This window comes from Suncus etruscus, chromosome 3 (assembly GCF_024139225.1).
Source record: "Suncus etruscus isolate mSunEtr1 chromosome 3, mSunEtr1.pri.cur, whole genome shotgun sequence".
In the NCBI taxonomy this organism is placed as follows: domain Eukaryota; kingdom Metazoa; phylum Chordata; class Mammalia; order Eulipotyphla; family Soricidae; genus Suncus; species Suncus etruscus.
The window spans coordinates 8842996-8987174 of NC_064850.1; the positions used below are offsets into that span (position 1 = coordinate 8842996).

At 42.6% G+C, this 144179-nt stretch overlaps 2 protein-coding genes across 4 annotated transcripts; both read left to right on the forward strand.

The window, feature by feature from the left end:
• The first annotated feature begins 18772 nt into the window (after positions 1 to 18772).
• Positions 18773 to 104718, forward strand: MTHFD1 (methylenetetrahydrofolate dehydrogenase, cyclohydrolase and formyltetrahydrofolate synthetase 1). The gene is made up of 27 exons (XM_049770328.1): positions 18773 to 18842; positions 50017 to 50101; positions 55585 to 55644; positions 55976 to 56029; positions 57375 to 57511; positions 57645 to 57745; positions 59295 to 59431; positions 60475 to 60586; positions 65228 to 65355; positions 66597 to 66694; positions 66906 to 67079; positions 68789 to 68925; positions 71420 to 71466; positions 72066 to 72173; positions 73567 to 73641; positions 77768 to 77870; positions 81714 to 81790; positions 82358 to 82498; positions 84792 to 84860; positions 85227 to 85338; positions 85441 to 85580; positions 90307 to 90348; positions 96518 to 96618; positions 97477 to 97654; positions 100142 to 100249; positions 101780 to 101932; positions 104629 to 104718. Exons 1-27 carry the CDS (start codon positions 18802 to 18804, stop codon positions 104716 to 104718), a joined length of 2808 nt encoding a protein of 935 aa, XP_049626285.1. The 5' UTR covers positions 18773 to 18801.
• Positions 104719 to 121632: 16914 nt separating this feature from the next.
• AKAP5 (A-kinase anchoring protein 5) lies at positions 121633 to 123874 on the forward strand. 3 transcript variants are annotated; one of them, XM_049770397.1, is made up of 3 exons: positions 121633 to 122752; positions 122972 to 122994; positions 123187 to 123874. In XM_049770397.1, the coding sequence occupies exons 1-3, from the start codon at positions 121858 to 121860 to the stop codon at positions 123823 to 123825; spliced, it is 1557 nt and encodes a 518-aa protein (XP_049626354.1). In that variant the 5' UTR covers positions 121633 to 121857; the 3' UTR covers positions 123826 to 123874. The 3 variants fall into 3 exon arrangements, with proteins under 3 accessions (XP_049626354.1, XP_049626355.1, XP_049626353.1); XM_049770398.1 differs by having other exon boundaries at positions 123259 to 123874; XM_049770396.1 differs by lacking the exon at positions 122972 to 122994 and having other exon boundaries at positions 123164 to 123874.
• Positions 123875 to 144179: the final 20305 nt, after the last annotated feature.

Sequence of the window (144179 nt, forward strand, 5' to 3'; positions counted from 1 at the left end):
TGTTGGAACCAGGTTTCAGAGCCTAAGCATCATTGGGAGCAATCCAATGAGTATGCCATGAATAGCTTCCAAGCATCACCAAGTTTGGCCCTCGTATAATAGTAGCATGGTAGCTATGATAACATAAAAGTATATTTGAAAGCATTATATTTCTTCCCCCAACCTTTTCCTGGTGCTCCTGCAATCAACTTGCTACCATTGTAAATCATCAGGAAAAAAAAAAGCGCTTATTAGGCTCCTTTTTTCTACCTCTCACAGGAAAATTCTAATTTTATAAATTCTGACCTTCCTTTCCACCTTCTCCCTTTTAAACCTGGAAATAACTTTGGGTTTCTAAGTATGTCATACATAACTGGAAAGCAGACGTAGAAGTAGTATTATTAAAGTAACATGGGGTTGACATCACTAAGGATCTAGAAAAAAGAGAGCCAATAGAAGGCAATGGAACATAAAGTCAGAACTACATCAACTCTTTGTCTTAGAAAGTTTTCACAAATGTAACATATTCGTAAGAGAAAAAATATGTGCGAAATTTTGGTGTAAAGTACTTGAGAAAGAGAATTAAAAACTGGAATTCTGGGTCAGAAGATAGCTTAACATGTTAGCGCGGGGCCGGGTGGTGGCGCTGGAGGTAAGGTGCCTGCCTTGCCTGCGCTAGCCTAGGACGGACCGCGGTTCGATCCCCCGGCGTCCCATATGGTCCCCCAAGAAGCCAGGAGCGACTTCTGAGCGCATAGCCAGGAGTAACCCCTGAGCGTCACAGGGTGTGGCCAAAAAAAAAACAAACAAACAAACAAAAAAAAAAAACATGTTAGCGCATGTGCTTTGCATTGATTGTTCCCCTGAGAACTTCTAGGAGTAACTCCCCAAATATTAATCCAGGAGTAGCTCCTGATAACCACCACCTATGGCAAAAAAACACATACATACACACACAAATAAAATTACTTTTAACTAGGGACCGGAGAGATAGCATGGAGGTAAGGCGTTTGCTCTCCCTGCAGAAGGTTGGTGGTTCAAATCCCAGCATCCCATATAGTCCCCTTAACCTTTCAGGATCGATTTCTGAGCGTACAGCCAGGAGTAACCCCTGAGCGCTGCCGACTGTGACCCAAAAACCAAAAACCAAAACAAAAAAAATTACTTTAAACTATATTGAAAGTTGTTGAATTTTTTATTTATTTATTTATTTATTTATTTATTTATTTATTTATTTATTTTTGTGGTTTTTTTGGGTCACACTCGGCAATGCTCAGGGGTTTTTCCTGGCTCTGTGCTCAGAAATTGCTCCTGGCAGGCACGGGGGACCATATGGGACGTCAGGATTTGAACCGATGACCTTCGGCATGAAAGGTAAACGCCTTACCTCCATGCTATCTTTCCGGCCCCAAATTTTTTTAATTGACTTTTTAGGTGTTGAAGTGATATTATAGTGGGTAAGATGCGTGCTTTGTACATGTCTGACCCAGGTCTGATCCCTGCTATCTTTATGGATTCCTTAGCAGCATTGAGTGTGGCCCAAAACCAAAACAAAAAACAGTAAGGAGACATTGGACCCTAATGGATCCTATTTTCCACTTATACTATATAATAAACTGCTATAATTTAAAGAGGTAAAAATAAAGTTTTGGGGACTAGAGAGATAGTACAGAATGTAGGGTGCTTGCTTTTTATGTGGCTGACCCAGGATCAATCCCTGGGTACCTCATCTGCCACTTCTCCCCTGGACCACAGCCAGGAGTGATTCCTACGTATGCCCTGAACATTGCCAGGCATAGCCCCCAAACAAAACAAGCAAAAATCTAATCAACCACTCTGTTTTTTTTTTGTTTTTGTTTTTGTTTTTGGGCCACACCCGGCGATGCTCAGGGGTTCCTCCTGGCTGTCTGCTCAGAAATAGCTCCTGGCAGGCACGGGGGACCATATAGGACACCGGGATTTGAACCAACCACCTTTGGTCCTGGATCGGCTGCTTGCAAGGCAAACACCGCTGTGCTATCTCTCCGGGCCCGTAATCAACCACTCTGAATGATTTTTCACCCTCCTTTAGAGGTGGAACAACAAACAAGGTAATAAAGATTTTACATCTTCCAAATCAAACAAAATTCCTTCTTACCTTTTTTCATTACCGAGATAATATCATTAGTATTACTCTTACCAACAAATGTTCTTGTCCTTCGATACGTAAACATGGGATAAATGTGTTACCACTTGCTAACTTTTTCTCCAAAAGGTCTGCTTTTCTCTCTGCCTTTTCTCTTTCAACCAAATGTGTTCTGTGTAAGATAACAGTAGATATCAATGTCATGAATCTAACTGAACCAAGTTTTGAGCTAATATTTAAAAATAGAAGAATATTCTTACTAAAACAGTAAGAATATTTCTCATTTAAAATAAATTAAATATAGGATGAAAGCGATAGTATAGTGAGTAAAATGCTTGCCTTGTACATGGCGAACCTGAATTTGATCCTTGGGACCACATATTGTCCCTTGAATTCCACCAGGAACAATATCTTTTATTTTTACTTTTTTGGTTTTTGGGTCACACCCAGCAGCACTCAGGGTCACTCCTGGGTATACGCTCAGAAATCACTCCTGGCCGGCTTGGGGGACCATATGGGATGCCAAGATTTGAACCACTGTTCTTCTGCATGCAAGGCAAATGCCTTACCTCCATGCTATCTCTCCAGCCCCAGGAGTAATTTCTAAGCACTGTTGTGTGGCTCCAAAACCAAATATATACAGATTATATTATATTTATATATGCATTATATTTTATAGATATATAATCTATATGTCAAGTAAAAATGAATGCAATAGTTATCTAAGATATACATCTTATATAATTAGTGAGCTTGAATCAAGTCAAAAAAAGTTCACTTCACTATCTAAAAAAAACTTTTAATTAAAAAACTTAGAAATGTGAACAGGAGGGGCCGGGCGGTGGCGCTGGAGGTAAGGTGCCTGCCTTACCTGCGCTAGCCTAGGAGACTGACCGCGGTTCGATCCCCCGGTGTCCCATATGGTCCCCCAAGCCAGGAGCGACTTCTGAGCGCATAGCCAGGAGTAACCCCTGAGCGTTACCGGGTGTGGCCCAAAAACCAAAAAAAAAAAAAAAAAAAGAAATGTGAACAGGAGAGATAGTACAGCTGGTCAGGTGTTTGCCTTGCATGAGCCAACCTAGTTTGACCTCTGGTACCCACAGGTAGTCCACCAAGCCCCTTGAAGAGCGATTCTCGAGCACAGGGCCAGAAGTATGCCGAGCACAACTGGATATAGCAAAACAAACGAACAAAAAAACTAAAAGACTTAGACATGTGGGCATACCCTTGATTATAGCCTGCTACAAAGAAATTCCATTACTCAAGGAGGGGCAAGCCCAGCAATGCTTAGGGGTTACACCTCACTAAGCCCTCGGGAATTATTTGGGTTACTCCAACTGTGCACTCAAGAATTACTCAGAGGACCAAATGGGATGATGAGGATTGAACCTACCCACTCTACAAACCCCTCTTTCCCTTAGATTCTGATATTTGTAACAGCATGAATGGACCTTTAGGCTTTATGATGGGTGAAATAAGTTAGACAAAGAGACAAACTGTATGGTTTTTCTTCTATGAGAGACATTTTTAAAAAAAAGCAAGGGGGCCGGGCGGTGGCGCTGGAGGTAAGGTGCCTGCCTTACCTGCGCTAGCCTAGGAGACGGACCGCGGTTCGATCCCCCGGCGTCCCATATGGTCCCCCAAGCCAGGAGCGACTTCTGAGCGCATAGCCAGGAGTAACCCCTGAGCGTTACCGGGTGTGGCCCAAAAACCAAAAAAAAAAAAAAAATAAAAAAATAAAAAAAGCAAGAAAGATTTATAGGGAAATAAAGGAAGAATGAAAGTGGTAGAAGTACTAACTTTTATTTATCAGATAAATAGGTTATGAATATATAACATGATGAGTGTAGTATTGAAATATGATTGCTGTGTTTAAAAATTGGAGTAAATCTCAAGAACTCTAATTACAAGGGGGAAAGTTTTTTTTTTTCTCTTTCTCTTTTTTTTTTTTTTTTTTTTTTGGTTTTTGGGCCACATCCGGTGATACTCAGGGGTCACTCCTGGCTATGTGCTCAGAAATCACTCCTGGCTTGGGGGAACCATATAGGACACTGGGGGATCTAACCACGGTCTGTCCTAGGTTAGTACATGCAAGGCAGATGCCCTACCACTATGCTATTGCTCCGGCCCCCTTTTTTCTCCTTTTATAAAGTTTTGAAAAATGTTGGGTTTTATTTGTTTGTTTGTTTGTTTGTTTGGGGCCACACCCAGTGATGCTCAGGGTTTACTCCTGGCTATTCGCTCAGAAATCGCTCCTGGCTTGGACCTTAAAATTTAGGGGCCTGGAAGGTGGCGCTAAAGGTAAGGTGTCTGCCTTGCAAGCGCTAGCGTAGGACGAACCGTGGTTCGATCCCCCGGTGTCCCATATGGTCCCCCCAAGCCAGGGATGATTTCTGAGTGCTTAGCCAGGAGTAACCCCTGAACGTCAAATGGGTGTGGCCCAAAAAAATTTTAGTTTAAACTAAAATCAAATACCAAAGATAGAATAGCTTAAAGGAGCAAACAACAATCTTTTCTGTCCAATTTCCATTGTTATTTACTGTTTACAAGCTGTTTCTAGTTCTTCTTTCTCACTCACTTGAACACTAATAGTATAATGGGCAACAACAACAACAAAAACAAAAAACATATATTACATTATTCAGTTCACCTCCTGTTATAACCAATGAGAAAACCAAAGGGGAAAAGTCCACATAATTGACTCTGTTGCTATATTCAAAAGTGTGTTAATGGTTGGGGCCAGAGGGTGTTTGCCTTGCATGCAGCCAATCCAGGATGAACGGTGGTTCGAATCCTGGCGTCCCATATGGTCACCCAAGCCAGGAGGGATTTCTGAGCACATAGCCAGGAGTAACCCCTGAGTGTCATCAAGTGTGGCACAAAAACCAAAAAAAAGAAAAGTGTGTTAATAGGCTGGAGAGATAATATAGAGGGTGCCTTGCACAGAACTGATCTGAATTCAATCCTCAGCACAATGGATTCTTCTAAGCACCTCCAGTAGTTAGCTCTGAGCAGAACCAGTGTGCTTCTACTCACCCAAATGTTAGTATATTGAAGAGTTTATAATGCTTTTTTTTGTTAGCTTTAGGGGTTAATCTACAGACCAATTTCAGGTGGCAACTTATCACTGAGAAAATATTTGTATGGTAAATTGCTTTTAATTGAGGTGGGCACTGAAGAGACAGTACAAAAGGAGGCCACTTGCCTTCCAGGATGACCTGGGTTTAATCTTTGGCATCTTTATGGTCCCCTGAACATTGCCAGAAGTTATTCCTGAGTAGAGAGTTAGGAGTAAACCTTATCATCATTGGGTATAGCCCAAAAATAAAATAGCAACAACAAAATCAATTTCATATTTCGTGACTTGACTATTAATTCTAAAGAGTAATGTTTTTGTTTCTTACACTTTTGCTTTTGTTTCTGTTTGGGGGGCCATATCTGGTCATATCAGGGCTCACTCCTAGCTCTGCACTCGGGGATCACTCCTGGCAGTCTTTAAAGGACCATATATGGTGCCAGGGATTGAATACATGTTGGCCACGTAAGCACTTTACCCATTGTACTATCAGGCCCCTGTTTTTCTTTTCCCAATCAAGGGCATAACAATTCTCCCCTTTCTCTCCTTTCTACACCAACAGAGTAACCACTAAAAAAAAATTATTATTTTACAAAAGATAAAACCAAATTCGATTTATCACCATTGGTACAAAAATAATGGAAAAATCAAGTTTTTATGTCAAATACTTAACAAACCTGGGCTGGAACAATAGTAGAGTAGGTAAAGCACTTACCTTGCATATGGCTAACAGGGTCAATCCTCAGCATTCCATACAAAGCATTTGCCTTGCATGAGGCTGACCCTGTACAAAAGGTGGTTCGATTCCCAGCATCCCATATGGTCCCCCGAACCATCCTGGAGCAACTTCTGAGCGCAGAGCCAGGAATAACCCTTGAGTGTCACTAGGTGTGACCCCAAAAAAAAATAGAAAAGAAAAAAAAGAAAAATAGTACCCTATTTGCAGTTAGTTTTCTGTATGTTGATATGTTTGTTGGTTTTTTTGGTTTTTGGACCACTTCTGGTGGTACTTAGAGGTTACTCCAGGTTCTACACCCAGGAATAACTCCTGAAAGTGATCATATGGGGTGCTGGGGCCTGAACCCAGATCACTAGTGTGCAAGGCAAGAGCTTCTCCTGCTGTATTATCTCTGGCCCCAACACTGTTCTATAGAAAAATCCTAAGAATCCATAAAACTTGTTTATTAGTTTAATAAATAAGTTCAGGTCACAAGACACGGACTGATATACAAAAATGCATTTGCATTTCTTGTTCTCAAAATTAAATAAAATAGTTTTACTATTTTAAAAATACTTAGAAATAAATTTAACAAAAGTAATCTAAAACATGTACAAGAACACTGTTCAAACAAATTTTTAAAATACCTAAATTAATATAACATCCTATGTTCATGAATTAGAACAATAACAATAGTTCCCAAATTGAACAACACAGTTCCTATTAAAATCTAGACTTTCCTTTTAATATCTATTGATAAGGTGATGTTAAAGATCATATTTAAAAGGGAGTAAAAAAAAAAACTGTAAATTGAGCTTCCATACGATCCAGCTATACCACTCCTAGGGATATACCTGAGGAACACAAAAATACAATACAAAAATCTCTTCCTCACACCTATATTCATTGCAGCACTATTTACAATAGCCAGACTCTGGAAACAACCAAGATGCCTTTCAACAGGTGAATGGCTAAAGAAACTGTGGTACATATACACAATGGAATATTATGCAGCCATCAGGAGAGATGAAGTCATGAAATTTTCCCATACATGGATGTACACGGAATCTATTATGCTGAGTGAAATAAGTCAGAGGGAGAGAAATAGACACAGAATAGTCTCACTCATCTATGGATTTTAAGAAAAATGAAAGACATTTTTGCAATAATTCTCAGAGACAAAAGAGATGGGGGCTGGAAGGTGCAGCTCATGACATGAAGCTCACCACAAAGAGTGGTGAGTGCAGTTAGATAAATAACTACATTGAGAACCATCATAACAATGCAAATGAATGAGGGAAGTAGAAAGAAAGTGTGGGTGGGGTGGGGAGGAGGGAGATCTGGGACATTGGTGGTAGGAATGTTGTACTGGTAAAGGGGGGTGTTCTTTACATGACTGAAATCATACAACTACAATCATATTTGTAATCAAAGTGTTTAAATAAAGATAATTTAACAATAAAAAATTTTAAAAGATTTAAAAAATAAAAAGGAGTCAAAATAAGAGTCAAGAAACTTTGTAGTTTGTTTTAGTTTGGGGATAAAGCTCAGATGTAGCTCCTGGGAGTGTTCATGGGATCTATGGCTTTAGTGATTGAATCTAGGACTCCAGCTTGCAAAACATGTACCCTGTTTGTTGAGTGACCACTCTGGTTTTGTTTTTCTGTGAGAGGTAAGGGTGGGTGGAAAACTGCGACACCTAACAGTGCTCTGACTCTGGGATCACTCCTAGTGATGTTCTAGGGACCATATGTGATGTCAGTAATTGAACTACATGGTCAGTCACAAAGCAAGCACCAACTGCCGCACTATCTTCTTGCAGCTGTGTTCTTTTTTTTTTCCTTAAAGTAACATAATTTAGGGCCAGAAAGATGGCATGGAGGTAAGGCGTTTGCCTTGGAAGTTTGGTGTTTCGAATACCAGCATCCCATCTGGTCCCCTGAGCCTGCCAGGAGTGATTTCTGAGCCTAGAGCCAGGAGGAACCCCTGAGCACTGTTGGGTGTGACCAAAAAAACCAAAAAAAAAAAAAAAAAAAGTAAGATACTTTATAACAGTGTACATCACTGAAAGTCAACATGGTGTATACCACTTAGTCCATACTACACTAAGTTCTACACTTAATTATATCCTTTAAGATATAAGCTTCCCTTTGTCCTGATTTGCCTACCGCTTTCCTTCTTGGAACTCCTAATTGGTGATAAAGTACGTCTGTACATTTTAATTTCTTTACTTTTAGTGAGGGCGGTGATACAAGGAATTAAATCCAGAGCCCCATACATGTGAGGCATGCATGTACTCTATCACTGAGCTACATCCATAGCCCTATAAATTATCTTGAAAAAGAAGAAAGTGTTTAGAGGACTCACACTTAAAAAATTTACAACTTTGACCAGAGTGATAATACAGCGGGTAGGGTGCTTGCCTTGCACACAGCTGACTACAGTTCAATCCTTGGCATTCTATATGGCTCCACAAGCACTGCCAGAGTAACTACTATCTGTGAGCCAAGAATAAGCCCTGAGCCTTACTGAGTGTGACCCAAAGAGACCCTCTCCCCCCCCCCCCGCCCAAAAAAAAGCAAAGCAAAAATTTACAACAAAAAGCTACAGTAGGGGCCGGGAAGGTGGCGCTAGAGGTAAGGTGTCTGGCTTGCAAGCGCTAGCCTAGGACGGACCGCGGTTCGATCCCTGGCGTCCCATATGGTCCCCCCAAGCCAGGAGCGACTTCTGAGCGCATAGCCAGGAGTAACCCCTGAGCATCAAATGGGTGTGGCCCAAAAACCAAAAAAAAAAAAAAAGCTACAGTAATCATGACAATTTGATACCAGTATAAGGGGAGAAAAATAGAACACAAAGTAAAATTGAGTTCAATATTAAACCAACATGGGCAAATTTATTTATCTATTTTACAAGGTTGTCAAGACACGTAACAGGAAAATAAAATGTTTTCAACAGTAATGCTTGGACAATTAGTGAATTTTATACAGAAGAGAGTGAATGTGGATCCCTAACTTGCAGCATATGCACAATTTACTCAAAACAGCTAACTTTTATTCAAGGATGTATGAATCTTATCTAAACATAAAATCATTCTGAGTCCAGTAGTATGTGAAACTCTCTAAACATAAATTCTCTGATCATTCAGATTTATAGTGTTTACAAGCTTTATATAATCATAGTTGTTTCAAGTCTTTATCATAATTGAAAAGAAAATTTCTCACCTTAGATGATTTTCTAATTCCATAATCCTTTCAGTTAGATCCCAGTTGCCTCTTTCTAGATTCTCAATATTAGTGTTTTTCAAAGATTTGATTCTTTTCAGAGAAGCAATAAGTTTCTCTAGGTTTTTGATGTCATCTTTCAGGGACATAATTTGGATAGACTGATGCATATTATTTTCCTTATAACTTTCTAGCTCACTCTTTATCTCTTTCAAAGAAGATTCTTTCATCAAAAGTTTGTTTTGAAGATTTCTTAACTAATGAGAAAAGGAAGCTGTTATTTAAACGATTTCTAATTCTGATTGTAAAAAGTTTGTAACTGCAAATTTTAATAGATATTTAGATTATGTATTATTATACAAGAGTTAAGGTTTCAAGTAGAAAATCCTAAAGTTAAATACATCTTAAAAATTATATTAAATTGGGCCCAGAGAGATGGCACAGCAGTGTTTGCCTTGCAAGCAGCCGATCCAGGACCAAAGGTGGTTGGTTCGAATCCCGGTGTCCCATATGGTCCCCCATGCTTGTCAGGAGCTATTTCTGAGCAGACAGCCAGGAGTAAACCCTGAGCACCGCCGGGTGTGGCCCAAAAACCAAAAAACAAACAAACAAACAAAAAAGTTAAAAAAAATTATATTAAATTAACACAAAGAGTTTAGGATAGGTGTAACCCCAAAACAAATTAAAATGCTTAATATAGATAACTTTTTATATGAATTTTAAGCAAGTTTTTATATAATTATCAACAATATTTGGTAGTCAACTCCAAAGTATTTATGTACCAGCTTCAAAGGGATTCCTCTCAATAAATAGTGTCTAAATTAGTGCTCCTCAGAGAGTTCAATATTAGGGGGAAAAGCAAAACTTAATATTTTTAGTCTTTTTGCCACAATGTTTCTCTCCTTTTACAAATGATATAAACCCCATAGATTTTAATTTCAGATAATCCATCTACCTCAGCTAAAAGATTTTTGTTTTTCACTAACAAACAAGCAAGGTCATGACGAACTGTATCGGCTGTCTTTTTGGAACATGTGACTGGGTTCTTGGTGGAAACCAATCCAAGATGTGGATCAAAGGAAGCCTACAAAGAGAAAGTAAAAATGAATTAGCAATAATTTTATTTTTTTGGTTTTTGTTTTGTTTTGTTGGTTTTTTTGGGTTTTGGTTTTTGGTCACACCCAGCAGCACTCAGGAGTTACTCCTGGCTCCACGCTCAGAAATCACTCCTGGCAGGCTCTGGAGACCAAATGGGATGCCAGGATTCAAACCACTGTCCTTCTGCATGAAAGGCAAACGACTTACCTCCATGCTATCTCTCCGGCCCCTAGCAATAATTTTTTAAAATAAAAATTTATAATGTACTGAAGAGTTACATCTCTGGACCAAGCTATTTTATTTCTTACACAGCTTAAATTTTATCACTTCAAATTACATACAGCATGCCTTGCTTTATTTATTATGAAATTTAAAAATAAAATGTTACTATGCCAGGCACACGAAAAAATATTTCAAGTCCGCAATCAGAAGAAACTTGAATTATCCACTATGAGTGGCTGTCCTGTTTAATTTGTCAGTAGAATTTCTGCACACCAAAAGGCTGTTGCTAGGTGAACGCATCACAGAGATCCAAGAAAGGGGGAAGGGACATATTAAAGCAATAGACACTATTTGTAATAAAGGGACCACAGAGGTAGATCAAGGTAGATCAAGCATGCTTTGTAAGTAGGAGTACGGAACAATTCCAGGCGTACAGGGAGTAGCTTCTCCTCCAGTACTGACTGGAGGCCCATGGTGAGCAAGGGAAGATTTATTTCTCTACTTAAATGAAAACACAAAATGGTTTTTAACAAGCATTAGTAGACTCAACAACTCATTAGAAAACGAGCCTCCAGAAAATATGAAACGACTGTCTTGGATTTTTTTTTCAATAAAATTCTTACAAAAAGTAAAAAAAAATGTATTTCCATTAAGAACAAGTTGACCAAACTTCAAACTTCAGGTATGCCTGTATGGAGACTGATATTACCATGGCATTTTGAGAAGTATGGGCACTTTCCTCCCATATCTTCCTTCTTCCAGGAGGCCTGGCAGCTGAATACTCACCCCTAAAAGTAATAGTATCAGTAATAGTGCTTTGAATCTCTGGACAGCTTTGTTCATTTAATATTGTCATCCCTATAGGAACACATTAATTTAACAGAATGGGCAGCTAACAAGAGCTTACTAAAAAAAAAAAAAAAAAAAAAAAAAGAACAAGTACTTTGAGAGCATAAAAAGTGTAAAAAGTGCTATCTCTGGTGGTCCAGAGCTATAGTTCAAGCAAGCAGGTGAACTTGAGTTGGAACTTGGGCACCTTGATGGTAGAAAATGTGTACTGCTAGGGGCCGGGAAGGTGGCGCTAGAGGTAAGGTGTCTGCCTTGCAAGCGCTAGCGTAGGACCTACTGGACCGCAGTTCGATCCCCCGGCGTCCCATATGGTCCCCCCAAGCCAGGAGCGATTTCTGAGCGCATAGCCAGGAGTAACCCCTGAGTGTCAAACAGGTGTGGCCCAAAAACAAAAAAAAAAAAAAAAAAAGAAAAGAAAATGTGTACTGCTGAAGGGAGTTGTACACTACATGACTAAAAAATTATAAAGGTTTTGTAACTGAAAAAACTATTTTAAAAATCTTATAAACATTGTGCTTAAATAACTTTTAAAAATTAAAAAAGGAAAACATTGGGGCCGGGAAGGTGGCGCTAGAGATAAGGTGTCTGCCTTGTAAGCGCTACCAAGGAATGGACCGCGGTTCGATCCCCCGGCGTCCCATATGGTCCCCCCAAGCCAGGGGCGATTTCTGAGCACATAGCCAGGAGTAACCCCTGAGCGTCAAACGGGTGTGGCCCAAAAACAAAAAAAAAAAAAAACAACAAAAAAAAAAAGGAAAACATTAACAGTATTATAAATCACAGTATCTTAATTTCTTTTAAAAATGTGCAATGTCTGGCACACTGCAATAAATTTTGTGCCAGCACTGCAACCAAAGTATGCTACTTCAGTAATCACCCAACTACTACTACATGCATGAAAACTGTATGAGAACCCATCATCACAACAACAAATAGATTTATAAACAGGTCCAAAAGATGTTTAATATTGTACAATAATTTATGCTCATTTATTTTCCAACCCATTTATTCCAGTTCAGAGTCACTGGAGGCTGGAACTTTTCTTGACCACTAAGGCATAAGGAGAAAACCAATGGAAGCTACCTTTCTGTCGGGGTACACTCATTCAGACTGGGACCATTTAAATATGGCAACAAATCTAACACAACGCAGGAAGATGCAGGAAGAAATCAGGGTGCTCAGAGAAAAACTGTTCTGATAAGTGGCATGGAAAAGTTATTTTTTCATTATTTGCAAAATAATGTTCAATTATTTGACAATTGACATTATTTGACAATTTTTGTATTTTAATTATCATATAATCTAGAGGATCTCAACTCTACCAACATATCAAATCTCAAAATAAACCAACGCAAAACTATTGCTATCCAGGTCCTAAAGCAAGTTTTTAATTGGTTTATGTAGACATATTTTTTAAAAATCTTTTTAATTTAAGCACCATAGTTACAAGGTTGCTCATAATACAGTTTTTTTTTTAAGATAGTGGTTCATGATTGAGTTACAGTCAATGTATAACCACGTTCATCAGTGAGCATTTCTCACCACCAATGTCAATGATTTCCTGAATTGAATTGTTCTTTGGGAGTTGGGTTGAGGTTTGTTTATCCCTCAGTTTCCAGAAGGGAAAGGGATATCCTAGACCCCCTATCCAGGCAGGGAGGACAGGAGAAGTTGGTAATCCACCACACAGATATGGAGGATATAGCAGGCAAAAAAACTCACACTGTAAGCTTTTCACTCACTAGCCAGTTGCTCGACCACGCAGAACCATAAACCTAGATGGCAGCTCTCCAAGCACTCCTGCATCCCTTTTATTGAGATCCAAACAAAGCCCCTCCCAAGGGGTAGGGAAATGCCACATGACAGGCAATGGGAAAGCAAAACCAACAGAAAATAATTAAGATACTAATGGGAACTATATCAAAGGCCTCAATTTACCTCATAGTTTCCCTCTCACTTTCCCTGATGCCCTTTTCCCTTCCACTCACCCTCTCCCGCCTGTTTCTGGGGCAAGTATCTAATCTCTCTCTCTCTCTCTCTCTCTCTCTCTCTCTCTCTCTCTATCTCTCTCTCTCTCTCTCTCTCTCCTCTCTCTATCTCTCTTTCTCTCTCTCTCCTCTCTCTCCTCTCTCTCCTCTCCTCTCTCTCTTCTCTCTCCTCTCTCCTCTCTTTCTTTCTCTCCTTCTCTCTCTCTCTCTCTCTCTCTCTCTCTCTCTCTCTCTCTCTCCTGTTTTCCCCCCCTTCCCTTCTCCTTTTGTGACATTGTGGTTTATACTACTGCAATGAAAGGGAAGAATACTTTTTTATTATTATTACACTGAGTGAGTCTCCCCCACTTGTCCATCCCTTTTTAAGACATATTTTTAGTAGATTATGTTAATGTTGCCTTAGAGTCGAGAACTGCCCCACTTTTTTTCATCTATACATGATAAAAATGAGGGCAAGTGGGCCCAGAGGAATAGCACAGTGGCTTAAAACACCTGTCTTGAAAACAAATGTTGTCAAGTCCAATGCCACATGTGGCATCATCCTTGCAGCTCTGCTGGTCAAGCCAAGGACGTGTGCTGTGATCCTCGGCACTGTAAGTCATTTCCACCCGCACAGCAGGCAAGCACGTGGGTACCTCAAAAGGGACGGGTCCCTTGCAAGCACTGCAACTCAGACGTGTAAGCATCAAAATCAGAAAGTGCAACTAATGCTGAGCACATGTGTGAGCATCACCACGTAACAGTGTCTTATCTAAGAGTAGGAGTCCTGAAGAAGATATTTGTAATCACCGCAACTAAACACCTTGGATGAGGTACTGTGGCCAAGTGTGCAAACCATAACCTTTTGTGCAAGCTAGGGGTATGAGACAGAGTTCAACGAGCAGACTGTAAGCTTGCTTGTGTGTGGAAGGCTGGGTTTGATAATCCCAGTACTATGTATACTCTCCCATGAACCATCAGGAGAAACGCCAGAGCCCAGAGTCAGGAGTTGTCATGAATATCATCCATATCTGCCCCTCTACCCATAACAAAAACAAGAAAAACCACCACCAAAAAAACTTTACAAGATTTATAATAAAGGAAAGTGAGAATAAAATTAATTTTTAAGTGAGGCGAGGAGCAATTACATGATATTACTTACAGAAATGAGATAATAGTTAAAAGTTAACTTTTGAAAATTACATTATTTCTTTATATCCCCCAAACCTGTAAGACTTAAAAAAATTACATTTCTTGGATCAGAGAGATAGTATAGCAGGTAAGGTGCTTTGTGCATAACTGACCCAGGTTCAATCCTTGTCATCACATCTGGTCCCTGAGCAAAGCTAGGTACAGTCCAATGCTCCGCCCCGTTAAATCTCCAAGCAGCAGAAAAATAAGCATAAAAAATAGAAATTTTCTTAGGAAGTTTACAATATGATGGGAAAAATGCCAAACAAATATACAAAATCATTTTAGATAAAAAGCACTATCAACAGGCTAGTGTGCCAGTAATAAGGTAACCAGGAGGGAGCAGTTAATATAATCAAAGGTATTTTTGGATATGTTCATGTAAACATATGTTTTACTGGACAACATTCCTTTGTTATTTGAATGAAAATTATAGTACATATGTATGCATATGCAAACTATTTTTCTTTGACAACTACATTCATCCTAAAGGAGACTTCCTGAAATGTTTTGCATTTCATTGTTGAAATAATTTCTGCACGAAACACTTTTAAATAGACATCTGTTTATATATGAAAACGTTACTCTAGAAAAACTTTCAAGAACTGAAATTACACGTTTAAATTATTGATAGGTAGGGCCACAGAGAGAGAGTGTAGTGGGTAGAGCACTTGTCTTGCATGCAGCAGGCCAGAGTTCAATCACTGGTATCCCACATAGTCCACTGAGCATCACCAGGAGTAATTTCTGAGTGCAGAGCCAGGAGTAACCCTTAAACACATTGGTGTGGCACCAAACCAAAAACTCCAAAATAAATATTGATAGATGTTATGAAATAGCCCTCAAACATTGATAAAATTGGGGCTTCTGGTAAAATAAAAAAATACTTTTTTTGTTTTTTGTTTTTGTTTGCTTTTTGGGTCACACCCGATGGCTCCCAGATGGCTCTGTGCTCAGAAGTTGCTCCTGGCAGGCTCAGGGGACCATATGGGATGCTGGAATTCAAACCCTGGTCTATCCTGTGTTGCCCTGTGCAAGGCAAATGTATCACTGTGCTATCGTTCCAGCCCCAAAAGGAGACTTTTATTTGTTTGTTTTTGGGCCATACCCGGTGACACTCAGGGGTTACTCCTGACTCTGTGCTCAGAAATCACTCCTGGCTTGGGGGACCATATGAGACGCTGGAGATCTAACCCAGGTCCATCCTGGGTCAGCAGCATGCAAGGCAAACGCCCTACCGCTGTGCTATCCCTCTGGCCCCAAGAGGATACATTCTTAATAACTGACATTATGAAGGCTGTTGGGTTACATCTTATTTTACCTCAAACAAAAATTGTGTTATTTGTAAACCTGGGTGCATTTACTGCCCCACTCAGGGGTGATGTATGTACTCAATAAAAACAAAAGTTCTGGGTACTGGAGTGGTGGCGCAAGCAATAGGGCATTTTCTTACATGCACTAACCTAGGACAGACCGTGGTTCGATTCCCCGAAATTCCATATGGTACCCCAAGCCAGGGGTGATTTCTGAGCCCACAGCCAGGAGTAACCCCTTAGCGTCACCGAATGTGGCCCAAAAAGCAAATAAACAAACAAAAATGATAGTTCTGGCAGGCATCGAGTTGGATACAAGAAGACTACATGTGTCTCACCCTCAGCCTAGTCTAGATTATTTCTTGTGCGACCTGATTAGACTCGTTCTCCTGGGCTTGGAAATAAGGCCTATGCAGTGATTTCACAAATGCTTAACTAAAAATATCATTTTTCTATTTTCTGTGTAGTGATCAGCTTTTGTCTTTATGTTTGCTTTTAGTCACACCTTGTAGCACTAGCACAGAGCCAGGAGTAACCCCTAAGCACCGCCATGTGTGGCCCAAACAACCCCCCCCCCCCCCCCCCCCGCGAAAAGGTAAAATAAAAACAATAACCAGAGGGTGCAGAGAGATAGTGAAACAGAGTGCATGCTTTGTAAGCAGGAGGCCTGGATTTGACTGCAACTCTGAAACACCTCTGGAAATGACACCACAAACACTGAGCCACATTAGTATCCAAATACTGCCCGGTGTGGCCCCAAAGCCTATCTACCCTCTCTATGCAATTCCTAGAATTTCACCAAAGATTCTCTAATTTTATATGACTGCAGCATAACATAACCATATTTATCACAGTAAATATACTAAATGCCCCAAGACATTGAATTGTACATTTAAGTCAAGTGAATTTTGTGGCATGTAAAACATATCCCAATTAAAGAGATTTCCCTAATTCCACATACTCATAACATAATAAAGTTTTCTCAGAATTTAGGGACAAGGCTTAAAGCTTTATACTAAAAATATGTATTTTAGTTTATTTATAAAATATAAATACTTTTTATATATTTCTACATCCCACCCCAGAACTCAAATTTACCATTATTATTTGAATCTATTATTATTATTATTATGATTATGATTAGTTGAATCAAGTCACCCTAGAAAATTATTTATAAAAGAAACCCAGCTTGGGCCGGGAAGGTGGTGCTAGAGGTAAGGTGTCTACCTTGCAAGCGCTAGTGTAGGACGGACCACGGTTCAATCCCCCGGCATCCCATATGGTCCCCCCAAGCCAGGGACGATTTCTGAGTGCATAGCCAGGAGTAACCCCTGAGCGTCACTGGGTGTGGCCCAAAAACCAAAAAAAAAAAAGAAACCCAGCTGGGGCCAGAGAGATAGCATGGAGCAAGGCGTTTGCTTTGCATGCAGAAGGTCAGCGGTTCGAATCCTGGCATTCCATATGGTCCCCTGTGCCTGCTAGGGGCAATTTCTGAGCATAGAGTCAGGAGTAACCCTGAGTGCTGCCAGGTGTGACCCAAAACCAAAAAAGAAAAAAAAAGAAAAGAAAAAGAAGGAAAGGAAAAGAAACCCAGTTATTTGGTCAAGTCCAAAGTCGGCAGCCCCAAGTTCATGGCAGCACCATTCGCAAAAACCAAGACAGGGAAAGAAACAGAACAAACACCAGGGATCAGGGCAGGAATGAAGAAAATGTGCACACACACAGGTTGGTCAAAAGCTATGAATGATGTATCTGCTCTTGAGATCTGAAGCCACTGCTTCCTATTGTCTTTATATTTGCAAATATTTAAGCAGATCTCTAGTTGCCACTGCACCAGAAGCTGGTACTAAGTGTGGAGAGGATCTACTGTGGTGATCAGCTGACATTATAGTTTGGAATCAAAACATCACTTTGTGCAGTTCCATCACACATAGATGTCAAGGGTGTGGAAATAGGTAGAGGGAAGGATTGAACCCAGTGAGCCTGGCAGTTGGGGGGCCGAGGGGACAGCAATCATGGCTTGACCCTCTGTCACCTGAGCACAGGAAAACGTTCAGTCTGGAGAGAGGAAAAATTAAAATAAAAAAAAAAGAGGAATTATGTACACAAGAAATGATTAATATTAATAGTACTAATGATTAATAATCACTAATGTTCCAATGTATTATCAAATTATGCAAACATATCACTTTATTTTTAATTATGAGAACAAAGATGCAAAGAAAGAGGACAAGGTAAAGTTACAGTGGAAGGACAATCACCCATAACATAATTCTCAGAAGAAGTCCCCTTGCTGATATCTTAACTTGGAACTTTCAGCCAAAGAACATTAAGATAAATAAAACAGAATCCATGTACAACTCCTTTGTCCCTTAAGTCCCCAGATTGTAACACATTATAATATTTCTTAACAGCACACAAGGCAATCGAAAGCCATAAAACTTAATCACATAATATATAATATTTATATGTTTTATATCTTTATTTCTATAATATTTATAGTTCATGTCTAATCATAGGAAGTCAGTTATGATTTGTTGTAATAACTTATAATAACAATAGCAAGCTGCTAGCATTTAACAACAATCCTGTTATCGGCTTCCGCCCCCTCAGGCCTAGAGCGCCGGAAGCGCTCCCAGCCCGGAAGCGGACTCCGGAACCGGCCCCGACGCTCGGAGGAAAAACCCTCCCTCCGCCGGCCGCTCCCGCGCCACGCCCACTTCCGGCAAGGCCCCGCCCACGGAGGCGCGGTCCAGCGGCCAATCCAGCGCTTCCGCTCCTTGCGTCATTTTCCCGCGTCCGTACAAAGTCCGCACCGCCGCGAACGCGCCGCGAAAGAAGCGCGCACGCGCGTCCAGCGGGGGGCGGAGCGTGGGAGGGGCTCCAGCGTGTGCGCAGGCGCAGTAGGAGGACCTCCCTGGGCGGTCTTGGAACACGTGGGTTGGCTTGTTCCCGGGCTCAGCAAGTGCTGCGAGTGCAACCTTGATCTTGGAGTTGTCTGTCTGTCTGTCTGTCTGTCCGTGCCGGGGATCCACGCGAGCCATGGCGCCAGCGGAAATCCTGAACGGAAAGTTGGTCTCCGCGTAAGTGCCTGGCCCTGTGAGGGCCTGTTGGGCTCCACTTTGGAACTCTTTGCTGGGTGCCTGTTTTGGCGGGAGGGACAGACAGACACTTGCAGCTGGAGGTCAGGCCTGCAGGAGAAAATCTGGGTCTGACACTCGGGACCGGTGCTTGCAGACAGGGAAGGACTGGAGCTCTGGATACCGTTTGCATGTTGCATAGAAGTTTTATAACATTTATATTAAATATTTATAAAATATAAATGTTAATATGAATGTTTAATATATGTTATATATTTAATATAGATATAAATGCATTTGAATATAAATTATCTGCTGCTTCTCTCCACTTGTGCCCCTGGAACTAGGCATTTTTCATGGGCCCCACTGTGCATCCCACCCCCACCCCAAGTAGCTTTCTGCAAGAAGAGAGGAATGGGGCCTCCTTGCAGGCCCACATTCAGAACTCAAAAGTCCAGTTTACTTCCATGATTTGCAGACGATGAACTTGACAGTGCAGAAAGACTGATGAGTTTTCAAAATCTCCTTAACAATCCATTTCTGCAAGAAGAGAGGAACGGGGACTGCTTGCAGGTCCACACTAAGCACTCAGAAGTTCAGTTTACTTCTATGGTTTGCAGACGATGAACTTGACAGCATAGAAAGACTGTTTTTTCTGTCTTCAAAGTCTCTTAACAATCCATGTTTTTCCCAGCCGCACTCCCCTTTGCTTTCCTTTCCCTTCCATCTGATGCTCCTTGCCCAGTACCGAGTTTTAGGATTGCTTTCCAGTTTGATCACCTGAAAACTGACAATATGTCTCTTATTTCGTTTGACCTTCAAGAAATCAAAATGTGTGGGGCCCGGAGAGATAGCATGGAGGTAAGGCGTTTGCCTTTCCTGCAGAAGGTCATCGGTTTGAATCCCTGCGTCCCATATGGTCCCCCATGCCTGCCAGGAGCAATTTCTGAGCATGGAGCCAGGAATAACCCCCTGAGCACTGCTGGGTGTGACCCCCAAAAAAACACACACACAAAAAAAAAGAAATCAAAATGTATACAAAATTTGACACTGCCAAAAGGTGACATTTCTCTTTATGGTCTGGAAAGGGATGAGTGAGGAGAGGTGAGAGTATAAGAGGGAAGGACATATTTTGAGTCACCTTCCTGGAGCAATGGGACCTTTGATTTTACTAGTTAGTCATTAACTGCCCCAGCTTTATGAATAGCGGTTTTAGAGGCCTTGGTGGCGCAAAAATCACCTTTGCTTCTTTAAAGGTGGAGTTAATCCATTAAATAGTTGTTGTATCTCCCACATTGAAGAAGACAAACCTAGATTTTTTTAGACGAGTTATGGTATTTATATGTGTTTTCTATTCAACATGTGGTTTGCAAAACTCCATTGTTGCTGCTTGGCTCTCTCTCTCTCTCTCTCTCTCTCTCTCTCTCTCATAATCGAATCTCTCTCTCTCTCTCTCTCTCTCTCTCTCTCTCTCTCTCTCTCTCTCTCTCTCTCTCATAATCGAATCTACTCCCTTTGCCAGTGAGCCTTGATAAAGCCTTTTTTAAGAGAGTCTGCTTGTGAAGAGATAATTTAGGTTTATTCATGGGAGGAGTCAGGAAGGTTTTGAGTGGAGAACAAGGTAAATACTGTTAATAAGCTTCGTAAGGGCAGATACAGGCTTGTCTTATGTCTGTCTAAAACACCAGGAAACTTATTTTCACACCTTAGTCATTTGGTGATTTAAAGCAAATTTGTTAATCTTATTGTGCCAACATTTCCTCAGATGTAAAATATAGTTTATATTTAGACGATTGGGGCTGGAGCTATAGTACAGTGGGTAGGGCTTTTACCTTGCACTTGGTTGACCTGGGTTCAGCGCCCCCGCCCCGCCCCCATCCTATATGGTTCCTTGAGCCCACCAGGAGTAATCCCTGAGTAGCATTTATAATATAATATTTATATTATAATATATTTATAATATTTTGGGTGTGGCCCAAAATCCGTGTGTGTGTGTGTGTGTGTGTGTGTGAATACATATACCATTGAGTTAAGAATGTGGCGCTTGTTAGTATATTATCAGTAATTAAATAATGAAGTGGATAATTCCCTGACAGTGAGAGCTGTCAGATATTTTTTTTGGGGGGGCCCACACCCAGCGGTGCTCAAGGGTTACTCCTGGCTGTCTGCTCAGAAATAGCTCCTGGCAGGCACGGGGGGGGGGGGGGGGGGGGACGGGACGGGACGGGACGGGACGGGACGGGACGGGACGGGACACCATATGTGACACCGGGATTCTAACCAACCACCTTTGGTCCTGGATCGGCTGCTTGCAAGGCAAACATCGCTGTGCTATCTCTCCAGGCCCGCTGTCAGATATTTTTGATGGCTTTGAATATTAGCTACACTTTAAAATCCCATAAACTTTTTGTTACTTCTTTTTATTAAGTATGTAGGTACACAGAAAATCTCACCTGTTCTAGACCACAGCTCAGTTTTCACAACTGAATTTAAAAGAGTAGCTAGCCTCCAAGTCAAGAAAAGATATTGTTGGCACCCTAGAATCCACCCCATTACCATCCTCTCACACAAAAGTAACCACTATTCTGACTTCTTTTTTTTTGTAAACTCAAAGTTTAGATTCTTTCTTGGAGCAATAATAAGTTCTTTTTGCATAAAAGTTTTCTGAATTTTGCATACTTACCCTATTCTGGGCTCTCACAATCAGACTGACAGAAAGCACTCAGACACTTTTTATCATGCATCTGTAGAGGTCTTATTATTAACACTTTAGAATATTGATCTTTATTTTAAACTTTATTTAAAGAGAAGACAGTATAAAGTCTTCTGTGTGTTTGTCTGCCTTTCAGTAAATTTGGTGCTTCTGAGATTGTTCCATGTTGCACATAGTGGCCACTTATTTACTCTCTTTTTGTATTGTAGCCTACTAGATGAATATGTTACTATTTCTCACATATATTTCATCCACATTCCTGGCTCACAGCCCCTAAAAGCTTTGGGATTTCATTATTCACCCTTTCTAATGCTTCCCTTCAATATTGTTGCTATTGTTGTGGGGATGGAGGATATACACATGCTTGGCCGTGGGACTCACATATTTGATTGTGGTGCTCACCAGAAGTTGCTGCAGTGCTCCCATGTGTTCATTCACTGATGGTTCCATTGTGGCTGTGATAGTCACAAATCTTTCATGTCCCTGCGCTCACCAGGAGCTGAACTACTTTTGTTGTGCTCACACACATCACATACTGTGGTGTAGCCTTCGATTGAAGACAGCAGAGCTGCCAGGATAGTAGTTGACACTTGTGAGCTACCAGGGATTTAACTAATGGCTATATATAAAGCACAAAGAATGTGCTTTAAGTCACTGCACTCTTTAGGCCTCAGATTTTCATTGCTCAGGATGTCCGAGGTAACAGCCTGATTAACTGAGAGAAGTCTAAGGGCTAAAGAGAAATGTGTGGTCTTTACAGGACTGTTTATTCACTGTTGAACAAACATCAGTATGCCTCCTTCCTATCTACCAGATTCTCTTCAATGCCTTGAAATTGTAGCAGTGAACAGAATAGGAAAGGAGCAAAAAATCTTAAGTCAAAGACTGCAGATTGAAATCTGGAAGTTCATAAGCATCATAAAAGTAATTTAGGGGCAAAGGTTTGAAGGGTAGGACTATGATTGTCAGTTTCCTGAAAGTGAGTTCCTAATCAAAAAAAGCCTGAACCTTGGAGCTTAGGCTTCACCAATTATTAGTGACTGCCTTGTGATCATCTGGGAGACTAAGGTCATCTGGGAGCTAAGGTCAGTGCCCTTTGGTGGGAAGAGACTCTCTGGATAACGCAAAAGGTGTTGATTAGATTGTGCCAAGATAACTACCCTGGCTTGGTTTTTACTTTGGGAACTACTGGTCTTACCTGTGTGGGCTTTCAGTGTAAGTCTGCTAAATTGTATGTGGTCTGACTTTATCTGTTCTCTCCCTCCCTTAAGTCTAGGTAAACTGAAGACACAAATGTTGTTTGCCACATTTCAGACCACTGAGAAAGTGCTCTGAGTTTGTATGGGTTGAACATGCAAACTTGCTATGTCTGTATCCCTGGGCTTGGAATTCCAAAGCTGGACACAGTGTTGGTGCTCCTTGCCTCCACTCACCCACCCCAACTCCCACTTAACTCTAGATAATTGGGTGATTTAGTGTATCTTTGTGCCTTAGTTTCTCCACGTATATATTAGGAGTCAAATTGACACCTAATTTATATGATTGTTAAAATCAAGTGATACATTACTTGAAGATCATTTATCTAACACAGTTACAAAATATCTAGCACATTGTAAGTTATAATGAATAGGCATTTAGAAATTGTTGTTGAATAAACTGTTGGAATTTGTGTTTATCTGAACCATTTCTTTTTTTTTTTTTTTTTTTTTTTTTTTTTTTTTTTTTTTTTAAACACCGTGATTACAAACATGATTATAGTTGTATGATTACAGTCATGTAAAGAGCACCCCCCCTTCACCGGTGTAACATTCCCACCACCAATTTCCCAGATCTCCCTCCTCCCCACCCCCCTACACCTGTACTCGAGACAGGCTTTCTACTTCCCTCATTCATTCACATTTTATGATAGTTTTCAGTGTAGTCATCTCTGCAACTGCACTCATCACTCTATGTGATGAGCTGCATGTCCTGAGCTGCACCTACCAGCCCTCATCTCTCTTGTCTCTGAGATATTGTTAAAAATGTCCTTCATTTTTCTTAAAGCCCATAGATGAGTGAAACCATTCTGCGTCTTTCTCTCTCCCTCTGACTTACTTCACTCAGCATAATAGATTCCATGTACATCCATGTATTGGAAAATTTCATGACTTCATCTCTCCTGATGGCTGCATAGTATTCCATTGTGTATATGTACCACAGTTTCTTCAGCCACTCATCTGTTGAAGGGCATCTTGGTTGTTTCCAGAGTCTGGCTATTGTAAATAGCGCTGCAATGAATATAGGAGTAAGGAAGGGTTTTTTGTATTGTATTTTTGTGTTTCTTGGGTATATTCCTAGGAGTGGTATAGCTGGATCGTATGGAAGCTCAATTTCCAGTTTGTGAAGGAATCTCCATATCGCTTTCCATAAAGGTTGTACTAGACGGCATTCCCACCAGCAGTGAAAAAGAGTTCCTTTCTCTCCACATCCCCGCCAGCACTGCTTGTTTTCCTTTCTTGTGATGTGTGCCAATCTCAGTGGCGTGAGGTGGTACCTCATAGTAGTTTTGATTTGCATCTCCCTGACGATTAGTGATGTTGAACATCTTTTCATGTGCCTTTTGGCCATTTGCCTTTCTTCTTTTTCAAAGTGTCTGTTCATTTCTTCTCCCCATTTTTTGATGGGGTTAGTTGTTTTTTTCTTGTATAGTTCTGTCAGTACCTTGTAAATTTTGGATATTAGCCCTTTATCTGATGTGTATTGGGTGAATAATTTCTCCCACTCAGTGGGTGGCCTTTGTATTCTGGGCGCTATTTCCTTTGAGATGCAGAAGCTTTTCAGCTTAATATAGTCCCATCTGTTTATCTCTGCTTCCACTTGCTTGGAAAGTGCTGTCTCCTCCTTAAAGATGCCTTTAGTCTCAATGTCCTGGAGTGTTTCACCTACATGTTGTTCTATATACCTTATAGTTTCAGTTCTGATATCAAGGTCTTTAATCCATTTGGATTTTACCTTTGTATATGGTGTTAGCTGGGGGTCTGAGTTCGCTTTTTTGCAAGTGGTTAACCAGTTGTGCCAACACCACTTGTTGAATAGGCTTTCCCTGCTCCATTTAGGATTTTTTGCTCCTTTATCAAAAACAAGGTGGTTATATGTCTGAGGAACCTTCTCTGAGTACTCAAGCCTATTCCACTGATCTGAGGGTCTGTTTTTATTCCAATACCATGCTGTTTTTATAACTGTTGCTTTGTAATACAACTTAAAATTGGGGAAAGTAATGCCTCCCATATTCCTTTTCCCAAGGAGTGCTTTAGCTATTCGAGGTTGTTTGTTGTTCCAGATGAATTTCAGAAGTATTTGATCCACTTCTTTGAAAAATGTCATGGGTATCTTTAGAGGAATCGCGTTAAATCTGTACAATGCTTTTGGAAGTATTGCCATTTTAATGATGTTGATCCTGCCAATCCATGAGCATGGTATGTGTTTCCATTTCCGCGTGTCCTCTCTTATTTCTTGGAGCAGTGTTTTGTAGTTTTCTTTGTATAGATCCTTCACATCTTTAGTCAGGTTGACTCCAAGATATTTGAGTTTGTGTGGAACTAATGTGAATGGGATTGTTCTCTTAATGTCCATTTCTTCCCTATCATTATTCGTGTATAAAAAGGCCATTGATTTTTGTGTGTTAATTTTGTATCCTGCCACTTTGCTATACAAATCTATTATTTCTAGAAGCTTTTTGGTAGAGTCTTTAGGGTTTTCTAAGTAGAGTATCATGTCATCTGCAAACAGTGAGAGCTTGACTTCTTCCTTTCCTATCTGAATTCCCTTGATATCTTTTTCTTGCCTAATCGCTATAGCAAGTACTTCCAGTGCTATGTTGAATAGGAGTGGTGAGAGAGGACAGCCTTGTCTTGTACCAGAATTTAGAGGAAAGGATTTTAGTTTTTCTCCATTGAGGATAATATTTGCCACTGGCTTCTGGTAGATGGCTTTGACTATATTGAGAAAGGTTCCTTTTATTCCTATCTTGCTGAGAGTTTTAATCAAGAATGGGTGTTGAACCTTATCAAATGCTTTTTCTGCATCTATTGATATGACCATGTGATTTTTATTTTTGTTGTTGTTTATGTTGTGTATTATATTAATAGATTTACGGATGTTAAACCATCCTTGCATTCCTGGGATGAAACCTACTTGATCAAAGTGAATGATCTTCTTGATGAGGCACTGGATCCTGTTCGCCAGGATTTTGTTGAGGATCTTTGCATCTGTGTTCATCAGGGATATTGGTCTGTAATTTTCTTTTTTGGCAGCATCTCTATCAGGTTTTGGTATTAAGGTGATGTTGGCTTCATAAAAGCTATTTGGAAGTATTCCTGTTTTTTCGATTTCATAAAAGAGCCTGGCCAGAATTGGTAGTAGTTCCTCTTGAAAGGTTTGAAAGAATTCATTCGTGAATCCATCAGGGCCTGGGCTTTTGTTTTTGGGTAAATTTTTGATTACAGTTTTAATTTCCTCAATAGTGATGGGGGTGTTTAGATATGCTACCTCTTCTTTATTCAACCGTGGAAGGTTATATGAGTTCAGAAATTTATCCATTTCTTCCAGGTTCTCATATTTAGTGGCATAGAGTTTCTCAAAGTATTCTCTGAATACCCTTTGAATCTCTGCAGTATCTGTAGTGATCTCCCCCTTCTCATTTCTAATACGCGTTATCAAGTTTCTCTCTTTCTTTTGCTTTGTGAGTTTTGCCAATGGTCTATCAATCTTGTTTATTTTTTCAAAGAACCAACTTCTGCTTTCGTTGATCTTTCGGATTGTTTTTTGGGTTTCCACTTCGTTGATTTCTGCTCTCAGCTTTGTTATTTCCTTCTGTCTCCCTATTTTTGGGTCCTTTTGTTGAGCACTTTCTAGTTCTATTAGCTGTGTCATTAAGCTACTCAGGTAAGCTCCTTCTTCCTTCCTGATGTGTGCTTGCAAAGCTATAAATTTTCCTCTCAGTACTGCTTTTGCTGTGTCCCATAAGTTCTGATAGTTTGTGTCTTTATTGTCATTTGTTTCCAGGAACCTTTTGATTTCCTCCTTGATTTCATCTCGGACCCACTGGTTATTGAGTATGAGGCTGTTTAACTTCCAGGTGTTAAATTTTTTCTTCTGTGTCCCTTTGCAGTTCACATCTAACTTCAGAGCCTTGTGGTCAGCAAAGGCAGCCTGCAAAATGTCTATCTTTTTTATTTTATGGAGGTATGTTTTATGTGCCAGCACATGATCTATCCTGGAGAATGATCCATGTACATTGGAAAAGAATGTGTATCCAGGTTTCTGAGGATAGAGTGCCCTATATATATCTACTAGGCCTCTTTCATCCATTTCTTTTTGCAGGTCTAGTATATTTTTGTTGGGTTTCCATTTGGTTGACCTATCAAGTGTTGACAAGCCTGTGTTGAGGTCTCCCACAATTATTGTGTTATTATTGATATCCTTCTTCAGATTTGTCAACAATTGTATTAAATACTTTGCTGGACCCTCATTCGGTGCGTATATGTTTAGGAGAGTGATTTCTTCTTGCTGTACAAATCCCTTGATTAGTACATAATATCCATCTTTGTCCCTTACAATTTTTCTGAGTATAAAGTTTGTGTCATCTGATATTAGTATGGCCACCCCCGCTTTTTTAAGGGTGTTGTTTGCTTGAATGATTTTCCTCCAGCCTTTGATTTTGAGTCTATGTTTATTCTGACTATTCAGGTGTGTTTCTTGTAGACAGCAGAAGGTTGGCTTCAGTTTTTTGATCCATTTCGCCACTCTGTGCCTCTTAACTGGTGCATTTAGTCCATTGACATTGAGAGAAATAATTGTCATGGGATTTATTGCCATCTTTGTGTAGAAGTTTGGTGTGTTTTTTGTTCTGTCTTGTTTTTAGAGTAGATCTTTCAGTTTTTCTTTTAAGGCTGGTTTTGAGTCTGCAAAGATTTTGAGCTGTTGTTTATCTGTGAAGCCGTGTATACATCCGTCAAACCTGAAACTTAGTTTTGCTGGGTGCAATATTCTTGGCGAAGCATTTATTTCATTGAGTTTTGCCACTACGTCCCACCACTGCCTTCTGGCCTTGAGTGTTTCTGGTGACAGGTCTGCTGTAAATTTCAAGGATGCTCCGTGGAATGTAATTTCCCTTTTCGATCTTGCTGCTTGCAGTATTCTATCTCTATCGGTGGGTTTCATCATGGTGACTAGGATGTGTCTTGGGGTGTTTCTACTGGGGTCTTTTTTAGCTGGTACTCTTCGGGCATGCAGGATTTGGTCACATGTTTTCTTTAGCTCTGGTAGTTTCTCTGTGATGATGTTCTTAACCATTGATTCTTCCTGAAGATTTTCTTCTTGGGTCTCTGGAACTCCAATGATTCTGAAGTTGTTTCTGTTGAGCTTATCAAAGACTTCTATTTTCATCTTCTCATATTCTTTGAGTAAATTTTCCATTGTCTGATCATTTGATTTGAGGTTTTTTTCTAATCTCTTCTGCTGTGTAAAGTTGTTATGCATCTCATCTTCTAAAGCACTAATTCTATCCTCAGCTGCTGTTAACCTGTTGGAAAACTCATCCATTATGTTCTTCAATTCGTCTATTGAGTTTTTCAGACCTGTTATCTGATCTGATATTTCAGTTTGGAGTTTTCTGATTTCTGTCTTCATATTCTCTTGATTTTTATTAGTGCTCTGATTTATACTTTCTTTGATATCTGATAGCAACCTCCATATTTCGTCTCTAAACTCCATTTCTGAAAGACTGCTTAGGTAGTTGGTCGTTGTTGGGTCATCAGAGTTTCCATCTTCATTCTCTATGGTTGAAGTTGGTCTGCGTAGTCTCCCCATTGTCTCGCTTACGCTGTGGGTTTTTCTACGTGTTGTGGTGGTACTCATTGGCGAGGTGGAGTGCGCGGCCGCGAAGCGCAGCGGAGCGGCCGCGCTCCGGCCCCCAAACACTCACCTCAGCCGAGGCAAGCCGTCAGGGGATGCCTGGGGAGGCCCCCAAGTGTCTGCCAAGCAAAGAAACCAGCACAATCCACAACTCCAACAGAAAACTCACAGCCCCAGCGAGACACGCCTTGAAGAGATTAATGCTGAATCAGGTCAAAGTTCCCAGGTTGATGCAGGCTGGGGGAGGTCCCAAAATGTCTGCCGGGCCTAGGGGTCCAGCAGTCAGCCTGATCTGCAACTCCGGCCCCCAAACACTCACCTCAGCCGAGGCAAGCCGTCAGGGGATGCCTGGGGAGGCCCCCAAGTGTCTGCCAAGCAAAGAAACCAGCACAATCCACAACTCCAACAGAAAACTCACAGCCCCAGCGAGACACGCCTTGAAGAGATTAATGCTGAATCAGGTCAAAGTTCCCAGGTTGATGCAGGCTGGGGGAGGTCCCAAAATGTCTGCCGGGCCTAGGGGTCCAGCAGTCAGCCTGATCTGCAACTCCGGCCCCCAAACACTCACCTCAGCCGAGGCAAGCCGTCAGGGGATGCCTGGGGAGGCCCCCAAGTGTCTGCCAAGCAAAGAAACCAGCACAATCCACAACTCCAACAGAAAACTCACAGCCCCAGCGAGACACGCCTTGAAGAGATTAATGCTGAATCAGGTCAAAGTTCCCAGGTTGATGCAGGCTGGGGGAGGTCCCAAAATGTCTGCCGGGCCTAGGGGTCCAGCAGTCAGCCTGATCTGCAACTCCGGCCCCCAAACACTCACCTCAGCCGAGGCAAGCCGTCAGGGGATGCCTGGGGAGGCCCCCAAGTGTCTGCCAAGCAAAGAAACCAGCACAATCCACAACTCCAACAGAAAACTCACAGCCCCAGCGAGACACGCCTTGAAGAGATTAATCCTGAACCATTTCTTATAAGTTACTTATAATCTTTAGTTACTTGTAATCTTGACTTATAATCAAATTTACCCACCCAATCAAGACAGAAATGGAGCCAGGACAATACTTTTAGCTATAGAGCAGGGCAAACTGGCTTAAAAAAAATATGCTTTCGGGGCCGGGAAGGTGGCACTAGAGGTAAGGTGTCTGCCTTGCAAGCGCTAGCCAAGGAAGGACCCTGGATCAATCCCTCTGCGTCCCATATGGTCCCCCCAAGCCAGGGGCGATTTCTGAGCACATAGCCAGGAGTAACCCCTGAGTGTCAAACGGGTGTGCCCCCCCCAAAAAAAAGAATATGCTTTCCACAATGAAGGGGTTCTGAATGATAAGGTTTGCTAAGAATGGGGGCTGGAGCGGTGGCACAAGCAGTAGGACATTTGCATCGTATGCTTTACTCTAGGATGGACCCTGTCCCTTGTGGTCCCTCAAGCCAGGAGCAATTATCTAAATGATAAGAATTGATATCAAGAGCTACAAAGGCTGGACTTTCCAAAGTTTCTTGTAACCTTGAATAGGCACTATTTGGAACCTAGGCAGGAGAGCAAATGAGGGTTAGTCTTAAACCAGACCATCAGTAAGGAATGCTGAAAGCAGAACTGGAAGATGGCAAAGCCCAGACCTGGCAGACAATGCCATTGCTATGGCACCAATGAAGATCATGGTTGGCAACCTGGTCTAAGAGTCTCTGCTATCTGTGGGCTTGAGATCAGATAATTTAGGGGGTTTGTCTGTGGGGCTTTGAGCAGAGATGTCGGTATCTCTTTGTATGTAGAAGCCTCTGGAAAAGGGAGCTCAGATTGACCTACCATTGAGGAGGTTCCCTGGACTCGAGGGAGAAATCTGACAAACTTGGAGAGGCTATGGAGAGTTGAGGGTGAGGCCTTGCGTGGCCACAAGAATTCATCAACTTTCATTCTCCTTTTCCAACATGCCTGTGATGTTGGAGGATTGAAAGGTTCCTACTGTTGGAGTATCTGACCTGTTCTGTGCAATTTGCTCCCCTTAATAATTTCCTCTGAGGTCTCTGGGCATCCTTTATGTCTTTGATTTGAGGGGGAGGGTCACATCCAACAGTGCTCAGGGGTTACTACTGGCTCTATGCTCAGAAAATCGCCTCTGGCAGGCACATGGGACCATATGGGATGCTGGGATTCGAACCACCCGTCCTTCTGCATGAAAGGCAAATGCCTTACCTCCATGCTATTTCTCTGGCCCCATGTCTTTGTTTTTTGTTTGTTTTGCTTTTGGGGGGGCCTCACCCAGCGGTGCTCAGGGGTTACTCCTGGGTATCTGCTCAGAAATAGCTCCTGGCAGGCATGGGGGGCCATGTGGGACGCCGGGATTCGAACCAACCACCTTAGGTCCTGGATTAGCTGCTTGCAAGGCAAACCCCGCTGTGCTATCTCTCCGGCCCATGTCTTTGAATTTTTTAAGTTGAGTGACAGTGCCTCAATTAGTGTTTTCTTCTTTGTTTGTAGCCACACTCACTCTGGTGAATTTGGGGCTTACTCACTTTATAGCAAACATGGGTCAGCTGTATGCTGTGACCTACACCCTGTGCTGAGGCCTACACCCTGTGCTCAGGACTTATTCCTGTATCTTCAGAGATTTCTTCTGGAGAGTTTGGGAATATGTGGTGGGATGTTAAGGATTTAACACACGTCAGCTACAAACAAGGTTCCCTACCCTCTGTGCTCTCCAGCCCCTATAATCAAGAATTTTTAATCGCTACACCATGTCTACAATGAGCAAGCATGGCAGGCTCAATACTGATTTTCTTCATGAAGATTTGTTGTCTAATGGGAATTGCAGTTTTATCTATATTGCCTTTGCTCATTCCCTCTTGGGCGATGAATGAACCTATTGGTATGTTTGGAAGTAGCCAAACAAGATGTTTTAAGGTTATATAAGATCCAACTCTAACTGGTTGGAGACAGATCTAACCTAATTTGTTTGCTCAGCACATTGACTCCTGGCTGAAGTTCTTTCCCTCGGGCCTGAGCAGGTTATGTACACTTTGGTCATTGGTAAGGATCAGTATCAGGAAATAAAGGAGCATTTCCAGAAAAGATTTGCTAGAGCCTGTCTAGAATTTAACTTCGCTGATTTGCATGACTGATTTCCATAATAAAGGAACTTAGTTTGAGTTTTGGACTGTAGTGTACAGTCCTCAGCTTTCCCTTTTCTCTAAAAGCCAGTTCTACGGCTTTCTCATGTAAAAAGCTCTTGGCTTGCTTTTCTTTTTCTTTTTTTTTTTTGGTGGTGGTGGTGGGGTGTCACACTGGCTCTGTGCTCAGGAATTAACTCCTGGTAGTGCTCAGGTCCATAGGGGATGCTGGTGATAAACCCAGGTCTTCTGCAAGACAAACTGCCCCCTACCCACTGTACTATTTCTCTCGCTCCTCTCGGCATACCTTCCTTTTCTAAGTAGAGACCCATCTTCCCAGTCTCTTTGGATGATGATCTAGATAAAGCCTTCTAAAGGGTTGGGTTTGTTCTTTGGAACCAGAACCCACTAATGTGGTCAAATGTATGGTTTGATAGACTTGAAGTCCTGCTATCAGAGTATATTTTTAAATTTGACAGCACACATATACTTAGGTGTGTAGTTACACATAAAATAAGAGTGCTTGACTTTCAGAATGGAAACAGAAAGATTGGTGATGTTACTAATATTCTCAGCCAGTGTTTTTGGCTCTTCTCAGCGAGGGACACAGATGAGTCCACATTACTTAGGAATTCTACCATATCCGAATTTGTGTGCTTGGACTCTGGTGGTGCTTTTACTTTCTGATCTTTCTCTAAAGTATCGTTTCACATCCCTCCCCTTTTTTTTTTCCTACTAATTTTCTTGAGGTACTGGGATATACAGTACTGTTAGGTACACTTTCATGCATTCATTCTAACAATGAATCCATCACCAAAGTGCTGGCTTCTACCAGTGTCCGAGGCACCCCTTCTCGGCATCCCTCTTCCTACATGGAACCATGTATGATGCCTGAAATCTAACTTACAAGTATGCTTGCAAAGCAAGCACCTTATTAGCCCTCCTGTAGATGTTTTTGATTATCATGCAAGGGAAGGGAATGTCTGCTGTTGGCATGTAAAAGTAGAAGCCAGGTTGCTGCTAAAATTGACAGTGCACAAAACAGACTTCATTCCGGTATAAGGGATTCTCTGGTCCAAACATCAGTTAGTGGTGAAGTAGAAATGCATTTAAATAAGTAGTGAGGGGCTGGAGAGATACTACAGGGGTTACTGCCTTTGATTGAATCCCAGCGAGCCTAGTTCAAATGCTTACCTCTACAAAACATGTCCACAAACCCCCAGAAGTAAAATAAGTAGTGATTATGTTACCACATGTTTTAGATTTATGATGGCCCTTATACTCACTGGGATTTTACACTGGTTAGCTATTGTCATGTCACAATAACAGGTAATTTATCTTTTCCTAAGATACTTGAGGGAATTATGGTATGAATTTCATTTAAGGATAAAATAGATTTGGGGCCAGAGAGATAGCACAGCGGTAGGGCGTTTGCCTTGCAAGCACTGACCCAGGACCAACAGTGGTTCGAATCTCACGTCCAATATGGTCCCCTGAGCCTGCCAGGAGTGATTTCTGAGCAGAGAGCCAAGAGTAACCCCTGAGCGCCGCCAGGTGTGGCCCAAAAAAAAAAGAATAAAATAGATTCATACTAAGCTTTCAAAAATAAATGCAGTACTGTTTAGCTTAGTAAATTTTTACATAAATTATAATTAAGGGGCCGGAGAGATTGCACAGCGGTAGGGCATTTGCCTTGCACATGGCCGACCCACAACAGACCCAGGTTTGATTTCCAGCATCCCATATGGTTCCCTGAGCCTGCCAGGAGCTATTTCTGAGCACAAAGCCAGGAGTAATCCCTGAGCACTGCCAGGTGTGGCCCAAACCCCCCCCCACCCCAATATTTTCTTTATTATGGTGGATTGTTTTGTTTTTATTTTATATATATATATTTTTTTTGGGGGGGGCCACACCCGGTGACGCTCAGGGGTTACTCCTGGCTATGCGCTCAGAAGTCACTCCTGGCTTGGGGGACCCATATGGGACGTCGGGGGATCGAACCGCGGTCCATCCTAGGCTAGCGCAAGGCAGGCACCTTATCTCTAGCGCCACCGCCCGGCCCCTATTTTTTATATTTTTAATAAAATTAATTACTTAGTTGGATTACTGTGAGATTCACATTTACAAAATTGTTCATGATTGAGTTTCAGTTATACAATGCCCAACACCTATCCCTTCAGTACTGCACATTTCCTGACACCAATGTCCCTATTTCTCTCCCACCATCACCCCTGCCTTCTTGTAGGACAGATTTCTTTTTTCTCTCTCTCCCTCCCTTTTTTCCTTTTAGACACTGTTTGCAATATTATTACTGCAGGGGTACCGTGCATATCACTTTATCTTCTTCTAGCACTCAGTTCTTGTCCACAGTGATCATTTCCAACTGTCATTGTCATAGTGGTCCCTTCTCTTCTCTAACTCTACTTCCCTGCAAGTGTCTCACCATGAACTAGTCCTCCTGACTGTCATCTCTGTTGACTTGAGAATTATTACCATACTATCTTTTTTTCTTATATATACCAAAATGAGTGTGATTATTTGGTCTATCTCTCCCTTTGACGAATTTATTCATACACTTCATATCCATCCATGTATAAGCAAATTTTATGACTTCATTTTTCTTAGGATATGTCCTTAGGAGCAGTATTGCTGAGTTATATGGAACTCAATTTATAATTTTTGAGGAATATTCATACAGCTTTCCAGAAAGGCTGGACCATTCGACCTACCCTTCAGCAATGAATGAGAGTCCCTTTCTCCCTCATCTACACCAGCACTGGTTGTTCTTGTTCTTTCTGATGTGTGCCAATCTCTGTGAGATGGTATCTCATTATCTTGATTTGCATCTCCCTGTGGATTAATGACTTGGAGCATTTTTCATGTGCCTTTTGGCCATCTCTGTTTCTGTTTATCTCTTCTCCCTATTTTTTGTTGGGGTTAGATGTTTTTCTCTTGTTAAGCACTACCAGTGTCTTACATATCATAACCCTTTATAAGATTGGTATTGGGTAAATAGTTTCTTCCATTCCATAGTCAGTCTTTGTATGCTCACAATTTCCTTTGAGGTACAGAAACTTCTTAGTTTAATTTAGTTTCATTTGTTTATTTTTGTTTCCACTTGCTTGGTCAGTGGTATTTGATTCTCAAAGTTACCTTTAGATTCAATGTCAGAGTGTTCTGCCTAAATTTTCCTCTTTTGCCTAAATTTTCCTTTTATACCTTATAGTTTCATGTCTGATAGCAAGGTCTTTGAGCCATTTTGATCTTATTTTTGTCCACAGCATTAGATAGATCTATGTTTTGTGGGTTTTATTTGTTGTTGTTTTTGATGGGAAAGCTCAACAGTTTTCCCAGCACCACTTGTTGAAGAGGCTTTCCTTGCTCCACTTTGTATTTCCTGCCTCTTTATCAAAGATTAATTAATCATATATCTGAGGGTCTGTCTCAGGATATTCCACTCTATTCCTTTGGTCTCTTTATTCCAGTATCATACTGTTTTAACTACTTCTGCTTTGTAGTATAGCTTGAAGTTGGGGAAAGTTATCCCTTCCATCTTCTTTTTCCAAGGATTGTGTTAACTATTCTTGCAAGTTTATTGTTCCATATGAATTTCAGGCATGTGTGATCTGTTTCTTTGAAGAATGCCATACGTGTTTTAGGGATTGTACTAAATCTGTACAATGCTTTGGAAAGTATTGCCATTTTAATTATGTTAATCCTCCCAATCAATGAGCAAGGTATGTCTTTCCATTTTCAATGTCCTCTTTTATATCTTAAAGAAGTGCTTTGTGGTTTTTTTGTATAGGTCTTTTTTTTTTGGGGGGGGGTCACACCCAGCAGTGCTCAGAGGTTACTACTGGCTCTGCACTCAGAAATTGTTCCTGGCAGACTTGGGGGGACGATATGAGGTGCCGGGATTTGAACCACTGTCTGTACTGGATCAGCTACTGCAAGGTAAATGCCCTAGCTCTGTGCTGTCTCTGGCCCTGTATAGGTCTTTGATCTAGTCATTAAGTGGATTCTAATGGCTATATTTTCTGAGGTACAGTTGTAATGGGATTTTTTTTAAATATCTTCTCTTTCATTATTTGTGGAGAAAAGTCATGGATTTTTGCATATTAGTTTTGTAGTCAGCCACTTTACTATACAAATCTATTGTTTCTAGATGCATTTCAAAATATCTATCATTGTCATCTGCAAACTGTGAGAGTTGACTTCTTCCTTTCTTATCTGGATGCCCTTGATATCTTTTTTTTTTGCCTAATTGCTATTGCTTGTACTTCTGATACTATATTGAGTAGAATTGTACTTCTGGTACTATATTGATAAGAAGTGAGAGTAGGCAACCTTGTCTGTGTCAGATCTTAGAGAAAGGCTTTTAATCTTTTCCCATTCAGTATAATGTTTGCTATGGCCTTATGGTAAATGGCTTTGACTATACTAAGAAAGTACAATTCCCATCTTGTTGAGAGTTTATCATGAATGGGTGCTGGATCTTGTCAAATGCTTTCTCTGTATCTATTGATACAATTATATAATTTTTATTTTTAATTTACTGACATGATATATTTTGGTTGACACGTATGTTTAACTATCCTGATATCCCTGGATGAATCCTACTTGGTCATGGTGTTTGATAAATTGTTGATATTGATGAATTGTTGGATATTGTTTACTAGTATTTTGTTGAGGATCTTTGCATCTGTGTTTGTCAAGGATATTAACCTGTGTCTCTGTCTACTTTTAGTACCAGGGTTAAGTTAGCTTCGTGGAAACTTTTTGGGTGTTTTTCTGTTTCTTTAATTTCTTGGAAGAGCCTAAAAAGAATTGTTTAAAGGTTTGAAAGAATCATTAATTAATCCATCTGGACCTGGGCTTTTGTTTTGGGGAAACCTTTTGATTACCATTTCAATATCTTTAATCTCAGGGTAAGTCTGTTCATCTATTCTAAATCATCCTAGTTTCACCTTGGGGCATTATAGGAGTTGAAGAATTTGCTGATTTGGGAGCATCTTTTGATAGTTTTGTTTTGTTTCTTTTGGACCACACCCAGCACAGCTCAGGGGTTACTCCTGGCTTTACCCTCAGAAATCACTTCTGATCAGCTCCGGGACCTTATTGGATGCCTGGATGCCGGGAATCAAACCTGGGTCTGTCCAGAGTTGGCAGCATGTGAGGCAAACGCCCTCCAGCTATGCTATCACTCCCGGCCCCTCTGATCATCTTTTGAATTTCTGTAATGTTTATTGTGACAATCTCCCTTTCATTTCTGATTTTATTTTAGTATTCTCTTTCTTTGTGAGTCTGGTTTATCAATCTTGTTTACTTTTTCAAAGAACCAACTCTTGCCTTCATTGATCTTTTGAATTGTTTTTGAGTTTCTGGTTTATTAATCCCTGCTCTCAGTTTTATTATTTCCTTCTGCCTGTCTGCTTTTGTTGGTCAGTTTCCAATTTCTTAAACTGTGAAGTTATTTATGTAAGCCCTTCTTCCTTCATTCCTGTAAATGCTTGCAAAGCTATAAAATTTCCTCTTAATGCGACTTTTGCTGTCCCACAAATTCTGATAGTTCCTGTCCTGGTTCTCATGTGTGTCCAGGAATCTTTTGATTTTCTCTGATCCACTTGTTTACTGTTAGCTGTTTAATTTCCATGTATTAAAGTAATTTTCCAGTTTTGTTTGTAATTCACTTCTATTTTCAGTGTATCATGATCTAAGAAGATAGTTGATACAATTTCTGTCCAAAGACAAGTATATCCTTGTTGAGTTTTAGCTTTTTAGATCTATCAAGAGGTGACAGAGAGGGTTGAAGTCTCCAACTACCGTTGTATTGCTATTGATGTATTGATATCTCTTAAGTCTGTTAGCAGATTTATGTATTTTGCTGATACCTCATTGGATCCATATATGTTTAGGAGTGTGATTTTTTTTTTCCTGATGTACATATCCCTTGATTGTTAAGAAATGAGCCTCTGTCTGTTATAATCTTTTGAGCCTGAAGTCTGTTGTATGATATTATTAGTATGGCTACATACAGCCTTTTGGAGGGGTTGTTTTCTTAAAGGATTGACTTCCAACCTTTGACTTTAGTCTATTGACATAGAGAGATGACTATCATGGAATTTTGTGTTATCTTTTTGTGGAAGTTTGGTGTGTTTGTAAGGTTTGTCTTTCCTTAAAGTAGCCCCTTCAGTTTTTATTTTAAGGTTGGTATTGAGTCTTTTAAGTTCCTGAGCTGTTTAACTATGAAGCTGTGTATCATTCCTTCAGATCTGAATGAGTGGCTGGGTGAAGTATTCTTGGTGCGATGATAATTTTGTTGAGTTTTTTCAATATATTGTACCACTGCCTTTGGGGCTGAATGGTGTCTTGTGATAAATCTGCTGTAAATCTTTTTTTTTTAATCTGCTGTAAATCTTAAGGATGCTTCTCTGTGTGTAATTTCCTTCTTTGATCTTGTTGCTTTCAGTATTCCATCTATGGTTTTCATCATTGTTATTAGGATGTCCCTTGTGTTGAATATTCTGTTCATTCATTTTAAGACTCCTTTTCTGTCTTCTGCTGGTGTTATGCACCTCATCTTCGAGCTCACTTATTTTGTCCTCAGCAGCTATTACTCTGCTTGTGAGGCCTTTTAGTGAGTTTTTCATTTCACCTACCAAATTTTTCAGTTCTGTCATTTCTCTCTGAAGTTTCTTGAATATCCCAACATTTCCTCTCTAAAGGTCCTTATTAGAGAGGATATATAGGTGACTGCTGTACTCATTATCTTTACGTTTTCAGAATTACCATCTTCATTCACTAAACATGCTCTGCATTACTTCCAATTTTGACAGTTGTAATATGGTGGTGTTTTATGTTGTTGTTGTTGTTGTTGTTTGAGTTTGATTGATTGATTGGTTTTTGGACCACAACCAGCAGGGTTTAGGATTTCCTGGTTCTGCACTCCGAAATATCCCCTGGCAGGTGTGGGGACCATATGGGATGCCAGGAATCGAACCAGGTCCCTCCTGGGTCTGCTGCATGCAAGACAAATGCCTCACTGCTGCGCTACCTCTCCGACCCTGTGGTGGTGGTTTTTTATGTGTTGCTGAGTGGAAGAAATTTGCTCTTTTTTAAAGGGGCTAAAACCCCTGGCTGTGCTCAGGGGTTTACTCCTGGCTCTGTGCTCAGAAATCGCACTTGGTTCGGGGACCAATGGGATGCCAAGAGTCAAACCCTTGTCTGTCCTGGGTCAGCTGCATGCAAGGCAAACACCCTACCGCTTTCCTATCTCTCCAGCCCTGAAATCTGCTCTTTTTGTGGGACCCTGGCCTGGGTGTGAAAATGTCTCTTAAAAGAGGACCCTGGGCCAGGAGAGATAGCACAGCAGTGTTTGCCTTGCAAGCAGCCAATCCAGGACCTAACGTGGTTGGTTCGAATCCCGGTGTCCCATATGGTCCCCTGTGCCTGCCAGGAGCTATTTCTGAGCAGACAGACAGCCAAGACAACGCCGGGTGTGGCCCAAAAACCAAAAAAAAAAAGAAAAAAAAAAGAAAAAAAGAGGACCCTGCTTCAGGGTCTGTTTGTCTACCTCAGTTTATTCTTTTTTTTTTTTTTTTTTTTTTTTTTTGGGCCACACCGGTAACGCTCAGGGGTTACTCCTGGCTATGTGCTCAGAAGTTGCTCCTAGCTTGGGGGTCCATATGGGACGCCGGGGGATCGAACTGTGGTCCGTCCAAGGCTAGCGCAGGCAAGGCAGGCACCTTACCTCTTGCGCCACCGCCCGGCCCCTACCTCAGTTTATTCTAAACATTTTCTTCTTAAACATAATAGAGGAGGGCCAGAGCCATAACACAGCAGGTGGAGCATTTGCCTTGAACACGATCGACTCAGGTTCAATCCCCAGCATCCCATATGTTCCCTTGAGCCTGCCAGGAGTGATTTATTAGTGCAGAGCCAAGAGTGATACATGAGCACTGCCAGTATGCCCCCCCCAAAAAAAAAACCCAAATAGAGGGAAGGTTGTTCTTTATCTGATATCATGCAACATTGCATCAAGTATATGTAAAAATAATGTTTTAACAGAAAAGCCTTTTAAATAAGTAGGCATTTGAAATAGATGTTTTCTTTAAACACTAGATGGCCTCACAATCACAGTTGCTTCTACTAGGAGTCACATGTTAAGCTTGTTCAAAATACTAAGGTGTTTTGGGATAGACAGACAGAACAGTAGGAAGGGGACTTGTCTTAAAGAAGATCCTGATTCTGTATATGGTCCCAAGAGTGCTGCCAGGAGTGATCCCTGAGCACAGCTAGGTGTGTCCCTCTTCACAAACACAAAAAAAGTAGTGTATTTTGGGGGAGATAAAGCGTTTGCCTTGCATGCAGAAGGTCAATGGTTCAAATCCAGGCATCTTATATCATCCCCCGAGCCTGCCAGGAGCGATTTCTGAGCTTAGAGCCAGGAGGAACCACTGAGTGCTGCCAGGTGTAACCCAAAAACAAAAACAAAAAGTTTATTTTTTAACTCTGTATTTGGTATGTTTTAATTATTGTATCACCGTGAAATACAAAATTTCTTTATTCATTGAGTTTCAGTCATACAGTTCTACCAATCCTTTCACCAGTGTCCATTTTCTTCCACCAATGGCCCAAATTTTCTTCCTGCTCCCAGCCTGCCTTCATGGCAGTTTTCCCTTTGGCTCTGGTTTTCAGTACTTTAAAGACTGTTATTCATATCACTTTACCTCATTTCAGCACCCAGTTCTTGTCCAGAGTGATCACTTCCCCCTATTATTACTTTAGTGGTCCCTTCCTGTCCTGTCTCTCTTCCTTCCCCACTCTGATAAGCTTCCTTCTATGCACTAGTTCTCCTAGCCTTCCTCTCTTTTCTTTGGGCTTTATTCTCTACTGTGTTTCTTTATGTCCCATAGATGATTACAGTCATTTTATATCAGTTCCTTTGCCTGTAATTCATTTCATTCAGCATGATACACTCCACATCCATCCACGTATCAGCAAATTTTGTGACTCTGGTCTTTTCTCATGGCTGCATAGAATTCCATTGGGTAGATATACCATAGCTTCTTCAGCCACTCTTCTGTTCTTGGGCACTTGGGTTGTTTCCAGATTTTGGCTATTGTGAATAGTGCAGTGCTGCAACGAATATAACTGCAGATGTCTTTTCTGCATTTTGTTTTTGAGCCCTTAGAATATATTCTGAACTCTCTGCATTTGGGAAACTGTAGGTAGGATCCATAGAACCACCTGGTTTACCAAGCACTGCCAGAAGTAGCCACTAAAAATCACAAGGTGCAACCCATAAAGCCAAATATATGTAAAAATTAATAGTCATATTATAATTACATAATTAGTATGTAAGAATTATTTCTCAAGAGGGGGAAACAAGTGAAATATGTATCCTTTAGAGAAGCTCTAGATGCTGAAGATGATACCCTTCTTTGATCATTCCTCGAAAGCATCTCTGAGGGGCCAGAGCGAGCACAGTGGTAGGGCGTTTGCCTTGCACATGGCCAACACAGAACTGACTCCTGTTTGATTCCTGGCATCCTATATGGTCCCCTGAGCCTGACAGGAGCAATTTCTGAGCGCAGAACCAGAAGTAACTCCTGAATGCTGCCGGGTGTGACCCAAAAAACCGAAAACAAAACAAAACCAAAAAAAGAATGTGCCTTTTGAGAAACATTATGTAATTACTCTAAGCCTGTGCAATAACACAGTGTTTATGCTGACTCCTGGTAGCTTTTTTATTAAGGGGGTCACACCCGTTGACGATCAGGGGTTGCTCCTGGCTATGCGTTCAGAAATTGCGTTCAGAAATTGCTCCTGGCTTGGGGGATCATATTGGACACCAGGGGATTGAACTGTGGTCCATCCTAGGCTAGCACTCGCTAGGCAGGCATCTTTCCATCTTCCCTCTATTGCCACTGCTTCGGCCCCATTTTTCAGCATTTTTTAATTTGGTTTTTGGTTTTTTGAGTCATACCCAGCAGTGCTCATGGTTCCTCCTGGCTCTACGCTCAGAAATCGCTGCCGAGATTCGAACCACCATCCTTCTGCATGCAAGGCAAACGCCTTACCTCCATGCTATCTCTCCGGCACCTTTCAGAGTTATTAAACTTGGACCAGATCCTTTTACGGTTGATAGGATTATGTAGCAGATGCATTCTCTTGTATTGAAGGGAATAGAGATGCAGACTGACAGATTGAGATATAAATTAAAAGCAGATATAACCCAAATCATTGCTTTGTTTGTTGGTTTGTGTTTGTCTTGGGACCGTACCCTGTCGTGCTCAAAGGTTATATCTGCATTTAGGAATTACTCCTGGTGATGCTCTGGGGTGATTCCTGGCTCTGCATTCAGGAATCACTCCAGGTAGTGGTGAGGGGACCATATGGGATGCCAAGGATCAAACCTGGATCAGCCAGGAGGAAGGCAAGCTCACTATCTCTTCTTGCCCCAATCATTGCATATTTAATGGCCAGTAGTAGCAAGCTTTTCCAAGCTCAGGTACTATTAACATTCGGATTGTGTATAGTTATCTTGTGTGCTATAGGATGCTTAGTTGCTGCCCTGATTTTTACTCACTAGAGGCCAGTAGAGGCTTGGTTAAAACTGCTTTTTGGGCCTGAGAGCTCAGAAAGCTCTGCTAGTAGCACTTTACACGTAGGAGGCCCACGCTTGGTTCCCATACAACATAGAGTTCACCCATCCCCACACACAGTAAGGAATAGCCCGGAAACATAGCTGGGTGTGCCCCCAAAAATCCCACAAAAGAATTTGAGTGTGCATTTTTTTTTTCATCTAATCAGCCGTGTTACTAATCTTTATTATTAAGCTAGCCATTAATAGTAGAAAAGCCTTAATAGTTTGCTGCTCTTTTGTCTTAGTGTATTCATTGACACTATAATCAGTACTGATTTAACCAATACCAAGGACAAGCTGTTCTCCCTTTAGACTTTTGACTTTGGTGGGGGTCTTTTTGTTTTTGTTTTTTTTTTGTTTGTTTTTGTTTTTGTGGTTGCTTGTTTGGTTTTTGTGTCACACCCAGCTATTCCTGAGGCTTGTTTCTGGCTCTACTCCGGGATCACTACAGGCATGTTTGGGGGACCATATGGGGTGGACTGCTGGAGATAGAAGCTATGTTGGCCACATGCAAGGCAAATGCCCTACCCCAGACTTTTGACTATCAGTAGAGGATGATATGGCTCCGGAATATGTAGTTTTACTGTTTAGGGATCCGTTTATTTTTTTTAACTTGATTGATTGATTGGTTTCTGGGCCACACCCAGCGGCACTCAGGGATTACTCCTGGCTCTGCACTCAGAAATCACCCCTGGCAGGGTGGGGGACCATATTGGTGCCAGGGAATCGAACCAGGTCCCTCTGTGTTGACTGAATGCAAGGCAGATGCCCTACTGCTGTGCTATCATCTTTCTGGCCCCAAGGGATCAGTTTATTTCTGACTCACTTTGCTGGTGAAACTAGTAGGATAATCTAATTCATGAATAGAAATTGTGGCCATTTGCAGTTCTTCAAGCAGAAATGGAACCTCGCAGTGATCTATGAGGTGTGAGAGATTTGAAATTTATCCCATTATAATTTAAACTCTTTGGAAATAAATAAAAAAAATATAAAGGGCTTCCACCATTTAATTCATTGCAATTTTGTGGCCCCAAGGAACGAGGGAGGTATTTTTAGTGTTTTTTTTTTCCCTCCACCATCTCCTTTTTATAGTTCCTTGACTTTAGCTATATCAGACCCTTAGCTTTCATTATTTCACTTTTGAATTTAGGATTATTTAGTGTGCATCACAGAAAACCATGACAGGTAAAGGTTGTTGGGTTTTTTTTTTGTTGTTGTTGTTTTTGGGGGGTGCTGTGGAGTTATTCCTGGCTCTATGCTCAGAAATCGCTCCTGGCAGGGTTGGGGGACCATATGTGATGCCGGGATTCGAACCACCATTCTTCTGTGTCTAAGGCAAATGCCTTACCCAGTAAAGGTTGTTTTTTGTTAATTTTTTTGCTTGTTTTTCTGTCCCCTGCCTCCCTATTTTTGTTTATTTTGCTGACCCAGATCACACACCCTTGCTTATGGTGCTTGCACACTTGGTAGTGGGTTTCACATTTGCTTGTGTTGTTTGTACATGTGCTCACTGGAGTCACACATTTTAGTTTTGGTATTTGGGCACAGTTGGTTGTGTCAGCAGGGACCCTAAACTGCAGCGTTCTCAAAATGACACGTGGTACATGAGCAATTCTGGAGATCAAACTAATGTTGATGCTTGCAAGGTACCTTTACTACTGATCTATCCCCGTGGGATATCCTTATCCCCCTCCCCGGAGGAAAATATTTAAGGAATTTATAGAGTAAGACTACATTTCTACTGATTGTATTTATTTTCACCAAAGTAGAAAGTTTTTCACCTATTGCTTAAGTCCTAGAATGTCCAATACTTACTGACTGTGACTTAGATATATGTGTGGTTTTTGGATCACACCCAGCATCGTTCAGGGGTTAGTAATGGCTCTGAGCTCAGAAATCGCTCCTGGCAGGCACGGGGGACCATATAGGATGCCGGGATTCGAACCCCCACTCATCTTGGATCGACTGCATACAAGGCAAACGCCCTACTGCTGTGCTCTCTCTCCAGCCCTGTATATATTTTTAAATAGCTTTTTGCTTTTCTGATGTAAATGTTAGGTTTGGTTTGGTTTTTGGACCACACCTTGTGATGCTCAGGAATTATTTATATTTCTTTGCTGCAAGATCACTCCTGATGAGGCCTGGAGGACCATCTGGGATGCTGGAAATTGAGCCTGTGTTGGCACTTGTAGGGCAAATGCCTTGCCCACTGTACTTTCTCTTCAGTTTCTGTAAATATTAGCTTTTAAATGAGTTATTCTAATTGGAAGAATATCCCTGCTAATGTAGCTTCAAAAAAAAAATCTTGCTTATTAGGAAAAGTTTTAGGGAATCAGTATAACTGATCTTAAGCTACAATCTTTTTTTAGGAAAAATATTGCAAGCTTAAATCTATTTAAATTACAGCATAAGAAAATACAGAACATTTTGTTCTTTGTTCTCACCCTACTGTGCTGGAGCAACAGTTTCTTTGTAGTACTAGATTCTTGCAGATTGCTACCTACTGGGTGTAAGTATTATTTTTATTTGTCCCTGGACTCCATTCTTCAGTTTTCAGAGACTCACTTATTTTAGCATCATTATAAGATTTTGTAAATAAATTCACTGTATCGATATGAAATCTACTTTATGTCTTAAAATACCTGTTGTCAATTGTTCTTGCTTTCATAGTCCCCCAAATCTCAGTCATCTGTAACCCAGGCGTTTTCCTTGCTTCATGTTTAATATATTATCTAGAATCTAGTCATTTCTTTCCAGTTTATCATAGATGCCATTATTTAAGCCATCATCGTTTTTAACCTGGATGTTTTCAAATGGAATCACTTTTTGTTAAGTGTCATTTTCCACTGACATTCCATTCTCAATTTAGCAGTCAGAACTCTTTAAAATTATGTCAAGGGATCAGAAGGATAGTACAGCAGATAGGGTGCTTGCCTTGTATGTGACCAACCCCAAAATTCCAGCCCCCCACATACCATCTTGAGCACTGACAGTAGGAATTCTTGTGTGCAGAGCCAGGAGCAAGCCCTCAGCAAAGCCAGGTGTGACTCAAAATGAAAAAAAATTAATAAATAGGGGTCGGAGAGATAGCATGAAGGCAAGGCGTTTGCCTTGCATGCAGAAGGACAGTGGTTCGAATCCCGGCATCCTATAAGGTCCCCTGAGCCTGCCAGAAGCGATTTCTGAGCATAGTCAGAGAGTAACCCTTGAGCGCTGCCAGGTGTGATCCAAACAAATCAAAACAAACAAACAAAAAAATTAATAAATCAAATAAAATTAAGACGGGCTAGCACAGGGGTCTTCAAACTTTTTAAAGCGGGGGCTGGACTACGGTCCCTTAGAGAGCTGGAGGGCCGGACTATATGAGCTACTAATTCCTACTCACACTGCACATATCTTATATAAATAAAATGAAAACCATTTATAAATAAACTGATCATGCACCAGTATTTCAATGGGAACTGTGGGCCTGCTTTTGGCTAATGAGATGGTCAATGTCCGGTTCCATATTTGTCACTGCCAGCCGTAACAAGTGATGCAGTGGGCATCAGTTAATCTTGATCTGATTGGAGATTTCAGATGTTTCATTCTTGAAAAAGTCTGTTCACAGGCATAAGTGCTACCAAAGATGGTTACCATTTTGAGTGCATGGTTCCTGATATTTGGATATACACTGAGTGTATATGCTGGCAGGTATCTTGGCAACCAAACAGCACTCACTGCTGGCGGGCAGGATCAGACTCCTCTCCGGGCCTCGGGCTGTAGTTTGAAGACCCCTGGGCTAGCAAGATAGTACAGCAGGTACTGGCAGGCTTGGGGGGATCTTATAGGATGCCAGACATCGAACCTAGGTTGGCCACATGGAAGGCAAATCTTCAATCTGCTGCACTCTTTCTGGCCAGGTTAGTTTCTCTTTGTATCTCATATATTCTCTCAGAACCTTAGGATGTGCCATGACTTTAAAAAAATATATTTTAAGAATTAAATATGTATGCATTTATATATATATATATATATATATATATATTATATTTCCCCCATTCTCTGCCTCGTACCTCTTCCCCATTCCCTTTGTTGTTACTGGTGATTTTGTTGCAAGGCCTGCTGTTGCCTTCAAACTGATGCTTATACACCACTTGTTTATCTGTTTTGCACGCTCAGCCACGGCCCACCCTGAGTTTTAAACATTTTTGTGGGAGGAGGGCACACCCAGTGATGCTCAGGGGTTACTCCTGGCAATGTATTCAGAAATCTCTGAATGCGGGTGGATCGAACCGTGGTCTGTCCTGGGTCAGATGTGTACAAGGTAAATGTTCTACTGCTGCACCACTGCTCCAGCCCCTTAAACTCCTTTTCTGGTGTGCTTCCATAGATGCCCACTGGGGCTCACATTCTTTTTTTTTTTGGTTTTTGGGCCACACCCTGTGACGCTCAGGGGTTACTCCTGGCTATGCGCTCAGAAGTTGCTCCTGGCTTCTTAGGGGACCATATGGGACGCCGGGGGATCGAACCGCGGTCCGTCCTAGGCTAGCGCAGGCAAGGCAGGCACCTTACCTCCAGCGCCACCGCCCGGCCCTCACATTCTTAATTGTAGCACACAGGTTATCACTGTAGTTTTCACCAGGGGTTACTATGATACTTGCCATTAATTTTAGTTGTACTTGCCCCAGTGTTCAACTCTCTTTTTGTTCTGTGACTGGGAATTGCTTGCAGTGTCTTCTGGGATCACAGAGAGTGGAACTGCCAGGATCATGCTCGGTGCATATAGAACACTAGGGATTTGAACTCATGACCATGCTTACAAGGCAGGCACTCAAAATCCCTGCACTGTTCCTCCGGGTCCTGTACTTGCCATTCTTTCTGCTCATGGAGTCTAAGCATTCCTCTTGATTTGCATGGGATTATTGAGAATTAAGGATTTTGAAAACAAGCTCTGCCTACAGTTTTGTCTTAATGCAATGGTTGGAAAAAAGGAGAGACTGAAGCTTGGAAAGTTAGTCTCAGGGATGGAGCCTGCAGCCACTCTCACAACACATTGTCACATAGAGAGGCAGCTACAGCTGGGCGCTGTTGGGGGTTTTAATGGAAACCTAATGAAATCTTGGCAGGTCCAGTGTTTCCTGTTTTCTTGTGCCAGAGATCTGTGGCCTCTGTTCAGGGTAAATCTCAGTTACAAATTAATCCAAAGGCCCAGGGAGATGGCTCAGAGGCAGAGGACCTGACTTACATATTGTGAGACTACAAGTTTGAGCCACAGCATTGCCCCCCCCCCCCCAATCTCCACAATAACTGTAACCCTGCCACTGTAACAACAAAAATCCAGTGATCTATTAATTTCTCTTTGGGTTATTTTACTGTATAGATGTGGGGTTTCTTCAGTTACAATGGGAGCGTATCACTATTGTAAGTGAAAAATACAGGTAGAAGGAACTGGAGTGATAGCACAATGGGTAAGGTGTCTGCTGTGCACAAGGCTGACCCAGAACTGACCTTGATTTGATCCCCGGCATCCCAAATGGTCCCCTGAGCACAGCTGGGTGTGATCCAAAATCCAACATATATATATATATATTTTACTCTTATCTACAGAGTGTCATAACTTACTTAACCTTTAAAAATGGGCTTAGAATACTTACATTAACTTGTGCTTGCTTTGGCAGCACATATACTAGAATACTTACATTAACTTATAGTTGGGCCCGGAGAGATAGCACAGCGGCGTTTGCCTTGCAAGCAGCCGATCCAGGACCAAAGGTGGTTGGTTTGAATCCCGGTGTCCTATATGGTCCCCCATGCTTGCCAGGAGCTATTTCTGAGCAGACAGCCAGGAGTAACCCCTGAGCACCACCGGGTGTGGCCCAAAAACCAAAAAAAAAAAAAAACTTATAGTTGGGCAAAATCACCTAACATTTACCCTCTTTTATAATGAAGCATTGAGTACCTTGTCCTTCGTTGAATACTGCTACTGAAAGTGAGAAGCCAGTCTGTCGAGTCTTGGTGAATGGTTTGCCCTTGTGATCATATGGAGGGTTGGAAATCATGACTAGCTGCCCAGTGTCATGTCAGGGTATCCTGCTGTCATCCCATCACTAGCTCAGGAAATTAACCAAAATTCAAAATTTGAACCTTTCCTACTCAATGGTTATTGCATTCACACCATCAGAAAACTGGGGGGGGGGGGAATCAAAAGTAGAAATAAATATAGGTTGGAGACCTTCTGGACTGGCTGGATTTTTGTTTTTTATTTTGATTTTTGGGGGTTTTTCTCTGTTTGTTTTGATTTTTGTGCTGCAAGCTTACTCTTGGGTCTGTTCTCAGAAATTACTCCTGGTGATGTTCAGGGGGCTATATAGAGTGCTGGGGCTTGAATTTGGGTTGGCCACATGCATGGCAAATCCCCTTCCTGATATACTGTCACTTCAGCCCCAAGTTGGTCTTTTATTTTTTTAATCACATTCACCAGTGCTCAGGGCTTACTCTTTGCTTTGCGCTTAGGAATCACTCCTGTTGGGACTCAGGGTCCATATGGGGTGCTGAGGATCAAATGACTAAGCCACATACCAAAAACACATCCTATCCACACTGTACTGACCTCATCTGTATTGTTTGTCTTTCCACATTCTTACCATTAGGTAGGCCAATTCAGATAAAAATGCTTTCTGTGCTTCTTTATATAAAGTACAGTGTTGGAGCTGTGTTACCATAATTGAATGAGAAGGAAAGCTTGCAAATAACAATGTGCATTTGTATGATTATAGCAGCCAAGATAAAGAAACACAGATGACAAAACAGGTCCTTCAAAAGATATTCTGTTCTAGGAAGAGACTTAAAATTGAGCAAGATTACATTACTCTATTTTTGGGTATAATTTAATATACTTGATGCTCTACTGTATTATTAAACTTGTATGTAGATAAAGTAGGTAATTCTGTTTATCTTCATTTCATAAGAGATTATACATTTTTTGTGGGAAGGGCACAACACGGATGGTGCTTAGGAATTATTCCTGGCTCTGTACTCAAGAATCACTCCTGGTGGGCTTCAGGGACCAGATGGGATTCAGAGAACTGAACCTGGGTTAGCCTCATGCAAGGTTATGTATTGCTGTGACGCAAGAGGTTATACTTTTAACCTTGTGTTAAATTTTTTTTTTTTTAGGAAAATTACTTTGTGATGGTATAACTTAAAAATTCTTATTGACTTCGATTATTGTTCAGTTTTATGTAGATAGCCTGTAATATTTCAGTAGGCCATGTTAAGCAGATCTCTTAACTGCAGAACAGTATCTGGTAAGTAGAAATAGTTAAATGAGAGAAGATTAGCAGCTTCTGTTACTTCCATTTCTTTCTCTGCTGTTTTGAATTCCAGCCTCTAAACGGTTTTAGGTTAATTAGCTAATATTACCTAGTTACTTCATATGAGCTAATATCAAACATTTAGTCAGTGTCAGTCGGATCAGAAAAATTAGATGTTCGTGTGAGGCTTAGAGAATTGATGGGAGCTCGTGATACATTCTGTGGTAGATAATGTCTGTACAGTAAAAATCTTCATCAGAAAGGAAATGATACCTAGTAACCTAGATCATTTATTTCTGTTCAAAACTTTTTTTTTTGGGGGGGCACACCCGTTTGATGCTCAGGAGTTACTCCTGGATATGCGCTCAGAAATCACTCCTGGCTTGGGGGGGACCATATGGGACATCGAGGGATCAAACCAGTGTCCATTCTAGTCTAGTGCTTGCAAGGCAGATACCTTACCTCTAGCGCCATCTCTCCGGCCCCTGTTCAAAACATTTAATGTTAATTCTGACATTCTCTTTTTTCAAGGCAAATAAGGGAGCGACTGAAAAACAAAGTTACTCAGATGAAGGAGCAAGTACCAGGTTTTACCCCAGGACTGGCGATTTTACAGGTATCATGATGATGTATTTCTGCTCAGATCCACTTAATCTCTAATAGCCCTTTGAGATTTATTTCTTCCCAGTTCTTAAATTAGTTTGAATCACTTTCCTACGTGTAGTATTACTATTTCATTCTGTTCCTTATTGAGAAAATAATTGTTCACTGATTTATGCAGATCTTATAAATATTAGCACGCTTCATTATGTAATACTAAAAACCATAGTCATTAATATATTAATATACCATTGAATAAAACAGAAAAGTATTTAAGTATTGAAACATTAAGAGTATAAGAATAGGGGGCCGGGCGGTGGCACTAGAGGTAAGGTGCCTGCCTTGCCTGCACTAGCCTTGGACGGACCGCAGTTCGATCCCCCGGTGTCCCATATGGTCCCCCAAGCCAGGAGGAACTTCTGAGCACATAGCCAGGAGTAACCCCTGTGCGTCACCGGGTGTGGCCCAAAACCAAAAAAAAAAAAAAGAGTATAAGAATGGATGAAAATCTTTTTTGAGCACAAAGGTCATGTAGGAAATTGGCTGTTAACCTTATATGTGACTGATAGATCCGTCTTACAAGGGGTTGGTTGCCCTAGTGTATGGAGCCACGACTAACATCCAAAAGAAAAAAAAGATTTAATTTCCACTTCAGTTTTATCATTAACAACAAATGCTACATATTTTTTCCTAGAAACAGCAGGCTAAGTTTGTCCAGTGTTGTGAAACATTTGCCAAATATTCAAGCGTGAATAATTGTTGTCAGTTGTTCTTTTAAGTGAAGCTAGTATTCCATTTAAAAATTCGGTAGCTCAGCTTGCACTGCAAAATAAGCACAACATAGGGGCCGGGCGGTGGCGCTAAAGGTAAGGTGCCTGCCTTGCCTGCGCTAGCCTTGGACGGACAACGGTTCGATCCCCCGGTGTCCCATATGGTCCCCCAAGCCAGGAGCAACTTCTGAGCACATAGCCAGGAGTAACCCCTGAGCATTACCGGGTGTGGCCCAAAAACCAAAAAAAAAAAAAAAAAAATAAGCACAACATGCTTTTCATGGTGACAGCCATTGTGGTCGTATTTGTAGCAAAAGTGCTTTGGGAGTGCTTTCTGGTTCTTCCACAGAATATTGGGAGTAGTAAAATAGCTTTCTTTTCTTTTTACAAATAGTAAAAGTGGCAGTGAAGGTGTAATATGTTTGGGTATCATTGTCTTGAATGATACCAATTCACTTCATTCTTTTTCTTTTCTTCCTTCCTTCCCTTCCTTCCTTCCTTCCTTCCTTCCTTCCTTCCTTCCTTCCTTCCTTCCTTCCTTCCTTCCTTCCTTCCTCCCTTCCTCCCTCCCTCCCTCCCTTCTTCCCTCCCTCCCTTCCTCCCTTCCTTCCTTCTTTCTTTCCTTCCTTCCTCCCTCCCTTCCTCCCTCCCTCCCTTCCCTACCTCCCTCCCTTCTTCCCTCCCTCCCTTCCCTCCCTCCCTCCCTTCTTCCCTCCCTCCCTCCCTTCCTCCCTCCCTCCCTCCCTTCCTCTCTTTCTCCCTCCCTTCCTCCCTTCCCTCCCTCCCTCCCTTCCTTCCTTCCTTCCTTCCTTCCTTCCTTCCTTCCTTCCTTCCTTCCTTCCTTCCTTCCTTCCTTCCCTTCTTTTTCTCACAGTTTACAGAGTTATTTATTTAATACAGTTATTCCTGGTATTTCAGCATTCTAGTGACTAATCCCACCACCATTGTAACATTTCTCCACGATTGTCCCCAGTTCCCCAACATCCTCAAGCACCACAACAGTATGAATAATTTACTTAATATTGCTTGTTACAACTAAATGGTGATGGGATCATTAAAAAAAAAAAAAGTCATCTAAAAATTTTTGTGAAATGGAGTAATTATATCAGTGTCTGAAGGTTTACCAAGCTGTTTATAGATAGTTGAGCATTCTGTTGTTGGTTTTGTTTGTTGAACTTATGTGGTTTCTGATATTTCCACATTTATGTTGGTATATTCCTACTGGGAAGTCAGTATTATGGAGGTGTTGTGTGGTTGCTTATGTATCTGTTTGATATAGGACTTCGAAGATTTGTGGAGCTGGGCCGATGTGTTTATTTGGTAGAAGCAGTGGCAGCCCCTCCTCATGGACCCCATTGCAAGACCGTTATTTTCATGGGTTTTCACAGCTTAGTTGACCTCTCAAGAATTAAATGAGTCTGGGGCCGGGTAGGTGGCGCTGGAGGTAAGGTGTCTGCCTTGCAAGCGCTAGCCAAGGAAGGACCGCGGTTCGATCCCCCGGCATCCCATATGGTCCCCCCAAGCCAGGGGCGATTTCTGAGCACATAGCCAAGAGTAACCCCTGAGGGTCAAATGGGTGTGGCCCAAAAACCAAAAAAAACAAACAAACAAACAAAAAAAAAGAATTAAATGAGTCTGTAGTGCTGACTGATGGGCAGACATAGTGGTTGGCTCTAGATATGGGGGTGGCTACCGGGACTTCTGGAAGTACAGAGGTGGGAGAAAGCTCACCCTGGCTCCAAAGAGTCCCTGGAGATGTTAGCCACAAAACCAACATATCTGCAATTTGGGGAGAATCTGCCGAGTTCTCATTGCATTCTTACCCACCATTATTATTTTCATAGATTCCTAGGTTATCAACACAGTTACACCAACAAACATTATCCTGGTGATTTTCTGTGAAAGTAATTAGGCATTTCTAGATCTTCTGAATTTGTGGATGATATTTTGAAAACTCTCAGGCCATTTCATGTGCCCTGAAATACCAGCTAAACTTTCTAGAGCTCCTGGTTTCCTAAACTATTTGAATACCCAAACCTTCTTTCTGTGAGTAAATTCACACAGACCCATGCTTACATGGAAAATACTTCCTACATTTGACCACTACCCAGGTTTTCCTTCATGGAGCTTTAGGTTTATCCATTAGGAAGCATTTGATGAATGTTTGTGTGCATCTTGTACAAAAGAATATTTGAAGGGCTGAGTTGAATGATAAAAAGTTGAGGCTATTAAAAAACTCCCTTCAGAAATACTTGCTTCATCACTCCACATTTCTCTGTATGTCTTCATATATGTTCATTAATCACTTGCTACATTTCAATAAAACCTGACTAATTTTATGCCCCTTGTTCAGAGTGAATATTTTCAAAATATTTAAATATTTTCCTTCATTCCTGCTTATTATCTGAAAGGCCTTAGCTGAGATGGAAAGCACAGCTCCTCTGTTCTGCCTGGCATTTTCTCTGCTGCTGTAGGTTTTTCTTTTTTCTTTTTTTTTAAATACTAAGCATCAAAAGATTTATGTCGTGGGTGTATTCTTGGTACATTGTGGGATCAATTGTTTCTTTGTTTATTTCAGTGACTTACTTATTATAGGAAGAATAAATGCCACAGCAAAATAACTATTTTTGTAATATCTTTCCTTAGAGGTATGAGGAATTTCCCCCTGGTTTTATTTCTTTTATTTTGTTGTGATCTGGGGCTACTCCTAACATAGTTCAGGGGCTGCTCTGGTGGTACTAGGGTCTAGCACCGGCCTCACACATGCTCCCACATGGAACATGCACTCCAACCTTTTGAAAGATCTCCTTGGTCCTTTCCCTCTAGTTTTTGAGACTGGCTTCCAAACTTGTATGTCCTTTTCCCTTTTTGTTTAGGGGCCACACTAGGAATCAAAACTGGTCTTCCCATATGAAAAAAAAAAACTTATTTTAGCACTTAGGGCCATCTTGCCAGCTCCAAACTGTGTTTTACATTTATTCTTTTCAATGTTCTTACATAAGCCTGTGCTTGCCAATGAAACAGGGATAGATTTTTTTTTTCTTGCACTTTTAGCAGAGTCAACATCTTTCTATGATGTAAATAGTTCTCAGGGAGGCCCCTCATTGTGCAAGACCAGCCAGTGCTGGGCCCTGGTGATGTAACACTGCTAAAGCCCAGTTTAACTGTCCGGGGTCTCACCGAAGCCACACCTCAACAGCAGTCTTGAGGGAGGTATTCAAAAGCAGAGATTAGACTTGGGTCTTTGCTCAGGCAAGACATATCCCTGACTCCTGAGTTATCATCCTGGCCCAAACAGAATTCTTGATAAAACACTTAAGTGGTTTTCTTGATCAAATACAGTGTGATTAAACTTCTGTTCTTCCACCCACCCACTTGACTGTCAGTCAAGGATTTATTGTTCTTCAGCTAAATACTCTTTTGTATCTAGTCTATCCATGCTTGTATAACCATTTTCTTCTAGAAAAATGCCCCAGATTGAGTGAGTCTTTAAATTGGCTCCTAAGAGGTCTTTTCCTTTGCATTGGGATTACAGTAAAAATAACTCCTACTTGTAACTATCAAAGCTTCTTTTTAAAACTGGTAACAGTTTTCTAATTTTAGAAAACTTCTGTCAGCAACTTTCAGGCATAAAACAATTACCTGTAGAGGCCAAATAACGAAAGACCTCTCTCCTTTAATACCAGATACTGAAGACATCACCGAGAGATGTTGTCACTCCAGATTTAGTCAAGTGGGTCCTTCAGGTGCAAAGGCAGCAGAAAATTATTTTCAGAAATGCATAGACTCACATGCCTTTCCTGGAGAAGTGACTTATAGTAGCATTTCAGCTATCCTAGGGATAAATTAAGATTAAGTATAGACCAGAAGTTGCATCTTAAGAAGAACCTGAAGTGAATGTTAAAATTATTTAATCCCAGAGTTCAACTTAAATAACGGTTTGCAGATAGAAATATCTATGATGGGACTGGCGCTCCTAAGTATGTCCTACCTTAGCAAAAAGGAGCCTCCAACTGTCTTTAATATCAGCAGACCTGATGCTTGTCCCTCTTGTGGCAATTTTGGAAGAAACCAAACATCTTTCAGGTAGCTCACCCAAAGAGAATGTTCTAGTCTTGAAAGGACAAATGTTAGACACTGTATCATGGCAGAATACTTGTAAAATAAAGTACTACATATTAGAAGGAAAAATGAAGCCATTAGAGGGCTCTGAATTCAAGAGAAGGAGGGAACACAGCAGTGATGACAGTTATTTCCAAGCAGTTGGCTTCTGCCCTGTGCTTCCTTCCAAAGAACAGACAGCCCTTTGTCTTCCAGTCATGCCCTTTAGCTCAGACCCCTCACAGGTGCCTCTTCTGCAAAGTGCCACTTCAGCAGCAGGTGTTGAGTGCCCTCTGGGTGGGTGGGTCTGTCTCTCCCATCCACAGTCCTCAGCTCTCCATGCCCTGCTTTGCTGGCAGGTCCGCTCATTGGTCAGCAGATGCCATCCCCTCCCTTTATTTTGGCTTTTCCAGTGAGAAATCAATAGGGCTCTGCCCTGGGCAGAGTCAGTAATGCCACCTATGTTCATACCCTTATCCTGACCCAACATTTTCCTTGTTCTTTTGTAAAAGTTCTCGGCAACAAGAGCCTTGTGACTAAACATTCCTTTCATCCCAGTGGAAATTTCAGAAGCATTTCTATACACTGTGCCTTTCCCTAACCATCTGATTTGCATGTATTATCCTAGGTTGGCGACAGAGATGACTCCAATCTTTATATAAATGTGAAGCTGAAGGCTGCAGAAGAGGTAATGCCTCGCCCTTCCTCTCCCCCATGGCGCCTTCTCTTACCCTCATCCTGTAATAATTTAACAGACTCGAGGTTAGAAATAGGAGACTTAGACAAGACTTCGACTGGGGCCCTGGTATGCCCTGGAATATTTTACTTTCCCAGATTTGCTTAGTGGGCATGAAGTTGCTTAAGTCCAGTGTGATAACTTAGCAAGTAGATGATGAGTAGGTCAAAATTAGAGTCCTTAGAGCTTGTAAAGGTGAACCTGCTGGCAAACTTCTTGGGGTAAAGAGTAATGTCCAAATTCCCTTTCCTATTTGACCTATTTGAAATGTTTGTTTTTGCAGATTGGGATCAAAACCACCCACATGAAGTTACCAAAAACGGTCACAGAGTCTGAGGTGAGTTAATCTAACTTGATCGTTCAGAGGACAGCTAACAGGTCTTTGGTTTAGTACGTTACAGATTCAGTGTATGAAACACCTTTCAGTAATTTTTTTTTTAACCTGAAAGTCCCCCAAACACTTTAGTAACAATTGGTACTGCAGAGTCTGACAAGCTCGACATTCAAGGCTTTACTTTAAACCTCTTGTCTGTTTTTGTTTTGTTTTGTTTTGGGGGGAGGGGCACACCCAGTGGCACTCAGGGATTACTCCTGACTCTGTGTTCAGAAATCGCTCCTCGTAGGCTCAGGGAACCATATGGGATCCGGAAATCGAACCCAGGTCTGTCCTAGATCAGCCACATGCAAGGCAAGTGCCCTCTTGCCGTGCTATCTCTCCAGGCCCCAAACTCTTGCCTGTGAGCAAATTGTCAGGATAAGCATCTGGGCCTCCTGAACACTTGGGAGACTTAGAGGTCTCTTCAGTGGTCTCCTCACCACCACCACTAAAAATAAAAGAAAGAGTACTTGGCCTAAATAGTAACTTGTGTTTTAAAAGCCAAATGTATATTCCCTTTACATGATGTACAAGTACAGGCAAAACAAACTATTGGTGATTAAATTCAAAACTATGTTGCCTGGAAGTAGAGGGATGAGCTAAAGGGGCAGGAGGGAAAAAGAACGATCTGAGTTTATGGAAATATTATGCATTTATACTGGCCTATAGAGTAGCCACTCGCCCTGAGTAAGTACTTACTTAAAATGAAATAAAGCAAAATAATTGATTCTTCAGTAGTACTGGCCACTTCGATTTGTTGTTATAGGGGTATATAGTAGACCATATCTACCATTACAGAAATATTGATTTGAATGGTAGAACATTACTGTTGCCATGATAAAGTGTTAAAGTTATTAGTAGGTGCTAAGTTATTAAAGTTTGATGTAGGTTTTTTTTGTTGTTTTTTTTTTGCCAGATACCCAAAGATTACATTCTTTGTTGAGGTGAAATAAAGGTTCCTTATCTTAAGATTCAAGAAAGGATATATTGCAAGAAGACAGTAGTTAGTTAAGCTATTGGTGAGGGGAAGGGTTGGCCTGATTACTGACTTGAAGGGGTTTTGTGGGCCGGAGAGATAGCTTAGAGATAGGGCTTTTGCCTTTCATGCAGAAGGATGGTGGTTCGAATCCCAGCATCTCATATGGTCCCCTATGCCTGCCAGGGGTGATTTCTGAGCATCGAGCCAGGAGTGGCACCTGAGCGCTGCCAGGTGTGACCCAAAAAACAAACAAAAGGGGTTTGGGGTTTTTATGGTTCCCACGTGATAGATATGTCTTCGTTTGCATGTGGTATTTATTCCCGTTAGGTGGTGAAGTGCATTACCTCTTTGAATGAGGACACCACTGTCCATGGGTTCATAGTGCAGCTCCCTTTAGATTCAGAGAATCCCATCAACACTGAAGCAGTGATCAATGCCATCTCGCCCGAAAAGGATGTGGACGGGTGAGTGTGACTTGGTCTTCTCTGTCTATTGGTTCCACGTGTTATGGTATCTCTTTGGAAAGTCAAGAACCAAATACATGCTGTTCTCATTTTGTTACCTTTATTTTCCTCTTCATCGCCTTTATTGTTTTAGGTTGACGAGCATCAGTGCTGGGAAACTTGCTAGAGGTGACCTACATGACTGTTTTATCCCTTGTACACCAAAAGGATGTTTGGAACTCATCAAGGAGACAGGTACAAACCAGCAAAAACTAAAGCCCCAGTTTTTAGAGATTCGTCTTGTTGTGTGGTCTAGAGGAGATGCACTATGAACTGAGAGTTGATGGGCTTGATTGGTAGAGGATTACCTGACTTCAAAGTAACTGGTATTTGAGGGGAGAAAGGAGCCCTACTGTTAAAAAAAAAAATCCTTTTAAGCCTCCACCCACTAAATGGCATTGAGCCTTCGTAGTAATTCTGGGACTAGACAGGTGACTAAAACATACCTCTTGAACAGTTGGTCATATCATCCCATTATTGAGTCTCTCTACATTGGTATTTTAATGTTCCTGTTTAAGTACTTTTAACCGTACTTTCAGCAGAGGGTTGTTGTTGTGTTTTTTTTTTTTTTGGTTTTTGGGCCACACCCGGTAACGCTCAGGGGTTACTCCTGGCTATGTGCTCAGAAGTTGCTCCTGGCTTGGGGGACCATATGGGACACCGGGGATCGAACCGCAGTTCGTTCAAGGCTAGCGCAGGCAAGGCAGGCACCTTACCTTTAGCGCCACCGCCCGGCCCCTGTTGTTGTTTTTAGTAAAGAACAAACAAACAAAAAAACAGGTTTTATTCAGAAGTATTGAGGAAGACAAGGGAGAGGATAATAAAGAGAGAGAATAATACACTTAAGGGAGAGTACAGGCACCAAAGGTAGAAAGAGTCCCGGAATACAACCCATCATGAGAGTAACGAGAGAACACATCTCAAAAGGGAGGTGCAGGCGACATGTGCTTGAGCACCAAGCGCTCAGGCAACACATATGTGTATAGCAGGGTGTTTTGTTGTTGTTGTTGTTGTTTTATATTTAAAGAAGTATTTTTTTTTGTTTAGTCCTGTCCTTAGTATGATAAAGGCCTTTGAGCATGCCAAGTGCAACCCTGGAGTCCCATCCCCCAAACACTACCACAGCTTGAGCATCCTCACATCCGTGGTCTTTTGTGCTGAACCCCTGGCCCAGTTGGCCCAAGATTGCTTTCTGTTGGGTAGGATCTGAGAAAAGGTCAGAGGTATAATGTCATCAGGCTAGCCTGTAGCTAAAGCCCTGGGCAAATGAGAACTGTAGGTGAGGAACTGCTCTGGTCAACTTAATGCAAGTTGAGAAGAGTTACTAATTCAGTCTACTTTCCCTTACTTCCCTCCACCCCTTTATTTCCCATTGACTGTAACTTTTTCCCCTGTAATTTAATCTGATGTCCTCTTCTTCCATATGGCTGTTTAGGGATTTGTTGGGGTTTCTTTCTTCTTTGTGTGTAGGTTTTCTTCCCACTCTCCTATGACTCAATGAATGAATCTTGGCTTAAACCGCTCCCTTAAACCCACAGAAAACATACATGTCCGTGTCCCAGTTTGTATCTGCAGTGCTAGAATTGAGGGTATTGCCAAAGCAGGGCCAAATATTTAGGGGCGGGATGTTACCTTGTGGCTAAAATCCTGCTTTTGTGTAGAGTTTCATGCTTTACGACGTCAGTGCTCTATAAGGGATGACTCCCCACAGTTCTCTGATGTATGGTGGCTTTTCTTCTTTCAGGGGTACAGATTGCTGGCAGGCACGCTGTGGTGGTTGGCCGCAGTAAAATAGTTGGTGCCCCGATGCATGACTTGCTTCTGTGGAATAATGCGACTGTAACCACTTGCCACTCAAAGACGGCCAATCTCAATGAAGAGGTAAAGGTCCCAGGTGGAGAAGAAGATGTGTGTGTGTGTATATACATGTGTGTATGAGAGAAACATTACAACTACAAATTTGATGTGTCTCAGTGGTGGAGCACATGCATTGCATGTGTGAGTCCCTGGGTTCAGTCCTAAGCACCTATTAAAGCTAACTTGCCAGATTTTGTTCTGGCCAACCACCTTGTGGCAGATGAGGGAATCTCAGTAGCAGAACTAGGACTTGACCCCTGGCAACCTGATGCACACAGATGCTCAGCCATGCTGGCCTCCAAGGTAGAGTCACTCTGGGGTTGGTCCCTGGGCCCCTGTAACAACCTGCACTTGACTCATGTTGAATTTTGAGCCTAAGAATTCTCCTGTGTCTGTACCCCAGTTGGCAGTGTAGGCTGTAAACTAAAAGAGAGGTGCTGCACCTCTACTCTGAATGCATCCCAGCTGTCCAGACCTTGCAGAAGATGGTTGCCACCACATTCTGTGGAAGAAGAAACTAATTGAGGGCTCCAAGACAGGGCTCTTCCCTACCCTGAGGTTCTCACCAGTTTCCTCCTTCAGTGAAGTGCCCTAAAAAAAGAATATTCTTTGTCTCGTGTAGGAATAGGTGCAACATATGAAAGAAAGGCGGAAACGGTTTACAGCCTGTGCTTGAGATTGACCTAATATGTTATTGAATAGGTTGATGACAAGAGTTTTATGCAGAGCTGGGGCTAAGTAAGAACTTGTCTTGCATGCAGCTGACCTGGGTTCTATCTCAGGTACCTGTATGTACCCTTGAGCACTGCCAGGAGTGAGTACAGAGATAGGATTAAGCCCTAAGCACTGCTGGATGTGGCCCAAAACCAAAAAGAAAAATAAATTTACACAAAACTTAGGGATATCCTTCCATTCTAGATTTTTGTCAATACATATTTGGTGGTGCTGGGGATGAAACCTAGGGCCTCGTGCATGCAAGGCAAATGCTCTACCAACTCAGCTGTATCTTGATCCTCAGTGTAGATGTCTGTGTTTCTCTATTTAATATCTGAACCATCGTCCCCTAGGTGAATAAAGGTGACATCCTGGTGGTCGCCACTGGTCAGCCAGAAATGGTGAAAGGGGAGTGGATCAAACCTGGAGCAATAGTCATCGACTGTGGAATCAATTATATCCCAGGTGAGTGGTGCAGGAGGAGGAAAACCATTTCTGGTGATGTACTAGACAGAGGAAGGAATCTGGGTCACCAAATGAAATCAAGGCAAGAAATCCATTGTTCCACTTGAGCTTGAAAGTGCTCAGACTCTCTGAGGGACATGCCCAGGGTGGGGAGATGCAGGCAGTTAGTAGCTGGCATAGTAGCCCCGTTGAAAGCAAGGTAATGCAGAGCTTGTGATTTTAGCCACTGTCTGTGTGACACGAACAGGAGTGAGGCAGGTGTGCCCTGTTTTTATATCGAGATCACTTTAGCTTAACAGATGACTTATAGATTTAAAATAGTATGCAAAATGGAAGATCTTGGAGGAGGATTCATTTTGCCAAGAGTTTTTTTGTTTTGTTTTTGTTCTTGGGCCACACCTGTTGACTCTCAGGGGTTACTCCTGGCTATGCGCTCTGAAATCATTCCTGGCTTTGGGGGGACCATATGGGACACCGGGAGATCAAACCACAGTCCGTCCTAGGCTAGCGCTTGCAAGGCAGATGCCTTACCTCTAGTGCCACTGCTTTGGCCCCTTGCCAGAAGTTTTTTAGAGGTTTGTCCTGGACTCTTTCTAGGCACATAAAGTAAAGCTCATCCTCTGCTTATGTCCAGAAGCATCTTCTTCTCTATTTCTCTTCACTCCCCAGATGGTTAGTAATATCGCCATCCTTCCTTCCCACGGGTGTAGAATCTTCATTTTCCTTCCAGTTATTCCCTATTATTTTATTTTATGTCGTTTGGTTTTTTGGGTCACATCTCAGTGGTAACTCCTGGCTCTGCGCTCTGAAATTACTCCTGGCAGGCTCAGGGAACCCTATGGGGTGCCGGGAATCGAACCATCATCTCCTGGGTTGGCCACATATAAGGCAAACGCTCTACCACTGTGCTATCTCTCTGGCCCTATTTTTTTATTTTAAATATTAGGAATGTCCCCATATCTCTTCTCTGTACTCTGACTTTGAGTCTCAGCTGGATAAACTGTGACCTTCTGGCTGATCTTCAGAGCACCTGCTGGCTTGCTTGCACACGCTCTCTCTGCCTGCTTTTGTCAGCCCCCTGCTGATCAGGACCGTGTGCATCTTGGTCCTGCTTTACTTGTCACACTCCTCAGCCCCCTGCTAGTGGGAACTTCCTCTGTGCTGCTTTTTCACGTAGGCTGTGAATTCCTGTTCTGGACTTCCCTGCACACGCCTTGCTTGTCCTTTATAACTCCTGCTGCTAAGCAGACTATTTTTGCACCTGAAGTTTTCCAACATGAAATAGCTCAGAGATTAAGAATCTTTAATCAGATGATTGTGTCTGTGAAGCCTTCGACTCCGGCTCCCCATGATAGAAAATTCAGCGGTGGCCTTGATTTCAGCCACTTCCCCACCCCATCCTGTCTCGATTTCCTTCCAAAACTTGTCTGAAATTTCCCCCACAAGGGAAAAGTTTTGAAAATCCCACTTGCCTTCCCATACCTTTTGGTGTCTTGTTTGTCACATGTCACATGGGGGTGTCCTTTGTTCTTCCCTAATATAGAGTCAACACCCAGCATGCTCTGTCCATATCTGCCTCCTAATATGCTGGCACGCGTACATGTTGGATTGTTGAAGGGAGTTATAACAAGAACAACCTTTTATTCTCCTTTCCCATATCAGGTTCGAAATACAGACGCTGAGCTGCCAGGAATATTAGTCACTGTCAAGCCTTCCCTGTTTTTAACCTCCCTCCCACTCTGCCTACCACGCTTTTAAGACATTTGCTCATAATTGATCACTCATTTTTCTTATAGTGTAATGATCTTTTGGGCCATAAAGAAATTGCTCTCCTGCAATTCCCTTTTGAGTACGTGCCGATATGACATTCAGGCTCATTCTTTTGAACCTTGCACATTCTGGATCCTCTTCCTGCTTTTGACGTTTTGGGGGAGGACATCTGAGAGACAAAGAAATTCTGGGTGGGGATCTTGGGACTTACAGAGATGCAAATGTTGAGTTAAACATGAAACTTTTTCTCCTATTCACATTTATTTCTTACACAAATGGTAAAATTTGAAGAAGGCTAGGACTGGAGAGACACTATCTCTCCAGCTATCAGATCTTGCTATCAGAGGATCAATGGTTCAAATCCCGGCATCCCATATGGTCCCCCAAGCGTGCCAGGGGCGATTTCTGAGCATAGAGCCAGGAGGAACCCCTGAGTGCTGCCAGGTGTGACCCAAAAGCCAAAAAAAAGTATATATATGAAGAAGGCTAAAATAATATCTTTTCTCTTGGTCAGATCCTAGGATCTGATCCTGGAAATATTGGTGAATAGTGAAAGACTGGATTATATTGTCCTCTGAGAAAAACTTTATCATAGACTAGTGAGAGGAGGCCCTGAAGATGGCTTTGTAAATTTTAATATTAGAAGTGTAAGGTTCCATAACTGAGCAGTTTCTCAGTTCTATTTTTTTGGGTTTTCTTTTTTGTTTGTTTGTTTTTTTGGTTTTTGGGCCACACCTGGTGACTCCTGGCTTTGTGCTCAGAAATTGCTCCTGGCTTAGGGAACCATATGGGATGCCGGGGAATCGAACCACAGTCTGTCCTAGGCCAGCCACGTGCAAGACAAAAGCCCTACCTCTGTGCCACTGCTCTGGCCTCTAGTCCAATTTTTTATTATTTAAATCAACTGAGGGATAGCATATTAAAGTTGTCAAATGAAAAATGAATAAAGTATTTTTCTAAAGTAATTGTTTAAACTTTTTAAAGTACACAGCAAAAATGATTGACCTAAATACGTAAATGTAATTCTTCTGTTTGGCAAATTAAAACTAATCCAAAAAGAGCTTTATTAATAGTAAAGTTTCGGGAGAAGGTTTTAAAGAGAGAATAAATTCATACCCTTTAGTCCAAATCCAATCTCAATCTATCCATTGTAGTAGCTTCTATTATAGAACTCTATTAACAGACTTCCCCAAATTAAATGTGAATAAGTCCAAACTTGGTGAAAAATTCTTAGAAAGGGGCCAGAGCGATAGCACAGAGGTAAGGCGTTTGCCTTTCATTTGGCCAACATGGGACAGACCTGGGTTTGAATCGTAGCGTCCTATATAGTCCCCAAGCTTGCCAGGAGTGACTTCTGAGCATAGAGCCAGGAATAACTCCTAAGCGCTACCAGGTGTGAGCCCCTTCTCCCCAAAAAGGAAAAAAAAAATTGTGGGGCTGGGTTGGACATCACAATGCTCAGGGGTTATTCCTGACTCTGCAGTCAGGAAATACTGAGGCAGTGCTTGAGGGACCAATATGGAATGCTGGGGATCAAACCTAAGTCTGCCATATTCAAGGCAGATACCGTACCTGCATCTATCACTCTGGCCCCTATAAGAAAAAGCCAGGATGTTTGCTGGTTGCTGAAACCATGCTCTTACATTGAGAAGCTCTCTCTTCCTTCCCATCTGCTCCATTGAAGTCTTCATGATGTACTGTGTACCACAGAGGGCATTCAGGTTAATCCTGACAGCATTTGGCTGAAAAGCAAAATTCAGCTCACCTAGTGCATCATTTCTTGCCTCGTCATAGTGCAAGAATTAGCATGTCTCCTTTATTCCAAAAAGTTGTTTTCATCCACTCCAGAAAATAGCATATACCTACCAGATGTTACTCCAGGAACCTTCGAGCTGCAGAGTCTAGGCTTATCGCCCGCCTTCCTAGAAGTGCCCTGAGTCAGTGTAGGATCTGCTTTGGGTGAGTGAGTGAGTGAGTGAGTGAGTGAGTGAGTGAGTGAGTGAGTGAGTGAGTGAGTGAGTGAGTGAGTTAGCTAGCTAGCGTCCATGCACCATTGGCTTTTATTCTCTTGAGTAGCTATTCTTTGCAGCCCGAATTTGTAGTTGTTCTTGTCTCCTTTTAAGGGAAGTGCAATTATATTCTTTGCCTTTTGCATACATTTAAGTAGCTGCTTGTCTTTAGAATTGGATTTCGAATTGTTCTTCCAGCTCATGCATGAAGCTTACAAAATGCTGACAGTTGCTGTAGAAACGGTATCTGGCAGCTGTGACATAGTTGGAGTTTTATGCACCCAAAAAAAATTCCATTGTCAGCCTTGGGCACATTAGCATTTTAAAAGGTCTTCATTATCTCCTGGGTAGTTGGTTTCAAGAATAACAAAAAACAGTTGGTATTTTATTTGCCACCTGACAGACTACAAAAGGATCCTCCTGGCCCTGAAAAGCCGCTTCAGCAAATTGGGAGTTTTGTGGGTAAAACAAGTTTCTCCCTAGAAAAAAAAGGAAGCAACCGTCATTCCTTAGCTTCTAAATAAAAATAAGACTCTTGGGCCCGGAGAGATAGCACAGTGGCATTTGCCTTGCAAGCAGCCGATCCCGGACCAAAGGTGGTTGGTTCGAATCCTGGTGTCCCATAGGGTCCCCCGTGCCTGCCAGGAGCTATTTCTGAGCAGACAGCCAGGAGTAACCCCTGAGCAACGCCGGATGTGACCCAAAAACCAAAAAATAAATAAATAAGACTCTTGAGCCAGATGGGACTCCATACCCTAAACACCACATAACTTTTGGGGAAAACTGTTGTGATTGGTACATAATTTAAAAATCTGATTATAATTTTTAAAATCTATCATTTTTAATATCCCCCCTTGTCCAGATGCTTCAAAACCCAACGGGAAAAAAGTCGTGGGTGATGTGGCTTATGGTGAGGCTCGAGAGAGGGCAAGCTTCATCACGCCAGTGCCTGGTGGCGTTGGGCCCATGACGGTGGCAATGCTAATGCAGGTGCGTGTAGATCAACATTTCAGTCTTGGGCCAATGGAGCCTGTACAGTTCAAATAATGACTGCTTTTCTTCCCTGGTAGAAATGTTTAAAAACCTACTCAAGAAGTAAGATTGTAGGCCCTATTAAAGAGAAAGAAGGGAATGGGACCAGAAGGTAAACCCATCACGGGTAGGGCGTTTGCCTGGCAGGCAAGCCAACCTGGGTTCAATCCCAACATCCCAAATGGTCCCCTGAGGCTGCCATGAGTAATTTCTGAGTGCAGAGCGTGGCACTAACCCCTGAGCCAGGTGTGATCCAAAAACCAAAAAATAAATAAAATAACTAAATAACTAAAGTATTTATTCTGAGATGCCAGCCTAAGTTTTGCCCTAAAAATTACCAAAAAATATTGACTCACATGCAGAAAATTTTTTTTGTTTTTCAGGCCACACCCATTTGATGCTCAGGGGTTACTCCTGGATAAGCACTCAGAAATTGCCCCTGGCTTGGGGGGACCATATGGGACGCGGGGGATGGAACCACAGTCCTTCCTTGGCTAGTGCTTGCAAGGCAGACACTTTACCTCTAGCGCCACCTCGCCGGCCGCAGAAAATTATTATTAACTCACCATTTACACCATCATATAATAGTAAAGGCACTTCATCAACATTATTTCCAAGCATAAGAACTAAGAAAATACATAAAATGTCTTGGGAAACTAATTCACATCAAATAAAATCTTATAGAAATTTAGCCTATTAGGAGGGACTGGAGTGATAGCACAGTTGTAGGATGTTTTCCTGCACGAAGCCGACCTGGGAGGGATCCGGGTTCAATTCCTGGCATCCTATATGGTCCCCCGAGCCTGCCAGGAGTAACCCCTGAGCACCTCTGGTTTTGGTACTAAATCAAAAACAAAAGGAAAGTGGAAGAATAGAGAAATAGAGTCATGCAGGAGAGGAAAGAGGACACAATTCTTAATCAGTTGGAATTCAGGAAAAGATAAATGGAAACCCTGCCTTTGGGGCTGGTATTGGCTACCTTGCCTTTTGTCCCACATACCCCTCGGAGCCCTGGAGCATTGTAGGTGCCTTCTGATTCCAGCCTGGAGTTGAATGAAGCTTGTTCGTGAATAGATTGAGTCTAAAGTTGTTCATATTGCGGTTGTATCGGGGCACCAGAGCGAGCCAGGATTTGGAACTGCACTGGAGCCAAAAAGAATCCCCTTTCTTCTAAGTTACATGCCTATTGTTTTGTTTAGAGCACGGTAGAGAGTGCACAGCGTTTCCTGGAGAAGTGTAAGCCCGGAAAATGGAGGATTCAGTATAACAGCCTCAACCTCAAGACACCTGTTCCCAGGTAAAAGATCAAGTTTTGCTGGTCTAAAACTCAGTGCATCTCTGGTTTCTAGCAGACCAACACCCACGCTGTGTTTATGTCACTTCCTGGAGCTCCAGGGATGCTTGGGGAAGGGAGCAAGGCAGCATTGTTATAAGGAATTTAAACTCCGATCGATTTAAGTAAGCAAAAATTAATTAAAGATTGGTGTGAATTTTCTGCTTCTTTTAAGTGACATTGACATATCACGATCTTGTAAGCCGAAGCCCATCGCTAACCTAGCTCGAGAAATTGGTCTGCTCTCTGAAGAGGTTGAATTGTATGGAGAAACCAAGGCCAAAGTTCTGCTGTCAGCACTGGAACGCCTGAAGCATCAGCCTGATGGGAAATACGTGGTGGTTACTGGGTATGAATGGGCATTATTTGTTTGTCAAGCAAATCTTAGTATTAATCTTTTTTTTTTTTTTTTTTGGTTTTTGGGCCACACCCTGTGATGCTCAGGGGTTACTCCTGGCTATGCGCTCAGAAGTTGCTCCTGGCTTCTTGGGGGGACCATATGGGACGCCGGGGGATCGAACCGCGGTCCGTCCTAGGCTAGCGCAGGCAAGGCAGGCACCTTACCTCCAGCGCCACCGCCCGGCCCCGTATTAATCTTTTTTTTTTTTTTCCCTCCTCCAGTATTAATCTTGAATTTCCTTACCAGGGATTATATTTATATTCACTCTATTGTGAGTGTCTATATATATTTTAGTTTCTTTGGTTTTTGGGCCACACCAGGCATTGCTCAGGGGTTACTCCTGATTGTCTGCTCAGAAATAGTTCCTGGCAGGCACAGGGGACCATATGGGACACCGGGATTCGAACCAACCACCTTTGGTCCTAGATTGGCTACTTGCAAGGCAAATGCTGCTGTGCTATCTCTCCGGGCCCATATTTTAGTTTCTTTAATTTGGGTTTTTTTTTTTTTGTTTGTTTGTTGTTTTTTTTTTGTTTTTGGGTCACACCTGGCAGTGCTCAGGGGTTATTCCTGGCTCCAGGCTCAGAAATTGCTCCTGGCAGGCACAGGGGACCATATGGGGCGCCGGGATTCGAACCGATGACCTCCTGCATGAAAGGCAAACGCCTTACCTCCATGCTATCTCTCCGGCCCCTAGTTTCTTTAATTTGGGTTTAGCATTATATTTATGTTGTCAAATTTTATTCTTCCTTAACAACAATCTCCTAAAATAAGAGATTTCATTTTCTCGGAGATGAGAATATTGGTCAAGGTTATCAGTTCAAAGAGTTGAATCTTAAAAGTTGTTTTCAGGGGACCAGAGTGATAATACAACTGGAAGGACATTTGCCTTGCATGCAGCCAATCTGGGTTTGGCATCCCATATCCCCAAGCACTGTCTGGTTGGCCTAAAAAACAAAAAGCATCAACGGAAAAAGATGTTTTCAAGATGCTAGAGAGAGTGTGTGGTGGGTAAGACACTTGCCTTAAATGCTGCTGACCCAGATTCAATCTATGGCATATAGTCCCCTGAGTACCACCAGGAGTGATTCCTGAGTACAGAGCTACAACTAAGAAGTTAGCCTGCTGCAGCCCCAAAACAAAACAATCCCCCTGAAAAAAAGATGTTTTCCAAATGGACTCACTTTTATTTAACCTCATATTCAGTAATTCAGTAGCTCTGTTGACCTTTTTAGTTTTAGTTGCTTCATTAATATTAAAAAGCTAGTTTTGGGGGACTGATAAGAAATTTAAATGATAATCGTGTCTCTGCAGGGCAGATTATTTTTTGCCTCACAGTGAAAAGAGCTAAAGTACAGCAGTTTCGTTTTAATTTAAAAACTGGGGAGAATTGCAAATAAGGTTCTCATTTCATATCATCTTTTGTTTTTGTTTTGTTTTCTGCCACCCTGGCAGTGCTCAGGGACTCCTCCTGACTTAGCGCTCAAGGGTTGCTTGTGGGATGCTCAGGGAGTCTTGAGGTATCCGTTGAGCTATCTCCCCAACCCCCTTTACCCTTTATATTTCATCTTATTATTCAGAGGAAGAATACTCTCTGGAGTCAGTCGTTCGAGTAAATTATACCAATTTAATTTTCTTCTTTTGCTTCCATCTTGAAGAATAACTCCAACACCACTGGGAGAAGGGAAAAGCACAACCACAATCGGGCTAGTGCAAGCCTTGGGGGCCCATCTTCACCAGAATGTCTTCGCTTGTGTGCGACAGCCCTCTCAGGGCCCCACCTTTGGAATCAAAGGTATTCTATGACAAGACCTTGTGGGTTTTTAAACCCAAAGGCTCCTGTACCTTCTCCTGTCTTCTGTGACCTGCCTTACCCCGAATGAGTATGTGTGTTCAGCTCATTTGATACCAGGCATTCTCCTCACACATCCCTGACATGGTGCCTGCAGTGTAGGCTTCCAGGAGTCACCCTCGTTCCTACTGTCACTGTCTGACACTGACCAGGATTCCCTAGGCTAGGTGTAATGCGTTGCTAGGGCTCAACTGTGAGTGTCAGAGTAATTAATAGTGAAGGTAATTATAGCTACTGATGCGGAGTCAGACAGGCCTGCCCTTTACTTTCTGTGTTAAGCAACTAAGACGGAGAAAGACCATTACAAGTTGACCTCTCTTATCTGTAGCAGATAAAAAACAAATAAGAGACAGAACAGTATTGAATGATGACAAATGGTTGGCCTTGGGTTATTCATCAAACTGATACTGCCAGGCTGTAAGGGAGAGGGAGAATGAATGAAAAGATAGACAGACTAGAGGTGGAATAAGGACATTGGTGGAAGGTGATGGGCACTTCGATGGTGGTGAAGTGCAGTTATGTACATCAAAACCATCCACGTTAATGCTAACATAGCCATTTTACCTAAACTACAGATAGTTAAGTAACATTCCAAGCTTTTCTTAAAAAATTATATCTAGGAGCTGAAATGATTATACGTTTGCCTTGTAGCCAGCTGACCCGAGTTCAGTCCCCAGCATCCATATGGTCTCCTGAACCTGTCAGGAGTAGTTCCTGAGATCAAGAGCCAGGAGTAAACCCCTGAGCATCACCTGAGATGGCCCAAATAAAACGACGACAACAAAATTTAAAAACACAAAAACAAAAAAACAAATTATGTTTATACATGGATACATATATACATCTCCCAAGTTTTTTTTCCTTTTTTTTTTTTTCTTTTTTTCCATCTCCCAAGTTTTTTAGTTTTTTTTGTTTTTTTGTGTTTTTGTTTTTTGTTTTTAGGCCACACCCGTTTGACACTCAGGGGTTACTCCTGGCTATGCGCTCAGAAATCGTCCCTGGCTTGGGGGGACCATATGGGATGCCTGGGGATCGAACCGCGGTCTGTCCTACGCTAGCGCTTGCAAGGCAGGCACCTTACCTCTAGCGCCACCGCCCGGCCCCAAGTTTTTTAATTTTTAAAAAGAGAAATGAAGTTTGCTTTCTGTCTATTGCTTTGATATTTTGTAAATGTGCTGAATTTTGATTTGCTCTTGAGTTTAAGAACCTTTTTATAATTTCAGCATAAGAACTATCCTGCGTTCTGCTTATTGAACCCAATTTTCTCTCCTCTTATAAATAACCGAATTTTTATTTTTACTTATTTATTGGCTTTTGTACCATACCCAGAAGTGCTCAGGGATTAATCCTGGCTCTGCTCTCAGAAATCACTCCTGGCAGGCTCAGGAGACTGGAAATCAAACCAGGCTGCAAGGCAGACTCCCTATCCACTCTGCTATCATTCCAAAAAACCACAAACTCTATATTTATTACATTATTTCTGCTTTGCAAAAAATAAGAACCCAACAAAACTATAACTCAACTCTACATTTAATTAATAATCCAAATAAGTGAGCAAAAAAAATCTAGCAATCAACTTTTTTTTTTGGTTTTTGAGTCACACCCATCAGCGCTCAGGGGTTAGTTACTCCTGGCTCTACGCTCAGAAGTCGCTCCTGGCAGACATGGGGGACCATATCCATGCTGTCTCTCTGACCCTAACCTATTTTTTAATGTACACGTTTTAATTTAGGAAGCTAGTTTGTGGTCCCCCAAGCCAGGAGCGACTTCTGAGCGCATAGCCAGGAGTAACCCCTGAGCATTACAGGGTATGGCCCAAAAACCAAAAAAGAAAAAGAAAAAAAAAAGGAAGCTAGTTTGTTTCCAATATATAAATTTTTAACTTTTTTTTAATAAAATGCTGGAGTAGCATTCTATGAGATAGGTGACTGAGCAGGTCTACCTATATGCAATTACAGGCTAAGTTGTTTATTTGCTGCTGTTGTTGTTGTTGTTTTGGGTCATACTCAAAAGTGCTCAGGGGACTAAGTATATGGGATGCCGGGGCTCAAACCTGGGTCCGTCCCAGACTGGCCACATGCGAGGCAAATGCCCTACTGCTGTGCTTTCGCTCAGGCCCTGTGCAGGCTGTTTTCTAATTAATGTCCAGAGTCACAGGAAAACTTTGTTTCTAAAGATAACGAGTAGTTATTAATATGTTTATAGTTTCGTCATTTAGGTTGAGATTTCAGTTGTGTGACTAGTCAGCATGAATAAAATCAAGTGTTTTAGGTGAGTGAAAGAAAATTAGAAAAATGCCTGATTAAATCTACCAAGTGGTTGTAAAAAAGTAAATAAATCATAGGAATAGCAGTTACCAAGACCTATTTTCCTTGATTTTATGTCTGTTGCCGGGTTCAGGATGCCTAACCTCCCTTCCCCCTTGGCTTTCCTCTAGGTGGCGCTGCAGGAGGAGGCTACTCTCAGGTCATTCCTATGGAAGAGGTATCTTCTGAGATTTTATCTAATCTGGTTTTCGTTATAGTTGTCCTTTCCTTCCAGAGAAAAACGTTTATTGTGTCTTCCTTACTGGACAATGGACTTTTTTCTCTCAACCCCTTAAAGAACACCTCAGAGGGGGGAAAAATCTTAATAAGCATAGTTGGAGACAGCTTAGTTTTTTGACAGGGATTTCAAAGTTGGCTTCTGGTATAAATAATTTTAAACCAGTAATTAAATTAAGTAAGATTTTGGGGAGAGCCAACATTCAGTGAATTCAAGTTGTCATCGGAACCTCCAGCTATCCCGTTGGGTGGCTCCTGTGTGCTTCTCAGTGCTGCTCTTGATACCCTCTTCTTGCCTGCCCCTCCCTATGGCATAATTTCTGGACATGGAACTTGGTGAAAACCATAATTTGTTGCAGGGACAGTGTATGAATAATTTATATTTTCAGGGGTTCCCACCCTTGAACACGTGGAGTGTTTTTAACTAAGCTGCCATTGCTTCTCTGCCAGCTTTAACAGTGGAGTCAATTTAAGTGTAGCAGAATGAATTTGAGAAAGGTAGCTGTAAATTGGAAGGCTAACATAGCTGCTCCTTTGTAGTTCAACCTGCACCTCACAGGTGACATCCACGCCATCACTGCTGCCAATAACCTCGTTGCTGCAGCCATCGATGCCCGGATGTTCCACGAACTCACCCAAACAGACAAGGTAGGCTACTCAGACCCCCCCCGCCCCGTGCATTAAAAAAATATTTTTTATACAGCCACTGTGCAGTTGCAATTATCTATGATTAGATTTCATGTATATGATGTTTCAACATCAATCCCTTCACCAGTGGAACCCCCCCAATTTTCCTCCCATTAGTCTGCTTCTACAAAGAGGCACTTATTTTAATATAAATTTTTGCACCATGGTTTATATTACTGTTTCTGATAGAATTTCATATATAACACTTTACCACCTTTCAACAACACCTTGTGGTTGGACACTTTTTCCTCCACCAGAGGCATTTCCCAACCCTCATCCCATCCCTATCACCCCATCCTATCCCAAACCTCCTTAGGTGGCATATTCCCTACTGAATACCAGTTCTCATATGCTTTGTTTCCATTGTCTTTGGGTATGCTTGCCCCACCATTATATTTCTTTATATTCTCCATATTCGAGAGATTCTATGTCCCTTTCTGTCCCTCGGACTAGCTTTACTCAGCATGGTGCTCTCCAGGCCCCTCCATGTAGCAGCAGTAATATGCATTGCTTTGTCTTTTCTCGTGGCCTAGTAATATTCCGTTATATATACCAACCATCTGATAAGGGGTTAATATCAAAGATAGATAAGGTACTGGTAGAACTTATAAGAAAAAAAATCCAACCTCATCAGAAAATGGGGATGAAGAGTTGAATAGTCTTTCTCAAAGAAGAAATGCCAGCGGCCAAAAGACACATGAAAAACGCTCTGTATCGGGTCCGGTGAGGTAGCAATAGAGGTAAGGTGTCTGCCTTGCACGCGCTAGCCAAGGAAGGACCACGGTTCCATCCCCCGGCGTCCCATATGGTCTCCCCAAGCCAGGGGCGATTTCTGAGCTCTTAGCCAGGACTAACCCTTGAGCGTCAAACGGGTGTGCCCCCCCCAAAAAAATAAAATAAAATGCTCTGTGTCACTAATAATCAGGAAGATGCAAATCAACAATGAGATAATATCTCATACCACAAAGATGGGCACATGTCAAATAATGCTGGTATAAATGCAGTGAGAAAGGGACTTTGATTCACTACTAGTGGGAAGGCTGACTAGTCCAGACTGTCTGGAAAATCGTAGAGACATTTCCAAAAAACTTAAAAATTAAGCTTCCATTTGATCTATCATCTGTACTTGTTTGGAATATACCTCATAGACACCCCCCAAAAAAGGAATAAAGGTATTGGCTTCCCTATGTTTTTTGCAGCGCTATAGACAAAATCTGAAAAAATAACCCAAGCATCTAAGAATAAATGACCCCTGTGCGCTTTAGAAATAGTTGTAACACCCGAACTGATACTGCAAATTAATAAAGGACTGAGGTTCCTTATACTTGAAAGTCTTTTCTGTGTTTTCTTCAAGGCTCTCTTTAATCGTTTGGTACCTTCAGTAAATGGAATTCGAAAGTTCTCTGATATACAGATCCGACGGTTACAGGTAAATATCAGCTTTTCCTTTTTTACTTTATTTGTTTGTTTGGGGGCCTCACCCAGCTCATTGATCAAGAGTTCCCCGGTGGTCTTTGGGTGAACCTACACAAAGCACGTACTTGGCTCCTTGGGCTTTCATGTTTGAGACTATGAAACTTGGTCATTGAGAAGGAGGTATTGGCTCCCAGAAGCCATTGAAGTCACAGTCCTGGAATGAAAGGAACACCTACAGCTGCTCTCAATTAACGTGACAACTTTGTTTATAGCTTGAATAGGAGTTTTGATTTTTCATTTTTGAGGGGCCAAACTTGTCGGCTTTTTAGTGTTTACTCCGGGTTCTGTGCTCAGAAATTGCTCCTGTCAGGCTTGAGGGACCATATGGGATGCCAGGGATCAAACCCGGGTCCATCCGGATTCAGCAGCATCAAGGCAAATGCCCTGTGCTATCACTCCGACCCCTTGAATAGGAGTTTTATTATAACATCATAACATTGCAGTTTGGGGATGATGAATCACTTCTTTAGCACCTTAACCAACAGTAGTTTTTTATATATACATATGTTTTATACATATATATATATACACATACATATGTATGCATATATATTTATATTTGGGACCCTGAGTGCCCAGGGCCTCGAGGGCTACACCCAGTGATGTTCAGAAGGTTGCGGTGCTGGATATTAAACCCCTGTCGAGTACATGTGAAGTATATGTCCTAACCACTATACTATCTCCTGGCCCTCTTCTATTTCTTTATTTGAATTTTTATAACTTATGTAGTCATTGTGTGTGTGTAAGGCCAGGGAGACATGCAACCTTGTGTTCATGCAAAAACATGAGTGTATTTTGGGGCTGGAACAGTGGCACAGCGGTAGGGCATGTGCCTTGCACGCAGCCAATCCAGGACAGATCTCAGTTCAATTCCCAGTGCCCCATATGGTCCCCCAAGCCAGGAACGATTTCTGAGCACAGAACCAGGAATTAACCCTGAGCATCACTGAGTGTGGCCCAAAAACAAAATAAAACAAAAACAAAAAAAAAAAAAAATGAGTGTATTTTGCATACCTACTAATCTTCCAAACTAGAAACCATCCAAAGTCCTTCAGTTGGGTGAATAGATAATTGGTACATCCACAGGGGCAAAAGAAGTGAACTGTTGATACACAAAAGAATATGAATGTATCTCAGAGACGTTACGTTGTGGGGTCAAAGAGATAGTACAGTGGATAATATGGACAATAGGACAGTGGACAAGGTGCTGGTCTTGCATATGGCTGGCCTGGGTTTGATACCTGCCATGCCATATGGTCCCCTGAGTCCCACCAGAGTAATTCTTGAATGTAGAACCAGGACTAAGCCCTGAACATCACTAGATGTGGTCCAGAAACACACACACACACACACACACACACACACATTATGTTGAATGAAACAAATTTCAAAGATTTAGCACTATGTATGTTCGTTAAGAAAACAGAAGTGATGGAGATCAAATCAGTGGGTGCTGGGAGTTACCGGTTGAAGAAGGAAGATTATGACTGACTATAAAGGGATAGTACAGCAGAGTTAAAAAATAAAATGCAAAGTATGCCCATATGAGAAATTATGTAAGTTATTTATTTCATATGTATATTTATGTGTGAGTCATAATTTTTAATAAGTTTCATATACATATACTTTAAATAGCTGGGCATCTATAAGCATTCAGCAGATGGTATGTGCTGCTATTTATCAACCAATAAAAGTTGCATTTTGTTATTATTTGCTTGGGGGAGGTCATACCCAACAGATCTAGGGAGAGAAGAGACCATCCTGCCAGTGCCAAAACTCAAAGCCAAGTCTTTTGTTGGTTTGTTTGTTTTTGGTTTTGGGCCACACCCAGTGACACTCAAGGATTACTCCTGGCTATGTGCTCAGAAATCGCTCCTGGCTTGGGGGACCATATGGGACGCTGGGGGATAGAACCACGGTCTGTCCTAGGATAGTACGTGCAAGGCAAATGCCTTACCATTTGTGCCACCCTTCAGCCCCAAAGCCAGGTCTCTTTTGAACTAAGCCTGTTAGTGTCTCTCCAGTCTAACACTACTTTTATTTTATTTATTTATTTATTTGTTTATTTATTTTTGGTTTTGGGACCACATTGGCAGTCCCTGGGTTTTGAACAGGATCAGATCAAGCCTTTTACCTCATGGGCTGTCTTAACATTTAACTTCATTTTAATGTGATTTTCATTCAGTTGTTTTAGTTTTAAAAAAAAAGAATCATTTGGTTTTTGGGGTTTTTTTTCCCCACCCTTTGGTTCTCAGGATTAACCCAGGGCCTCATATATGGAAAGCATATCCCTTGCTATCCCTTGCCTGGAATTTTGTATTTCAGTGCTGTGAGAATAGTCCATGAGGTTCTGTTACTTGTTTACATTTTGCCCTAGATGCTTTTTATAATTCTATCACTATATATCATACATACTCACACTGGATAAAAGGTGTTATTTCTTTTATTTTATGATTTGATATTTCTTAATTTTTTTTTACTGTGCTGTTATACTTAAGGTAAAAATCGTGTTATAAATTAAAGTTGTTTTCTATGAGATTTCAAAGTACTGTGAAAATAGGTGATTTTAGATCTGACTTTTGCTGATGGAACTTGAATGCCAGATGTGGAATGTGGTTCCTAAGCACAGAGCCAGGAGTAAGTCCTCAGCACCACAGGATTTGGCTCAAAACAAAAAAACAAATAAACTTTCAGAGTTTAAAATCAGGTGACTTACCCAAGCCCACAGTAATCCTCAGTGGGTTGGAGTGAGAACTCACTGTCTGAGTACCAGGAGTCAGCCCGATCTGTCCCTCCTGCATGTTCTTCTCCCCTCTGCTCAGCCAGTGAAAGATTGTTATCAGCATATTCACAGCTTACTGACTGAGGCATTTTCCAGCTTCCCTAACACTGTCATATTTTTGGCATGTTGGACCATTTGACCAACCTTTAAGCACCACTGGAGACAATACACAAAACAGATTTTTTTTTGTTTTTTTGTTTTTGTTTGTTTGGTTTTGAGCCACACCCAGCGATGCTCAGGGGTCACTCCTGGCTGTCTGCTCAGAAATAGCTCCTGGCAGGCACGGGGGACCATATGGGACACCGGGATTCGAACCAACCACCTTAGGTCCTGGGTCAGCTGCTTGCAAGGCAAACGCCGCTGTGCTATCTCTCCGGGCCCACAAAACAGGTTTAAGGCAGGAAAAGAACTATTGGAAGATTAGGAGCCCACTTGAATAATCCTTGAGTTGGAGGGGAAATAAATGCAGATTATAGGCATTTTTCCACTTATTTGTCTATAACTTGGAGGGTAGACATTCTAGAGAAACAGAATTTCCTTCTTTGTGAGAAGGCAAAGACATCTTTTTTTTTTCTTTCTGGAATAATTATAATTGAAAGTATAGTGCCATGTTATTTAAAAAGACACCTAAAAGTAATTTGAGATCATTTCTTTATTATTGGTATTATTTTGTCCTTTGAAATATTTCATTGGACTTCACAGTTGTCTGTTGGAAAAAGTTTCATACACTGCATTTCCATGTTTGGGTTGATTAATTAGATACAGAAGTTACTCACTGTTTGTTTGTTTGGAGTTTATTTTTTTTGTTTGTTTTGGTTTTAAGCCACACCTGCTGACACCCAGGGTTACTTCTGGCTCTGCACTCAGAAATCATGTTCAAAGTACCTGAGTACCAAAATGAGTAGGAATTTGCTCCAGGTATAGCCAAAGGAATCACAGCTTTCCCTTTAATTTAAGGGAAAATTTAAAATTCCTTGTGGCTGGAGAGATAGCACAGCGGTAGGGCTTTTTGCCTTGCACATGGCCAAATGGGGGTTTGGGGGGGTGGACGGGATGGATGTGGTTCAAATCCCATATGGTCCCCTGAGAGTGCCAGTGGCACAGAGCACAGAGCCAGGAGTAACCCATGAGCGCTGCCAGGCGTGACCCAAAAACAAAAACAAAAAATTTAAATTCCTTAAATTTAAGATATTTTATATTTGTGAGAAAAAACCCTCTTTATAGATAGAGGTTAAATCTGTTAAACCTTTTATTTTATTTGTCTGCTTTTTATGTTTTAATTTTCCTGCCTCTTCAGAGACTGGGTATTGAAAAGACTGATCCCTCTTCACTGACAGATGAAGAAATAAACAGATTTGCAAGATTGGATATTGATCCAGACACTATAACTTGGCAAAGAGGTACAGGAAGGGTGTCTACAACCCCTTTGCTTTGGTTATATGGCACCCCCACCCTCTGTAAGAGTTATTAATGAGGCTGGAGAGAGTATAGAAATAAGGCACTTGTGTAAGCCCTGCATGTGGCCAATTTAGCTGGTTCCATCCCTAGTACCACTTAGGGTCTCCTTAATACCACCGGGCCATTCCTGAGCAAGAGCCAGGAATAACCCTTGAGCGTCTCCAGTCTCTGCCACCCCTCAACCTCTCCCTCAAAAAAAGTGAGATCCAGAAGCGTGTGGAATAATTCTTCCTGGTTCCGACATGACTAAGATGCTCTCCTGTTCATTTCTTCTGGCCATCTCCTTCATTCCCTCTCCTCATTAGCTCTAGTCACACCTCCTTTTGTTGAACATCGACTATTCAGTATTGATTGGAGTCAGAGCAGTTTCAGCAAAGTTCATAAATCAAAAATATCATTTTGTAAGTTAGACTCTACAGAAACTTTGTGTGTTATGAAGTAGAGAAATTATATTTAATCACTTCTTGAATCACATTGCCCTTTATTCTCAGAACTCTCATCCGGCAACTTGGTTTTCCCTGTAGCTTTCTGACTTGCCTACTCATTTTTTTAACCTCATTTTATTAATCTTTTTTTGGGGGGGGCCACACCCAGCAATGTTCAGGGGTTCCTCCTGGCTGTCTGCTCAGAAATAGCTCCTGGCAGGCACGGGAGACCCTATGGGACACCGGGATTCGAACCAACCACCTTTGGTCCTGGATCGGCTGCTTGCAAGGCAAATGCCGCTGTGCTATCTCTCCGGGCCCATTTTATTAATCTTTTAACAAAGTCAAGAGTCTTCAGAATTTAAGGACTTAGCAATTGATGAGAGAGTTGCCTGACTTCGCTACCATATGCTTCATTTTCTATCAACCATGCATCCATTTATCATGTGTCACTGCTGAAAAGGAATTTTCATCCAGTGTTAGAGTGCAGCTAACAGCCAATTTAAATATTTTTGTGATTTTTCTTGGGCTCAGTAGCTATTGCTAGCTAATAGTATTTAGAACAAGACTCTTAAATCTAAACGTGGCACTAGATTTTTATCTTCCTACTTCACTAACCTTAGACAGATGGTATACTAATTTATAAGGAATAAGCTAAAGAGTCAGTTTGTTTATTTTAAATTGGTTTTTGTTTTGTTTTGTTTTGTTTTGGGGCCACACTCAGCAATGTTCAGGGGTCATTCCTGGCTTTGCACTCAGGAATTACTCCTGGTGGTGTACAGGGGACCATATGTGATGCCAGGAATTGAACCTGGGATGGCTATGTACGAGGCAAGTGCCCCACCCACAATATCATATTTCTGGCCCTATATTTTTATTTAGCACAAAGAGATTTCTCTTTTTTTCTATTGTAGTTGCAGTATTGGGGATAGTACAGTGGTTGAGAGCTCACACACTTAGTGGAATTGTGCTAAAGACTACACCACACGGTTTAATCTCAGGTTTCTTCAGAGGTCAAGTGCCAGTGAGTGTGAGGCCTCCTGCCTGCAAGGCAGCATTTGGCCACTGAACTCTTCCCCTGGCCTTTAGTAGTTCATTTTTTGTTTGTTTATATTTGTTTTTGGGCCATACTCCTGGTTCTGTGCTCAGAAATCGCTCCTGGCAGGCACAGGGAACCATATGGGATGCTGGGATTCGAACCACCATCTATCCTACCTAGATTGGCTGCTTGAAAGGCAAACACACTACGGTTGGCTATCTCTCCAGCCCCAGTGGTCCATTTTTTAAATGGAACATTCCATTCACTTTTCCTTTGTTTTGTGTTCAATTCACACCTTGTAAGAAAAGTAGGAGCATAGTAGGAAAAATGGATCACACTTCCTGACTGACTGTCTTGTACTGAGAAATGAGTCAACCAACTCCACTATATATAGATGTTTTAAAGTCTCTGGATAGGCACCAACACACTACATCCTTCACCTCTGTGTGCTGGGTAATATACAAGATACTGCTTTTGTGCTTAAATTTTCCATCTTTATGGAAAGCAACTTAGCATATTATCAAGTGCCTTTAAAATGATTTTGTTCTTTCACTTAGAATGTGAAGTCATTTGTTGTTCACTTTGCATTTTCTGGTTATTGTTTATCTTTTTGCGGGGGGTGGGGGGGTTTGGGTCACACCCGGCAGCGCTCAGGGGTCATTCCTGGCTCCACGCTCAGAAATCGCTGCTGGCAGGCTCAGGGGACCATATGCGATGCCGGGATTTGAACCACCGACCTTCTGCACGCAAGGCAAATGCCTTACCTCCATGCTGTCTCTCCAGCCCCATTTTCTGGTTATTGTTTAATATCTCATACCAAAAAAAAGTGGAGCGATAGGGCTGAAGCAATAGTGCAGCCGGTAGGATGTTTGGCTTACATGTGCCTGACCCAGGTTTGAAACCTGACATCCCATATGGTCCTCAGACCACTGCCAGATATGAACTCCCCACACTGAAGAAAAGGAAAAGAGAAGAAAGTAGAACTACCTTAAAATGTTGACAGTAGTCCTGGAAGTTGAAAGTTAGTTCATCTTCCCATTGGTACACAATTGGATCATCATCCAATTCTATCATCAGAATAAAAATTGTGGCATTTCTCTTTGGAATTTCCTACATCCCAACTTGGGGTGTGTAATTCTTTTCTTTTGTGTGTGTGTGTGTGTGTGTGTGTGTGTGTGTGTGTGTGTGTGTGTGTGTGTGTGTGGTTTTTGGGTCACACCCGACAGTGCTCAGGGGTTATTCCTGGCTTCATGCTCAGAAATTGCTCCTGGCAGGCATGGGGGACTATGGGACGCTGGGATTCGAACCGATGACCTGCATGAAAGGCAAACGCCTTACCTCATGCTATCTCTCCGGCCCCGTAATTCTTTTCTTTAACTTTATGTGTTTATATTTCTTAAATATACTTATATATTTATAAATATATACTTATTTATATTTCTTAAATAAAACTATTTTTACTTTAAAAATGGAAATTAATTCTTCTAAACATTCTCCAGGAAAGAGTAAATTCATCACCCAGCCACCTCTCAGAGATACTGCATTCATGCATTCACACCCTGCACTCATACCCCCTTTGTTTCTCAGGGAAGGATGAAATCAGTGAGTGCTTCACTCCATAGCTTGGCAACAGATACCAGCCTTCAGATAAACTGCCCTTCTCTGCTTTCCTTCTCTATGGAAGATGCTTTAAAATAGAGTCCAGATTCCTTGTTAATTTGAATTTTCTAGGCAGTAAAAATAAATCTCTCCATGTTTCTTCTTTTAAAAATAATTCATATATATAAATATATATATATATATATATATAGTATAGGAAGATCATTTTTTAACTTTAACCCATATTCTTGTTTTTAGTTTTGCCATCGATTTTGAAATAAAATCTTCAGCTACACACTAAGTTAGAGATGCTGCTTTAAAATAGTATAGTGGGGGGGGGGGGTGTGTTAAATAGTACAGTGGATAGGGTGGGTATTCACGGTCAACCCAGGTTTACTTCCTGGCCTCACATGATCCCCTGAGCACTGCCAGGAGTGATATTTTTGTAATACAACCCAGGACATCCCCCCCAAATATAAATTAATTAAAATTCTGCTGGTTCTAGGAGCTGGAGTGATAGTATTGCAGGTAGGGCACTTGCCTTGCACACAGCAGACCCATGTTGCATCCCTGACACCATGTATGATCTCCAAAATACCACTCAGAGTGAGTCCTGAGCACAACCATGTGTGGCCCCAAACCCAGTAGCAAAACCACAAACTCATTTAACCTCAGGGCTCTTCGGCTAACCCTGCTTCTGTCTCTTCCCTCTCCTGTTGTAGTGTTGGATACCAATGATAGATTCCTGAGGAAGATCACCATTGGCCAGTCTCCCACGGAGAAAGGCTACACGCGCACGGTAACTGTTCCTTTTTCAGTAAACAGTTCTGAACTAGATCCTCCTGGCTCCTCTCTCCTCCTCCATCTCGCCCATCCAATTGATCCTGCCAGGTGTTGTTCTGCCTTCTCCCTTTTAAAATGGAAGCGAGTGGGTGTGTGGGATTGAGTGCTCCTAACAGCTTTTGCAATAAATCCCATGTGTCACCTGTATGTTTTTCTCCTGGAGGTGGGGCGGCCCCAAGTGAACATCGTTGTACGTGAATTGACTAAAAATTGCTTCTTTTTTTGGTCGACATTTTATAATAAGAAGTCTCCGGAATAAATGCTTATGTGTTGCTCCCTAGGATGTTAGGGAAACCATAAACAAAGGAATTAGTAGGCCTACTAGAACATTCTTTTTTTTATTATTGGCTTCTCAAAATCTAGAATGAATACAAAGTTTTGCTACTTAGAGGGTTATTTTTATTGAGTTCTAAACGTTCTAGGCTGTCCTTCTAGCCCTTGAAGCTTTGTCTAAACTTCAAATGCAAGCAAGATCACCTTTCCATTCATACTTCTGGCTTAATGTCATTTTCTCTCCCACTAGGCTCAGTTTGATATCTCTGTGGCCAGTGAAATCATGGCGGTCCTGGCCCTCACCAGCTCCCTGGAGGACATGAGAGAAAGACTGGGCAAAATGGTGGTGGCATCCAGCAAGAAAGGGGAACCCATCAGTGCTGAAGATCTGGTGAGTACCTGGGCTCTGGACTCGGTGATGCTCACGTCTCTTTGGAGTCTCTTAGGGTTTTACCAATAACAACAATTTGCTAGAGAGAGAGTGTCACAGTTAACTACTGAGTTCTATTTTATTGTGATTCAATATTATTATTTATTTTTATTATTCTATTAATCACAAAGTGATTAAGAAATTTATCAGTACTTCAGAGTGAATAAGTACTAGGTCATAGGTGGCTTACAGCATTTTAACCTCTGGACATTCCCAAATGTACTGTCTGCATTACGGTAAGAGTCCAAGTAGGGGTGGGGCCGGAGAGATAGCATGGAGGTAAGGCGTGGTTCGAATCCTGGCGTCCCATATGGTCCCCAGTGCCTGCTAGGAGCGATTTCTGAGCATAGAGCCAGGAGGAACCCCTGAGCACTGCCAGGTGTGACCCAAAAGCAAAAACGAAACAGAACAAAAAAAGAGTCCAAGTGGGGACCAAAGAGAGAGCACAGTGGTAGGGTGTTTGCCTTGAATACAGCCGACGCAGGACCGACAGTGGTTTGATTCCCAGAATCCCATATGGTTCCCATATCCTTCCAGGATCAATTTCTGAGCGCCACCAGGTGTGGCCCTGTCTCTCCCCCGACAAAAAAAAAGAAAAAAGAAAAAAGTTTGAGTAAAGGGTCAGAGTGATAGTACATCAGGTAGGGTGATTTAAACCGACCTGGATTCTATTCCCAATACCCCATGTGGTTCCCTGAGTCCACCAGGAGGGATCCCTGAGCATCATCACTTAGCTCTATCCCCATGATTTCTCCTAGCTCCTTCCAGTGACATGTGTCATGTGGCTTGTTCCTTTGTTTCTGTATCTACATTAATAGCTGCATTGAAGCAATTCATTAGGCAGGTCTCCTACTGGTTCTTCTAAGCCAATGCTGCACATCAGGTTATTTCTGAATCGTTTTTGTGGTAATAGAAGGTTGGAAATGAGATAATTTTACAAGTTAATTTTTGAAGGCCCTGTTTGTGCTGACATATAACAAATGATACACTGTGGTTAGTAGTATGTGAGAAGAGTTCAGAAAAGGGGAAGAGGGGGTCCATGTCCTGTTTTCACAGTTGACATGTAAAAGTAAGAAAATGGTTTTTAATCCTAATCTCTAAGTCAGAAACTTAGAAACTCATGAAAGTGGATTATCAGCGGGATCCATAGTTATATCTTATTCTGATATTAGCTTTTTGAGCTATGGTTGGATGCCTTAAGGAAAGGTCTGATATTTTCAAAGTTGGCATTGAACTTCCGGGTTAAATGTTTGCTTTTAGCTTTGGGAAACATTTAATCCAGACACCTAAGTGTCTAGGAATTCAATACGTGAGGACAAAATTTCCTCAACTGTTTCTACTCATGACCTTCTCTTTACCTGAAAAGTTTTTATGCACCCCTGGGTATATTGATATATAAAATTGGCATACAGATCAGACATACACAAATAATAAATCGTAAAGAAATGTTTTACTCCTGACAGGCTCAGGGGACTATATGGGATGCTGGGAATCAAGCTCGGATCAGCAGCATGCAAGCTCTACCGCTGTGCTATCGTTCCAGCCCCAAGAAATGTATTTTAAAACAAACCACAAAGATTTTACATTACCTACACAATCCCATAGGGAGTTGCAATTCACAGGCTAACAAACGGCTCTAGCTTTCACATCCTAAAAACCAGCAGTTTGCAACCACCAGTCACAGAAATTACCTGCAGGCTCATGAAAATGGTATCATCACTGAACACTGGTTTTCATCAGCTGTAGGAACAGCTTAGAAGTTAGAAGGTGTTAGAAGTTCGGGAAAGTTGTGAACAGTCTAACACAAATTCCCTCACATCATTTGGTAGCAGATTTAGATCTTGTTCTCAGAGTTTTTTCAAAAATTACATGTGAAAGGCATGTAATCTATTTGACTTTAAAATAACAGGTAGCTTTGTAATATATTCAGAAAAAATGGGTGCCAGAACGATAGCATAGCAGTAGGGCATTTGCCTTGCCTGCGGCCAACCCAGGACAAACCCGGGTTCGATTCCCCAGCATTCCATATGGGCCCCCAAGCCTGCCAGGAGTAACTCCTGGGTGTGGCCCAAAAACAAAAACAGGGAAAAAGAAAAAGAATGGATGAATCTTGTCTTGAAGAAAGAGCTACTTGGCCTCTAAGGTGGCAGACAAAGACATAACTAATAATGCCCAATTTTGGTTGGATTTGGTTAGCAGTTTTGGCAGGTTTGTTGGTTCAAATTGATGCTTCCCACCTTTGTGTGTGTTGTAGGGAGTGAGCGGTGCTTTGACGGTGCTCATGAAGGATGCGATCAAGCCCAATCTCATGCAGACATTAGAGGTGAGCTGAGTGATGTAAATTTGGGGTGGGTGGATGTAAATTTCTAGGGGCATAGCACAATGCGTGTTGAGTTCAATCCCCCAGCCTAGCAAGGTTGGGCATCCTGGGCATTGCTGGGAGTGACCCTTGAACATAGGGGGGTGGGGGGGAAATCACCCCTTCTAGCCACTAGCACACTTTTCTTGGGGAATCATGGAATGTGTCTTTCCATTCTCCCTGAGAGTGCCTGGGCTACCACCATTATATAAAAATAGTGACTTCCTAGTTTCCTTCTGTGGATCCCTTTTGGATTCCAACGATATGTCCCGGTCCTGTATTACCCATTCTGCATCCGGTCGATGCTTCCTCACAGTGTTGACTTCACAGGGCACTCCAGTGTTCGTCCATGCAGGGCCATTCGCCAACATTGCCCATGGCAACTCCTCCATCATTGCAGACAGGATTGCGCTCAAGCTGGTTGGCCCGGAAGGGTTTGTAGGTGAGTATTTTTCAAAATCGAAAACGAGATCCCATTTTCCTTTTTATTATTGAGGGACATTGGGGTGACATTTTTACAACTCAACTGTGTCTCTCCTTCCAGTGACTGAGGCAGGATTCGGAGCTGATATCGGCATGGAGAAGTTTTTTAACATCAAGTGCCGCTATTCGGGACTCCGTCCCCATGTGGTGGTGCTTGTGGCCACCGTCAGGGCTCTCAAAATGCACGGAGGGGGCCCCACGGTAAGGATCAAAACCCAGAGAAGTCCAGTTCCCAGGATTTTTCTGAAGGTTTGGGCCAGTTGAATGACTTGTGCCTGAGCTCCTCTTCTTACCATCAGATTGATAAGGGGTTAAGGGGTTCAACTGGCTGGTGCTACTCTCCTGTTACACAAGGCACCATTCCCGTCTGTTCTGGGAGCCCACTGTGGCATTACAGCCCGTCTTTGTGAGGAAAACATTAGACATTTTCTCAGCCCCTCCAAGGACCATGCTTGCTTCTACCCACAAGATCATCTCTCTTTTCAGACTATTTGAAACTTGAGTCCCATTTTCCCTGGGGAGTTAACCCTCATAGCTGCCACCTGCTGAGTGGACCCTGTAGGTAGGCCCCTTGCCATGTGGAGCAGGAAGAGAAAGGCGGTTCTGCCCTTCCTCTATACACACACAGATTAGAATGAGCTAATTTCAGTTTGAGCTTGAATTTTGAGTTATTCTGAATTCCTGTTTGTTGAATATTGATTTTTTTCTTTTCCTCTTTGGTGGTACTGGGGGCTTGAACTCAGGAGCCAATATGCAAGGCAAGTGCCCGATTGCTGAGCTACATTCCTGGCTCTGAAATTTATTATTATTATTATTATTATTATTATTATTATTAATTATTTTGTATTTGGGGCCGTACCTGGTCCTGATTCTATGTACAAGGACCATTTCTGGCAGAGCTTGGGGTTATCCACATGAAAAATAAGCTCCCTATCCAAAGTACTATCATTTTAGCCCATTAAATTGATCTTTCTTAATTAAAACAGGTAGTTTTTAGGGGGTCAGAAAGGTTACCCTGAGGCTATCAGCTCAGGTTCTATATCCCTGGCACCCCAAACGGTCCCACTAAGCCAAACCAGGACAAATCCCTGAGTGCAGAGCCAAAAGTAAGCCCTGAGCACCGATTAAACAGCCCCAAAACAAAACAAAACCAAAAATGATTTTTTTAAATGAGGTAATGTTGGTATATATGTTTGTGTTTGAGGGAATGATTTCACACCTCTTCAAAGTATGTTACCACACTACCAAAGTACCAACATCCTCCACCACAGCCCATAGAGATCTTTCCCATTAATTTCCCCATCCCTTGCCCAAGTCTGCTGATAACTTTAGTTCTGCCTTTTGAGTCCAAGGATTTGTTTGGTTTTATTTGTTTTTGTGTATATATATCACATTTTCTTTTGCTTCCCTCATCTATCATTGGACATTTGGGTTAGTTCCAAATCTTAGCTATTGTAGATAATGCTATAATGAAAATAAGTATATAAATATATTTTTAATTAGTTGTTTTTTGTTCTTTGGATAGTTATCCAGGAGTAGACTTGTTGAATTATTATTTTGAGACATCAACAGTAAATGGGAATTCCTTTTCCTTCACACTCCCACCAACACCTGTTTCTGGCCTTTCTGATACCAGTCATTCTCATAAATGTCAGAGCTATCTCATCATCACTTTGATGGTCATTTCCTTAACAATAAGTAATGAAAATATAGAATGCTTCACAGATTTATGTGCCATTTTTACTCAGGGACTGCTTTAATTTTTCAGTCCAGTTTTAGCTCATATACATATCACAGTCCGCACAAGCATTGAATTTGGGTACGCCAAGGATTGTGGCTCAGTGGTTGAGCAGTATCACATAAAAGAAAGGGAAGAGAGTTGGTGCCAAAGTATAGTGGATAGGGTGCTTGCCTTGCACACGACTGACTGAAGAAAGAAAAAGTATACTTTTGGGGGCCAGATAGATAGCACAACAGTAGGCCATTTGCCTTGCACACAGCCGTAGGCCATTTGCCTTGCACACAGCCGATCCAGGATGGACGGTGGTTCAAATCCCAGCATATCATATTGTGCGCGGTCCCCCCACCCCCCTAGACTGCCAGGGGCAATACTGAGTTGCAGAGCCAGGAGTAACCCCTGAGTATTGCTGGGTGTGACCCAAAAGCAAAAACAAACAAAAAATTTAAAAAAAAAAAAAAGAAAAAGCATACTTTTTATACTATTCTTTTAGTACTTTTTCTTTACATGAAGACATGTAACTGATCTTCAGGTGTTTTTGTTTTTTTTTGGTTTTTTTTTTTCTTTCGGTTTTTGGGCCATACCCATTTGACGCTCAGGGGTTACTCCTGGCTATGAGCTCAGAAATCGCTCCTGGCTTGGGGGGACCACATGGGACGCCAGGGGATCGAACCACGGTCCATCCTACGCTAGCGCTTGCAAGGCTTACCTCTAGCGCCACCTTCCCAGCCCCTAATTTGAGAAATTATTGAATTCCTATCCTCCAGGAGCCAATCATACCAGAACCTCCCTTACCTAAGAGGAAAATCAGTGTTGCCTACTTTAGTGATCCAGTTTTCTCTGCCTGTAGTGGCCCTCAAGCATTTTGATCTCTGGATGTCTTTGTACCTTGAAAACTTAATGAAAGGGACAGAGTTTCTGTTAGGTGAGTTGTAGCTATCAGTACTTTTTATTTTCTTTTGGCTTTGGCCACACCTGGCTATTAGTACATGGGACTTACTCCTGGCTCTGCACTCGGGAATTATTCCTGGCAGACTCGGAACCAGCAGGGAAGTTGGGGATTGAACCCAGGTCAGTTGTATGCAAAGCAAAGTCCCTACCCACTGTGCTATCACTCCAGCCCCAACCTATCAATATGTAGTATTTAAGGATTTAACAGAGTTGCTTTATTCTGTAATGCAAAAAAAAAATACTATTTTCCAAAGCAGATTTTAGACCTAGCACTTTTTGTTTTGGGGCCCACACCAGTGGTGCTCAAGGATTACTCCTGGCTCTGTGCTCAGAGGTCATTCCTGGCATATATTTTAAAATTCCTCAGAATCTGGCTCAATTGACACCCACTGGAATCTTATTTTTCCTTTGGACTGTTGTGGTGTCACAACATAGGTAATCATTGGGAAAGTCTGTGTGCATTGAGTAAGAGTGAAAAAGTCCATAGAACATATGTGTTGTTATGAGTGTCCCCTTGACCTCTCACCTCCAGACTGCCAAAGCACAGTCCCTGCAGTCACTGTTCTGAGGTCCCAGAGATCCCCTAAACGCTCTTCACCAGGCAGCCAGCAGTTCAGCATGTGCTCCCTTCTTCTCCATGAGCTACTTTTTGGTTTGTTTGTTTTGGGGCCATATCCGTCAATGCTCAGATTTTATTCTTGGCTCTGAGCTCAAGAATCACTCCTGGCAGATTCTGGGTATCAAGCCCGGTTGGCTTCATGCAAGGTAAATGCCATACTCTTGGCTATCACTAACACTGGCCCCATGAGCTACTCACTCTTTCTCTCTCTCTCTCTTTTGTTTTGTTTTGTTTTGAGGCCACACCTGATGATGCTCAGGGGTTACTTTTGGCTAGCCGCTCAGAAATCACTCCTGGCTGGGAGGACCATGTGGGACGCCAGAGGTCGAACCCAGGTCTGTCCTAGGTTAGCCACGTGCAAGGCAAACGCCCTACCACTGCGCCACCTGGCCCAATGAGCTCCACTTTCGAAAGTATAGCTTTCTGATGCCCTCTCACTCACCCTCCCACCATTGCCTCTCCTTCTCTTGCATACCCATCAAGCCCTCTGGTAGGAGAATTCATGATGCTTTGCTGGGCAGCCTAAAGAGGAGACTTACACGTGAGTGTCCAGGCACCACATTGCTGCTCACCTTATTTCCGGTTATAGCAGAGGAGCTTATGGGAGGCCTGAGTCAGGTGGCTTGGGACCCCTTCTAGTCAACTTCTCTACTTCCTTTCAGGTTGAGAGCACCAGAGTCTCCTAAAGAAATAGAAAGGGAAGGGCCGGAGAGATAGCACAGTAATAGGGCATCTGCCTTGCATGCAGCCAACCCAGAATGGACGTTGGTTCAAATACTGGCATCCCATATGGTCCCCCAAGCCTGCCTGCCAGAGATGTTCTCTGAGTGCTGAGCCAGGAGTAACCCCGGAACCTGCTGGGTGTGTCCCAAAAACCAAAAAAAAAAAAAAAATAATAATAATAAAGGAATGAAAAGGGAGTAGATCCAGCCCTGGGCTTCTTAATCACTGCTGTTGCCCACTCTGTGGGCTAGGTCCCTTTACCTAGGATGCATCTGGCTCCCTTCCTCCAAATGAAGTCCAACCTAGGAGTGCTTTGATAGGGAAGAGTCTAGGGTCCGATTCCTCTTGGTGTTGCCCTGGCTTATAGTTCAGCTCCATTAAGACAGGGTTCCCCCGCTTTGACCAACCCTAAACCCATTGTCAGTCTTAGATCATGCTGCCCTTTCTGTCCACACCCACTGCTGTGTTCTTGATTGAGTGAGGTCATGGCCACTTTTCCCCTAGAGCAGGGGTCCTCAAACTTTTTAAACAGGGGGCCAGTTCTCTGTCCTTCAGACTGTTGGAGGGCCAGATTATAGTAAAAACAAAAATTATGAACAAATTTCTATGCACACTGCATATATCTTATTTAGAAGTGAAGAAACAAAATGGGAATAAATACAATATGAAGACCCCTGCCCTAAAGTGTCCTCTTCACCTCCAGATTCAGGCCTGAAGGTTCCCTGCTCTTTTTAAAACAGCAACATTTTTTGCTGTTGGCTTAATCCTAAATCCTTAGGATGGGAAACCATGTTGTCTGTGTGACTTTTGGTCTTCAGTCTTCGCCAAACACCATTTTAAGCTACAACCTTCCTGTAAATAGAAAATGCCTCTGACATGACTTCCTTTCCTTGCAGGTCACCGCTGGACTGCCTCTTCCCAAGGCTTACATCGAGGAGGTAACTTCAGTCCTTTCTCTGATCCTTGGAAGCCCCACGCCCAGAATGCTGCACAGTTCTCTGTTTCTCCTGGGTGGAAATGAGTGGGGAGAGTTCTTTGGTTGTTCCTGGGAGCAAGAAATGCTTCCACAGCATGAGAAGAATTACACGAAATGAAAGACAGAAGGACCTCAGACAATAGAATTTGCCTATGTGAGATCATCAGTGAAACCATTGCTGAGGCCAGAGGTTTAATCACCTTGCTTGGTAGGAGATAGCTTTGATAGGACAACTTGAGGGAGTGTTGCTGACTGCTAGTGGATTAAACATCCTGCTAGGCGTAGCACAATTCCCACTGCAAAGGATCTTTAGCCCCAAATGTCTGTTGCAATGAGGTCGAAACCCTGCCCTAGACAAATGGACAGTCTTTCCGTCCTTCCTGTACTGGTGTGTTGATTCGCAACTGCCATTCAAATTAAAAGCAAATAGTGAGCTTTTGGGGCTGCCTTTCCTCTGCAGATTTAAATCCAGGTCCATGGGTTGTGGTGTGGTCAGGCTCCTGGCTATGTTTTAGGCAAAACTTACACAAACCAGTTTAACATATCCCATCAAGCAGATGTTCCAGGAAGAATTGTGAGTTCCACCCTTTCACTGTGACCCCATTCCCACCAGAAATGCATCTCTAGGGATTTCTAGGAGAGAGAGAGCACAGCGATAGGATGTTTGCCTTGCATTGGGCTGACCCGGGAGGGCCCGGTTCAATTCCTGGCATCCCATATGGTCCCCCAGCGTGCCAGGGGCGGTTTCTGAGTGCAGAGCCAGGAGTTACCCCTGAGTGCCACTAGGTGTGACCCAGAAACCAATCTATAAAGTTTGGGGGGGATGCATCTCTAGCACCAGGCTACGTGAGAGACAGGTTCTAGGATAAGATGATGAGCTCAACTGCTGTCATTGTGAATTCAAGGTTTCTGCCTCTTTGGGGCGGCTATGAAACTACCCAGCAGTACAGAGTGAGTGTTCAGGCCCCAAATGAAGTCTTTCAAGAGCTGCTAGAAAAGAATCGTTGCCACTGCGGGTCTGCCCGTCTTCTGGGTTGTGGTTGCCTTTTATGGCGATTTGTCTGATTCTGGCGTAGGAGGGGAATTCACAGTTCTGGCCCTCACAGCCACCCCACAGCCTTTCCTGTATCTAATTAGAGTGACTGCCCCTCACTGGCCCAGCTGGTGTCTTCATTTAAGAGATCCTACTTATTTAAGACTGTTCTCAATCATTCTCACTTAGGAATCGGTTTTCATGTGGCTAGAGTTTAAAAAAAAAAATTAGCAGGGCTCTGTAGACTATCAACTGAATTCTAACCTTAGTTCCTTATTAAGAGAGAAAAGAGCACAAATCTCTATAATTTTAGTGTTTCCTATCTTTAACTTCCCCCATTCCTCCTGCTCTTTTATGTAACTCCTGCTCAGTTCTGCCCGTGATCCAGTGTATATTTATTTTCATAAGTCTCTTGTATTTTCATTTGCATTCTTGTTTAAATAAGGCCCATGCCCAGTACAGAGTAGAAGGCCAGGGCCACTTCCGGCAACACATAGCCCGCCTTCCTGAGAGTGTTGGGTTCTTCTGTGGGAAACTATGAACTCAGAGTCCCAGCATGCTGAGCATGTGTCTATGGCTTAAACTATCACCCCAGACCTTCAACATTTATAAAAATTCACAAATATGGGGGCCGGAGAGATAGCATGCATTTGCCTTTTCATACAGAAGGACGGTGGTTCAAATCCCAGCATCCCATAGGGTCCCCCGAGCCTGCCAGGAGCGATTTCTGAACGTAGAGCCAGGAGTGACCCCTGAGCGCTGCCGGGTGTGACCCAAAAAATCACAAATATGCTCTCACGTTAAAACATGTGGGGCTGGGGCCGACGAGGTGGTGCTAGAGGTAAGGTGCCTGCCTTGCAAGCGCGAGCCAAGGAAGGACCTCGGTTCAATCCTCCAGCGTCCCATATGGTCTCCCCAAGCCAAGAGCAATTTCTGAGCACTTAGCCAGAAGTAACCCCTGAGCATCAAACGGGTGTGTCCCGAAAAAACAAAAAAATAAAGATAAAATGTGTGGGGCTAGAGCAATAGCACAATGGGTAGGGCATTTGTCTTGCACGCAGCAGACCCAGCATCTCATACAGTCCCATGAGCCCAAGAGTGATTCTTGAATGCACCCAGCACCACTGGGTTAATAAAAAACAAAAAACACCAACTACGGGGCCGGGTGGTGGCGCTGGAGGTAAGGTGCCTGCCTTGCCTGCGCTAACTTAGGACGGACCGCGGTTCGATCCCCCGGCGTCCCATATGGTCCCCCAAGAAGCCAGGAGCAACTTCTGAGCGCATAGCCAGGAGTAACCCCTGAGCGTCACAGGGTGTGGCCCAAAAACCAAAAAAAAAAAACAAAAAAAAAAAACACCAACTACAAAACAATAATAAAATAAAATGTATGCAAAAGTGAAATTAATACGGCTTTCCATAGTTTTACAACTATCGTACATCCTTTTTTTTATAGTACATCTTTGATGGGTTCTGTATTAATGCAGATGGTCTTACTTTTTCTTCACATCTGTGTGTAACTCTTGATTGGATGCTGTCACCGCTCAGTGCCCTTCCATCCCTGTTGATGGAAGTTGGCACTGCTCACACTTATCCAGTGTTTCAAACAATGCTGCAGCTAACATCTTTGAATGTTTCCTTAATGATTCCTCTAGGTCTCATCTTTTGTTCTTTTCTTTTTTAATTAAATTACCATAAGATACAGTTTTAAGAGTTGATAGTTGAGTGTTCCAACACCCATCTCTTCATCATCTTTAGTTTCCACTACCAGTTTCCCCATTTCTACCTTCCTGTCCCTCCCCCATTCCCTCCCAAACCCTCTCTCCCTCCCTCACTCTATAGCCTCTTAGGCACAGGTTTGCAATACTGTTACTGAAGAGGTATCATGTATATTGTTTTATGCCCTTTTAATTCCAAGTTCTTGTCCAGAATGATAATTTCCAACTATTATTGTCATAGAGGTTCCTTGTCTGTCTTTGGTTTTTGGGTCACACCCGGCAGCACTCAGGGGTTACTCCTGGCTCTGTGCACAGAAATCACTCTTGGCAGGCTCGGGGGACCATATGCCGGGATTCGAACCACCGTCCTGCATACAAGGCAAATGCCCTACCTCCATGCTATCTCTGAACCCATCCCCCCTTCTCTGTTTTAACTGCACTTCCCACCCATCTCTGTCTTAACTGCACTTTCTACCCATCGTTTCTATTTTGGGTGTTATTCTCATATTTGGGGGGTTGTTTTATATCCCTCAGATGAGTGCAATCCTTCTATCTGTCCTTCACCTTCATTTCACCCAGCATAATTCTCTATCTATACATGTATAAGCAAATTTCATGATTTCATTTTTTCTAACAGTTGCATAGTAAGTATTCCATTATGTAGATGCTCTGTGAGTTATCCACTCATCTGTTCTTGGGCACTTGGATTGTTTCCAAATTCTGGCTGTTGTGAATAGTGCTGCAATGAACATTGGAGTTTTTGGACCCCTAGGATATATTCCCAGGAAGTATTGCTGGGTCTAGTGGAAGCTCAATTTCTTTTTTTTTTTTTTGAGTAATATTCATATTGGTTTCCTGGAGGCCCAACCAATCTGCATTCCCACAAGCAGTGAATGAGAGTCCCTTTCTCTCCACATCCACACCAGCATTGGTTGTTCTTTTTTTTTTGGTTTTTGGGTTTTTTTGGGTCACACCTGGCAGTGCTCAGGGGTTATTCCTGGCTCCAGCTCAGAAATTGCTCCTGGCAGGCACGGGGGACCATATGGGGCGCCGGGATTCGAACCGATGACCTCCTGCATGAAAGGCAAAGGCCTTACCTCCATGCTATCTCTCCGGCCCCGCATTGGTTGTTCTTGTTCTTTGTGATGTGTTCCAGTATCTGTGGTATGTGATATCTCATTGTTGTTTTGATTTGCATCTCTCTGATGATTAATGATGTGCATAAATTTTTCATGTGCCTTTTGGCCGTCTGTCTGAATTTCTTCTTTGAAGAAATTTCTGCTTATCTCTTCTCCCTATTTTAATGGAGTTAAAATGTTTTTTTCATGTTAAGCTCTACCAGTACCTTTGATATTAATCTCTTATCCAATGGCTATAATAATAATAATAATTTCTAATAATAATAAAATAAGAATAATTTCTCCTGTTCTGTGTACAATCTTTGTATTTTGGTCATCGTTTCCTTTGAGGTGTAGAAGCTTCTTAGTTTAGTGTAATCCCATTTGTTTATTTTTGCTTTTATTAGCTTGGTAAGTGGTGTTTCATCCTTGAAGATGCCTTTAGCTTCAGTGTCATATAAAGAGTTCTGCCTGCTTTTACTTTATGTATTTTATGGTTTTGGGTCTGGTATTAAGGTCTTTAATCCATTTTGATTTGACCTGTGTCAGTGTCAGTGGTGCTATAAAGAAGTCTGACTTCAGTTTCCTGTACCTAGCTGACCAGTTTCTTTATAAGCGCCACTTATAAAGAGGCTTCCCTTGCTTCTTTATCAAAAATTAACTTATATTTCTGGGAATTTGTCTTGTACTTAATTAATCTGTACGTAATTCTCTTCCACTGATCTGAGAGTCTGTCTATTCCTCCAATCCATGAGCAGCGGATATGTTCCTCGGTTCTCTTCTTTCTTGAAGTAGTAATTTTTAGTTTTCTTTATAGGTCTTTCATCTCCTTTTTTTGTTGGTTTGGTTTGGTTTGTGTTTGGGGGTCGCACCTAGTGGTGCTCAGGTGTTTACTCCTGGATCTGCCCTCAGAAATCACTCCTGGGGCCCGGAGAGATAGCACAGTGGTGTTTGCCTTGCAAGCAGCCGATCCAGGACCAAAGGTGTTTGGTTCGAATCCCGGTGTCCCATATGGTCCCCCGTGCCTGCCAGGAGCTATTTCTGAACAGACAGCCAGGAGTAACCCCTGAGCAACGCCGGGTGTGGCCCAAAAACCAAAAAAAAAAAAAAGAAATCGCTCCTGGAGGGCTCAGGGGACCATATGGGATGTCAGAATTTTGTTTCTAGAAGCTTTTTAGTAGACTCTTTAGGATTTTCTAAATATATCATATTATCTTTAAACCCTGAGAGCCTGACTTCTTCCCTTCCTATTTAGATGCCCCTGATACCTTTTTCTTGCCTAATTAGTATGGCAAGTATGCCAGTACTATATTGAATAGAAGTCGTGAGAGTGGGCAACTTAATCTTGTGACTGTTTAAAGGTGGTGTTTACCTTATTTTTTTGTTGTTCCTAGTAAATAAGTGCTTATGATTGAATTTCTAAAAAATCTTAATGTCACTGGGGCCTTCTTGTGTTCTGACTTCTGGTGACCATGGACTCCGTCATCAATGACACAATCACACATCGATGCAAGGCTCTCTAATTCATCATCGTTGTGCCATGTGAAGTCATAAATTCTGTAAACACAGGCACAGCAAATTTCTATTTTATTGAGGACAATCAATTCTCTTTTTTTTGGTTTTTGGGTCACACCCAGTGGCACTCAGGGTTACTCCTGGCTCTGGGCTCCGCGATATTCGAACCACCATCAGTCCACTGCATGCAAGGCAAACGCCCTACCACTGTGTTATCTCTCTGACCCCCAACCAATTCCCTTTAAACAAGTTTAAGTTATTGGGGCCGGCGAGGTGGCGCTAGAGGTAAGATGTCTGCCTTGCAAGCGCTAGCCAAGGAAGGACCGTGGTTCGATTCCCCGGCATATGGTCCCCCCAAGCCAGGGGCAATTTCTGAACGCTTAGCCAGGAGTAACCCCTGAGCATCAAACGGGTGTGGCCCAAAAACCAAAAAATAAAAAAGTTAAAGTTATTAAGAGCTGGTGTGGTTATAGTAAATAGAGCAGAGGCTCCTGTTTCAGACTAGGCAGGGAATGAATAGCCCTGGTGTGATAGCATGTGTTCTCTCTTTCACTGCTTCTATCCCTAACCTCCCCCTACCCCCAAATCCACTGCAGGTGAAATCCACAGGGGGATCTCTCTCTTGTCCTGACGGTGTGTGGCCACTGTTTTCAGCTCACAATTTCCCTTTTAAGCAGAATCTGCAGCTATTTGCTATTTGCAGCTCTGCTCTCTTTTAACTTTACCATCCTTTTCATCATGTGTTTACAGAACTTGGAACTCGTGGAAAAGGGCTTCAGTAACCTGAGGAAACAAATTGAAAATGCCAGAATGTTTGGCGTGCCTGTCGTGGTGGCGGTGAATGCATTCAAGTAAGTGCAGAGTGGAAAAGTGAAAGGGTTGAAGCACTTGTCCCGGAGCTGATGACAGCACTGCTTTTAAGCAGTGACAGAGATTGTTTACTTTAGGTCAAACTATCATGTCACCCACTGAGGATTGAGACAGATATAGATCCCTTACTGTCCTTCATCAGGAAAACTGGATAAAAACATGGGCCCAAAGTTCAATGCTCCATGTTGACCTCTAGAAATCTTTTGTGCCTAAAAAGGGGCAAAGCTCTACAGAGTTCATTATCTTTCTGGGTCTGTTAGGATGTTGTCTTGAGCAGGTGTTGAATGTATAGGAGCTGAATGTCCCCCCAAAGGGGACATTTATGGGGTGTGCAGGTGATTTAAATGCAAGTTTTCATCTTGCTCTAATGGTCTGACCACAGCAGTGTGGAAACAACTTAATTTTTTTCTAAAGCAAATATTTCTCAGTTTCATGTATGTCTAGATTAGAATGTTCTTTTGTTTTGGCACTCAGGACTTACTCCTGCCTCTGCTCAGGGATCACTCCTGGTGGGCTTACGGGACCATAAGATATGTTAGGGAGAATCTTCCCCACTGTACTATCTCTCTGGCCCTAGGATGTTCTTTGTATGTGTCGACATGCAAATGAACTCAGGGCTATCGTCATTCCCTTTTAATACTGTGGAAGTCTAGACACATAACAATGAAGTTACGGCCAGAAACCAGCCAGCCAGTATGCTATGGAGACATGATTCATAAGCAGGCTGGATTGTTGGACAAGAGCCCACTGATAAGCAGCTGATGCCTACTGGCTTAATGATAGAACCTTGACTCCTCAGCCACCATGAATGCTTTAAACTGAAGTGCTGCCTCTTACAGGACAGACACAGAGACTGAACTGGACCTCGTCGGCCGCCTTGCCAAAGAGCATGGGGCTTTTGATGCTGTGAAATGCACTCACTGGGCAGAAGGAGGCCAGGGGGCCTTGGCTCTGGCTCAGGCTGTCCAGAGAGCAGCGCAGGCACCCAGCAGTTTCCAGCTCCTTTATGATGTCAAGGTGAGTCATGTGTCTTTCATTTAAAAAAAAAATAGCACACTGGGGTTTCTTTGTGATTCCCTCTGCTTAAAGGCCTGTATCTAGCTAGCAATCAAACCCCGTGGGTTTGACTCACACATAGCACCACAACCACAGACTGGACTCTGCTCTAGACAGCTCTTATCCACACCTACAGCCACTGACTTGGAGCTCAAGGGTCTACCACGACGCCTCACAAGCTGACTTTTGGAAAGACTTGCTTTTCAGTTCCCCTATGTGGGCAAAAGAAAGGGTCACATAGCCCAAAGTGTAACTCTCTGTCAGCTGTAACCCAGACCACCAGCTATGTAATAACAAGTCGTCAAGGCGTCAGACGAAGGTCGGGTGTCTTAGACCACTTCCTGGGGAGAGGGAAACTCTGGTCACAGCTGCCTCCAGAGAGGGAGACTTCACTTCCCCTTGCCCTCTCGCGCTTCAGCACTCTTCCAATCGCTGATATGTCTGGCTTGAAATAGACTGCTTATTATAGGATCAATTTGAATATTTCAGGGAAGTGTGCTCTTGTTCTTAGGTGATGCTTTGAGCTCAGTTTCTCTGTATATGTTTAAGGGCACCATTGGACTCTAGTGCCCACAGCAGTTGGAAGCTTGGTTAGGATCTTCATGTGCTGTAGATTATTCTGCTCATATTCTTTAGACTGGTTTTTGGCTTGGTTCTTAAAAGTTAATCATAGATCTTCAAAAATAGATATAAAAAAGGCCGGAGAGATAGCATGGAGGTAAGGCATTTGTCTTTCATGCAGAAGGTCATCGGTTCAAATCCCGGCATCCCATATGGTCCCCTGAGCGATGCCAGGTGTGACCCAAAATAAACAAAAACAAAACAAATAGCTATAAAAAAAGGTAAAGCAAAAAATATCCATTACTCTTGAATTGTCACATTCTCTTGTTTCTTTGGTAAAGACGGTGTACTGGCAGGTGAGAATATTCTCTATTGGCATTGCCTTTTCCTGTTGAACTGTCGTTTTATAGCCTGGTGTGAAGGTCTCTTGATACAGTTGTCTTTTGGGGACCAAGGAGAAAACACAGGGACTAAGACCTTTGCCTTGCATCCCAGTGATCCCAGTTCAATCCCCAGCACTGCATAGGGTTCGTCATGCTCGGCTAGGGGTCACAGAGCCAGGTAGATTTGCTCCTGAGCACTGCTGGCTATGGCCCAAGAGCCATTTATTCCCTTCCCCCTCAAAAAAAAACAAAACTGTTTTACTGGTAGGAGAGTCTACACACATTTGGCACACAAAGGCAAAGCATTTATAGATACCCTTCTTAACCTCTTAACCTCCTCCCCAGTGTCTGAGCAGTATGGAACCTGGAAGAAAGGAGTGGGGTGATGAGGACTTTTTCTACTTGGACATTTTCTTTATTTAGAAACAGGAAACTGCTGCTTTTTATTTTATTCAGCATCTGTTGGTCTTAAATCACCCCACAGTAAAAGTACGTTGCTTGGGAAGTTCTGAATGTGCTCAGCATTTTTAGAGCTCCAGATGAAGGGAATCTCGGCTGCATCCTTCCACAGATGTCCTTGAGCAGCCACTGTGTCTGGCAGCCACTCGACTAGGACCCTGTTTTGGGTCGATGATTTTTGGGTTTTGTTTGTTTGTTTGTTTTGTTTTTGTTTGTTTGAGGACTAGGGGAGGGCCACATTCACTTGTGCACTGGGTTTGCTTCTGGCTCTGCACTCAGGAATTGTTTCTGGTGGGCTTGGAGGACCATATAAGATGCTGGGGATTGAAACTAGATATGCATCATAAAAGGCAAGCACCCTACCCATTGAACTTGAACTATCAATCCTGCCCCAGCCCCTAGCACTGTTCAGTTCAAAAGAGATTTTATTTTTGTACAAATCAGTCATCCTTTCAGAAAACAAAATGCAGGCCCAAGAGATCATTCAAAGAACTGAGCACATTTTTTGTTTTGTTTTGTTTTTGTTTTTGTTTTTGTGCCACACCTGGCATTGCTCAGGGATTACTCCTGGCTGTCTGCTCAGAAATAGCTCCTGGCAGGCACAGGGGACCCTACGGGACATCAGGATTCGAACCAACCACCTTTGGTCCTGGATCGGCTGCTTACAAGGCAAACGCACTGTGCTATCTCTCCTGGCCCTGTTTACAAATATTTTTAAGTAACAGCAGTTAGTGGAATGTTATGTTATTAGTAGCATCTGCATCTCATGTACTAAGTTATGAAGAAATATAGTTCTTGGGTAGGCTGCAGTATCGTTTATGCTCTTACACATATATGTACACACAGAAAAACTTGGCTTCTGCGAGTATAAAGTGAAGCTTGGTATTACAGTGTTTCTTACCCAGTAACCTTCATGATTTGTATGGTAGAATGCTTGTTTATTTATATGTCAAAACACTTCTTTTTGGGGAACACCGGTCAAAAGGGAGCCACCTTCCCATCAAGCATCACCCATGTCAATCTTTACCTCTGTCCCATAAACTAGCTCCCAGTTGAGGAGAAAATCAGAATCATCGCGCAGAAGATCTATGGTGCTGATGACATTGAGTTGCTGCCTGAAGCTCAACACAAAGCCGAGGTCTACACAAAGCAGGTGGGTGTTTGACTGGTTGGTTGTTCCAGTAGTTTTCAAAGCAGGTCCTAGAGCAGATCCTAGAGTCCCAGTTCTGCCACCAACCTGTTTCTCTTCCTTGCAGCAGCCTGTCTCTGAAAGATTAAGTTCTATTTGGGAGTGCCAGTCCGTTCCTCTCTCCAATTATAGGAATGCATGGAAAACCATGAGGCAACATGGGAGAACTTGCTAAGATACCAAGAACTTGTTTTCAGCTCTATCCTTACTTGTGCTCTAAAATACCACTTTAATTTTTAAGTGTGGATAAGTGAAAATTAACATGTTATTTATGGGGTATGGTTTTGTGTGTGTGTTTTTTTTTGTTTGTTTGTTTTTGGGCCACACCCTGCGGTGCTTGGGAATTACTCCTGGCTATCTGCCCAGAAATAGCTCCTGGCAGGCACCGGGGACCATATGGGATGCCGGGATTCGAACCAACCACCTTGGATCAGCTGCTTGTAAGGCAAACGCTGCTGTGCTATCTCTCCGGCCCCGGGATATGGTTTTAAGAACTTAACCTCTTCACCTAACACTTTTATTTTAAATAAATCTTATAACTAAACAGGTGGGCAGTGAGATAGCTACATGCCTTTAGCTATTGAAAATAAATGTGATGAAAAAAAAAAATAAAAAATAAATGTGAGAGGGCCTGAGTGATGACAGTGGGTAGGGAGCTTGCCTTGCACAAATGCACCCAGTTCCAATCCCTGGCATCCCCTGTGGTCCCTCCAAGTATCACTAGGGGTGATCCCTGAGTTCAGAGCCAGGAGTAACCCCTGAGCATCACCAAGTGTGGCCCAAAAACCAAAAGAAAAAAAGGCGGGCCCGGAGAGATAGCACAGCGGCGTTTGCCTGGCAAGCAGCCGATCCAGGACCAAAGGTGGTTGGTTCAAATCCCGGTGTCCCATATGGTTCCCCGTGCCTGCCAGGAGCTATTTCTGAGCAGACAGCCAGGAGGAACCCCTGAGCACCGCCGGGTGTGGCCCAAAAACCATAAAAAAAAAAAAAAAGGAAAAGAAAAGAAAAAAGGCAAAATAAAAAAAATGTGAGAATTAGGACCCTAGTTTAAGTCAGTGATAGATTACCATCTCTGCAGGCATGGGACTGAGTTTGAATCCTTGGACCACAGTAGAGCATATGGTCTCTGTTATGCAGTGACACTTGTATGGGTGTGATTTCTACTGTCTTAGCAGCAGCAAAGAAGGGAAGGGAAGGGAAGGGGAGACAGAAAATGTAGAAATCAGAGGCCTGAGCAATAACACAGCAGAAGGGAGTTTGCCTTGCATATAGCTGATCTAGGACGGACTGTGGTTCAATTCCCGGCATCCCATATGGTTCCCTGAGCCAGGAGCAATTTTTGAGCCCAGAGCCAGAAGTAACACCTGAGCCACCACCAGGTGTGGCCCAAAAGAAACCAAAAAGAGAAATCCCTGTCAGCACTGTCTACCACCATGTTCTTTGTTGCATTGTCACCTCTTCATTTGTCCTACCTCTGTTCCCTTCTTTTTCCAGGGCTTTGGAAATCTGCCCATCTGCATGGCCAAAACACACTTGTCTTTGTCTCATAATCCTGAGCAGAAAGGTGTGCCAACAGGCTTTGTCCTGCCCATTCGAGACATCCGCGCCAGTGTCGGAGCTGGTTTTCTGTACCCGCTGGTGGGCACGGTAAGTGAGTGTTCCAAGCCAAGAGAGGCTCTTATCCATCTGTGCTGAATGTTTTGAATTGATTCCTAAGGTCATGGCAGCTGTCAGATGAGCAGAGACTCGGGGTCAGTCTCTTCCCTCGTGGTGGACATTTTGCTCAGTTGAAGTATGATGCTGACAACAGAAATCATTCTGTAGCACTTTGTGCTCTGCACTAAATCTAGGATGGTCCTAATTTCCAGGCTGTGGTAATACTGGTAGGTTATCACAGGGAGCTTAGCTGGAAGGTGAACTCGTTTCTTCCAATTGTGAGCTACTGGGACAGAGGCTGTGCACCCCTTGGGCCTTTCTCAACAACCTGAGAATGCAGGTTAAACCTGAAAGGCAGGACATTGTAGGGCAAGAAATTTCTCCCTTGGGCCGGAGCAATGGCACGGTGGTAGGGCGTTTGTCTTGCACGTGGTTGACCTAGGACGGAACACAGTTTGATTCCCTGGGATCCCATATGGTCCCCCAAACCAGGAGTGATTTCTGAGCAACTAGCCAGGAGTAACCCCTGAGCGTCGCTGGGTGTGGCCCCAAAAAACAAAAACAATTTAGGGGGAAAAAAAAAGAAAGAAATTTCTCCCTTAAATCTAATTGAGTGCTATAGATAGTAAAGGTGAAATTGCTGGGGTGGGACAATGGTGAAAGGACCAGAGCCCATAGTCTGCATCTGGGAGCTCTGGGTTCCAGTCACTAGATGGTAGCTGAGTGATATTTGACAGATACAGTGAACAGATGCCTATGACTCTACCCCTGCAAGTTACCTGGAATGGTTGTTGGATATGGGGATATGGGAAGTAAAGGTGTGACAGGAGAGGGAGGTGAGAGGGAGAATGTAGAATTAGTTCGTAATGGGGATGAACTGCTGAGCTGGTCTTCCTCGGAAGGCCACTCGTCAATATTTTTTAACTTTTCTGACTATTAATATAACCAATGATTGGAAGAAGATTATTTTTTAGGGAGAAAGAATGAAAATGCTGAAAATCCAACTAATCACTGATTTGGGCCCCATTTTTATTTTTATTTATTTATTTGGGGGGGGGGTTTGGGCCACACCTGGCGATGCTCAGGGGTTACTCCTGGCTGTCTGCTCAGAAATAGCTCCTGGCAGGCAAGGGGGACCCTATGGGACACCGGGATTCGAACCAATCACCTTAGGTCCTGGATCAGCTGCTTGCAAGGCAAACACCGCTGTGCTACCTCTCCAGTGGGCCCCATTTTTAGAGTATTTTGCTGACAGGTCTACCTGTATATCTGTATTAAGGACACACACCGATTCTTCGTCTACAATGTCAGTCTGAGTGTTGCTCTTTTCCTTTCCAAAGTATAGCACTTTTTTTTTTTTGCTATTGATGGTGACTCATTCTTTTCTGTGACACTTTTATACTTAAGTTGTGTCTTCTAGATATTTGTTAAAGCCGAGTCTTTAGGAGAGAGGCAAGTAGAAATAGAATCCATTGTCATTACAGATTTTATCTGAGAAGGCCTGATTGGGCTAGGAAGAATAGTGACTATCAAGCCAGATACATAGACTGAAAGACTGTCATGACCTGTTTAAAGGAACTAAAGGAAGAGTCTGGAGTGATAGCGCAGCAGTAAGGCTTGTATGGGCCGACCTGGGACGGAACCAGGTTTGATCACTGGCATCAAGTCTCATTTAATAAATGCAAAGCAGGCGGGGCCTTTACCTCTTTTTGACCTTGAAAAGTGAGAACTGAGGACTTAAGGAACTGGGCATTAGACATAAGAAGAAGGTAAAAGGGCCCGGAGAGATAGCACAGTGTAACCCCTGAGCAATGCCAGGTATGGCCCAAAAAAAAAAAAAAGAAGAAGAAGGTAGAAGCACCTCCCATGACATCTTGCTGAGACTGTCAGTGGAGAAGAGAATGATGAATCCTGGTATTGGTTCACTAACTTGACCTTCTTTTCCACGCACGATGCCTTTTCACCCAAGAATTGCAACACAGGCAAGCACTGCCAGAAACCTGTTGTATTCATTAGACTGTCGATTTTTAATTAACTTTTTCTCCTTACACATTCAAATATCTACTACTGTCAGTTTTTCATAGCCCCGTTCTCCAACCATCACATTTACTTTTGGGACTCCATATGGTGGATCTCAACCTATAGTTTAAGAAACTGAGAGTTGAAGGTGATACAGTGAGTCAAACGATTGCGTTGCACATTTTTGAACCAGGGATCCAGCAGCCCATATGGTCCTCACAGCCCTGCCAGGAGTGATCCCTGGGCATAGAGCTAAGAATAAGCTGGAGTTAGGAGGAGGAGGAGGAGGAGGAGGAAAATAATCTTAGAGCTCAAAGATCTGACCATTTGTCTTTGTGGTAGTAATAAAATCAGTGGCTTTCTCTTTGATGTATGGCAGAAAGAGTGCCACTTTAACTCATAGAAGATAATGTTCTCTGGCTTAGGAGAAGGCAGAAGAAAAGATCACTTTAGGGCTGTGGGGAGGGTTTCTGAAGCAGAGCTCAGGGGATCTGAGGACCACTCCTGGCAGTACTCTGCAAGCAGGTCATGACCAGTGGTGTGAACCTTCTTAGAATCAAGTATAAGGGCTACTGTGCATAGAAAGCCATGGCCTCACCCAGGTGTTCCAGCCCTCTAAGCTGTGTTTTTGATTCTAGCTTTATTTTCATGCCATTTCACATCTCTAGATGAGCACAATGCCTGGACTTCCCACCCGGCCCTGTTTCTATGACATTGATTTAGATCCTGAAACTGAGCAAGTGAATGGACTATTCTAAATAGGTAAGTTATTACTGGTGAGTTTGGGTTTTTCCCTTATGAGGTCTATATATGAATTCTAGAACTTCAGCTAAAGCTATAAAAATGCAAATTCTGTGCATTCAAAACATTTATTTCCAGATGCCTCTGAGGCCCAATGGGACAGTAGTTAGAGTTGATAGTAGCCAATATTTTCCAAAAGTTGCCAATAATATCTGAACGCATTCTTGCCCCAGGTTACAGTGTAAAAGAAAGCCATCAGCTAATGAGCTATATAGGACTGAGGGAAGTTTGGCCCGAAAAAACTTTAGTTAAGTTGATGATACACTGAGAGAGGCAGAAGCAGCTGGAAATCTTTGTGGTCTGCATAGACAGAAAACAAAGATTAAATAAAGGTAAAGGGAAGGTAAAGGAAAAGAAACAAGTCCAGGAGTTCTTGGAGTCTGAAGTGAAAGCCCCCTGTAAGCACATCCCCTTAAAGTTTCCAAAATAGGGCCTGAGAAATGATTCAAGTGGCTGGAGCTCATGTTTTGCCTGGTGAAAACCCTGGTTTGGTTCCTGGCATTGCATGGTCCCCTGTACACCACTGGATGTGGCCCCAAAACAAAAGTAAAAGAAGAACTTCAAAAATACCAAAAAGGGGGCTGGAGAAATATAGGGCATTTGCCCTGCATGCAGAAGGATGATGGTTCAAATCCCGGCATCTTATATGGTCCCCTGAGCCTGTCAGGAGTGATTAGAGCCAGGAGGAACCCCTGAGCACTGCCAGGTGGGACCAAAAAAAAAAAAAGATGGAGTCGGAGAGGTAGCGCAAGGGTAGGGTGTTTGCCTTGCTATACTCTCACCTAGGACGGACCTTGATTCGATCCCCTGGCGTCCCATATGGTCCCCAAGCCAGGAGCAATTTCTGAGCACATATCAAAAGAATAATCATGCAGCTCCTGCCTTGCCTACAAAAGTCCAGGTTATAGAGTGAGATTGAAGCACAGTAAGAGCCCTCATCGACTCTAAGGAAGGTGAAAATAGAGGCTGCATGCTTCTCTCTAGAGGGTCTGGTCTTTGAGATGGCATATATGACATTGGAAATGTTCCTGGCCTCGAGCTGTGTTCATGTAGCCAGAATATAAACGTCACATGTGGTTTGAAGTTCACAAACAGCCCCTCAAGGGTTAGTTGTGGAGAAGGATGTAACCTTTTAACTGCATTCACTCTGTAGAAGAGGAGTATAGTAGGGTAGAGGGTGGCGACTTGGAGTGGAAGAGAAAAGACTTTGAGGACTTAGAATAACACTCGCTTCCTGTTTCTTTCTCCTGTCCCTCTTCAGAAGCTGCTTTGCAAGGCTTTGGCCAAGTGTGTCTGCTGCCGGGCAGTCCCGAGAAGTCAGCCCCTGCTCCGAAGAGCTCCTGAAATCAATATGGGGGTTTCCCCCAAAAACTTGCCCTTAATTTTCAATCTCATCATCATGTATAAATTATCACCAACCTGTAACATGTCTATTTACTGAAGTTCCACAGAATAAAAGAAAATAATTTTGTTATTTTGGTGGTTTAATATAAAATGTGGTATGAACAGGTTCAGGCTGTATCATCACTAAGGTCTTTTCTGAGCTCATATGTCAGGCAGATGAAATGGTCCGAGGAAGCAAGTTGTAGATGGTACTTTGGGGTGCTGTTGTGTGTAAAGGGGGAAGTAATCGGCTGCCTGACTGGAAGGCACAGAATCAGGCAGCCTCCCAGGAGGAGGGCTGAAGTGAAGGAGGGAATGGAGAAGTTCTTCATCTTTATGCAGATACTTTTCTTCATTGTTGTGTATTCTGGGTTTTGGTTCTAAGTCTCTGGGATTCTGTCATTTCTGTCATAGCCTTAGCATCATGTACTTTTGAGGTCTTCATGAAAAATGGATGACCAGGCCCGGAGAGATAGCACAGCGGCGTTTGCCTTGCAAGCAGCCAATCCAGGACCAAAGGTGGTTGGTTCGAATCCCGGTGTCCCATATGGTCCCCCGTGCCTGCCAGGAGCTATTTCTGAGCAGACAGCCAGGAGTAACCCCTGAGCACCACTGGGTGTGGCCCAAAAACCAAAAAAAAAAAAAAAAAAAAAAAAGGATGGCCATAGAGCTCTGGCCAGCTCTGTTGAGCAGATAGTTCTTGACTGTTTCTTGCATGTGTTCTGGCTCTGTCCATATGCAGAATGGTTTTTTCCCTCAAAATTCCTCCTTCTTATTCTCTTCCTTCCATTTCCTTTCCCATCTCTTTTTTTGGGGTCACACTGGCAGTGACTGAAGGTATCTCTCATTGGGAACCACATGATTCAGCCCGGAATTAATTCCTGAACTCTTATGCAAAGCTTGTGCTCTAGTCCTGGCTCTCCCTACCTCTTGTTCTTTATTTTTTATTTCTGTGTTACATCTCCCATTTCTCCTCCCCCCTCTCGACATACTACATTGAACCCTCTTCCAGAAGACGTTGCATCTACTTTTAGCACCCCTTGGTGTCAGTGTTTAAACATACCTGGCATTGGCAGCGCAGTTTTTCCTTGGTTATATTTTTCTCTTTTTCTTCGGTTTTGTTATTTTTAATCCTCTCGGGTCACATCAGTATTGAAGTACAGTTTTTATAATTCAAACAAATGCTGGCAGTGCTTGATCTGTGTTCATGTAGCCGGAACATAAAGGTCATATGAATATATATATATTTAGAATTTATATATATATATATATAATATACATATATATAAAGGTATCATGCAAACAGCTCTGTCCATGCCCCCTGCAAAGCACTTCCAGGCTTTGTATGGGTGTGGTTCATTGCACACAATGATACTCACAGTTCCTGTTCCAGAACATCGTTCAGGCCCTAACTGCAGAGATGTTTCTGCCATTTTTCAAAATATCTGTAAAGCCCCACCTAGAGTAGGACTTGCTGGCAATTCCATTTGTAAACAAGAAAAGACTGCTGTAAGACACGGTGACTTTGGCATCATCTAAATATCTGCATATCTCCAAAAGGAATCTTGGTTTAATGATGGAAATAATAGTAAGAAAAGGAGAAGAGGGGCCCGAAGATATAGCACAGTGGTGTTTGCCTTGCAAGCAGCCGATCCAAAACCTAAGGTGGTTGGTTTCAATCCCGGTGTCCCATATGGTCCCCCGTGCCTACCAGGAGCTATTTCTGAGACAGCCAGGAGTAACCCCTGAGCATCACCGGGTGTGGCCCAAAAACAAAAAAAGGAAAAGGAAAAGGGGTTATTATTTGACAAAGATTATAACAAAGCTCTAACACAACAACGACCCAAATTGTTTTGACCAGGTGTTGCTTGGAATAAATGAATAATCCATTCACACAAGTATTTTCCAAAGTAAAATCAAAATGTACCTTCAGGGCCTGGAGAGGTAGCACAGCGGCGTTTGCCTTGCAAGCAGCCGATCCAGGACCAAAGGTGGTTGGTTCGAATCCCGGTGTCACATATGGTCCCCCGTGCCTGCCAGGAGCTATTTCTGAGCAGACAGCCAGGAGGAACCCCTGAGCACTGCCGGGTGTGCCCCCCCCCAAAAAAAAATGTACCTTCAGTGAATATGCCAGAGGAATAAACTGATTTTTCAGTGTTTTGGTGTGTCTCAGAGATCTTAGTTTGAGATCCATCTTGTTTCTTATGCTGTGTAGTATTTAGAGTCTTCAGTCAAAGGACAATTACTATTGTTTCAAGACTGGTTTGATCACTAATGTAGCAATGAGTATTATTTTTTAATAATTTATTTAAACACCATGATTACAAACATGATTGTAGATGGGTTTCAGACTTAACAAGAACAACCCCCCTTCACTGTGCAACCTTCCCATCACCAGTGCCCCCATCTCTTTCCTCCCCACCACAGCAAATGTATTTTTGCAACTACTGTGGAAATGTGGATGGGCTGAAAGAGCAACTAAATCACTGAGCGACCTTTAGCTTCAAATCAAGAACTGACTTTTGGTTGGAAACATGTACTGATAAACTGTAAGAGAATAAATCTGCAAATTGGGTTTACATACCAATCACAAGAAGGTACTTTGCAAAACTGCATTGATCCTTCCTGCTAAATGGTCATCTGACTCCAAAGCCTCAGTTTGCCTTTCAGAGCTTTCTTGCAGGCATCTGCCAAAATGTACAGAAATGAATACTTTAGAGCTGGAGAGCTAGCATAGCGGTAGGGCATTTGACTTGCATGCGGCTGACTCAGGATGGATCTGGTTTGATTCCTGGCATCCCATATGGTCTGCCAGCCTGACAGTGGTGATATCTGAGTGCAGAGCCAGGAGTAAACCCTGAGCACTGTTGGGTGTGACCCAACAGTCAACCAATCAGTCAATCAATAAAAAGGGGTGGGGGCAGAGAGATAGCATGAAGGTAAGCCATTTGCCTTGTGTCCAGAAGGACAGTGGTCTGAGTCCTGGCATCCCATATGGTCCCCCATGCCTGCCAGGGGTGATTTCTGAGCATAGAGCTAGGAGTAGCCCTGAGCGCTGCTGGGTGTGACTCAAAAAAAAAAAAAAAAGGAGGAGGAGAAAGAAATGGATATTCCATGGGACTGGAGAGATAGTATAGCAGGTAGGGCACTTGCCTTATAGCATACCTGGGTTTGATCCCCAGCATCCCATATAGTTCCCTGAGCACTGCCAGATGTGATCCCTTGTGTGCAGAACCTTGAGTAAGCCCTGAGCATCACCAGTGTGGCTTCAAAACAACAAAAAAAGAAAAGAATAGTCTGTTTAGAGTCAGGCTAATTTACATCTCCTTAAGAGAGAATGGTAAAAGATGGAAGAAGCAGAACTAAGAAAGAAAGATCTATGGACCAGAGCAATAGCACAAAGATAGGGTGTTTGCCCTGCATGTGGCTGACCCGGGGACAGACCTGGGTTCGATCCTTGGCATCCCATATGGTTCCCCGAGCCTGTCAGAAGCGATTATTTTATCTTATTCTATTTGGTTTTTGGGTCACACTCAGTAGCACTCAGGGGTTCCTCCTGGCTCTACACTCAGAAATCACTCCTGGCAGGCTCAGGGGAACCATATGGGATGCCAGGATTCGAACCACCATCCTGCATGCAAGGCAAATGCCCTACCTCCATACTATCTCTCCGGCTCCTCGGGAGCGATTTCTGAGCACAGAGCCAGGGGTAACCCCTGAGCACCACCAGGTGTGGCCCCAAAGGAAAGAAAGATGTTAGGCCAGAGAGATAATATAGTGCCTTTCATTTACTGACCTGAGTGTTATCCATATATGATTTCCCCAAACACTACAGGAGTGTTCCCTGACTTGTGAGCCAGGACTCGGTACATCTGAGCACAGCCAGCTGTGCCACTCTCACCCCCCCAAAAAAGAAAAAATAATAAATTAAGAAAACTACTTGAGTAAATACTGATAGCATGAATTTTATGGAACTAATAATTGCTGACTAATTGAAGGCCTACAAAAGCATTAGTGCTTGGAATACGTGTAAAGTTTCTGATGCCAGAAAGGGTCAAGGGCCTTTACCTGGGGACTAGGAATCCTTTCGGCTCATTTCTTAGTCTCCCTTGCAGTGCTAATAGCTGCCCTCACCAATCCCCATTCCTCATTTAGGCTTCTGAGAAGTAGCTTGTTGCTTCAGATTGGTCCTTCAGAGCTGCGGCAATGCACTGAAGACATACGCTCTTCAAAATTCAAGAGGATGTGGGCTGTCAAGCAAATCAGCTCATGGTAGAATTACTATTGAGTTTGTGTTGACTGTTGCAGACCAGATGTTGGTAGGAAAAGATCAGGCCATCTCTAATTCACCCAGTGGCATAACAGAAAGGAAGGAAGGGGAGAGTTTATTTCCAGAAGAATTGTAAGAATGGCTTCCAGGAGATTGTAAACCACTCTTGATAGCTTACAGGGCCAGGAATACTTACCATCTGAAATACTTAACATCTGGATGGAAGTTAGGAATCAGAAAAATACAGTTTGCTGTATCTGGTGATGTTAACAAGCTAACTGTGGGTAGCAGTTTCTCATCAGATTGAAGAGATATTTATAGATTGAAATTATATAATAAAAAGCTACTAGCGGGAATGATGGGTAATGATTGAAACTCAGTCAGAGATGACAGGTTTATTTATGCCTGAGGTGCTGGATACATCCTTTAAAAAGCCACGTGGTATTGTGTGTTAGGGTCCAGAGTCGAAGGAGGAGACCACACAATTGAAATAAATCAAAGCGAAGCTTTATTCCACCAACCAGCAAGCTCCCATAGGAGGCGACCCCACCCAGGGGTCACAAGCCCGGCTCTATAGGGCTAGAAGCAGGAAGTCTTGACCTATAAGTTGATTGACTGTTGTCTAGGGTGTTTCATCATGTCCTTTTATGGCTAGATATCTAGGGTGGTATACTGTGGTTTATAGGGCCTTGGGGTCTTCATCATTATTGTTAGGACAGAAACTTACTTCTTACGTGGAACTTAGCCTTGTTAATCTTAAATGGACACTTTATTTATTTTGGTTTTGGGGCCACACCTGGCAGCGCTCAGTGGTTACTCTTGACAGGCTTGGGGACCGTATGGGATGCCTGGGATCGAACCCAGGTCCATCCCAGGTCAGCAGCTTGCAGGACAAATGCCCTACCGCTGTATTTTTCACTTCAGCCCAGGACATTTAACTTTAGGTTGACAGAAATGGAGTGCCTTCTGCTCCAGGCTTCACATTCCCTCCTCTTCTCTTAAACCTGAGTCAAATCTTTGACTCTCCTTCAGGTTCCTCCTTCCCATGATCTCTTGGCACATACTGGGGCCTTAGCACAATCATCTTAATTGCAATTATACAAGCCTGAATAAAATGGGTGAGATCTTCTGCAGCATAATCAGAAACCCCAAACAAATGATGTAACTTAAACTTTAGAAAAGGGATCCCCGGGATGACGGACCCACAAAGCCTTCATCCACAGTCCAGGTGAGAGTCCAAGTATAGTCCATAAGCAAATGGGGGATGTTCATTCCAGACAGACATCCTGAGGTCACCACTGTCAGCAGGAGCATCAGGACAATGTGCATTCCACCCTGGTTCTGGGGCTGAGTCAGTTGTATCTGCAGAGGATCCTCAGGGTCTTTCTCATCAGGGCAGGTGACTTTATTTCAATTGTGTGCTTTCTTCTTTCGACTTTGGACCTAGCATTGTGCTCTAGTCATAACATAAAGACACTACAGAGCAGGGCCAGAATGATAGCACAGCGGTAGGGCATTTGCCTTGCACACGGCCAACCCAGGACAGACATAGGTTCAATCCCAGCAACCCATATGATCCCCTGAGCCTCCAGGAGCGATTTCTGAGAGCACAATCCAGGAGTAACCCCTGAACACCATCAGGTGTGTCCGAAAAAACAAAACTAAAAAAATACAGAGCAACACTTTATAGTAACACTGTTTTGAGTATATTTTGAGGTAACTGAAAATCTATCCTTCAGGGACCAAAGCGACAGTACAATGGGATTAGTTTTGCCTTGTACGCCAACCCAGATTAGATCCTCAGCAACCCAGTGATCCCTCGAGCATCACCAGGAGAAAATCCTGAGCATCTCTGGCAATGTGCCAAAACCAAAATAAAATTTATCTGTCAGTACAAGTCAACTCACTTTAACTGCCCTCTTTTTTGTTTAAGTGAAGAGTGAAATGACTCTTCACTGTTTTTTCCTTTCTTTAGAAAACCAAATGGGAAAAGATTTGTGAGTCATTAGTGTCCTTAATTATCTCAACCTATTCTTTGATTCATTTCCAAAATCTTCCTAATCAGGTAGCTATTATTACTTTTATCTTCATCTAGATAAGGTATTTTTAATATTTGCCTGGAACTGCTGAAAACTTTCAGATTGGTTAGATTTGAGAAACTCTGCATTTTAAATAGCATTTTAAGTAGATCATGAGCAATACAAATTTCTTTTGGTTTGTTTCAAATTCAGAAAGGCAGTAAACAGCAAGCAGTTCAGCAGAGGTAATAAAAATTATTCACATCAGGACAGAAAGATAGCACAGCGGTAGGACATTTGCTTTGCATGCAGCTAATCAGGATAGACCCAGGTTTGATTCTACTCAGTTTATGTCCCTGACAGGACATGGGAGATCATATGAGGTCCTGGGAATGGAAACCTGTCAGCTGCATGTAAGGCAAGCACCTCACTTTACTATCTCCCAACCTTTCTTTCTAATGTGTGTTAGTTTCTAGGCCATGCCCAATGGTATTTGGGAGTTACACCCATCTCCTTGCTCATTCTCAACTTTGTTTTAGGAAAACATGTGGTGCCAGGATTCAAATTCTGGCCTCAGTTATCACTGCCTCTCCTTTTTTCTAACTTTTCTCTTTAACTTTTATATTTATATACATTATATTTAAGATCTTGACAACTTAGCTATTGTGCCTTACTGTTCTTTTAGGGAGGGGTTGGGTCTTGCCTGGTGGCTCTCAGGGATTACTCCTGGCTCTGTGCTCAGAAATTATTCCTGGAAAACTCGGGGACCATATGGGATGCCGGGGATTGAACCCAGATTGGCTGCATGCAAGGCAAATGCCCTACCCACTATGCTGTTGTGCTATTGCTCCAGCCCTTGCCTTAGTGTTCTTGATAATTTTTTTAAGTAAAGCAAAGCTTTATTCCATCTACCAACAAGCCACAAACTCTCTTGATAATTCTTTTTTTTTTTTTTTTTGGTTTTTGGGCCACACCTGTTGATGCTCAGGGGTTACTCCTGGCTATGCGCTCAGAAGTTGCTCCTGGCTTGGGGGACCATATGGGACACCGGGGGATCGAACCGCGGTCCGTCCAAGGCTAGTGCAGGCAAGGCAGGCATCTTACCTTTAGCGCCACCGCCCGGCCCCTCTTGATAATTCTTAATGAAAGCTTTAGAATCAAAAAAAAAAAAAAACTATGGAAAATGTATAACATATTTACCCCCGTAAAAACCCTGACTGAATTGAAAAAATAGCTGCTTTGCTTTAGCTGTTCCTTCCACCTTACTAGATTGTTTATATGCCTGGCATTGCTTGAGGAGAGTCACTCGAAAGGGGAGGCAGGAATTAGCTTCTTGCAACTCTCTCAGTTGGGGTTCCTGCGAACACTCTTGTAGGTGATGTTAAGCCCAAATCTAAACCACCCTCCCATATTACAGCAACACTGTTCATTGTCCTTTTTTCTTTTGGATCACACCTCGCAGATTGCTGCATATTGAACCACAGTGGATGGTATGACGGGAGGCTGGCACCTGGACCCCTAGGATCACGTTTCATTAAGTTTGTGTGTACTCTGTGTGTACAAATGGACGCGTGGAGTGCTTTTCCATATGGCTTTGTCATGTTTATGATAAAGGTGCAGAAAATGTTTGAAAGTTCACAACTCCTGCCAGAGAAGGTAGCTGTAACCTGTGCCCTATGCTCTTATTTAGTCCCAAGTTATGAGGAAAGCCATGAGCTGTCCTCCACCCCCTCTTACTTGAGAAAGAGGAGGCTAAACAGGAGCAGAGGATGCCCAGGAGGGAAACGTGTGGGCCTCACAGGATGCCTCGATTTGCTTTTGGAAACAGCTAAGTAGAAAAGATAAAAGACCGAGGCCTTCTGACCCGTCCGTATGGGTGTCTGCATGAACACAAACACAGATGTCCCTGTTGATGGAGTCCTGCTCAGGTTACATCATTTCTACTTGTTCCCTTAAATTGGGGGTTTTGGGCTTCTAAGAACCTGTTTGAAAATGATCAGAAAAACCCCATGACACTCAGACCCACTCCTGCCAAATATTTTTTATTTTATTTTATTGATTGATTTTTTTTGTTTGTTTTTTTTTGTTGTTGTTGTTTGTTTTTGGGTCACACTGGCAATGCTCAGGAGTTACTCCTGGCTCTACGCTCAGAAATTGATCCTGGCAGGTTCGGGGGACCATATGGGATGCTGGGATTTGAACCACCATCCTTCTGCATGCAAGGCAAACACCCTACCTCTATGCTATCTCTCTGGCCCCAAATCTTTTTTATTTCTATCCCAATTTATCTATGAAATCTCTCTAAGCGATCTTATTCTCTACTGTTTCAAAAGCTCCTTGCAGGGCCAGAGTGATAGCACAGCAGTAGGGCCTTTGCCTTGCACACAACCTATCCAGGACAGACCTGGATTTGATCCCCTGCATCCCATATGTTCCCTGGATCCTGTCAAGAGCGATTTCTGAGCACAGAACCAGGAGTAACCCCTGAGAGCCCTCGGGTGTGGCCACCAAACAAACAAAAAAGCCCCAAAATCAAATGCTACTTGCAAAATGCAATGTGCATTCTTTTTTTGATATTCAAGGTGGAGTGGGGTGGGGTGCCTAGCTTTCCAACTTGGATTTGGTTCCTCTGCGGCAGCACCTTCCTCACCTTCGGGGCGCTCCCTGGTGGCCCCCCTGCACCACCAGGATGCGATGAAAGCCCAGGGTACCCGCTCCCAGGTCTTGGGTTCCCCCATGGCGCGGGCCAAGTGCTAGCAGGTGGCGGCCACGCCCCCTTAGCCATAACCCCGCCTCCTGTCAAGCCTTCTCGGCTCCTATTGGCTCCGCGGCCTGTCTGTCACCGCGCTTTGGGGTGGGGAGGGGGCGCCTCCGGGCTGCAGCAGCTCTGCAGAGAACAGACCAGGCTGCTGTCAGTCGCCTGGATGCTCCCACCTTGGACTTCAGCTGCAGGGTCGATCGGGGACCCCCAGCGCCCCTGGTAAGTCAGTGCAGGAGAGGGAGAATGCTGCTGGGTCCGAGCCAGTGTGGAGCCACTGCCCCCCTCTTGGGTGGCACCTCTGGGCTCCTGGGATGATGCCCGGTGGGTGGGTAGCTGGGTGGGTGGGTGAGACCGGGAAGGTCATTTGTCCGCAGGATCCTCAAGCTTCAGTGACTCCCGAGAGTCCTGAATACCCACCAGATCCTAGAAGCATGGGTGGGCTGCATTGGTGTTGGTTTTTTCTTGTTTCTTTCTGCTCCCTTTTTAGGGGGAAAAAATGTGATTTTATTTTCCTCCTTGCAATCACAATTTTTGCATGTAGCTGGAAGCTAGGTTATCTGTTCCACGCCCCCGGCACTTTCCTTTTTTGAGTCTTTCTCTTGAGCTCCAGCCCCTGCCAGAAGGCGCAGAAAGCAGCTTGAGAGACTCCCACCCCCTGGAAGCTTCCAGGCCACCGCTGGGCAGAAGAGGGAGAGTGGGGTTCCCTTTGGCTGAAGCTTTTTGCTCCGGGTTTGCATGCTATGACCTGCATGTATGTCTCTAGGACCTGAGCACAGGATTTAGGATTCCTGCAGTAATGCAATTGCTCTGTCTAGGGGAACATTCTGCAAAGTTTTTATTTTTTCCTGTCTATAAGACTGCTTTCTCTTTTTTATAAAGTTTATTTGTTGTTGTTAGGAAGGGTTTTCATTTCTCCATCATAAAACAGGTTCGGGTGAGAGCTTTCTCAAACAGGTGTCTTTAAACAGTCCGGCTTCCTTTCAAAAAGATGCCTTTTAGAACATCTGCGTTTCTATTACATGCATCCAACGGTTAGTTAAAAAAAAAAAATCACTTATGAGCTCAGACTCACAAGAAGTGAGACGATCTGCAGAAAACAGTAGCCACGGGGGAACCTCGTTGAGTGCTTTGGGAAGCTGGGATGGGGAAGGGACACAGAGATGTTCGTCTGGATTGTGTCCTTGGGCTAGAAGGACTTTGTCTCTCTGGGGGAAGGATGACAAGCAACACTCCCTCTGCCACAGTATGGGCCAGGGTCATGAACTAATTCTCAGGCTGGGGTTCTTTTTGTGATTCCTAGAATCAAAAAAGGTTCCAGGTGCATCTTTGATGATGGGGATGAATTTACACAAACAATACTAGGAGAGGCTCTTTGGTTTTTTGGTTTTTGGGTCACACCCAGCAGCGCTCAGGGGTTACTTCTGGCTCTATGCTCAGAAATTGCTCCTGGCAGACTCGGGGGACCATATGGGATGCTGGGATTCGAACCACCGTCTTTCTGCATGCAAAGCAAACACTCTACCTCCATGTTATCTCTCTGACCCCAACCTTTTTTTTTTTTTTTTTTAAACACGGTCAACTGAAGTACACAGGGTTTGTGTTCCAAGGGCTCCTCGAGGGCCCGGAGAGATAGCATAGTGGCGTTTGCCTTGCAAGCAACCGATCCAGGACCAAAGGTGGTTGGTTCGAATCCCGGTGTCCCATATGGTCCCCCGTGCCTGCCAGGAGCTATTTCTGAGCAGACAACCAGGAGTAACCCCTGAGCACTGCCGGGTGTGGCCCAAAAACAAAAACAAAAACAAAACAAAAACCAAGGGCTCCTCGAGTCTGGGTCTACTGGGACTGTTATTTTTTTCTTTGTGGACTACTTCAAAAAGATGGCTCTATATTTATATGTAACTAATCTGTCAGTTATGTACACTATCCATTTATATGTGGTTTTCAAATAATCCCAGAAAAACTATATGTAAATACATTTTAATCAATTTTTAAATAGCAAGAACTTAGTCTGTGGGCTGAAAAAAAAAAAAAACTTAGTCTGTGGGCTGGAGAAATAGTACAGAAGCTAAGGCACTTGTCTTGCACAAGGCTGGTCTAGTCCAAACACCATTCCAGGCACCAAATAGGCTCCCCTGAACCCTGCCAGGAGTGAGACCTGAGCACCCCTCCACCAAAAAAAAAAAAAAAAAAAAAAAAAGAAAAGAAAAAAGAAAAACTTAGACTAGGGCTGGAAAGATAGCACAGCAGTAGGGCGTTTGCCTTGCACATGCCGATTCAGGATAGATGGTAGTTCGAAACCCAGCATCCCAAATGGTAGCCTGCCAGGAGCGGTTTCTGAGTGCAGAGCCAGGAGTAACCCCTGAGCACTGCCGGTGTGACCCCCAAAAAAAATTTAGACTAGTTTTAGCTCAATTTTAAATTGATGATCTACATTATTATTAAATACCATTAAAGGTTATATATGTATGTGATATGTGTGCTTTGGTTTGGGGATCACATCTGCTCATACTTAGGGGAATACTCATGGAATACTCGTGGCTCTGTGTTTAGGAATTTCTCCTAATGGTGCTCAAAAGACAAAGCAGCAGAAGAGACCAACCCCAGGCTTCCCACAAAGCATGTGCTCCATCCAGTCCATTGGGCTATGTCTCTGGTATTCTGTAGTATGTTTTATGTTTAGTTTTGTTTTTTTGTTTTTTGGGGCCACACCCATTTGATGCTCAGGGGTTACTCCTGGCTAAGCGCTCAGAAGTTGCCCCAGGCTTGGGGGGACCATATGGGACGCCGGGGGATCAAACCACGGTCCTTCCTTGGCTAGCACTTGCAAGGCAGACACCTTACCTCTAGTGCCACCTTGCTGGCCCCATTCTGTAGTATTTTTTAATATCTCCAAACCATTTTTTATGATAAACTCTTGAAGCTCTTTTCAGAGCATAGGCTTCTGTCTCCTGAATTCTTTAGATGGCCTCAACCTATTTCCAGTTAGATGGCGAACTTTAGGCTTGCTTTGCATCATCTTCAGGTGGGTGACCTTGCCACCTACTTATTTTGCAATGTTATGAGGAGATCTAGAAACATATATAAAGGTGCTGCTCTTCCCAAGACACACAGTTGCTCAATAAACGTTGGCTTTTCATCTGACAGTTAGCTACATGCTTATTATGGTGGAAAAGTTTGAACAGCAGATACTTAGAAAAAAATGTTTAAATCAAGTGACTAAATGGAAGAGTGTCATTTGACAGTAATGTTAAATTTCCCGAATCTCTAAGAAAAGTAGCACCTCCTTGATAGAACATACATTTTTAGACAAGAAGCCTTATGGTAGAGTGGAAAGAACTCTAGTGTGTCAAAGTAAAACACTGATTTAGGAAGGTTTACTGCAAGGCCAGCTATCTTCACAAATTGTTTTACCACCTGGATTTAAATAATCTTGAATGATAAATAAAATTAATCTTTTTGAGGAGGTGGGCTACATCCAGTGGGGTTCAGGGGTTACTCCTGGCCCTGCGCTCAGAAATGGCTCCTGGCAGGCTAGGGGGACCATATGGGATGCTGGGGATTCAACCCGTGTCCTTTCTGGGTCAGCCACATGCAGAACAAATGCCCTACTGCTGTGCTACATCATTCTGGCCCCAATAAATTAAATCTGCAACTTCAACATCCCCTATCATCTGTAATAAAAATGATACCAGCTTCCTTAGCACCCATGCCCTCCAGTGTCCGTTTGCTAACTGCAATTCAGGATCATAAATAAATCATAAATAAAGCAGAATAGCGAAAGAATTGATAAAAATGTCAGATTTCAGAGTAACTCTAAGTGCAGTTTTAACAGAAAGAAGAGTCAAATAGAGTCACACTCTTTTAATAGGGTAAAAGTAAACCCCCATTTCTTTATTTTTATTTATATTTATTTATTTACTTATTTTTGAATTTTTGGGCCAAACCCAGGGACGCTCAGGAGTTACTCCTGGCTTTGCGCTCAGAAATCGCTCCTGGCTGGGGTGACCATATGGGATGCTGGGGGATAGAACCGCAGTCCGTCCTGGGTCAGCTGCGTGCAAGGCAAATGCTCTACTGTTGCGCCACTGCTCTGGCCCTTAAACCTCCATTTTTTTTTTTTGTTTTTTTTTTTTTTTGTTTTTTGGGCCACACCCGTTTGACGCTCAGGGGTTACTCCTGGCTATGTGCTCAGAAGTTCGCCCCTGGCTTGGGGGGACCATATGGGACGCCGGGGGATCGAACCGCGGTCCTTCCTTGGCTAGCGCTTGCAAGGCAGACACCTTACCTCCAGCGCCACCTACCCGGCCCAAACCTCCATTTTTTTTAACCCCATTTTTTTCTTTTGGTTTTTGGATCACACCCACAGCGCTCAGGGGTTACTCCTGGCTTTACACTCAGAAATCGCCCCTGGCAGGCACAGGGGACCATATGAGATGCCGGGATTTGAACCACCGTCTTTCTACATGGAAGGCAAATGCCTTACCTCCATGCTATCTCGCCGGCCCCTAGACCCCATTTCTTAAAGAAGTCTATATATGGGGGCTGGAGAGATGGCACAGGGTAGGGCATTTGCCTTGCATGATGAAGGGCGGTGGTTTTTTGTTTGTTTGTTTGTTTGTTTGTTATTGGGCCAACTTGATGATGCTCAGGGGCTTACTGCTGCTTCAGTGAGTGTGTGTATTAGGGTAGGAGGGATGGAGTTTACTCTCAACAGTTTTTAGGGCACCATGTGTTGCTGGGGGTTGAACCTAGATCTTTTGCATGCAAAGTAGAGGTTCCTGTTATTTGCACTCACTCTTTGGCACGTTGCTTTTTTTTTTTTTTTTTTTTTACTTAGTATAATCTTCTCATGATACAACCCTACTTGCAAATGTCAGGATTTTTTGCCTTTTGGGCCACACCTATTGGTTACTCCTGATTTTTTTTGTTTTTGTTTTTGTTTTTTTGTTTTAGGGCCACACCCGGCGGTGCTCAGGGGTTACTCCTGGCTGTCTGCTCAGAAATAGCTCCTGGCAGGCACGGGGGACCATATGGGACACCAGGATTTGAACCAACCACCTTTGGTTCTGGATCGGCTGCTTGCAAGGCAAACGCCGCTGTGCTATCTCTCCGGGCCCTGGTTACTCCTGATTTTTAATTTGTTTGTTTATTTTTGAGCCATGCCTGGTGGCCCTTAGGAATCACTTCTGTTTTTTGTGTTTCTTTTTGTTTTTGTTTTTGTTTTTTGGGGTTTTATTTATTTATTTATTTATTTTGGTTTTTGGGTCACACCCAGCAGCCCTTGGGGGTTACTCCTGGCTCTACGCTCAGAAATCACTCCTGGCAGGCTCGGGGGACCATACAGGATGCTGGGATTCAAACCACTGTCTTTCTGCATGCAATGCAAACGCTTTTATCTCCATACTATCTCTCTGACCCAAGAGATCACTTCTGGCTCTGCACTCAGAAACTACTCCTGGCAAGCTCAGGGGACATTATGAGATGCTGGGTATCAAACCCAGATCAGCTGTGTGTACGGCAAATGCCCTACCCACTGTGCTATATTCCTCTGGCCCTTTTGCAGATTTATATATATATATATATATATATAAATCACATATATATATGTGTGATGAATATGTTTTCATATATATGTTTATATACCATACATCATTTTCTTTTTTTTGGGTGGGGGGCCACAGCCATTTGATGCTCAGGGGTTACTCCTGGCTAAGCGCTCAGAAATTGCCCCTGGCTTGGGGGGACCATATGGGACACCAGGGGATCGAACCTTGGTCCTTCCTTAGCTAGCGCTTGCAAGGCAGACACCTTACCTCTAGCGCCACCTCGACATCCCCCATACATCATTTTCTATATATAGGTTACTTCTAATTTTGCATTCAGGAATTACTCCTGGCAGTGCACTAAGATCCATACGTGATGCCAGGGGTTAAACCTGGATCAGCTGCTTGCAAGGTAAGCTCCCTACCCCTGTACTATCACTCTGGTCCCCACAAATGGCATGATATTTATTTCCATTTGTGTGGTGCCAAGGACCTAACCTAGGACCCCACACCATTAATCCATATGGCCTAAATTCCATCTTGTTCTGTGGGAGGTTGGTTTTGGAGCCATACGCAGTGGTGCTAAGGGCCCTTCCTGGCAGTGCTCAGGGGCCATGTGGTTAGTGCTATCAACCACAACCAAAGACTCCTGCCTGAAAAGTCTGTACTCCAGCCTGCTGAGTCATCTGCTCAGGCTTTTTTTTTTTTTATCTTTTTTATCATCAGTCATCTTCATCTGTTGCTTTTATCTTTCAAATAAAATGAATATGCACCTTAAGTTTTATTCTCTAGGCACTTTAGCAATTATTGTGGGGAATGTTCAACTGAATAGTCTGTAGAAAACAGCGGCCAATGGTGACATTAAAATGCCACTCTCTTCTTTCTTAACAGGTGGATCTTTCAATAGAATGCATATTTATTGACCCAGTAAAGGGCTTCCACAAAGAAACCGACAGAAATTGCAGCAATCAACTTGGTCATTTGTGTACTGGAGAAACCACCTACGACAACAGTATAGAACAAAACTAAAGGAGCATATTATATCTGGAGCAAATCTGACCTTTTGTATTGTGCCTACCTTTTCCTCACAAAAGGAAGCTAAGAGGGAACTTTCCTAGACAATGATGGAGTGTAAAAGTAAGATGGAAAGCACAGAGTCTGAAATTCAAGTGGAAAGCAAGGATGAGAAGAGAGCCACAGAAGTTAGTCTTCAGGAGAAGAGGCTGGAGGAAAAAACTTCGAAGCTTTGTTTCAAGAGAAGAAAAAAAGCAGCCAAAGCACCAACCCCCACAGCTGGCTCTGAAGCTGCTGCTGTGGCTAAGAAGCGTCCCCCAAAAACAGAAACAGAAGCTTCCGACCAGCCAAGGCCTGCTGGGGGTGCCTGGGCCTCCATCAAGCGTCTGGTGACTGGCAAGAAAAAGTCTGACTCTTCAAAGCAGAAGACCCTAGAGGCTAAGGAGCAGCCTGAAATCAATGCAGAGGATGTTGAGCCAGGTAAGAAAAAGGCAAAATCCAGACTCAAGATCCCTTGCCTGAAATTCTCAAGGCGAGGGAAAAGAAAAAGCCATTCCAAAATTATAGAAGACTCGTCCTGCAGCATCAAAGTGCAGGGAGAGGCTGAAAGTCTGAGCATCAAAACTCCAACCCAATCAGAAGAGCAGGCCCCAGAGACCAAGAGAACCCCACAAGTCAAGGAAGATGACTCGCAGAAGGAGGGTGGAGGAGAGGGGTGTGCACCGGGCGTGAGCAACAGCCTGACTTCTGCAGAGAAGGTGATTTCAGTAGAACTTGGACTAGACAAGGGCCACGCTGCTGGCAAGACGGGAACTGTTGTCCTGGAAACAGCAGAGGAAAAACCGAGTGTTCTGCCCCCTCCTGAGACCCCTCCTGAAACTTCACCAAGAAAAGAGGCACCTGCTGTTAGTGATGGTCATCCCTCTGTGGCTCCTCCTTCCGTGTCTCCCAAAAGTCCTCCTTCAGTGGCTTCTGATGTTCCTCCCTCCATAACTCCTGATGGTCCTCCCTCCATGGCTTCTCCTTCTGTGGCTCCTGATGCTCCTTCTGTGGCTTCTCCCTCCCTGGCCCCCAGTGCTCCTCCCTCTGTGGCTCCTGATGTTCCTCCCTCTGTGGCTCCTGATGTTCCTCCCTCTGTGGCTCCTGATGGTCCTCCCTCTATGGCTCCTGGAGCTCCTTCCTCCATAGCTCCTGAAGCTCCTCCCTCTGTGGACCTTGGAGCTCCTCCCTCTGTGGCTCCTGATGTTCCTCCCTCTGTGGCTCCTGATGGTCCTCCCTCTATAGCTCCTGGAGCTCCTCCTTCCATAGCTCCTGAGGCTCCTCCCTCTGTGGACCTTGGTGCTCCTCCCTCCATAACTCCTGATGGTCCTCCCCCTATGGCTCCTGAAGCTCCTTCCTCTGTGGACTTTGGAGCTCCTCTTTCTGTGGCTCCTGAGGCTCCTCCCTCTGTGACTCCTGAAGCTCTTCCCTCTGTGGCTCCTGAGGCTCCTCCCTCTGTGTCTCCTGAGGCTCCTCCCTCTGTGTCTCCTGAGGCTCCTCCCTCTGTGGCTCCTGAGGCTCCTCCCTCTGTGGCTCCTGAAGCTCCTCCACCCGTGGCCCCAGGTGCTCCTCCCTCCATAGAGGAAGTCAGAAAGGAGAGCCCAGAAAGTGAACCGAACTGGAAAGTCCAGGAGAGTCCAGACGTTGCTGCTACAGAGAGTCAGCCAGAAGAAGGTTCTGAGTCGAGTCAGGAATCCGATTTTAAAGAGAACGAACTTGATGCAGAGGAAGCCAAGCCAGAGGAAAGCAGAAGAATGGAGCCGATTGCCATCATTATCACAGACACTGAAATCAGTGAATTTGATGCTAAGAAATCTAAAAATGTCCCCAAGCAGTTCCTAATTGCAGCAGAAAATGAACAAGTGGGGGTTTTTGCTAATGATAATGGTTTTGAGGGCAGAACTTCAGAACAGTACGAAACCCTCTTGACAGAAACAGCTTCTTCTCTTGTGAAGAATGCCATCCAGTTGTCCATAGAACAGCTGGTCAATGAAATGGTCGCTGATGATAATAAAATAAACAATCTTGTGCAGTGACTTCCTTTCCAGATCAGAGAAAAAAAGGAAAACTTGATGATGGCTCATTTTACATATTCGTGGCATTTCTTCTTCCATAAAGCATACGAGATCATTAGTGGAATGTATTCTAGTTCAGAAGTGCCAAAGAATTTATCAAGTTGGTAAGCCTCTCCCAGCCACTGAAATGCAGTCACTTCTGGACTGGGGAAGAGTCTGTACAGATGGCCAAGGAAACGACACTCACGGAGCTGCTAAAATGGTTTATACATATATATTGGTATACATATATATACATACAGATTGATATGCTTGGGAGAAGGAAGCTATTTACTGAGCACATAACTTCTTTAATCTCCTCTGATGTCGCAAGGCTCACTTTCTAGATGATTTAGCCCTGTGTAAAGGTTAACCTGGTCTTTATTTTCGAAAGGTTTTTTTTTTTTTTAAGCAAGACTTTGTTTAAACTGGTAAATACGGTGAATTATTTTTGTGGATGTGAAACTTATGGTTTATTATATTTCTAGACGTTACCTCAAAAATATTGCATTTTCAACAGTGTACAGAACATGCTCATTTGAATTACACAAGCGTGGTTTTTGAGACTTGCTCAGGTCCTTTACAAAGTCACTCACAAATTCCTTCAAACTGGCAGATTAGCAAGTGCAAAGGTGTGGAAACAGGGAGCAGGAAGTTTATTTCTTCATCTTTTTTCTGCTGTTATGCAGACCTCTATAAACCTGTTTCTTGTTTTCTTTCTTTCTTCTCTTTTTTCCTTCTTCCTTCCTTCCTTGCTTCCTTCCTTGCTTCCTTCCTTGCTTCCTTCCTTGCTTCCTTCCTTCCTACATTCCTACCTACCTTCCTACTTTCCTTCCTTCCTTCCTTCCTTCCTTCCTTCCTTCCTTCCTTCCTTCCTTCCTTCCTTCCTTCCTTCCTTCCTTCCTTCCTTCGGTATGTGGGGCACAACTGGTAGCTCTCAGGGGTTACTCCTGGCTCTGCACTCAGAAATCACTCCTGGCAGGCTCAGGGGATCATATGGAATGCTGGGAATCAAGCCTGGGTCCATCCAGGGTTGGCCACATGCAAGACAAACGCCCTACCCACTGTGCTACCACTCGTGACCCTAAAAACCTGTTTCTGTCTGTTGAAAAGCTTAAGGCAAAAGGCCAACAGTAACAACAAAAGCCAAAAGTAAAATATAATTTTTCCATCCAAAAGAAGACAAACTATCCACTAACAGATAGCATAACATAGGATTCTTGCAGGATCCCTTCTCAAAGGATTATATTCATCAACCTCTTCTCAGAGGAAGAGTGGATTCAAAACCAGATTAGAAGTAAATGCCTTAGGGATTTAGGATTTATGTAAACTAGGGTTCTTTCTTGACCAAGAATGAGTCATGTATCTGAATAATTAGAAAGTGAAAAGTTACTGCTAATGCACATTATATATAAATGTCAATGTTCATTTTTTGTGCCTGTGCTGATAGATACCAGTAAAAACTATTTGCATGGATATTGAAAATTAACTTTCTCATTAAGTGTCTTCAGTTCGGCTAGTTCCTTACCAAAAAAAAAAAGAGCAATATATGAAGAAAGAATTATTTTCATTATTCAGTTATTTAAATAATTGGCCACCATATGATTTATTTTAAGTATATGTCAATTTTTCCATGAGTGAAGTGGTCAGAGTACAACAGATGTCCTAGGTAGGTGGGGCTTATATCCTAGGTTCATTCTTTGTCCGCTGAATATTCCTCTGAAAGCAGATCAAAGAATAATGATGTTTTCCTCAAGCTGTAAATTGTTTAAAGTTAGTTGTATTCCATTGGAGAAAAGACTGTATATAAGGTTCAGAAAAATAGTACAAATAAGGCACTTGCCTTGCACACACCTGATGGGGTTTTATCCCTGGAACCACGTGAGTACCTAAGTCCCACCAGGAGTGATACTGTGTGTTGTGTGCAGACCCAGGAGTAAATCCTGAGTAGTACCACCCAGTGTGGCCCAAATCTTTCCTCCCAAAGTATGTACCAAATGATTCAAAAGGATGTGATGAGTTCTTGCATTATCTATGAATTACATATAAAAAATATGTGCTCATTTTGTCCTACTAATTCATGTTTATTTCTATAAATACATATTAAGACCCCTGGCAGAACATAATCTGAATTTGGAATTGAACCAAATAATGAATACTTTTAGCAAATATTTTATTCTCTCCTGAAGTGTTTCCTCAGATCTTCCTACCTTTATGTTTATATACACTCTTGGGGGGAAAATGAGATCAAATTAATTATTCAAATTATATCAAATTAATCATAATTATTATTACTATGAAAAGCAATTTTTTCCAAATATATGGCCCAAGATATTAACTTTCTCAAGTTGTAATTTGAAAACAAATTTTAAAAAGACATCCTTTCAAAAAGTTCACTTTTAACTCACTATATATGGTGCTATAATTACTTGGACAGTACCAGCGAATATATATCATTTTTAAAAACCTTAATAAGGTTGGTGCATTTTTTAGTATTTGCAAAAGGCCTGTCTTATTTATTGCAATGATTTTTCAAGTTAATATACTGCCATTGTTAAGTTTTAAATGAGTGAACCAAATAGCATATATTAACCATAGAAAACAGTTTGAAAGGGCCAGGCATATTTAGGGATTTTAAAAAATAAATGTAAGGGGCCCGGAGAGATAGAACAGCGGTGTTTGCCTTGCAAGCAGCTGATCCAGGACCTAAGGTGGTTGGTTCAAATCCCGGTGTCCCATATGGTCCCCTGTGCCTGCCAGGAGCTATTTCTGAGCAGACAGCCAGGAGGAACCCCTGAACACCGCCGCCGGGTGTGGCCCAAAAACCAATAAATAAATAAATAAATAAATGTAAGGTAAATATGTAATTACATTTTTGTTATGATAATAATATCTAGCTGGGGGCCGGGAAGGTGGCGCTAGAGGTAAGGTGTCTGCCTTACAAGCGCTAGCCAAGGAACGGACCGCGGTTCGATTCCCCCGGCGTCCCATATGGTCCCCCCAAGCCAGGGGCGATTTCTGAGCACATAGCCAGGAGTAACCCCTGAGCATCAAACGGGTGTGGCCCAAAAACCAAAAAAAAAAAAAAATAAAATAATATCTAGCTGGACCTAGGTTTCTACATTTTTTTCCTTTTGATACAATTTTTTAATTAGAATGTATTGGTAATTCTGTGATGAAATGTGTCTGTGTTTGCTTTCATTCAGTGGTTTCTCTTCAATTTTTGTGATTTCTGGTATATTATTAAATCGTTTGAAAAAGAATCCAGAAATTAATTAGTATCAACCTGATGATATCTGCTACATGAACCAAATCCCATTACAATGATTTCTAAAGTGACCCAAATTATTTGTTGCTATAGAAATAAGGAATCATAATTAGATGTCTCTCCTAAGATATTTTGTGGGCTTATATTAAGAAATATGACCTTCTGGGGCTGGAGAGATAGCATGGAGGTAAGGCGTTTGCCTTTCATGCAAGAGGTCATCGGTTCGAATCCCAGCGTCCCATATGGTCCCCCGTGCCTGCCAGGAGCAATTTCTGAGCATGGAGCCAGGAGTAACCCTGAGCACTGCCGGGTGTGACCCAAAAACCACAAAAAAAAAAAAAAAAAAAAAAAAAAAAAAAGAAATATGACCTTCTATGTAAGACATTTAAGTGATATATATTCATATTCAACTTACATCCATTTGACAATATTAAAATGGGCTTTTAAAAGCATTTTAGTGATACCACATTAATTTTAATTTGTAATGGTATAAATGTTTCTTTTAGTGAACATTTATTTTTTAATAATCATTTTTTTATTTAAGCACTGTGCTTACAAAACTGTTCATAGTTGGGTTTCAGTAATCAAATGAACTGCCGCTCTTAATCAGTGTAACTTTTTCCTGCCACCAATGTTCGCCATTTCCCTCCTCCCCTGCCCCATTTGTCTTCAGAATAGGCATTCTAATTCTCTCTTTTACTATTATTGTAATGATAGTTGTTAATGCAGTTATTTCTCTAATGACTTTCACCAGTCTTTGTGTTAAGCTTTATATCTTGGGCTGGTCCTTTGGCCCTCATCTCTATTGTCTCTGGGCATTATTACCATACTGTCTCTTATTTTCCCTAAATTCCACAGATAAATGAAACTATTCTGTGTCTATCTCTCTCCTTCTGACTCATTTCACTCAGCATGATAGTCTTCATGTCCATCCATGTATAGGAACATTTAATGAACATTCATTGATTAAGTAGGATTAGTTTTCCTTAAACTCAGAATTTTGCATACCTGATTATTTTACTGGGGAATTGATTCCCCCCCCAGCAAATTATCTTCTCTTTTTACAGAGTTAAGTATTATTCACTTTGCTTGACAATCCAGTGAATATGAAAATCCTCCTTTATTTTATGTAGCCCTATACACTTAATTTTCCCAAAGTACTTTGTAGGGTACAAAAATAGTACCTGGTAACATTTAAGTAATGGTAGCAGAAAACAAAAGAACTTGCAAGCAGAAATTATGTTCCCTGCCTCCTCCTCCACCTCAAAGAATAATAAGCATGTGGCATACAAATGGAGTTCAGGGAAGCTGTCTGCATAATTTTCTTTCAAGTTAATCTACTTGACAGTCCAAAATTTGGGATCATCTTAATTGGCCTACTACTTAGTGGAGTCTTAGAAATGCTCTGATTTGGGGCTGGAGAGATAGCATGGAGGTAAGGCGTTTGCTTTGCTTGCAGAAGGACGGTGGATTGAATCCCGGCATCCCATAGGGTCCCCCAGCCTGCCAGGAGCGATTTCTGAGCGTAGAGCCAGGAGGAACCCCTGAGTGCTGCCCGGTGTGACCCAAAAGCCATAAAAATAAAAAATGCTCTGATTTACTTGAGCAATGAGGTGACTTCACCAGGTTATGCGACTAGCTTTCATGCTTCAAGGCTCTCTTTCAGCACTTTGGATCAGAAGGCAACACCAGTAAATTTGACTTTGTACTCAATCCAGAGTAAATTCATCCATAAATATTTTACTGTAAAGTTGCCTTACTTTTTATAATTATGTTTTTTAGAGTTTTGTAACGGGATTTTAAAAGCAATTATTATAATCACATTTGCTTGAAAGATCCTTAGAATCTAAACTTTATTTAAGTATGTAATATCTCCTTACTAATTTTGTCTGTTAGTAACTATATCAGGAGTTGACTTAATTGCCTACCATTTCTGCATAAAAAAACAATAACAACAACAACTCTGGGCTGGATAGATAGATATGGGTTAACCCTAATTGAACCAGATCATATGTTGGGGAACCTGCCACAAAACAAAAACAAACAAACAAACAAACAAATCCACTTCCTTTAAAGTTTAGATTTCTTTGAGCTCAAATTCCTATGACTTTTCTTCTTATATTAAGTTTCTTTAAAGAATTCAAACTTTCAATCAGCAATATATTTATAGTAGTTTGGAAAGACTTAAAAATTCTTACTTTATATAAAGCATAACAGGAAGAAAAGACATACAACTTATATGTTCTGACTAAACTCAATTTTATTTAACATTGGCTTCATCTAACACAGTGTAAATAAATGGATTAGCCTTGGTGGCAGCGGCAAGAGACAGGGACAGGGTTATTAAGGCGAAGAGCCACAGGTAATAACAGGTAATTTAACATCATGAGTGCCAGACAGGGGAGATGAAAGAGTGATTCCTGTTTGGTGAAGAGATGTGACCATCTAAATACCGGGGCAATTTGAAAACATTCAGCAAACAGTTAAACACTATCTCCATTCTGATTTGTGTATAGGTACAGAAAAGAAAAAGCCTGCAAAATATTACATATTTATAGTAGTTCCTTGTAAAAATGTTAAGTGGATGAGTTATTAAAAAGGGAAGCTCCATTTTATATTTCTCACTAAATTAATATAATCTTACTGTATCTCAGATGCTATTATTAAAAAGGATTCTGTAAAAAGAGGGTTTCGATCAGAGTTAAGATATGTATTGATTATTGATACAAAATAAATGTTATATTGACTCAAAGTTGTTGGCCCAAATTTTTTCAGAAAAAGAAACATCCTGTTATGTTCATGTCCCATAACTATAAAGATCACATGAATGAAACTACAGGGTCAACATCTCCCAGATTCCTCCTCGGCTGGTTGACTATCAGGCATCATGCATCATGCAGGAAGAGTCTATCACAGCTGAGAGACAGACACCTAGAGCTGAATTCAGTTTCAAGGAACTCATTACAGCCAAGGAATATTCTAATTTAACATCAAAAGTGCAGATGTTGGGTCCGGAGCAGTGGTGCAGATGAACCACAGTTCGATCCCCCAGTGTCCCATATGATTCCCCCAAGCCAGGAGCGATTTCTGAGCACTTAGCCAGGAGTAACCTCTGAGCGTCACTGGGTGTGGCCCAAAAAGGAAACAAAACAAAAGTGAAGATGTTTTCCTAGTAGCCATCTTTCTATGCTATATCAAACTCTGAATTGTTCATGTTCTTTAAGGTTTACCAATAAGTCTGGTACGAAAATGACTGAATTATTTAGAAGGCATCTGTTGAAACTAGATGTTGCTAAAGTTCTATGATAACTAAAATGCTGATTCTAATTTCCCTGATTTTAAAAACAGTGGGAAAATATATTTATTTTCATTAATGCCTTCTTTCCCCCATCTCCTCGTTGTAACTGTGGTGATGAGGGAGTAGCCCAGGGGCCTGGCTTTGGTGCTTTCCAGGGTTTGCCCTCTTTTCGTTGTGGCTCTTGAACATATGCTCTCTGGGACGAGTGCTCTTACTGGTCGTGCTTGCCTGGCCCATACTTCCTAGCAGGAGTGCTCATACATCTTTATGAGGATATGGGGAGTACTGTGTGGGCGGTTGCACCCCTTTTTCTGGTGCCCACTCAAACCTGGGGTGGTGCAGCCAAAAATCACCTGCGGTGCTAGGGACTGCTGGGGACAAAGCTGCCAGGGTTGCATTGGTGTATGTAGGACACCAGGGGTTTGAGCTGTGCCCATGTGCTTGCAAGGCAGGGGATTTGAGTCTTCCCCCGATCCCCTCACCCTGCCACTATTCCTACCCTAGTTCCCTGACATTGACAACACTTTTCTAAAACACTCGTGATAGTCTGGCTCTATGAAAGAATCTACTTTCCAAGTCTCAGGATCTGATAAAGTGAGGTGTTTACATTGCATGCAGCCAACCCTGATTTGATCTCTAGCACGACACGTGGTCTGAGCACTGCCAAGGGTCACTCCTGAGCACAGAACCAGAAATAGCCCTCAAGCATTGCCTGGTGTGCCCAAATCACCTAAATAAAAAGTGTTTATATATATTTATTTATTTATTTATTTGGTTTTTGGGTCACACCCGGCAGTGCTCAGGGATTATTCCTGGCTCCACGCTCAGAAATCGCTCCTGGTAGACTTGGGGGACCATATGAGATGCCGGGATTCAAACCAATGACCTTCTGCATAAAAGGCAAATGCCTTACCTTCGTGCTATCTCTCCGGCCCCAAGTGTTTATATTTAATTAAAAAAAAAAAACTCTTTTCCTTGGCTAGAGAGATAGAACAGTGGTAGGGCGTTTGCCTTGCATGCAAGGATCCGTGGACCCAGGATCCAGGACGCAGGACGAGCGGTGGTTCGAATTCTGGCATCCCACATGGTCCCTCAAGCCTGCCAGGAGCAATTTCTGAGAGCAGAGCCAGGAGTAACCCCTGAGCACCGCTGGGTGTGACCCCAAAACAAAATAAAAAAACCTTTTAAGGGCTGGAGCAATAGCATAACGCAGTGTGTTTGCCTTGCAAGCAGCCTATATAGGACAGATGGTGGTTCGAATCCCATCATCCCATATTGTCCCCTAAGCCTGCAGGGAGCGACCTCTAAGTGCAGAGACAGGAGTAACCCCTGAGCACCGCCAGGGGTGACCCAAAACCAAAAACAAATAAACAAACAAACAAAAGCCCTCTTTTCTTTGGTGTTGGCATTGTGATGACTGGGGGTGAGGGTAAAGAAAGGATAGTGGTCACAATTCTAAACTCCCTGAAGATGACACCAGTGACACCAGGTGGCAGTACTTACACACTTGGCTGCAGTGCTCAACTGAAGTTTTCACTTCAGTTGCAGTTGTGTGAGATGTGTTTGTCGAGGTTCATAAATTTTTCTAGATGTAGGTTGGGGCCAGAGTGATAGTACAGTGTGGGTCAGGACCAGATTCAATTCTCAGCACCCCAAACGGTCCTCTGAGGCTTGCCAGGAGTGATTCCTGAGCACAGAGTCAGAAATAAGCCCAAATGTTGCTGAGTGTGACCCCAAAATAAAAACAACAAATGGTTGTGTTCACTGTAAACCTTCCCCCAACTTCATTGTTTCTTAACCTCTCCTTTTGGTATATAAAAGCCCACCTGGCTTACTGGGCCTTCCCACACCCTGGGGGGTGCGATTCTGCGTAATAAAGGGAGTGTCTGGCTTTGTGCTCAAAAAAGAAAGCACATGGCTTAGGCAGCAGGAGAGAGAAAGCACAGGGCAGCACATGGCAGAGAGAGCTGACTCCCATGAATATCTTTTCTGACTGGCTTGGTATTATTTCTTCACCACTATCCTTCATCAGACCTGTTCGCTTGAGGGGTTAGAAACAAGGTTCATGGGGCAGTCTCACCCAACTTGTGGGTTATGATTTATATTTTTATTTTTAGTCTACAGGTCACCACACTCCCTGTGGTTGCCATGGGCCTTCACACACTCCTGACCGAAGATCACACTTCAGTGCTATGTCGCTCAGACAACTTTCTAGCTGCATGCTGCTGGAAACCACTTGCTGCACCAGGTCCAAGGACTGCAGAGCCTCCAGTTGGGTGCATGTGGGATACTGGATTGAAACTTATGGCTGTACACTTGCAAGGCAAGTGTTCAAGTCACTGCGCTATTCCTCTGGTCCCACATATATTATTACTGACAATATTAATGGTTTTATTATTATTATTATTATTATTATTATTATTATTAGGGTCACACCCGGTGGCACTCTGGGGTTACTCCTGGCTCTACGCTCAGAAATCGCTCCTGGCAGGCTCGGGGGACCATATGGGATTCCAGGATTCAAACCACCGTTCTTCTGCATGCAAGACAAATGCCCTCCCTCCATGCTTTCTCTCAGGCCCCAACATTAATGTTTTTTTGTTTTTGTTTTTTGTTTTCTTTTTGGTTTTTGGGCCACACCCGGCGGTGCTCAGGAGTTACTCCTGGCTATCTGCTCAGAAATAGCTCCTGGCAGGCACGGGGGACCATACGGGACGCCGGGATTCGAACCAACCACCTTAGGTCCTGGATCGGCTGCTTGCAAGGCAAATGCTGCTGTGCTATCTCTTCGGCCCCTTGTTTTGTTTTTAAACAAAATCACATTAGTTTAATGTGTGAAAATTGTTTTGTGTTTTGGGGGCATACACCTAGTAGTGCTCAGAGTTACTCTTAGTTCAGTGCTCAGGGATCATTCCCAGTGATGCTCAGGAATACATTCAGTGCTAGAGATCGTACTTGGGCCTCCCATCTGCAAGGCATTTGTGCTAGCCCTTGAAACCAGCTGCCAGGTCTTAAGTTTGATGTGAATGCATCAGAATTCTGTATCTATAAACCTTATCATCACCAGCCAAAGTCTCATTTACATAGTCATTACTATATACTAATCCCTCTTACCCATCCCATTTTATTTAGGGGAGGTGTTGGCCACATCTAGTGGTACTCAGTGGTTACTCCTGGCTCTGCACTCAGAAATCACTCCTGGCAGGCTTGGGAGACCATATGGGATGCCGGGATCAAACCCGCGTTGGTCCTGGGTTGGCTGTGTGCAAAGCAAACGCCCTACCTGCGGTGCGATTGCTCTGGCCCCTCGTCTCATTGTAATCACTTCCACTCCTTGTTCCCTTTGAAACTATCAGTCTCTGTATTCAAGAGAAGTTTTATTTGTTTTAATTTGGGGGCCACGTCCGAGTGGTACTCAGCGATACTCTTGGATCAGTGCTCAGGAGATTGTTCCCAGAAGCACCTGAGGAACCATGTGGAGCAGAGATTGAACTAGGGTTCCTGCATACAAAGCAAGTACTTCAGGTAGTGGACACTGTGAAGGGACTGACGTCGGAATAGTGTATGCCTGAAAATCAATCACACATATCTTTGTGACTTTGTAACGCATGGTGAATTACATAAAAAATAAATGTATTTCCTGGGGCCAGAGCAGTGGCGCAAGCGGTAGGGCATTTTCCTTGCACACACTAACATAGGAGGGACCACGATTTGATCCCCATATGGTCTCCCAGGAGCGATTTCTGAGCCCATAGCCAGGAGGAACCCCTGAGCATCATCAGGTGTGGCCCCCAAATAATTTATTTTTAAAAAAGCAAGTGCTCCAGCCCTTTGAGCTATCTCCTATTTCTCTGTGCCCAAGAGTTTGGGTTTTCTGTTTGCTTGCCACATAAGTTTGATTTTCATGCTAATTCCTTTTATGCTTTAAAATCTACTTTAGGTAAGGTGTCTGCCTTGCCAGGGCTAGCCTAGGACGGACTGCGGTTCGATCTCCCAGCATCCCATATGATCCCCCAAGCCAGGAGCGACTTCTGAGTGCATAGCCAGGAGTAACCCCTGAGCATCACCGGGTGGGGCCCAAAAACCAAAAAAGATATAAATAAATAAATAAATAAATAAAATCTACTTTAATAGACTTTATGTTTAACAGATTTATTATATTTATTTGCTTATTAAAGTACTGTGATTCAGGCATATTTTGCTCTAACATCAAACCCACTTCCCTCTCACCCCTTTAGGCACATTTTGTTTGTTTATTTGCTTCTGGGGTCACATCCAGCTATGCTTACAGCTTATTCCAGCCCTGGGCTCAGTGTTCACTCCTGGAAGGGTCTGCTGGCAAGAGTCCTACCTGCTATACTATCTCTCCATCTCTCTATCTCTGAAAGGCACATCTTAAAGATTGGTCATTGTGGGCCCGGAGAGACAGCACAGCTGTGTTTGCCTTGCAAGCAGCCAATCCAGGACCAAAGGTGGTTGGTTCGAATCCCGGTGTCCCATATGGTCCCCCGTGCCTGCCAGGAGCTATTTCTGAGCAGACAGCCAGGAATAACCCCTGAGCAGCACCGAGTGTGGCCCAAAAACCAAAAAAAAAAAAAAGATTGGTCATTGTAAAGAGGGAGAGCTGGCATGGAGGTAAGGTGATTGCCTTGCATGCAGAAGGATGGTGTTTCGAATCCTGGCATCCAATATGGTCCCCTGAGCCTGCCAGGAGCGATTTCTGAGCATAGAGTCAGGAGGAACCCCTGAGTGCTACCGGGTGTGACCCTCCCCCACAAAAAAAATGTTTGGTCATTGTGTGGATCTCTGCTCTATTCAAATAGCCTCATCAGTAAATTACACTGTAGATTTTCTGACTAAAAATATTAGAATCCTACTTATCTTTAATCAAGAATCCTACTTATCTTTAATCAAGGTGTCCAAGACCAGAATATTTATGTTAGGGTCTGGAGTTGAAGAACGAGACCACACAATTGCAATAAAGCAAAGCAAAGTTTTATTCCATCTACCAACAAACTACAAACAAACCACAAACTGACCGATCAGGAGGTGACCCCTGACAGGTTATATAGGTTAGAAGCAGGAAGTCTTAACCTTTAGGTTGATTGGCTGTTATTTTGGGTGTTTCTAGGGTGTTTCATCATGCCCTTTTATAACTAGATATCTAGGGTGGTATATTGTGGTTTAGGGGTCTGTGTCATTATTGTTGGGATAGGAAGCTAATTACCATTACATGGAACTTAGCTTTGTTAGCCTTAAATGGAAACTTAACTTTAGGTTGACAAAATAAAGTTCCTTCTGCTCCAGGCTTCATATGTCCTAATCAGAATTTGTTAGAACTGTTCTTGCATTCCTGATGCCCTTTCCCCTCCTATCCACCTCCCCTTTCTTGCCTATCTCTGGGGCAGGCATTTAATTTCGTAATTTCTTAATATTTCTTAATATCTCTCTCTCTCTCTCTCACTCATATATTGGGCCACACCCAGCAGTGCTCAGGGGTTACTCCTGGCTCCACACTCAAAAATTGCTCCTGGCAGGCTCAAGGGAACATATCTGATGCTGGGAATCAAACCAGGTTCCTCCTGGATTGGCCATGTGCAAAGCAAGTGCCCTACCACTGTGCTATCTCTCCAGCCCCCCCCCAAGTGATTTCTGAGCACAAAGCCAGGAGTAACCCCTGAGCGCTGTGGTTGTGGCCCTCAAAAATAAATAAAAAAAGAGGGGCCGGAGAGATAGCATGGAGGTAAGGCGTTTGCCTTTCATGCAGGAGGTCATCGGTTTGAATCCCGGCGTCCCATATGGTCCCCCGTGCCTGCCAGGAGCAATTTCTGAGCCTGGAGCCAGGAATAACCCCTGAGCACTGCCGGGTGTGACCCAAAAACCACAAAATAAATAAATAAATAAATAAATAAATAAATAAAAAAAGAAAAATATTAATGTCATTCAATTAAATTAGTGTTCATAAAGCAGAAATTACAAATGTCTTGATCATCAGTAAATTCCCCTGTTGGGTAACTAGTTTATCAGTTATTAAATTATTATTAAGTAAATAAAAAATAAATGTATTTTCTTTTTATAAAAATAAGAAAATAGGGCCAGAGAGATAGCATGGGGGTAAGGCATTTGCCTTGCATGCAGAAGGTCAGTGGTTCGAATCCCAGCATCCCATATGGTCCCCTGAGCCTGCCAGGAGCGATTTCTGAGCATAGAACCAGGAGTAGCCCCTGAGCGCTGCCAGGTGTGACCCAAAATCCAAAAAAAAAAAAAAAAAAAGAAAGAATTGCCTTTAAACTCTGCAAAGCTAAGCTGCACAAAAATAAGCAGTCAGGGGCCTTATAGATAGCACAGCGGTAGGGTGTTTGTCTTGCAAGCAGCCAATCTAGGACTGGTGGCTCAAATTCTGGCATCCCATGTGTCCTCATGCCTTCCAGAAGTGATTTCTGAGTGCAGAGCCAGGAGTAACCCATGAGCGTCGCCAGGTGTGACCCATATAAACCAAAAAAAACAACTTAAACAAACAAAAAAACACTACTACCACCAACAACAACAACCAAAACCCAAAAAACACCAAAAAAATAAAGGCCACCCGGAGAGATAGCACAGCGGCGTTTGCTTTGCAAGCAGCCGATCCAGGACCAAAGGTGGTTGGTTCGAATCCCGATGTCCCATATGGTCCCCCGTGCCTGCCAGGAGCTATTTCTGAGCAGACAGCCAGGAGTAACCCCTGAGCACCGCTGGGTGTGGCCCAAAAACAAAAACAAAAACAAAAAAACAAAAAAAAAACAAACAAAAACAAAGGCCAAGTGATTTTCTGATCCTTTACTCAGATATGCCACAGACTGACTTTTACTGTTTGAGTTACAGGCAGTAATTGTGATGATTTCAAAGAGAATTTGCTCAGAATTACCTTTATAAATTTACGAGCTTCCTCTGTATCCTTAACGTCTAGCTGATGTTTTTCCTGTTCTGAGGAAGGATTAATAGTAAATGATAATCATTATGGCTGATTAAGCTTGCTGAGTTTTCTATATTTATCTCAGTGTTCTTCATCTTTTTCCCTCTAAGGTATAATTTACATAGTTAAATCCACTGGCTAGGGCATAGTTCTTTAAAAAAATTTTTTTTATTTAAAGCATTGTGATTTTACAGAGTTATTATAATTAAGTTTTAAACATAAAATGATTCAGCACCAATTCAACCACCAGTGTCAACCAATCTCCACCAGTGTTGCAGAGTCCATTTCATCACTCCATCTCACACACACACACACACACACACCATAGCTTATCATCATAACAGGCACTTTTTAAGTTTGGTTGTTAAAGTTTGGGTCTCATGATTTCATTATTATTGACTCTGTAGCTTGGATATTTAGTTCTGCCCTTTCTTTTGGGGGGTGGGTGGAGGTGCATACCCAGTGGTGCTCAGGGGTCACTCCTGGCTCTGTGTTCAGAAATTACTCCTGGCAGTGCTTGGGGAATCATATGGGATGCTGGAAGTTGAATTTGTGTTGGCCATGTACAAGGTTAACATCCTACCACTGTACTATCTTTCTGGTTCAGTTCTGTCCTTTAGCACCACCAGCACTTGAGTCCTCTTAGCCCCTGTCCCTCATTATTTTACATCTGTCTTTCTCCTCTAGTCAGTTACTTTCCTTTTCCTCACTCTAGGAGTGTTCTAGACAGCCCATATTTAAACTGTTAGTGCATAGTTCTATAATATTTGACAAACTCAGTAGTTGTTTCTGACATCTAGGAAATATTTTTTTGTTACTCTGCTTTCACTTGTTCTGTATAACACTTGCATACTTTAGTATAATAAAATTTCCTGATTGCATCAATGAAAATGTCTACTTGTTGCAGAAGTTCAAATTATGTCTTCTTGAACTCAGCGTTTAAATCAAGCTCAGGTGGGACCACCTGCACAAGCCAACTCCAGAAATATTCGCTTGAGTGGTGCCCTCTACTATTTATTTCTAGAATGTATGATGACCATGCGGATAGCTCAGAATAGCCAGTCGTTAAGAGTTTTGTATAATTGTGGTGAACAAATAAAAATGCTTAACATGTTGACAGTTTGTTGCAATTTGTGTTAATTAATCTATGTTCAAATGTGAACCACCAGTAGTTATCTGCAGGTGTCAATGTTAAACAATTTTTAATAAGTCTTCCTTTGTGGGTTATTTTTTTGGGGGCCCCACACCCAGCAGCGCTCAGGGGTTATTCCTGGCTCTGTGCTCAGAAATCGCTCCTGGCAGAGAGACAGTAACAGGGCTTAAGGCACTTGACTTGCATACACTTGGTTCCAGCTTCATCCCAGTACCATTTATGGTCCCTTGTTTACCTGTCAGCACAAAGCCAAGAGTACCTCCAGGCATAGTCCACAAACTACAAACAAAAAATTAAAAGCAATGTGTGTATATATATATTTTTTTTTTGTTTTGTTTTGGTTTGTTTTTTGGGGGGCCATACCCAGTGATGCTCAGGGGTTACTCCTGGTTATGCGCTCAGACATCACTTGGGGACCATATGGGATGCAGGGGAATCGAACTGCAGTCCATCCTGGGTCAGCCAAGTACAAAGCAAACACCCTACTGCTGCACCATTGCTCTGGCCCCAACAATAAATATTTTTATATTTTCTCTTATGCTTTAAACTATTGTGACAGAGAGGACAGGGTCCACTTTCCTCAGAGCACCGTACTTTGCACATACAAGAAAGAAAGGCAGTACCAAAAAATGAAAATGATTCTGCATTAAAAAATCGAAACTTGGACCAGAGCAATGGGGCAGTGGGAGGGCATTTGCTTTGCATGTGGCTGACCCAGGATGGATGGCGGTTCAATCCCCTGGCCTAACATATAGTCCCCCAACCCAGGAGTGATTTCTGAGTGCATAGCCAGGAGTAACCCCTGAGCGTCATGGGGTGTGGCCCAAAAATTTTTTTTAAAAAAAAAGGAAAAATAAAAAGGAAAAATTGACACTCATTTTAAAAACTTGCCAGGCATATGTACAACCCCCATCAACAAAACATCAGCAATAACCAAGATATGAAGGGGTCAGGGGAAAATGGAATAAAAAAACCCCAAATATTTTAGTTTACTCTGAGACTAGAACTGGTTGTAAGGAAGCAAGGGGGAGAAAAGGATAAAGGATAGCATTTCAAAAGTTATTTTCTAAAAAAAAAAAAAAAGTCATTTTCTGAAGAGACAGTATGATGTGTATGGCCTTACCTTGCATAGGCAAAGAATTGACTAAGGTTAGATCCCTGGGACCCCATATGGTCCCCTGAGCCCAGCATGAATAATTTTTAAGCAGAAAGTCAGGAGTTAGCTCTGAGCACTACTACGTGTTACCCAACTCACCCCCTACCCCATACATATACCCCCCCAAAAGCCCAAACTTGAGTATAAGTGTACAAAAGATGGCCAGCTTTGGCTTTGTTGAACTGTAGTTGAAAAATTAAATTTCAGAAAATAATATAAACGCCAACCTCACAAGCACTGGATGTGAAAAGAAATAAACAAGAAACAAGGAAGTATTTAATCTAATGTTCCTTGCTTTAGCTCTTGATCAGAAAGAACACCAAAATAAATAAATAAATAAATAACCCTCTAAATTTGTTGCTGCTTAGAGAAAATAGGATTAGACTAAAATTCCAAAGTTCAAGAACCAGACCAAACCAAACCAAAACAAAACAAAACAAAATAACCAACCAAAAATCAAAAAAAGGACCAGAGAGATAGCACAACAGTAGGGTGTTTGCCTTGCACGCAGCCAACCTAGGGCCAATGGTGAATGTAGAGCCAGGAGTAACCCCTGAGCACTGCCGGGTGTGACCCAAAAACATAGGAAATAAACAAAAACTAAAAAAATTTCAAAGCCATATTGGTAGAAACTTCAAGCATCCTCAGAAATTCTATATATAGGGACCAAAGAGATAGTACAGTGGTAGGGCATTTTCCTTGTGTGCGGCCGACCCAGGATGGGCGGCAGTTCAAATCCTGACATTCCCTATGGTCCCCCGAGCCTACCAGGAGCAATTTCTGAGCACAGAGCCTGGAGTAATCCCTTAGCTCTGCAGGGTGTGACCCCCCCCCAAAAAAAACTATATATAATAATCTCAATAAATGTGGACATTATGGTTATCTGCTACTGAGTACATGCTTATGTAAACTGGAAGCATCTTGATCAAAAGAAATAGCTAGGTAGCACAGTAGGGTATTTTTATAGAACGCTATTAAAATCCTTATTAGTCTGGATTTGCTTTATAGATGACTGTAAAGTAAAGCAAGATCCAAGAATAGCCAGGCACTAATTACAGAACTAAATGAAGAGATTATAAATTGGAGGGTAATGAAAAAAGAGCATTGGTGCCACCTTTTGGCCATACTGTAAATGTACACAAGTTTCAATCCTTATCACATTTTAATTCCAGAGACTTTATTAGACACATCATCATTGGGTCAAACAATAATTTTGTTGGTTTGTTTGTTTATTTTGGGGCCACACCCAATGGCGCTCAGGGGTTACTCCTGACTCTGAGCTCAGAAATCACTCCTGGCAGGCTCAGGGGATGCCGGGAACTGAACCAGCGTCTGTCCTGGATGGGCTGCGTGCAAGGCAAACACCCTACCGCTGTGCTATCTCTCCGGCCCCTAATCAATATTTTTTGAAGTATACTCAATGGGATTTGGAGGGGGAGTGCAATAATGGAAATTGAATCTGAGGGTCTGACATGCAAAACATGTGCTCTGGCCTGTCTCCCTGGGCCACTCTGTTCAAATGTTTCATAAATAGACTTAAAAAAGTCTGGTACCAGAGATATAGTTCAGTAGAGCAATTATTTTGTATATAAGGCCCTAGGTTTGATTCTCACCAAACCCCCACCTGCACCCCAGCAAACACAGACTACATTGAGCCAAGAGCATCCAGGTGTGGCCCCAAAAGAAAAAGAGAAGAGACAGTAAGATAGAACAAATGGCTGGAGCACATGCTTTGCATGCAAGAGCCTGCGCTAGGTCCCTGACACCACATGGTCCCCTGAGCACTGTTAGGTTGTGTCAAAGGCAAACAACAAACAAACCAAAAAACACAATTAAACCAAAATTTCTTGCAGTTTAATACATCTGTTTTTGGGGGAGATTCGACCACATACAGCAGTGCTTAGGGATCACTCCAGGGGGGTGGGGTGGGGGACCGAACCTGGTTTGGCCTTATGCAAGGCAGGCACCCTACCCACTCTACTATCTCTCCAGCTCCATGTATGAGATGTGTTTTATTTTGGTTTGGTTTGGTTTGGTTTTTGGGCCACACCCAGCGGTGCTCAGGGGTTACTCCTGGCTGTCTGCTCAGAAATAGCTCCTGGCAGGCATGGGGGACCATATGGGACACCGGGATTCGAACCAACCACCTTTGGTCCTGGATTGGCTGCTTGCAAGGCAAACACCGCTGTGCTATCTCTCCAGGCCCAAGATGTTTTTTTAAATCACATTTTATCCTTTAAGAGCTGAGATAAATAAAAATAAAATATATTTCTAAATAAACACATCTCAAACTCTAAGAACAGTTTTTATTTTATTTGTAAGCAGTTTATTTATTTATTAATTGATTGGTTTTGGGGCCACATCTGGCCATGCTCAGGGGTTACACCTGGCTCTGTGCTCAGAAATCACTCCTGGCAAGCTTGGGAGACCATATGGGATGCCAGGAGTCGAACCGGGTCTGTCCCCAGCCACATGCAAGGCAAATGCCCTACCGCTGTGCTATCTCTCTGGCCCCTAAGAGCACTTTTTATTTATTTTATTTATTTATTTATTTATTTTGTGGTTTTTGGGTCACACCCGGCAGTGCTCAGGGGTTATTCCTGGCTCCAGGCTCAGAAATTGCTCCTGGCAGGCACGGGGACCATATGGGACGCCGGGATTCGAACGGATGACCTCCTGCATGAAAGGCAAACGCCTTACCTCCATGCTATCTCTCCAGCCCCTTTATATTATTTTTAAATTGTATTTAAAAAATTTAAATTACTAGAATTTACAAAGTTGATAGTTGAGTTTTATGCAAATAGCATCCTAGCTCCAATCCCACCATCCATGTCTAAGAAAACTTTCAAAATGACTAAAACACAAAATCCTCTAATTAAAGTTTATTTGTATTCCTTAGTTCTTAAAAACTACCCAAAATATATGCTATATGTGAATATAGTTTTGGGGCAACAGCCAACAGCACTCAGGGGTTACCCTTGGCAGGCTGGGGGCCATACGGATGCCCAGAATCGAACTTGAGTTATCCACATGCCCTATTCACTGTGCATTGCTCTGGCCCCCATGTTCGGCTTTTAAAAAGAATTAGTGAACTCTAGAATACTGACCTTTGGGACCAGGATCATTGTGCCGGGGGCTGGTTTCCTCTGCCCCTGAGGGAGGGAGATGTCAAACGACCATCAATCTCTGGCTTCTATCCTCCAGATGCCAGCAGCAACACTCGCCTCCACATCATCATTATTGCCCATATCCATATAGCCAAGTGATGATGTGGTGGACTCTGTGTGTCAACTTGATGGGCCATAGAATACCAGCTATTTGATTCAACATTCTGGGTGTCTGTGTTTTGGATGGGGCTGACATTTGCATCAAGGTTGTATATACAGCAGATTGCCTCTCTGCAATGTATGTGGTAATGCTCTACTCTGCTGAAGGCCTGAAAAGGACAAATACGCTAGTGCTTCTGAGGTTAAGGGGCACTTTCCCTGCTTGTGTTGATCTGAGACATTTGCCTTTTCCTGCCTTTGTTGATCCTAAGCCTGTTGGATTTTTTTGTTTGTTTGTTTTTTGTTTTTTGGGACACACCCGGCATTGCTCAGGGGTTACTCCTGGCTGTCTGCTCAGAAATAGCTCCTGGCAGGCACGGGGGACCATATGGGACACCGGGATTCGAACCAACCACCTTTGGTTCAGGATTGGCTGCTTGCATGGCAAACGCCGCTGTGCTATCTCTCCGGGCCCCAAGCCTGTTGGATTTTGAACTAGAACTATAGCATGGTCACTCGTAGGTCAACAGCCTGCTGGCTATACATCTAGGCAAATGGCAACTTCCATTAACTGTGGATCAATAGCTTACAATCCTCTCCCATAATCTCACTTAAATCATTTTGTTTTGGGGACACACCCCCACAGCGAGTGCTTAGGGGCTATCCCTGGCGCTGTGTTCAGGAGTGACTCCTCATGGTGCCCAGGGGGATCATATGTGATCCATGGGGTTCGCACAAAGAGTGGTGAGTTGTTAAGAGAAATAACTATACTGACAACTATCACAATGGTAGTGAGAGAAACATAATGCCTGCCTTGAATACAGGCAAGGGGTGGGGGGAGGAGGGAATGGGGGGTATTGATGGGAAGGTTGCACTGGTGAAGGGGGGTTTCCTATTTATAAATAAACTCAACTACAAACTTGTTTGTAATCATGGTGTTTAAATAAAGTTATTTTAAAAAGGAACTGGGGTTCGTCACAGGGCAAACTTCTTGCCTCTTGTACTCTCTGGTCCCAAAATGAATACTTTTGGGGGAGGGATTGGGTCACACCCCGCTGTGCTCAGGGATCACTTCTGTAGTGCATTGTGCTTGAGGAACCATATGTGGTGTTGGGGACAGAATCATGCTTGGTTTTGTGAAAGACAAGTGCCTTAAACCCAACTAATTATCTTCCCGGCTCCTCTCATTTAACACACACACACACACACACACACACACACACACACACACACACACACA

Excerpts from the sequence above, each read along its gene's own strand:
- AKAP5 (XM_049770397.1), top strand. The coding sequence starts at position 121,858 with ATGATGGAGTGTAAAAGTAAGATGGAAAGCACAGAGTCTGAAATTCAA. Across the intron at positions 122,753-122,971 it reads TCCCTCCATAACTCCTGATG|CTCCTCCCTCTGTGGCTCCT; the intron begins GTCCTCCCTCCA and ends TGGACCTTGGAG. Across the intron at positions 122,995-123,186 it reads CTCCCTCTGTGGCTCCTGAT|GCTCCTCCCTCTGTGACTCC; the intron begins GTTCCTCCCTCT and ends GTGGCTCCTGAG.
- MTHFD1 (XM_049770328.1), top strand. The coding sequence starts at position 18,802 with ATGGCGCCAGCGGAAATCCTGAACGGAAAGTTGGTCTCCGC. Across the intron at positions 55,645-55,975 it reads AGCTGAAGGCTGCAGAAGAG|ATTGGGATCAAAACCACCCA; the intron begins GTAATGCCTCGC and ends TTGTTTTTGCAG. Across the intron at positions 85,339-85,440 it reads TGGCCCGGAAGGGTTTGTAG|TGACTGAGGCAGGATTCGGA; the intron begins GTGAGTATTTTT and ends CTCTCCTTCCAG.